The sequence below is a fragment of the Pseudophryne corroboree genome, chromosome 5, assembly GCF_028390025.1.
Source record: "Pseudophryne corroboree isolate aPseCor3 chromosome 5, aPseCor3.hap2, whole genome shotgun sequence".
Lineage (NCBI taxonomy): Eukaryota > Metazoa > Chordata > Amphibia > Anura > Myobatrachidae > Pseudophryne > Pseudophryne corroboree.
Window position 1 is genome coordinate 691,317,357 of NC_086448.1, and position 144,179 is coordinate 691,461,535.

At 46.7% G+C, this 144,179-nt stretch overlaps 1 protein-coding gene across 7 annotated transcripts; it reads left to right on the forward strand.

Annotated features, from left to right (window-relative positions):
* The first annotated feature begins 8,307 nt into the window (after positions 1–8,307).
* On the forward strand, positions 8,308–79,420 carry MTFR1 (mitochondrial fission regulator 1). 7 transcript variants are annotated; one of them, XM_063923806.1, is made up of 10 exons: positions 8,471–8,568; positions 8,864–8,921; positions 38,606–38,682; positions 39,359–39,504; positions 42,404–42,502; positions 55,428–55,540; positions 55,846–56,084; positions 57,100–57,364; positions 66,137–66,305; positions 73,257–79,420. In XM_063923806.1, exons 4-10 carry the CDS (start codon positions 39,439–39,441, stop codon positions 73,335–73,337), a joined length of 1,032 nt encoding a protein of 343 aa, XP_063779876.1. In that variant the 5' UTR covers positions 8,471–8,568; positions 8,864–8,921; positions 38,606–38,682; positions 39,359–39,438; the 3' UTR covers positions 73,338–79,420. The 7 variants fall into 7 exon arrangements, with proteins under 7 accessions (XP_063779878.1, XP_063779879.1, XP_063779873.1 ...); XM_063923808.1 differs by lacking the exons at positions 8,471–8,568; positions 8,864–8,921; positions 73,257–79,420 and adding exons at positions 8,308–8,464; positions 58,002–58,056 and having other exon boundaries at positions 66,137–66,243; XM_063923809.1 differs by lacking the exons at positions 8,471–8,568; positions 8,864–8,921; positions 73,257–79,420 and adding exons at positions 8,308–8,464; positions 58,005–58,056 and having other exon boundaries at positions 66,137–66,243.
* Positions 79,421–144,179: the final 64,759 nt, after the last annotated feature.

Below are 144,179 nucleotides of genomic sequence, written 5' to 3' on the forward strand. Positions count from 1 at the left end.
AGTACAAAAAACTTCTAAAACAACATAAAACTGCCAATGGACTCCAGATAGGAAAGGGGGGCATACACGGGTGGATAAAAGATGTTATCCATTAATCTTTCTTAAATTGTTCTTAATTTTACACAACAGTGATAGTATCCATCACTGTAATTATGGAACACTATACTCCTATACTACCTATATATGTATACAGTGTTTATGAATACATATCCCATAAGGGGATGTAATAATTAGCTGTTTCTGTCATTCACAATAGCCGGTTCTTAAAAGACACCTCACTATATGTACATTTCTAAACTATACAATAGACTATCTTAACATCTGATTAATCACTGTATCTGTTTTGCAAATTGTATGCGTTCCACATACACCAATGGGAACACTACCAAGTGCAGTTTTGTGCGTCCCTCTCCCTCCGTGGAACGCACACACCACTTCCCGCTACTTCCGGGATTACATGCGTTCCAACCTAAAACTTGGTACGCAAAAGCCGCTTTTCAGCCTCTGCACTCCATTTACCGGAAGTACATATCTCTCCTTTCGGGTGGAACGCATGGCCGTCACTTCCGGTACATGCGTTCCACGGCCCGAAATAACCTCGAACGCCCCGAGGACGCCAGGGGAGACTACCAGCGCCATATAAGCGCTTGAGCACTTGTCAACATTATAGTTCATCTCTTCTAGCACCGTTTAATAAAATAAATACAGTTTATTTTAGCCACACTATTACATTAGTTTTTCACACACGCCACTTCCGGAACCACATGCATTCCAAAAACCGGAAGTGACGTGTCGAGCTCCGTCAGTATATATCTGAAAACACTGTCTTAAGCTGTATAGAAAGCCATTTCTATCCATTTAAAATTTTAAACTATTTGTATTGCTCATTTTACTGTTTGTTATAGGCAAAATGTTGCCATTTTGTGTTTTATTATTATTACATCTTGTTCTGTATGTGGTAACCACACCCCCATCACATGACTTCCTGTCAGGGGGTATAAATAGTGGCAATAGTGCCCTCATTACACACCTTGAAAAAGACTTCTTCAGTCGAAACGCGTTGGTGTGAGGGCCAGGACTTCCAGGGACTGATAGGGACGGCATTTACTAAGGTGAGAACGATCCGGACATTAACATCTTTTATCCACCCGTGTATGCCCCCCTTTCCTATCTGGAGTCCATTGGCAGTTTTATGTTGTTTTAGAAGTTTTTTGTACTATTAAATCATTTTAAATGGGTTACCCCATGACACCCTGCTTCATTTTTCTTCATATTTATACGAGCGGAATGGATTCCGAAACTAAGAACTTCTAGAGCCAACAGGATCATTTTAAAGATACCTTTATATACAAGTCCCCGCATTGTACAGTGTGAGTTGGGTACGCCCACCATTTCTCTCATCTATTTTACCTGCATGAGTGTAACCGTGTATGACAATATATCGATTCGAGAAAAGATACCTTTATGTGTTTTGCACTTTCCTGTACGGATGTGAGTACGGTACGCACTCCCCTTTAAAAATGATAAGTTCAGAGGAGTGATTTGCTCTCTAGTAAATACTCACTTCACACAAAAAACCTATCACACTACCAACTGTTCTATCTCCTCTCTCCCTCCCGAGGATAAGAACTATATAGAATCCTGTCTGGAGGAAGAGGAGAACAACATAAGAACATTAAAGATACCTTTATGCAAGGGGTACATCACGTCTCTCACGTGAGTACGGTACGCAACCAACAGTCGCCACTTCTTTAAGATCTTCTCATAAGACACCCCTACTAGTCTATAACGTCATTCTTAATACGCTTACTACACTATCAGCGGCTATCTCTGCTTCTCTACCCCTAATTTCTGAGGTCAAGAAATATCTTGGTACCCCGGAGGGAAGCACAGGAGAAAATCCAGAGAACGAATACCGAATTCACCGGTACAAGAAGAATATACCACAGTCCAACAACACGAACCCACTCAAGATCCAACTTGGAGAAGTAGGAACTAAAACACATAAAGAAAGGCCCAAGTACGCATCAATAACTTTACGGGATATATTAAGTCAACGCACTTAATTCAAGAACAATCCTTTTATTAGAGACTTATGTACTATTAACCCCACCTCTCTTAGTGTATACTCCGAGACGAGCGCAGACGTGATTTCTCTTTTTGTTTTATGTATCTATGTTGTAGGAGGTTGAGTGACCACCTGTAGATATCACCACTGCTGCTCTCTGGGGCGCGGCAGTCCTTTGTAAACCCTTTTAGATTCAGTTAAGTTCACTCATTCAATAGGACCACTGCTGCCCCATAGTGTCATTATGTTTTCCCACAGAAATGTGAGGAAGGATAAATTCGACAACATATTCAATAGTAAAGAAGATTCTGTTGATTTAGCAGATGAAGATTTAGAAAATGTGATGTCTAAATTAGAAAGAGCGTTGATCAAAGAGGGAAAGATATGGTGGGAAGTAGTAGCATTAGAGAGATATCTAGCCGAAGAAATCATACCCAGAGGGCTTAGAATAGACAAATTACCCACTTTTACTAACAAATCACCAGCCTTTGAAGAAGAATGGATCCGCATCATCGATTCGTGCTCCATGTCACCCATGAGACTCATAGTCCGAGAGAGAAGTAAAGATCTTAAAGAGCTAGAAACTGAAATTGAGACACTTAGAGAAACTGTAGAGCCATTGGTAGATTTACCAGATTTCAAGGATATGGAACAGGACATCGTTGAGAAAATTGCCAAAAACGAAAAGGAGCTTATGGAAAAGAAGAAGAAGAAGTACAACAGAGATATGAATGACTTCAAAAATGGAGTCCAACACCAACAAACCAAGAAGGAGAAAAACTTCTTCAGAAACAAAGAGACCTACAACAAAGTAAGATTCGAAAGAAATAAAGATTGGAGAACCCCGGAATGGAGACAAAATTGGAGGCAGATTGAACATAGAATGAGTCCACGAAGGAACTCATATAGACCAACTTGGACATCCAGACAAAGAGCCCAGTCGTCCAATGAACGACGGACCTATCCTAGAAGAAGATACACAAGAGAAGAACTCCACCATCAGGACGAATATAACTCAAGACGCTCTCATAAACGGACCTCCGAGGATAGGAACCAACGAGAAGACAGAACTCTGGAATATATTAGAAGACCCACCACTTTCAGAAGATCTCCCAATAGATTCCACTCATACAGGAGAAACGAGGACAACAATGAGGTTTTTTTAGAACCAAGCAGGGGCCGTCAAAACAGAAGACGCTAACAAGAAGAGGGAGACGAGGAAAGACTTCATCCAAAAAACATCAATCATTATACCATAACAAAAAAAAGTTAAAAAATACCACCTCAACTAGGACCGACATTCCCATAGAAATGGACGAAACGGAGAATAATAATCAAGAGATTGCATTCACTAAGATCTATAATTTGAGTAACCATATCCTCACTAAAAACGAGGAAAATGTTCTCAAGAAGGGATTAAAGTACGCACCGTCCAGCAAATTGGACAAGTTCGAGGCTTATATTGACCTACAACGGTTCATAAGAAAATTGACCTTGAAAAAATTCTTTCACGATCAGGATACCTCCACCACCTCCAACGGCCAGGGAACGTCAACGTTCAAACCCAAGTCCACCTTTTTCCCCACCTTCAAGAAGGGGTGCTTTATTGAAAGCTTCGAACGAATCGTCAAAGACGAACTCGAAAACACCACATTTAAAAACACGACCAAATCAAATATGACAAAAGCAGAAAGAGAGGCATTAAAGAGTCTTCAAGATAATCACGCCATCGTTATCAAACCAGCGGACAAGGGGGGTGCAGTGGTTATCCAAAACGTTGAAGATTACAAAAAGGAAATCGAAAGACAACTTAACGACGGTAGAACCTATAAAAAACTCAGAGGAAACCCATCGGAAGGAATATCTAAAAAAATGATAGATCTCCTGACCAAACACGAACGCAAGAAAGTCATCACGGATAAAGAACGAGATTACATCATCATTCCACACCCTTCCCTACCAGTTATCTACACCCTTCCAAAAATACACAAAGATAACACACATCCACCAGGTCGACCAATAGTAGCTGGTACAGAATCCATTACTTCAAATTTATCTCAGTATATCGACCATATCCTACAGCCACTTGCACAAAATACTCGATCCTACCTTAAAGACTCCACAGCAGTCCTACAAGAACTGCAACTCATCAGCTGGTCACCAGAATTTATCCTCGTCACAGCTGACGTCACATCCCTCTACACGGCCATCAGCCATCAACACGGCTTGGAGGCCACCTCCCATTTTTTGGAAGCAGCATCCATGGATCATGATCGAAGAACCTTTGTTTTAGAGAGTATTGAATTCATCTTAACCAACAACTTTTTCTGGTTTGACAACTCATTCTACCTACAACTACACGGCACGGCCATGGGCACCAGGTTCGCCCCTAGTTATGCCAACCTTTTCATGGCCCATTGGGAAGAAAAAACAGTCTTTGGTGACCATGAATTTGGGGCGAACCTGGTGCTATGGAAACGTTACATAGATGATATCCTCTTCATTTGGAAGGGAGATTCAATCTCGTTGGATACTTTCTGCGATTTTCTGAATACTAATGACCGTAACATAAAGCTTACATACCAGAGAAGCACTGAAACCGTCAATTTTCTTGATTTATCCATATTTATAGAAGAAAACACGATACATACGAAGACATACACCAAGCCAACGGATTGTAATTCATTTATTCCTGTGAGTAGTAATCACCATCCCAACTGGTTATCATCAGTACCTAGTAGCCAGTTTCATAGGATAAGAAAAAATTGTTCAAAAATAAGGGACTACCATAATCAAGGCACATCAATGAAAGACCAATTCCAGAGAAAAGGATACGAAACTAAAGTATTAGACGCTCCATATGAAAAATACCAGCAAGCCGACAGGGACCAGATGATACAACCAACAACATCCGTGGAAAACCATAGACGGGGAGGCGAGGTCAATACAGTTACCTTCATCACTAAATACAACAGCCAATACAAGGGGCTGGAACATATTGTCAGAAAAAACTGGGGACTGCTGCTTCAGGATCCCACACTTAAACAATACATATCGGACAAACCAAGATTTATATACCGAAAGGCTGATAACCTACGTAAACATCTAGTAAAAAGTGCACTGGAGGTCCCGAAGAAAATCACCACCATCAAGAATAAGGGCTTCTACAGGTGCGGGCAATGCCAAATGTGCCGCAACTGTAAAAGCAGCTCATCTGTCATAACCAGCTACACATCCACTAGCAATCAGAAAACATACAACATTAAAGAATTCATCACGTGTGATAGCAAAAATGTGGTCTACTTGATACAATGCAAATGCGATAAACAATATATAGGAAGAACAACCAGAAAATTAAAAGAAAGAATGAGTGAGCACCTCAGAAACATAAAGAAAGGTCTCTCCACCCATGGAATCTCTGCACATTTTAAGGAGAAACATGAGTGCAAACCATCAGAGTTATCACTCTTCTGCGGAATTCAAGCTGTGGCAGGTAACTGGAGAAAGGGAAACATTGAAGAAAGATTGGCCCAAACTGAAATGCGAAGTATTTTCAATCTGGGGACCTTGAAACCTAAAGGCCTCAACCTGGAATTTGAAACTAAATGGTTTCTATAAGGGCCCAGGATCCTTTACCTGCTCCTAACCTCCCCACCCAGTAGTTAGCTCCACCCTCTTTTCTTTATGCCAGCCATAGGGTGAAAACTATTATTATGCAACATATCAATATGTCAGGTCTTAATTTAATTATATTATGTCACTATAATCTGTTATCCTTTACCCTGTGGCAATTATTATCCATTAATCTTTCTTAAATTGTTCTTAATTTTACACAACAGTGATAGTATCCATCACTGTAATTATGGAACACTATACTCCTATACTACCTATATATGTATACAGTGTTTATGAATACATATCCCATAAGGGGATGTAATAATTAGCTGTTTCTGTCATTCACAATAGCCGGTTCTTAAAAGACACCTCACTATATGTACATTTCTAAACTATACAATAGACTATCTTAACATCTGATTAATCACTGTATCTGTTTTGCAAATTGTATGCGTTCCACATACACCAATGGGAACACTACCAAGTGCAGTTTTGTGCGTCCCTCTCCCTCCGTGGAACGCACACACCACTTCCCGCTACTTCCGGGATTACATGCGTTCCAACCTAAAACTTGGTACGCAAAAGCCGCTTTTCAGCCTCTGCACTCCATTTACCGGAAGTACATATCTCTCCTTTCGGGTGGAACGCATGGCCGTCACTTCCGGTACATGCGTTCCACGGCCCGAAATAACCTCGAACGCCCCGAGGACGCCAGGGGAGACTACCAGCGCCATATAAGCGCTTGAGCACTTGTCAACATTATAGTTCATCTCTTCTAGCACCGTTTAATAAAATAAATACAGTTTATTTTAGCCACACTATTACATTAGTTTTTCACACACGCCACTTCCGGAACCACATGCATTCCAAAAACCGGAAGTGACGTGTCGAGCTCCGTCAGTATATATCTGAAAACACTGTCTTAAGCTGTATAGAAAGCCATTTCTATCCATTTAAAATTTTAAACTATTTGTATTGCTCATTTTACTGTTTGTTATAGGCAAAATGTTGCCATTTTGTGTTTTATTATTATTACATCTTGTTCTGTATGTGGTAACCACACCCCCATCACATGACTTCCTGTCAGGGGGTATAAATAGTGGCAATAGTGCCCTCATTACACACCTTGAAAAAGACTTCTTCAGTCGAAACGCGTTGGTGTGAGGGCCAGGACTTCCAGGGACTGATAGGGACGGCATTTACTAAGGTGAGAACGATCCGGACATTAACATCTTTTATCCACCCGTGTATGCCCCCCTTTCCTATCTGGAGTCCATTGGCAGTTTTATGTTGTTTTAGAAGTTTTTTGTACTATTAAATCATTTTAAATGGGTTACCCCATGACACCCTGCTTCATTTTTCTTCATATTTATACGAGCGGAATGGATTCCGAAACTAAGAACTTCTAGAGCCAACAGGATCATTTTAAAGATACCTTTATATACAAGTCCCCGCATTGTACAGTGTGAGTTGGGTACGCCCACCATTTCTCTCATCTATTTTACCTGCATGAGTGTAACCGTGTATGACAATATATCGATTCGAGAAAAGATACCTTTATGTGTTTTGCACTTTCCTGTACGGATGTGAGTACGGTACGCACTCCCCTTTAAAAATGATAAGTTCAGAGGAGTGATTTGCTCTCTAGTAAATACTCACTTCACACAAAAAACCTATCACACTACCAACTGTTCTATCTCCTCTCTCCCTCCCGAGGATAAGAACTATATAGAATCCTGTCTGGAGGAAGAGGAGAACAACATAAGAACATTAAAGATACCTTTATGCAAGGGGTACATCACGTCTCTCACGTGAGTACGGTACGCAACCAACAGTCGCCACTTCTTTAAGATCTTCTCATAAGACACCCCTACTAGTCTATAACGTCATTCTTAATACGCTTACTACACTATCAGCGGCTATCTCTGCTTCTCTACCCCTAATTTCTGAGGTCAAGAAATATCTTGGTACCCCGGAGGGAAGCACAGGAGAAAATCCAGAGAACGAATACCGAATTCACCGGTACAAGAAGAATATACCACAGTCCAACAACACGAACCCACTCAAGATCCAACTTGGAGAAGTAGGAACTAAAACACATAAAGAAAGGCCCAAGTACGCATCAATAACTTTACGGGATATATTAAGTCAACGCACTTAATTCAAGAACAATCCTTTTATTAGAGACTTATGTACTATTAACCCCACCTCTCTTAGTGTATACTCCGAGACGAGCGCAGACGTGATTTCTCTTTTTGTTTTATGTATCTATGTTGTAGGAGGTTGAGTGACCACCTGTAGATATCACCACTGCTGCTCTCTGGGGCGCGGCAGTCCTTTGTAAACCCTTTTACATTCTGACCTAGGATGATGACCACACAACGACAGCGGTTATTTTCCGTCCTAATAATTTGTGCATAATCCTGAACCTATCCATAGTAGGCTATGTAGTATTGTGATGTATTAACAGAGCAATCAGATGTGGAAATAATGTCACTGAAAAGGAGCCAGGTTGCAAAATCTGATAATCAATTCCACTTAAAAAGACCTCCTATCAGTACTATGGGAGTGCTGCCAGAATCCAAGATGGCGGGCACACACAGCGCGCATTCCCCATGTCCCGCCCACACAGTTTGCCGGGTGCATCGGTCGCACACACGTCTTGTGACGGAAGGAAAGTTGTTGCCGCTGCTGGTGCTGACGTTGGAAGCTGAGTCCCGTGTCAGCTGTCACCGGGAGAGGAGCCACGTGAGCGGACAGTAATATCAACGTCGTTACCCGGTAAGGGGTGAGCGGGTTACCCGCTTTATAGGGCCCTGCTGCTGGAGATGTGCAGCGTGAACCTGTCGCAGCTGCGTCTGGTCTGTGTGTGTACAGCGCTGAAGGTCAGCGAAGCTTAGTGCCTATTTACTAACCACAGACCCTCCAACATGACCCGCCCCACTAGGTACAAAATTCTCTGTTTCTGGACTTCCCTCTTAATTTATGATTTCCATCACCTGTGTTGAACTAGTTAAATGATAAGAAAGCTGTTTCTTCACAGGTGATGGCAATAATAAATTAAGAGGGAAGTCCAGAAACAGAGCATTTTGTACCTAGTGGGGCGGGTCATGTTGGAGGGTATGTAACCATAGCCGGGACGGGACCACTTACCTGTCCAGCTGTTGCTCATGTTTCCAGGGCGGAGATAGGTGACACGTGCTGTTCCGCAGCAGCAGCAGAGCAACAAGTGGCCCAGGTATGGTCTGTTGCAGGACTGGGGGGCGCACACCGTGATCACCCCGATTTATTTTTTTGTTTTCTTTAAATTAATTAATTTATTTTAGTGTTATCAATAGATAGAATTAGTTTTCTCTATCGTCCTAGTGGATGCTGGGGTTCCTGAAAGGACCATGGGGAATAGCGGCTCCGCAGGAGACAGGGCACAAAAAGTAAAGCTTTTCCGATCAGGTGGTGTGCACTGGCTCCTCCCCCTATGACCCTCCTCCAGACTCCAGTTAGATTTTTGTGCCCGGCCGAGAAGGGTGCAATCTAGGTGGCTCTCCTAAAGAGCTGCTTAGAGAAAGTTTAGCTAGGTTTTTTATGTTACAGTGATTCCTGCTGGCAACAGGATCACTGCAGCGAGGGACTGAGGGGAGAAGGAGTCAACTCACCTGCGTGCAGGATGGATTGGCTTCTTGGCTACTGGACATCAAGCTCCAGAGGGACGATCACAGGTACAGCCTGGATGGTCACCGGAGCCGCGCCGCCGGCCCCCTTGCAGATGCTGAAGACAGAAGAGGTCCAGAATCGGCGGCTGAAGACTCCTGCAGTCTTCTAAAGGTAGCGCACAGCACTGCAGCTGTGCGCCATTTTCCTCTCAGCACACTTCACACGGCAGTCACTGAGGGTGCAGGGCGCTGGGAGGGGGGCGCCCTGGGAGGCAAAATGAGTACCTATAAAGGCTAAAAATACCTCACATATAGCCCTAGAGGCTATATGGAGATATTTAACCCCTGCCTGATTTCTCAAAATAGCGGGAGACGAGCCCGCCGGAAAAGGGGCGGGGCCTATCTCCTCAGCACACGGCGCCATTTCCTCTCACAGCTCCGCTGGTCAGGACGGCTCCCAGGTCTCTCCCCTGCACTGCACTACAGAAACAGGGTAAAACAGAGAGGGGGGGCAAATTTATGGCGATATTTTTATATAACAAAGCAGCTATAGGGGAGCACTTATTATAAGGCTATCCCTGATATATATATAGCGCTTTTGGTGTGTGCTGGCAAACTCTCCCTCTGTCTCCCCAAAGGGCTAGTGGGTCCTGTCTTCATTAGGAGCATTCCCTGTGTGTCTGCTGTGTGTCGGTACGTGTGTGTCGACATGTATGAGGACGATATTGGTGTGGAGGCGGAGCAATTGCCAAATATGGGGATGTCACCTCCTAGGGGGTCGACACCAGAATGGATGCCTTTATTTATGGAACTACGGGATAGTGTCAACACGCTAAAGCAGTCGTTTGACGACATGAGACGGCCGGACAATCAATTAGTGCCTGTCCAGGCGACTCAAACACCGTCAGGGGCTGTGAAACGCCCTTTGCCTCAGTCGGTCGACACAGACCCAGACACAGGCGATGACTCCAGTGGTGACGGTGACGAATCAACCGTATTTTCCAGTAGGGCCACACGTTATATGATTTTGGCAATGAAGGAGGCGTTACATTTAGCTGATACTACAGGTACCACTAAACAGGGTATTATGTGGGGTATGAAAAAACTACCTATAGTTTTTCCTGAATCAGAAGAACTAAATGACGTGTGTAATGAAGCGTGGGTTGCCCCTGATAAAAAGCTGATAATTTCAAAGAAATTATTGGCATTATACCCTTTCCCGCCAGAGGTTAGGGAGCGCTGGGAAACACCTCCTAGGGTGGACAAGGCGCTAACACGTTTATCTAAACAAGTGGCGTTACCCTCTCCTGAGACGGCCGCACTTAAAGATCCATCAGATAGGAGGATGGAAAATATCCAAAAAAGTATATACACACATGCAGGTGTTATACTACGACCAGCTGTAGCAACTGCCTGGATGGGCAGTGCGGGGGTAGTTTGGTCAGAATCCCTGATTGAAAATATTGATACCCTGGACAGGGACAATATTTTACTGTCGTTAGAACAAATAAAGGATGCATTTCTTTATATGCGTGATGCACAGAGGGATATATGCACACTGGCATCACGGGTAAGTGCTATGTCCATTTCGGCCAGAAGAGCTTTATGGACGCGACAGTGGACAGGCGATGCGGATTCAAAACGGCATATGGAAGTTTTGCCGTATAAGGGGGAGGAGTTATTTGGAGTCGGTCTATCAGATTTGGTGGCCACGGCTACAGCCGGGAAATCCACCTTTCTACCTCAAGTCACTCCCCAACAGAAAAAGGCACCGACTTTTCAACCGCAGCCCTTTCGTTCCTTTAAAAATAAGAGAGCAAAGGGCTATTCATATTTGCCACGAGGCAAAGGTCGAGGGAAGAGACAGCAACACGCAGCTCCTTCCCAGGATCAGAAGCCCTCCCCGGCTTCTACAAAAGCCTCAGCATGACGCTGGGGCTTCTCAAGCGGACTCGGGGACGGTGGGCGGTCGTCTCAAAAATTACAGCGCGCAGTGGGCTCACTCGCAAGTAGATCCCTGGATCCTGCAGATAATATCTCAGGGATACAGGTTGGAATTAGAGACAGATCCACCTCGCCGTTTCCTGAGGTCTGCTTTACCAACGTCCCCCTCCGAAAGGGAGACGGTGTTGGAAGCCATTCACAAGCTGTACTCTCAGCAGGTGATAGTCAAGGTACCTCTTCTGCAACAAGGGAAGGGGTATTATTCCACTCTTTTTGTGGTACCGAAGCCGGATGGCTCGGTAAGGCCTATTCTAAATCTGAAGTCCTTGAACCTGTACATAAAGAAGTTCAAGTTCAAAATGGAGTCACTCAGAGCAGTGATAGCGAACCTGGAAGAGGGGGACTTTATGGTATCCTTGGACATCAAGGATGCGTATCTCCACGTTCCAATTTACCCCTCACACCAGGGGTACCTCAGGTTCGTTGTACAAAACTGTCACTATCAGTTTCAGACGCTGCCGTTCGGATTGTCCACGGCACCTCGGATCTTTACAAAGGTAATGGCCGAGATGATGATTCTTCTTCGAAGAAAAGGCGTATTAATTATCCCATACTTGGACGATCTCCTAATAAGGGCGAGGTCCAGAGAACAGCTAGAGATGGGATTAGCACTGTCTCAAGAAGTGCTAAAACAGCACGGGTGGATTCTGAATATTCCAAAATCCCAGTTAATGCCGACAACTCGTCTGCTGTTCCTAGGGATGATTCTGGACACGGTTCAGAAAAAGGTTTTTCTCCCGGAGGAAAAAGCCAAGGAGTTATCCGAGCTTGTCAGGAACCTCCTAAAACCAGGAAAGGTGTCTGTACATCAATGCACAAGAGTCCTGGGAAAAATGGTGGCTTCTTACGAAGCGATTCCATTCGGCAGATTCCACGCAAGAATTTTCCAAAGGGATCTGTTGGACAAATGGTCAGGGTCGCATCTTCAGATGCACCTACGGATAACCCTGTCTCCAAGGACAAGGGTGTCTCTTCTGTGGTGGTTGCAGAGTGCTCATCTATTGGAGGGCCGCAGATTCGGCATACAGGATTGGATCCTGGTGACCACGGACGCCAGCCTGAGAGGCTGGGGAGCAGTCACACAAGGAAGAAACTTCCAGGGAGTATGGACGAGCCTGGAAACGTCTCTTCACATAAACATTCTGGAACTAAGAGCAATATACAATGCTCTAAACCAGGCAGAACCTCTGCTTCAGGGAAAACCGGTATTGATCCAGTCGGACAACATCACGGCAGTCGCCCATGTGAACAGACAGGGCGGCACAAGAAGCAGGAGGGCAATGGCAGAAGCTGCAAGGATTCTTCGCTGGGCAGAGAATCATGTGATAGCACTGTCAGCAGTGTTCATCCCGGGAGTGGACAACTGGGAAGCAGACTTCCTCAGCAGACACGATCTTCACCCGGGAGAGTGGGGACTTCATCCAGAAGTCTTCCACATGCTGGTAACCCGTTGGGAAAGACCAATGGTGGACATGATGGCGTCTCGCCTCAACAAAAAACTGGACAGGTATTGCGCCAGGTCAAGAGATCCGCAGGCAATAGCTGTGGACGCGCTGGTAACGCCTTGGGTGTACCAGTCGGTGTATGTGTTTCCTCCTCTGCCTCTCATACCAAAAGTATTGAGAATTATACGGCAAAGAGGCGTAAGAACGATACTAGTGGTTCCGGATTGGCCAAGGAGGACTTGGTACCCGGAACTTCAAGAGATGATCACGGAAGATCCGTGGCCTCTACCTCTAAGGAGGGACTTGCTTCAGCAGGGTCCCTGTCTGTTTCAAGACTTACCGCGGCTGCGTTTGACGGCATGGCGGTTGAACGCCGGATCCTAAAGGAAAGAGGCATGCCGGAAGAAGTCATTCCTACTTTGATTAAAGCAAGGAAGGAAGTAACCGTGCAACATTATCACCGAATTTGGCGAAAATATGTTGCGTGGTGCGAAGATCGGAGTGCTCCGACGGAGGAATTTCAACTGGGTCGATTCCTACATTTCCTGCAATCAGGATTGTCAATGGGTCTCAAATTGGGATCTATTAAGGTTCAAATTTCGGCCCTGTCGATTTTCTTTCAAAAAGAATTGGCTTCAGTCCCTGAAGTCCAGACCTTTGTTAAGGGAGTGCTGCATATACAGCCTCCTGTGGTGCCTCCAGTGGCACCGTGGGATCTAAATGTGGTTTTGGACTTCCTAAAATCTCATTGGTTTGAACCACTAAAAAAGGTGGATTTGAAATATCTCACATGGAAAGTGACCATGCTTCTAGCCCTGGCTTCTGCCAGGAGAGTGTCAGAATTGGCAGCTTTATCTTACAAAAGCCCATATCTGATTTTCCATTCGGACAGGGCAGAACTGCGGACTCGTCCGCATTTTCTCCCTAAGGTGGTGTCAGCATTTCATCTGAACCAGCCTATTGTAGTGCCTGCGGCTACAAGTGACTTGGAGGACTCCAAGTTACTGGACGTTGTCAGAGCATTAAAAATATATATTGCAAGGACAGCTGGAGTCAGAAAATCTGACTCGTTGTTTATATTGTATGCACCCAACAAGATGGGTGCTCCTGCGTCTAAACAGACGATTGCTCGTTGGATCTGTAGCACAATCCAACTTGCACATTCTGTGGCAGGCTTGCCACAGCCTAAATCTGTAAAGGCCCACTCCACAAGGAAGGTGGGCTCATCTTGGGCGGCTGCCCGAGGGGTCTCGGCATTACAACTTTGCCGAGCAGCTACGTGGTCAGGGGAGAACACGTTTTGTAAAATTTTACAAATTTGATACTCTGGCTAAGGAGGACCTGGAGTTCTCTCATTCGGTGCTGCAGAGTCATCCGCACTCTCCCGCCCGTTTGGGAGCTTTGGTATAATCCCCATGGTCCTTTCAGGAACCCCAGCATCCACTAGGACGATAGAGAAAATAAGATTTTACTTACCGATAAATCTATTTCTCGGAGTCCGTAGTGGATGCTGGGCGCCCATCCCAAGTGCGGATTATCTGCATAAGTTGTACATAGTTATTGTTAACTAATTCGGGTTATTGTTGAAGGAAGCCATCTTTCAGAGGCTCCGCTGTTATCATACTGTTAACTGGGTTTAGATCACAAGTTGTACGGTGTGATTGGTGTGGCTGGTATGAGTCTTACCCGGGATTCAAAATCCTCCCTTATTGTGTACGCTCGTCCGGGCACAGTACCTAACTGGAGTCTGGAGGAGGGTCATAGGGGGAGGAGCCAGTGCACACCACCTGATCGGAAAAGCTTTACTTTTTGTGCCCTGTCTCCTGCGGAGCCGCTATTCCCCATGGTCCTTTCAGGAACCCCAGCATCCACTACGGACTCCGAGAAATAGATTTATCGGTAAGTAAAATCTTATTATTACCACTTCTCCAAGTAGTATTAAACGGCAGACCTGATTTCTCCATTGGCACCTTTGGCGTATGTCAATAATAAAATATGATGCCAAAGCGCGATGGGCACTTACTATGTGACAAAATACAGCGCTTACTATCCTATATATTGAGAAGCTGACTGTAAATGTTAATGTGTGATTTAACATAAGAATTTCAAAGCCACAACAAATTTGCAGATCGTACGTTGCAGGGTAGTCAGCCGCAGCTAGCAGACACTGGTTCCCATGCAGGCTGTGAGGATGCCGGAGACAGCATAAATAGAGAAACTGCAATAAAATAATCAGTTGTAACAACTTGTATCCCTCTTATTAAATATGAAGTGATTGCCCTCAAACAAGCCAGAAAAAAGGGCTTATTGCTGCTTCATCAGTAGACCTACAGTATATGTGTTCCCAATTACAAAGTATATGGATGAAATTAGTTGAAGTCCAAGGGAGGAACACGTTTAGTGTATATATTACCTGTACATTTAAAAAAACAAACAAAAATAAAAACACAGAACAAATAATTAGATGACTAAAAGCAATTGTTTCTTACAAATCGCTGCGCAATTAAGTTAGTTCGAAAAATAATCTGTAATATGGACAGAGCTCCTAAAACACCAGGGCATCCGTGTGACATGAAGTTTATACAAGCTGTAACATCTACGCCATGCTCCTTTCAAAAACCCAACGAAGGGGAAAGAGGAAAACATTTCAAATCACTTTAGTCTGAATTGTGAGAAAAAAAATGCAATGCCGACTTAAAATTAAAAGGGACTGTCCTAAAAAATAATGGCAAGTGAGATAATGAAACAAAAGGCAACCTGGGGTTTCTGGCTGCTATGAAACTCTTAGGGGGATATTCAATTGTTTGAAAAGTCATGTCTGTTTTTTTCCTATCTAATAGACAGGAAAAAACAGACAGCCAACTGACTTTTCAAACATTTGAATTCCCCCCTTAGTGTCAGAAAGCCCTGTCATGTCCTGATTTTTTTTTTTTCTTTGAAGCCAGAGATGTGTACTCCAACTCACCCAGTGCAGTGCAAAAACTGTGCTGGGTGCTTGTGCCTTTGGACCCTCACCAAAAGGTTAAAAAAAAAGGGGGGAATCTTCATGTCCTCCTTTTGCTGAAGCTAGGGAGACCTTTTGGTTCCCACTGGCCCCAATAGGAGGCAAAGGTCTTCAGGCTTCCCTCCACCACATGTCTCTGGGTTGCCCCTTTCTCCCCAAGGTTGGCGGTCTTGATGCCTCACCAAATTAACTAATGGATACAGGGGGAGATACATTATCCTGTCACTTATCTCTGCACAAACAGACATCCTACATCTCTGATGATATCCCAGGGATGCAGGATATTGTAGAGCTGAAATGCATTAAAAAGTCACCAGAGCGGTTACAGTAAGTTACCTCTCTGGCTGTATGTCCTGTCTGTGTAGCATGCACCTGTTGCTGATGTGATATGGAATGGTTCCTGGGAGGCTGCATTACAAATGTGCGTGTTTGCAACAAACTGCAAGATCTCGCTGTATGCGCGAGGACGTTCTGCAATAGGACTGGTGATTAAGCATAGCACCACTCTTAAGGCCCATACACACTTGACGATAAAATGAACAACGTCGTTCATTTCAGCCCTCATCAACGACGTCGCTCATTATATCGTCAAGTGTGTATGCATCCGACGACCACCGATGCGCGGCCCCGCGGGACGTTAACGACCCTCGCTTATCTGTGGAGCATGTATGCTCAATTTCCACTATGGTCGTTACCGACCAGAGACGTCGTTGAATGTGTATGGTGTGAAAGACCAACGACCAAGCCACTGTTCACCAGCCCTGTTCCCAGCTCATTATTTTAATAAACTGTTCAGCTTGGATGCTTCAACGATGAATGGTCTATGGTCTTTGGTCTTTCGTCTTTGGTCGTTGGTAGTGTGTATGCTCATGTCGTTTGCTCAGCTGTTCAAAGGAAGTTCAAGGGAAGTCGTTAACGATGTGTGCATCGTCAAGTGTGTATGGGCCTTTAGATAGTGAAATGTGTAACTAGACAAGTGACTATGGGGGCGATTGTTTTTCCTCATGGTTACTGCTGGGGGGTGCAAAACAGCAATTCTATTGCTCTGTTTACATGCCCGTTAGCCAAGGGGTGTGATTTCTCCTTGCTGCCTCCTGAGGCGGAGAGAAAAAAATGTGTGAAAAGTCTATGGTTTAGGCGCACTAACCAGGACTATAGACAGGATCAGCATATATTTTCAGCTAACGCCCATCTATTTGGGAATTTAAACAGTAGTGGGCGCCAGATTAGAGCAACAATTGAATTGCTCTGATGGGTGCTGAAAAGAAACATTTGAATTGCCCCCTCTGTGGGGGAATTCAATTGTTTCTTGTGCTCATAAGACCCGTCTAAAGTGACTAGGAGCTATGCAATTGATTGTGCGCCCAGCCCCTGTTGGTTGCTCGTGCTTCACTCTTGCACCCAAATGCGTTGGGCTTAGCCACATAAAGGGATACATTTACTAAGGTGGGAGTTTTTCTAGAACTGGTGATGTTGCTCATAGCAACCAACCAGATTCTACTTAACATTTATCTAACAGCTTCTAGAAGATAATAGAATCTGATTGGTTGCTATGGGCAACATCACCAGTTCTAAAAAAAACAACTCCTACCTTAGTAAATTTACCCCAAAGAGTCTTTTTCCCATGCAAACTACTGAGTGCGCTGCAATAGACGTTATTTGCAAGCAGAAATCCATCTAAAGTAGGTCTAGTGCTTTGCACAGGAAAAGGTGCTTTACAGGGCGGGTCCCGGGGCATTTGGGTGTGAGAATACAGCATGAGCAACCAATGTGGGCTGGGCGCCCTGACATATGAATAGCTCCTGGTCATGCCAAGTAATTGAATTTCCCCATGAGCGTACATGCCTCCAGATACAAAAGGTACATGTTAGATGTATAGTTTATCAATACATTGGTGTGCTGCAGGATAGTTATTTGCATAGTAGACACCCTGGGTCATCTTAGTACATTGGACTTGTAAGAAGTGTACTTGTCATTTATTATTCCAGTACAGTTGTGATGCAGAAAGTTGCAGTGCTATGAAATGCATGCTCCTAAATCCTGTAGAAAAGATGTTAGATATTGTAAAGGTGGCCATACATTTCAGAATGTTCGTCTACACCCCTGTGACTCATGCATATTAAGTTTCATTAGACGCCCTGCAATATTCATCCTTTCCATGGATAAAATGGATCTCTAACCTGGAAATTAAGAAATCGGTCTCGTGTTGGCGCTAATGAAATGTAGATGAGAATTATGTGTTCTGTAATGCTACAGGCAGCATTGGATATCTTTTTCTTTTACACTGATATTTGCTGTTGCTCTTATACCTGACAGACACAGGTGGCTGATCTCTGTGTGATGTCTACACACATGCTTGCTGGAGTCTATTACCTGCTGGCAAGATGACACTTTTAGGGCAGGAATTCCCACCTTTGGCTTACAGTAGTGTCATACTTGTTAGTCCAGGACTCTGATGTTTAATTCCATTTTCATATAGTCGTATGAACGTTTCAGTTTTCACATTACTGTACAACTCACATTCCTGATTTATGTGACCTTGACATTTCTTACATTTTTAGTGAATAGTTAACCTGAGTGAAACAGCAATCAGTATATAAAAGCTGTTGTGTTTCTGGGTTTGGATTGGTATGAAAGGAAACTTTGTTCTACCTGCTGTACAGGACATGACCATGTTTTCCATTGGAGTAATACTGCCATTTACCTCCTGAACATACAGGGTTTTCTGTCCGTGAACATTGCTTGCTGTGGTTGCTGCCCGTATGACAGCGCTTTGCATGACTAACAAACCAAACTTGCTTGTGTTGTAATCATGGCCCATAAACATATACATTCTGTCTACCATTTCAGTCATTTAAAAAAACTTTTATAGCTGCCTAACAACTCCGGTTTGTGACAGTGCAAATGTGGATAAACATCAGATATAATACTTAAACAGTTACGGAAGCCTTATCATAAATATAGCATTTTAGAATATATTTTTATTTCCTCCCGAGGATTTTACCAGACCATCTGTGTTAAAGGACTTTTCTCTTACGTCCTAGAGGATGCTGGGGACTCCAAACGGACCATGGGGTATAGACGGGATCCGCAGGAGCTTGGGCACACTTAAAAGACTTAATCTGGGTGTGAACTGGCTCCTCCCTCTATGCCCCTCCTCCAGACCCCAGTTAGACTTTGTGCCCAGGAGTGACTGGATGCACACTAGGGGAGCTTCTTGTTCCCGCAGCCGCGCCGTCACCCCCTCACAGAAGCCAGAAGAAAGAAGTCGGGTGAGTATGAGAAGATCAGAAGACTTCAGGACGGCAGAAGACTTCAGTAACGGAGGGTACAGCACAACGGTAACGCTGGGCAGCATGTTACTGGAGTTTTGGGGCTGGCAGAGAGCTTTTCGGTGCCTCGGCACCGTTTCCAGAAACCCCCGCCGGCATTTTTCATTTTTAAATTTGGCGGGCCGAAGCGTGCCGGGAAGGGGGCGGAGCTTTGTCCCGCGGCTCACAGGCGCCATCTTCTCCTTCAACACGCGGCTGAAGGGAGACGCTGCCGGGACCTCCACATTTCTCAGACAAGTAACGGGGAGATATTCAGAAGGGGGGGGGGGCAGGAATGTGGGGTGCTTATTATCATTACAAAGCAGCGCTGGGTACATATATCTTTTCTTAGGATATATGGGCGCTGGGGTGTGAGCTGGCATACTCCCTCTGGGCTTCATTGTGGACCTGTCACCTAGCTGGGACATTCTGTGTGTTGTTGTGTGTCGGTACTACGTGTCGGCATGTCTGATGCTGAATGTTATTCACCAGAGGAGGTTATTGGGGGAGTGGATGCGGGGCTAGATTTGGGACTGTCGACGCAGCCGACACCTGATTTACTTGCATTGCTCAGTACGATAAATTCGAATGTTGCTTCTTTATCAAAGAGGTTAGATAAGTCTGAGTCACAGACGCAGGTGTGGAAAAAGTCCATGGAAGAGGCTTTGTCTCAGGTTCAGACCCCATCCGGGTCGCAAAAGTGGCCATTTACTCAGGTGGTAGATACTGATACCGACACGGACTCTGATTCCGAGGTCGATTTCACTGAGGCAGTTTTACATCCACGGTTAGAGTATTCAGTACATGATTGTGGCTATAAAAGATGTTTTACACATTTCTGATGAACCTGAGGTACAGGAAACAAGGATTTGCTTGTTCAAGGGAAAAAAAACCTGAGGTGAAGTTTCCCCCCTCTCATGAAATGAATACTCTTTGTGAAAAGGCTTGGGAGTCGCCGGATAAGAGGTGGCAAATTCCCAAGAGAATTTACATGGCGTATCCTTTCCCCTCTGATGACAGGGAAAAATGGGAGTCATCTCCAAATGTTGACAAAGCTCTATCTCGTTTGTCTAAAAAAGTGGCACTTCCGTCCCCTGACACGGCAGCTCTCAAGGATCCGGCGGATCGTAAGCTGGAGACGTCTTTGAAGTCCATTTTCGCTAATTCGGGTGCATTGCTCAGACCTGCTGTGGCGTCGGTATGGGTGAGTAGTGCTATTGCTAAATGGGCTGAGAATTTAGCTAATGATATGGGATACCCTTGATAAAGATAATGTCCTTTTGACTCTCGGTTATATCAAGGACGCTGCAGATTACCTGAAGGATGCGGCGAGGGACGTCTGTCTCTTGGGTTCAAGAACCAATGCCATGTCGATATCAGCAAGGAGGGCGTTGTGGATCCATCAATGGAACGCTGATGCCGACTCCAAGAGGGCTATGGAAGCGTTACCCTTCAAAGGTACTGTCTTGTTTGGGGACGGCTTGGCTGACCTGGTCTCGACCGCGACTGCGGGTAAGTCCTCTTTTCTTCCTTATGTTCCCACACAACAGAAAAAGGCACCACATCAGCAAATGCAGTCCTTTCGTCACAATAAATACAGGCGTGGAAAAGGTTCGTCCTTCCTCGCTTCAAAAGGTAGAGGAAGGGGAAGGAAACCTCCTGCAAGCTCAGGCGCCCAGGACCAAAAGTCCTCCCCTGCTGCTACCAAGTCCACCACATGACGCTGGGGCTTCCCTGGGGGAGTCCGGACCTGTGGGGGGCCGTCTACGAATCTTCAGTCAGGTCTGGATTCAATCAGACCTGGATCCTTGGGTCCTAGAGATTGTGTCTCAGGGATACAAACTGGAGTGTCAGGAGATACCCCCTCACCGGTTCTTCATTTCGGCATTACCAGTAGCTCTTCCGGACAGGGAGGTGGTGCTGGCAGCGATTCAAAAATTGTGTCTACAGAGGGTCATTGTTCCCGTTCCCTCGTCCCAGCGGGGGGAGGGGTTCTACTCGAGCCTCTTCGGTCAGACCAATTCTAAATCTAAAATCCCTCAATCCATACTTGAAAGTTTTTAAGTTTAAGATGGAATCCCTTCGGGCGGTAATTGCCAGCCTGGAAGGGGGGGATTTTATGGCGTCAGTCGATATAAAGGATGCCTACTTACTTGTCCCGATATATCCTTCGCATCAGGCCTTCCTCAGGTTTGCGATACAGGATTCTCATTACCAATTTCAGACGTTGCCGTTTGGGCTCTCCACGGCTCCGAGGATTTTCAACAAATTCATGGCGGAAATGATGGTTCTCCTTCGCAAACAAGGGGTTACAATTATCCCGTACTTGGACGGTCTCCTGATAAAGGCGAGGTCCAAGGAACGGTTGCTGAGAAGTGTAGATTTGTCACTGTCTGTTCTGCGACAGCATGGTTGGGTACTCAATTTGCCAAAATCTCAGTTGATTCCGACCACTCGACTGCCTTTTCTGGGCATGATTCTGGATACGGATTTACAGAAAGTATTTCTTCCAGAAGAAAAGGCTCTGGAACTGCAGGCGATGGTCAGGGAACTTCTGAGGCCGACGAGTGTGTCAATCCATCACTGTACTTGGGTTCTGGGGAAGATGGTTGCGGCGTACGAAGCCATTCCATTTGGCAGGTTTCATGCCCGGGTGTTTCAGTGGGACTTGCTGAGCAAATGGTCCGGGTCTCACCTGCACATGCACAGGAAGATAAGTCTATCTCCCAGAGCCAGAATTTCTCTCCTGTGGTGGCTACAAGATCATCACCACCTAGGGGGATGCCGGTTCGGTATCCAGGATTGGGTGCTTCTAACAACAGATGCAAGTCTCCGGGGCTGGGGCGCAGTCACCCAAGGAAGAAACTTCCAGGGGAAATGGTCGCTCCAGGAAGCCTGTCTCCACATAAATGTTCTCGAGTTAAGAGCCATTTACAACGGCCTGCTGCAAGCAAGAAGCCTTCTTCAGGGTTGACCTGTTCTGGTACAGTCAGACAACATCACAGCGGTGGCGCATATAAACCGTCAAGGCGGAACAAGGAGCAGAGCGGCAATGGCGGAGGCCACAAGAATCCTTCGCTGGGCGGAACAACACGTGAGCGCCCTGTCAGTCTTCCTACCGGGAGTGGACAACTGGGAAGCAGATTTCCTCAGCAGACACGATCTCCATCCGGGAGAGTGGGCTCTTCACCAAGATATGCTCCTGAGGAAGCTGGCAGCAACTAAGACCACCGATACGCGTCGAGCTTTTACTCTATGACCACAGACATCCCTTCCATTTGCCACTTATCTGACAACAATTGGACTCACACACTCCCGCAGGATCCTCCTAAGTGCTACCATCTGGACACCCTGGACATACACCCCTGCTGCTATTGGATCTCGGTTTGCAATTGGAGAACCAAGGGGACTTTGTACTAAGAAACCGGGTAATATCCACAATTTAATTGCATTGAGGACTATTCGGAGGAATGAGCCCTAGTCGGAAATAAGTATTATTTGTTTAATGGGGATAGAAGTGGTACTACTTGCCTACTTGAGAGACTCTCCAATCTTTTCAAGTCCACTGTACTGAAGCTTTTTAACAGCCATTTATATGGTTAAACTTTTTTAGTATATATTGTAATAAATTTATGAATTTGTTTTTTTTTACAAATACGCTTATCCGTTCATTATTTGAATCTCAGCCGGCGCCAGTATATATTCTTACTCTTCACCAAGAGGTATTTGCAGAGGTGACAAAACGTTGGGGAATTCCGTTGATCGACATGATGGCGTCTCGTCTCAACAAGAAGCTCCCGAGGTATTGTTCCAGGTCAAGGGACCCCCAAGCCAGTACAGTGGACGCCCTGGTGTCTCCGTGGGTTTTCCAGTCGGTGTATGTGTTCCCTCCACTTCCTCTCATTCCAAAGGTACTGGGGATCATTCGACGAGCAAGGGTTCAGGCGATTCTCGTCGTTCCAGATTGGCCAAGAAGGGCCTGGTACCCAGATCTTCAGGAATTACTGGTGGAAGATCCTTGGCCGCTTCCTCTAAGAGAGGACCTGTTGTTGCAGGGTCCATGCGTGTTTCCAGACTTACCGCGGCTGCGTTTGACGGCATGGAGGTTGAGCGCCAGATCTTAGCTCGTAAGGGTATTCCCAGGGAGGTCATTCCAACTCTCATTAAGGCTAGGAAGGAGGTTACGGCGAAGCATTATCACCGTATTTGGAGAAAGTATGTTTCCTGGTGTGAGTCTAAAATGGCTCCTGCAGAAGATTTTCGCTTGGGTCGCTTTCTCCACTTTTTACAGGCGGGAGTAGATGCAGGCCTGAAATTGGGTTCCATCAAAGTGCAGATTTCGTATTTGTCTATTTTCTCTATCGTCCTAGTGGATGCTGGGGTTCCTGAAAGGACCATGGGGAATAGCGGCTCCGCAGGAGACAGGGCACAAAAGTAAAGCTTTCCGATCAGGTGGTGTGCACTGGCTCCTCCCCCTATGACCCTCCTCCAAGCCAGTTAGATTTTTGTGCCCGGCCGAGAAGGGTGCAATCTAGGTGGCTCTCCTAAAGAGCTGCTTAGAAAAGTTTAGCTTAGGTTTTTTATTTTACAGTGAGTCCTGCTGGCAACAGGATCACTGCAACGAGGGACTTAGGGGAGAAGAAGGGAACTCACCTGCGTGCAGGATGGATTGGCTTCTTGGCTACTGGACATCAGCTCCAGAGGGACGATCACAGGTACAGCCTGGATGGTCACCGGAGCCTTGCCGCCGGCCCCCTTGCAGATGCTGAAGTAAGAAGAGGTCCAGAATCGGCGGCAGAAGACTCCTCAGTCTTCTAAAGGTAGCGCACAGCACTGCAGCTGTGCGCCATTTTCCTCTCAGCACACTTCACACGGCAGTCACTGAGGGTGCAGGGCGCTGGGAGGGGGGCGCCCTGGGAGGCAAATGAATACCTATTTTGGCTAAAAATACCTCACATATAGCCTCCGGAGGCTATATGGAGATATTTAACCCCTGCCAGAATCCGTTAAGAGCGGGAGACGAGGCCGCCGAAAAAGGGGCGGGGCCTATCTCCTCAGCACACAGCGCCATTTTCCCTCACAGAAAGGCTGGAGGGAAGGCTCCCAGGCTCTCCCCTGCACTGCACTACAGAAACAGGGTTAAAACAGAGAGGGGGGGCACTAATTTGGCGTTAGAAATATATAAAAAAGATGCTATAAGGGAAAACACTTATATAAGGTTGTCCCTATATAATTATAGCGTTTTTGGTGTGTGCTGGCAAACTCTCCCTCTGTCTCTCCAAAGGGCTAGTGGGTCCTGTCCTCTATCAGAGCATTCCCTGTGTGTGTGCTGTGTGTCGGTACGTGTGTGTCGACATGTAGGAGGACGATGTTGGTGAGGAGGCGGAGCAATTGCCTGTAATGGTGATGTCACTCTCTAGGGAGTCGACACCGGAATGGATGGCTTATTTAGGGAATTACGTGATAATGTCAACACGCTGCAAGGTCGGTTGACGACATGAGACGGCCGACAAACAATTAGTACCGGTCCAGACGTCTCAAAAACACCGTCAGGGGTTTTAAAACGCCCGTTTACTTTAGTCGGTCGACACAGACACAGACAGGGACACTGAATCCAGTGTCGACGGTGAATAAACAAACGTATTCCTTATTAGGGCCACACGTTAAAGGCAATGAAGGAGGTGTTACATATTTCTGATACTACAAGTACCACAAAAGAGGGTATTATGTGGGATGTGAAAAAACTACCATAGTTTTTCCTGAATCAGATAAATTAAATAAAGTGTGTGATGATGCGTGGGTTCCCCCCGATAGAAAATTATGGGCGGTATACCCTTTCCCGCCAGAAGTTAGGGCGCGTTGGGAAACACCCCTTAGGGTGGATAAGGCGCTCACACGCTTATCAAAACAAGTGGCGGTACCGTCTATAGATAGGGCCGTCCTCAAGGACCAGCTGACAGGAGGCTGGAAAATATCATAAAAAGTATATACACACATACTGGTATTATACTGCGACCAGCGATCGCCTCAGCCTGGATGTGCAGAGCTGGGGTGGCTTGGTCGGATTCCCTGACTAAAAATATTGATACCCTTGACAGGGGCAGTATTTTATTGACTATAGAGCATTTAAAGGATGCATTTCTATATATGCGAGATGCACAGAGGGATATTTGCACTCTGGCATCAAGAGTAAATGCGATGTCCATAACTGCCAGAAGATGTTATGGACACGACAGTGGTCAGGTGATGCAGATTCCAAACGGCACAAAGGTGTATTGCCGTATAAAGGAAGAGGAGTTATTTGGGGTCGGTCCATCGGACCTGGTGGCCACGGCAACTGCTGGAAAATCCACCGTTTTTACCCTAAGTCACATCTCTGCAGAAAAAGACACCGTCTTTTCAGCCTCAGTCCTTTCGTCCCTATAAGATCATATCTGCCCAGGGATAGAGGAAAGGGAAGAAGACTGCAGCAGGCAGCCCATTCCCAGGAACAGAAGCGTTCCACCGCTTCTGACAAGTTCTCAGCATGGCGCTGAGACCGTACAGGACCCCTGGATCCTACAAGTAGTATCCCAGGGGTACAGATTGGAATGTCGAGAAGTTTCCCCTTCGCAGGCTCCTGAAGTCTGCTTTACCAAGGTCTCCCTCCGACAAGGAGGCAGTATGGGAAAAAATTCACAAGCTGTATTCCCAGCAGGTGATAATTAAATTACCCCTCCTACTACAAGAAAAGGGGTATTATTCCACACTATATTGTGGTACTGAAGCCAGAAGGCTAGGTGAGACTTATTCTAAAAAAAAAAAATAAAAAAAAATTTTTTTGAACACTTACAAAGGTTCAAATCAAGATGGAGTCACTCAGAGCAGTGATAACGAACCAGGAAGAAGGGGACTATATAGTGTCCCGGGACATCAGGGATGCTTACCTCTATGTCCCAAATTTGCCCTTCTCACTAAGGGTACCTCAGGTTCGTGGTGCAGAACTGTCACTATCAGTTTCAGACGCTGCCGTTTGGATTGTCCACGGCACCCCGGGTCTTTACCAAGGTAATGGCCGAAATGATGATTCTTCTTCGAAGAAAAGGCGTCTTAATTATCCCTTACTTGGACGATCTCCTGATAAGGGCATAGTCCAGGGAACAGTTGGAGGTAGGAGTAGCACTATCTCGGATACTGCTACAACAGCACGGGTGGATTCTAAATATTCCAAAATCGCAGCTGATCCCGACGACACGTCTGCTGTGCCTAGGGATGATTCTGGACACAGTCCAGAAAAAGGTGTTTCTCCCGAAAGAGAAAGCCAGGGAGTTATCCGAGCTAGTCAGGAACCTCCTAAAAACAGTGCATCATTGCACAAGGGTCCTGGTAGAAAATGGTGGCTTCCTACGAAGCAATTCCATTCGGCAGATTTCACGCAAGAACTTTTCAGTGGGATCTGCTGGACAAATGGTCCGGATCGCATCTTCAGATGCATCAGCGGATAACCCTATATCCAAGGACAAGGGTGTCTCTCCTGTGGTGGTTATAGAGTGCTCATCTTCTAGAGGGCCGCAGATTCGGCATTCAGGATTGGATGCTGGTGACCACGGAGCCCAGCCCGAGAGGCTGGGGAGCAGTCACACAAGGAAAAAATTTCCAGGGAGTGTGATCAAGTCTGGAGACTTTTCTCCACATAAATATACTGGAGCTAAGGGTAAATTTATAATGCTCTAAGCTTAGCAAGACCTCTGCTTCAAGGTCAGCCGGTATTGATCCAGTGGGAAAAACATCACGGCAGTCGCCCACGTAAACAGACAGGGCGACACAAGAAGCAGGAGGGCAATGGCAAAAACTGCAAGGACTTTTCGCTGGGCGGAAAATCATGTGATAGCACTGTCAGCAGTGTTTCATCCCGGGAATGGAAACTGGGAAGCAGACTTCCTCAGCAGGCACGACCTCCACCCGGGAGAGTGGAAACTTCATCGGGAAGTTTTTTCCACATGATTGTAAACCGTTGGGAAATACCAAAGGTGGACATGATGGCGTCCCGTCTGAACAAAAAACGGGACAGGTATTGCGCCAGGTCAAGAGACCCTCAGGCAATAGCTGTGGACGTTCTGGTAACACCGTGGGTGTACCAGTCGGTGTATGTGTTCCCTCCTCTGCTTCTCATACCTAAGGTGCTGAGAATTATAAGACGTAGAGGAGTAAGAACTATACTCATGGCTCCGGATTGGCCAAGAAGGACTTGGTACCCGGAACTTCAAGAGATGTTTACAGAGGTCTTATGGCCTCTGCCGCTAAGAAGGGACTTGCTTCAGCAAGTACCATGTCTGTTCCAAGACTTACCGCAGCTGCGTTTGTTGGCATGGCGGTGGAACGCCGGATCCTAAGGGAAAAAGGCATTCCGGAAGAGGTCATTCCTACCCTGGTCAAAGCCAGAAAGGAGGTGACCGCACAACATTATCACCACATGTGGCGAAAATATGTTGCGTGGTGTGAGGCCAGGAAGGCCCCACAAAGAAATTTCAACTCGGTCGATTCCTGCATTTCCTGCAAACAGGAGTGTCTATGGGCCTCAAATTGGGGTCCATTAAGGTTCAAATTTCGGCCCTGTCAATTTTCTTCCAGAAAGAATTGGCTTCAGTTCCTGAAGTCCAGAACTTTGTCAAGGGAGTATTGCATATACAACCCTCTTTTGTGCCTCCAGTGGCACTGTGGGATCTCAACGTAGTTCTGGGATTCTTCAAATCACATTGGTTTAAAACCAGTCAAATCTGTGGATTTGAAGCATCTCACATGAAAAGTGACCATGTTCTTGGCCCTGGCCTGGACCAGGCGAGTGTCAAATTGGTGGGTTTTTTTCTCAAAAAAAAGCCCATATTTGTTTGTCCATTCGGACAGGGCAGAGCTGCGGACTCGTCCCCAGTTCTCTCCCTAAGGTGGTGTCAGTGTTTCACCTGAACCAGCTTATTGTGGTGCCTTGCACCTACTAGGGACTTGGAGGACTCCAAGTTGCTAGATGTTGTCAGGGCCCTGAAAATATAGGTTCCAGGACGGCTGGAGTCAGGAAAACTGACTTGCTGTTATCCTGTATGCACCCAACAACCTGGGTGCTCTTGCTTTTAAGCAGACTATTGCTAGTTGGATGTGTAATACAATTCAGCTTGCACATTCTGTGGCAGGCCTGCCACAGCCAAAATATGTAAATGCCCATTCCACAAGGAAGGTGGGCTCATCTTGGGCGGCTGCCCGAGGGGTCTCGGCTTTACAACTTTGCCGAGCGGTTATTTAGTCAGGGGCAAACACGTTTGTAAAATCCTACAAATTTGATACCCTTGCTAAGGAGGACCTGGAGTTCTCTCATTCGGTGCTGCAGAGTCATCCGCACTCTCCCGCCCGTTTGGGAGCTTTGGTATAATCCCCATGGTCCTTTCAGGAACCCCAGCATCCACTAGGACGATAGAGAAAATAAGAATTTACTTACCGATAATTCTATTTCTCGGAGTCCGTAGTGGATGCTGGGCGCCCATCCCAAGTGCGGATTATCTGCAATACTTGTACATAGTTACAAAAATCGGGTTATTATTGTTGTGAGCCATCTTTTCAGAGGCTCCGCTGTTATCATACTGTTAACTGGGTTTAGATCACAAGTTGTACGGTGTGATTGGTGTGGCTGGTATGAGTCTTACCCGGGATTCAAAATTCCTCCCTTATTGTGTACGCTCGTCCGGGCACAGTACCTAACTGGCTTGGAGGAGGGTCATAGGGGGAGGAGCCAGTGCACACCACCTGATCGGAAAGCTTTACTTTTGTGCCCTGTCTCCTGCGGAGCCGCTATTCCCCATGGTCCTTTCAGGAACCCCAGCATCCACTACGGACTCCGAGAAATAGAATTATCGGTAAGTAAATTCTTATTTTCTTTCAAAAAGAGTTAGCTGTCCTCCCAGAGGTTCAGACTTTTGTGAAAGGAGTAATGCATATCCATCCTCCGTTTGTGCCTCCTGTAGCTCCATGGGACCTTGATGTAGTCTTATGGTTTCTCATGTCTTCCTGGTTTGAACCTTTGCATAAGGTTGAGTTGAAATTTCTCACTTGGAAGGTAGTTATGCTATTGGCACTGGCGTCTGCCAGGCGGGTGTCAGAGTTGGCGGCCTTATCTCATAAGAGCCGTACTTGATTTTTCATTCGGATAGGGCGGAATTGAGGACTCGTCAACAATTTCTGCCGAAGGTGGTTTCTTCATTTCACATTAACCAACCTATTGTGGTCTCGGTGGCTACGGAAGCTGTGGCGATTCCTAAGTCTCTGGATGTTGTAAGAGCGTTGAAGATCTACGTCACTAGGACAGCTGTTGCTAGGAAAACTGAGGCGCTGTTTGTCTTGTATGCTTCCAACAAAATTGGTCATCCTGCTTCAAAACAGACTATTGCACGCTGGATTTGTAGTACGATCCAGCAGGCTCATTCTTCGGCCGGACTACCGGTGCCGAAGTCAGTAAAAGCCCATTCTACCAGGAAAGTGGGCTCATCTTGGGCGGCTGCCCGAGGCGTCTCGGCGTTACAGCTTTGCTGAGCAGCTACTTGGTCGGGTTCAAACACTTTTGCTAAGTTCTGTAAGTTTGATACCCTGGCCGATGAGGACCTTGTGTTTGCTCAGTCGGTGCTGCAGAGTCGTCCACACTCTCCCGCCCGGTCTGGAGCTTTAGTATAATCCCCATGGTCCTTTTGGAGTCCCCAGCATCCTCTAGGACGTAAGAGAAAATAGGATTTTGGTACTTACCGGTAAATCCTTTTCTCCTAGTCCGTAGAGGATGCTGGGCGCCCGTCCCAGTGCGGACTATTACTTGTAGTGTTTTCTTGCTGGTTAAATTAGTTTATACACGGGTTGTGTATTTCTTGTTTCAGCTTCTTGCTGGTGTTAATTCATACTGTTATCTGGTTTAAAGTTACTCCGGTTGTACGGTATGTTTGTGGTGTGGGCTGGTATGTTTGTAGCCCTTAGTTTAAACAAAAATCTTTTCCTCGAAATGTCCGTCTCTCCTGGGCACAGTTCCTATACCTGGGGCCTGGAGGAGGGGCATAGAGGGAGGAGCCAGTTCACACCCAGATTAAGTCTTTTAAGTGTGCCCAAGCTCCTGCGGATCCTGTCTATACCCCATGGTTCTTTTGGAGTCCCCAGCATTCTCTACGGACTAGGAGAAAAGGATTTACCGGTAAGTACCAAAATCCTATTTTCTCTGACGTCCTAGTGGATGCTGGGTACTCCGTAAGGACCATGGGGAATAGACGGGCTCCGCAGGAGACTGGGCACTCCTAAAAGAAAGATTAGGTACTATATCTGGTGTGCACTGGCTCCTCCCTCTATGCCCCTCCTCCAGACCTCAGTTAGAATCTGTGCCCGGCCAGAGCTGGATGCACCTAGTGGGCTCTCCTGAGCTTACTAGAAAAGAAAGTATTTGTTAGGTTTTTTATTTTCAGTGAGATCTGCTGGCAACAGACTCACTGCTACGAGGGACTGAGGGGAGAGAAGCAAACCTACCTGCTTGCAGCTAGCTTGTGCTTCTAAGGCTACTGGACACCATTAGCTCCAGAGGGATCGAACACAGGGCCCGACCTCGATCGTCCGTTCCCGGAGCCGCGCCGCCGTCCCCCTTGCAGAGCCAGAAGACGGAAGAACCAGAAGAAAAACGGTGGCTGAAGACTCCGGTCTTCAATAAGGTAGCGCACAGCACTGCAGTTGTGCGCCATTGCTCCCACAGCACACCACACGCTCCGGTCACTGGTGGGTGCAGGGCGCTGGGGGGGGGGGGCGCCCTGGGCTGCAAGAAGTATACGTTTTGGCAAAATTGCACATAATACAGTTATAAACTGTATATGTGCCTAATCCCCCGCCATTAACATTATTAAAAAAGCGGGAGAAGCCTGCCGCGGAGGGGGCGGGGCTATTTCCCTCAGCACACCGGCGCCATTTTATCTTCACAGCTCCGCTGGAAGGACGCTCCCCAGGCTCTCCCCTGCAGTATACACTACAAGAAGGGTAAAAAAGAGAGGGGGGGCACATAAATTTAGGCACAAAAGGTGATATAAGCAGCTATTGGGGGAAAATTCACTTTGTGTTAGTGTAAATCCCTCTGTTATATAGCGCTGTGGTGTGTGCTGGCATACTCTCTCTCTGTCTCCCCAAAGGACTTTGTGGGGTCCTGTCCTCAGTCAGAGCATTCCCTGTGTGTGTGCGGTGTGTCAGTACGGCTGTGTCGACATGTTTGATGAGGAGGCTTACGTGGAGGCGGAGCAGGAGCCGTTAAGTGTGATGTCGCCCCCTGCGGGGCCGACACCAGAGTGGATGGATATGTGGAAGGTATTAACCGACAGTGTCAACTCCTTGCATAAAAGGTTCGATGACGTAACAGCTTTGGGACAGCCGGCATCTCAGCCCGCGCCTGCCCAGGCGTCTCAGAGGCCATCCGGGGCTCAAAAACGCCCGCTACCTCAGATGGCAGACACAGATGTCGACACGGAGTCTGACTCCAGTGTAGACGAGGATGAGACAAATGTACAGTCCACAAGGGCCATCCGATGCATGATTACGGCAATGAAAAATGTATTGCACATTTCTGACATTAACCCGGTTACCACTAAAAAGGGTATTATGTTTGGGGAGAAAAAGCAGCCATCTCCCATCTGATGAGTTAAATGAATTGTGTGAAGAAGCGTGGTGTTCCCCAGATAAGAAATTAGTGATTTCTAAGAGGTTACTAATGGCGTACCCTTTCCCGCCAACGGACAGGTTACGTTGGGAAACATCCCCTAGGGTGGACAAGGCGCTCACACGCTTATCAAAAAAGGTGGCACTGCCGTCTCAGGATACGGCCGCCTTAAAGGAGCCTGCAGATAGAAAGCAGGAGGCTATCCTGAAGTCTGTGTATACACACTTAGGTACTATACTGAGACCTGCAATTGCTTCAGCATGGATGTGTAGTGCTGCATCAGCTTGGTCTGATACCCTGTCAGATAACATTAATTCCCTCGACAGGGATACTATTTTGCTAACCATAGAGCATATTAAAGACGTCGTCTTATATATGAGGGATGCACAGAGGGACATTTGCCGGCTGGCATCTAGAATTAATGCAATGTCCATTTCTGCCAGGAGAGTATTATGGACTCGGCAGTGGACAGGTGATGCTGATTCTAAAAGGCACATGGAGGTTTTGCCTTATATTGGTGAGGAATTGTTTGGGGACGGTCTCTCAGACCTCGTATCCACAGCAACAGCTGGGAAGTCGACTTTTTTACCTCAGGTTCCCTCACAGCCTAAGAAAGCACCGTATTATCAAGTACAGTCCTTTCGGCCTCAGAAAGGCAAGCGGGTCAGAGGCGCGTCCTTTCTGCCCAGAGGCAGGGGTAGAGGAAAAAAGCTGCACCAGACAGCCAGTTCCCAGGAACAAAAATCCTCCCCTGCTTCCACTAAGTCCACCGCATGACGCTGGGGCTCCACAGGTGGAGCCAGGTGCGGTGGGGGCGCGTCTCCGGAACTTCAGCGACCAGTGGGTTCGCTCACAGGTGGATCTCTGGGTTCTACAAGTGGTATCTCAGGGATACAAGCTGGAGTTCGAGGCGACTCCCCCTCGCCGTTACCTCAAATCAGCCTTGCCAGCTGCTCCCAAGGAAAGGGAGGTAGTACTGGCGGCAATTCACAAGCTGTACCTTCAGCAGGTGATAATCAAAGTTCCCCTCCTTCAACAGGGAGGGGAATGTTTGTGGTACCGAAACCAGACGGTTCGGTGAGACCCATTCTAAATTTGAAATCCTTGAACACTTATATAAGGAAGTTCAAGTTCAAAATGGAATCGCTCAGGGCGGTTATTGCAAGCCTGGAAGAGGAGGATTTTATGGTGTCGCTGGACATCAAGGATGCTTACCTACATGTCCCCATTTACCCACCTCACCAGGAGTACCTCAGGTTTGTGGTACAGGACTGTCATTACCAATTCCAGACGTTGCCGTTTGGTCTGTCCACGGCACCGAGGGTATTTACCAAGGTAATGGCCGAAAGGATGATACTCCTTCGAAAGAAGGGAGTTATAATTATCCCGTACTTGGACGATCTCCTTATAAAGGCAAGGTCCAAGGAGCAGTTGTTAGTCAGAGTAGCACTATATCGGGAAGTGCTACAACAGCACTGCTGGATTCTGAATATCCCAAAGTCGCAGCTGATTCCTACGACGCGTCTGCTGTTCTTGGGCATGATTCTGGACACAGAACAGAAGAAGGTGTTTCTCCCGGAGGAGAAGGCCCAGGAATTGTCATCTCTGGTCAGGGACCTCCTGAAACCAAAACAGGTGTCGGTGCATCACTGCACGCGAGTCCTGGGAAAGATGGTAGCTTCTTACGAAGCAATTCCCTTCGGCAGGTTCCCTGCAAGGATCTTTCAGTGGGATCTGTTAGACAAGTGGTCCGGATCGCATCTTCAGATGCATCGGTGTCTCTGCTGTGGTGGCTGCAGAGTGCTCATCTTCTCAAGGGCCGCAGATTCGGCATTCAGGACTGGGTCCTGGTGACCACGGATGCAAGCCTCCGAGGTTGGGGGGCAGTCACTCAGGGAAGAAACTTCCAAGGACAGTGGTCGAGTCAGGAGACTTCCCTACACATAAATATTCTGGAACTAAGGGCTATTTACAATGCCCTGAGTCAAGCAGAACCCCTGCTTCAAAACCAACCGGTGCTGATTCAGTCAGACAACATCACGGCGGTCGCCCATGTAAACCGACAGGGCGGCACAAGAAGCAGGATGGCAATGGCAGAAGCCACCAGGATTCTTCGATGGGCGGAGAATCACGTCCTAGCACTGTCAGCAGTGTTCATTCCGGGAGTGGACAACTGGGAAGCAGACTTCCTCAGCAGGCACGACCTCCACCCGGGAGAGTGGGGACTTCATCCAGAAGTCTTCAAGCTGATTGTAAATCGTTGGGAAAGGCCACAGGTGGACATGATGGCGTCCCGCCTCAACAAAAAGCTAAAAAGATATTGCGCCAGGTCAAGGGACCCTCAGGCGATAGCTGTGGACGCTCTAGTGACACCGTGGGTGTACCAGTCGGTTTATGTGTTCCCTCCTCTTCCTCTCATACCAAAGGTACTGAGGATAATAAGAAAGAGAGGAGTAAGAACTATACTCATCGTTCCGGATTGGCCAAGAAGAACTTGGTACCCGGAACTACAAGAAATGATCTCAGAGGACCCTTGGCCTCTGCCGCTCCGACAGGACCTGCTACAGCAGGGGCCCTGTCTGTTCCAAGACTTACCGCTGCTGCGTTTGACGGCATGGCGGTTGAACGCCGGATCTAATGGAAAAGGGCATTCCAGATGAAGTAATTCCTACGCTGATAAAAGCTAGGAAGGATGTGACGGCAAAACATCACCGCATATGGCGAAAATATGTTGCTTGGTGTGAGGCCAGGAAGGCCCCAACAGAGGAATTTCAGCTGGGTCGATTTCTGCACTTCCTACAGTCATGAGTGACTATGGGCCTAAAATTGGGATCCATTAAAGTCCAGATTTCGGCCCTGTCTATTTTCTTTCAAAAAGAACTGGCTTCACTGCCTGAAGTTCAGACGTTTGTTAAGGGAGTGCTGCATATTCAGCCCCCTTTTGTGCCTCCAGTGGCACCTTGGGATCTCAACGTTGTGTTTGATTTCCTAAAATCACATTAGTTTGAGCCACTTCAGACCGTGGAGTTGAAGTATCTCACGTGGAAGGTAGTCATGCTGTTGGCCTTGGCCTCAGCTAGGCGTGTGTCAGAATTGGCGGCTTTGTCCTGTAAAAGCCCATATCTGATTTTCCACATGGACAGGGCAGAATTGAGGACTCGTCCCCAATTTCTCCCAAAGGTGGTATCAGCGTTCCATTTGAACCAACCTATTGTGGTGCCTGCAGCTACTCGGGACTTGGAGGATTCCAAGTTGCTGGACGTAGTCCGGGCCCTGAAAATCTATGTTTCCAGGACGGCTAGAGTCAGAAAAACTGACTCGCTGTTTATCCTGCATGCACCCAACAAGCTGGGTGCTCCTGCTTCAAAGCAGACTATTGCTCGCTGGATCTGTAGCACGATTCAACTTGCACATTCTGCGGCTGGACTGCCGCATCCTAAATCAGTAAAAGCCCATTCCACGAAGGAAGGTGGGCTCTTCTTGGGCGGCTGCCCGAGGGGTCTCGGCTTTACAACTTTGCGGAGCTGCAACTTGGTTGGGATCAAACACTTCTTAAAAAATTCTACAAGTTTGATACCCTGGCCGAGGAGGACCTTGAGTTTGCTCATTCGGTGCTGCAGAGTCATCCGCACTCTCCCGCCCGTTTGGGAGCTTTGGTACAATCCCCATGGTCCTTACGGAGTACCCAGCATCCACTAGGACGTCAGAGAAAAGAAGAATTTACTCACCGGTAATTCTATTTCTCGTAGTCCGTAGTGGATGCTGGGAGCCCGTCCCAAGTGCGGACTCTCTGCAATACATGTATATAGTTATTGCCTAACTAAAGGGTTATTGTTATGAGCCATCTGTTGGATGAGGCTCAATTTTTGGTTCATACTGTTAACTGGGTATAGTTATCACGAGTTGTACGGTGTGGCTGGTATGAGTCTTACCCTGGATTCCAAATCCTTTCCTAGTAATGTCAGGTCTTCCGGGCACAGTTTCCCTAACTGAGGTCTGGAGGAGGGGCGTAGAGGGAGGAGCCAGTGCACACCAGATAGTACCTAATCTTTCTTTTAAGAGTGCCCAGTCTCCTGCGGAGCCCGTCTATACCCCATGGTCCTTACGGAGTACCCAGCATCCACTACAGACTACGAGAAATAGAATTACTGGTGAGTAAATTCTTATTTTATCTGAGAACAAAAGGTTTGTGAGATGCGCCAGCCCAGAGTGCTTTGCATTATACACAGTGAGGGTAATTCAGAGTTGATCACGGAGCAAATTTGTTAGCAAATGGGCAAAACCATGTGCACTGCAGTGGGGGCAGATATAACCTGTGCAGAGAGAGAGAGATTTCGGTGGGGTGTGTTCAAACTGAAATCTAAATTGCAGTGTAAAAATAAAGCAGCCAGTATTTACTCTGCAGAGAAACAAAATAAACCACCCAAATTTAACTCTCTCTACAAACGTTATATCTGCCCCACCTGCAGTGCACATGGTTTTGCCCAACTGCTAACATATTTGCTGCTGCGATCAACTCAGAATTAGGCCCATGGTTTTGCCCAACTGCTAACAAATTTGCTGCTGCGATCAACACTGAATTACCCCCAGTGTCGGCAGGTGCTAGGCGCACACACTCTTGTGTAAATTAAAATCACCAAGTATATGCACATGTGTAGCCAGATTTATTATATTAGGTTACAAAAAACAGTATTAAAAGCCCGGTATCGTAGTATATATTTAACACACACCAGTCTATCATGTTTCTTCAGTGGCCGAATGACAGTTTTTCTCTTACGTCCTAGAGGATGCTGGGTTCCACATTAGTACCTTGGGGTATAGACGGGTCCACTAGGAGCCACTGGCACTTTAAGAGTTTGAGAGTGTGGATTGGCTCCTCCCTCTATGCTCCTCCTACCAGACTCAGTTTAGAAAATGTGCCCGGAGGAGGCGGTCACAGCTAGGGGAGCTCTTGCTGATATCTTACTATACAGGTTAAACTCAGATTAAAAAAATTCTATACATATACACCCTTGTTAGGTCGCCCTCACATCTTCAGCATCTCCATTGCAACAGCTGGGGTGGCACCTAAAACTGATCTACCGATCAATCTTCATAGAGCACAATGTAGAGGTACTCGCCAGACTTTGGTAAGGCCCCCATCCACTAGTTAGATTTGGGCCGTTTTCTTCAGATTTCAATGCATCTGACCGTCATATCTGAAGAAAAGTGTCACATTGGATGGCTCTTCAGATCCAATGCTCACTCCCGTGTCCGATATGTCTGAACTACAGATCTCTGAGGCTGCCCCAACTATTTATCTGAATCTGAAGAAAACAGGTGCACATCGGATTGTTTTTTTTACTTCAGATGTATCTGATCAGATTCATCTGAAGCGTCACTTGACTGGCATCTCCCTAGCCACTCCCACCCACCAAGAGGGGGAACAGCGGCAGCAGCAGCATCAGATCAATCACATGTAGCATGTGTGCATCAGATATATCTGATGCGATCTGGCACATGATATATTGCATCAGATATATCTGAAGTGAATGTAATGAAAATTAAAGCCAGGGTCTGATCCGATTCCCGGGACGCTCCCGGGAGAGTTCAAGAGAAATCTGATGCTATCTGCAGTTCAGACAAGTCTGAGTAGTGGATCGCCACCTTAGTTTCCAAGAAAAAAGTGTTTTATTTCTTACATATCCAGGGCATTAAAACTCCTCACGTCCTCAACGTTTCGGTCCTGGCACGGACCTTTGTCAAGAGGATACACCAAATCACCACAAGTGTACAGTTTCCATTACAGTGGAAACTACACTTGTGGTGATTTGGTGCTCTGGATATGTAAGAAATATTGTATATGTATGTGTGTGATCCTTTTGGGGGCAGGTTATAGTTCATGGATTATTGAAAAAGAGTTTCATTTGACAATTTAACTTTTCTGGACCTGTATTAATGACAACAAACACACACACCTACCTCAGATCCATCGTAAAGGTTGCGTTCTCTCTCTTAATAGTCTCTAATCTTAAGGGCCCCATACACTACAACGATAATGCCCGATTTCATCCGACTTCGACCTTTCGGCACGATAAATTGGATGAAAAGTAGCAAATCGGATGTCTTTTACATCCGATCCGATGCGCGGCCCCGTGAGCATCAGATCGGAGCCCCTAGGTCGTTAGTGCTGCACTCGTGATATGTCTGTTCCCGCAGGCATGGCTGGGATCGCATAAGATACATCGTATACAAAAGGACCGCTTACAGTGTATCGTATGCGATCCTGGCGCACGGGAGACTGCCTGGCCGTTCAAGGGACATCTTATGCGACATGAGGGCCCGACATGTCTCTGTAGTGTATGGGGCCCTTAGAACTGGGTACACACAATACAATATATCATGCAATATTGGTACCTTCGAGCAATCTGCACATACATAGTATAGTGGGTATGCCCAAGCCGCCATCCGTTGAATCGTCCCCTTAGATGTGTGCATGCCCAAGGGGATGATTCCACAGCCGATAGTGTACATGCAGCATGTAACCATACATTGCGCTGTTGTAAACTGATCATTCAGTGTTTATGGCGATGTAATGTATACCATCATCGCATCAGTGGTTCTCGGTGTCACTCAGGTGTGTACCCAGCTTTATAGCCCCTGGACCAGTTTTATATCGTCTCACCCCAGATTATCGCTCTGCAAATAATTTGTGCTTGATTAGGGAGATTCTGGATCCCGACCACCAGAGTTTATCATCCCTGTGCTGCTGTACTTAAATGTTTTACTTATATTATGTCTAGATATTCAGTCTATTATGGCATCTTTTTGTTTTACTTAGCTGCTAGGAATCGTGATACTACAGAGACAAAAATGCATTGCTAATTGTGTGGCCAGCGTATACAACTTCATATGATGGTAGGTGCAGATCATTTACAGTATACATTGTATTGTTCTTCTATTGAAGAATTTACTAGTTTTATATTTCTTTGTTTTCCATCACCAGAATGTCCCCAGCTACTTTCTAGAGCGTTCCTATCTTTTTCCTACTTCACTGAATATATTGCAAACTTACACATACCTAAGTATATGCAGCCCTCACTCCGTCCCTGCCCACCCCCTCAACGTTACTGCCTGTCAATCAAACGGCAGCATAGGTGAACTGCGAGCGACGTTGCAAGGCCCGTTCTACGCATGCAAAGTATGGACCTAATGCAACTGCAGATTCCCGATAATCTACGTGATGCCCCAGACTTGGCCAACCTCTAAATCAGGCCATGTGTGCGCACTGTACATTGCGCTCTTACATGAAGTGCTACATCTCATGGCTGTTGCGGATTCACCGCTATAGCTGATAATGGGCTCTCCTGATTGGTTGTGCCTATATAGTATTTTATTAGCAAGATTTCTTGTCTCTTTATACAAGGGATCCCAGATGTGTGTAAGGCACCTGTATGAACTGATCCTAAAAATACTCCTTGGTCTGTAAGACTTTTTTTTTTTTCCATTCGTGTACTTGGTGCTCTCCGCAGCATTGCTTGTCCCCTCTCCTTATAGGGCAGACAGTTCTAATTGTGTATATTTATCCTTACAGTGTGACTATGGAACAGCAGCCTCTCTGCAGAGCCAAACTGTTTCTACAGTGCCCTCTGTGGGGAGATTTTGTGGTATCCGATGCTGAGCTGGTTTTTACGTCTTATTAGGATGGTTCTGCAACAAATAACCTACAACATGGAATCGGTAAGTTTTGCTTTCATTGCTATGTTTTTCCATGATTAAGCCAAGGCTGCTGTGCTGTAAGAAGTCTTTTTCCAGTTACTCATTTTAGCAATTTGCAAAGTTATTGATAATGAGCCTTTGACTTTGCAGGCTGCGACGCAGGTATCCCGATAGCCTACAATGCCGACAGCCGGAATCCTGGCGCACAGGGGATATTCGTACTCGTGGGTGTCCACTACACCCATAGAGTGGGAATAGAACCTGTGGCGAGCGCAGTGAGCCCACAAGGGGGCTCTTTGCACTCACCCCGCTGCCGGCATTCTGGCAGGCCGGATGCCACTGTCGGGATACTGACAGGCGGCATCCCGTCCGCCGGGAATACGTATGTATTGCTTTGGTAATGACTCAGCAGACCTATGTGTTTGGGGATTCCCTCTATGGGGTCAATTCTATTCGGCAACTAAAGAATAGCGCCGGGAATTAGCTCCCGACGCTATTCAATTCTGCTACTAGTTGCCCGCAATTGTCGGGAATTCTTCTCTAATCCCCGGGGGATGAGAGAATAAACCCGACAAAAGTGCTGCCTCGCGGCCGGCGCGAGGCTGATTCTGTCGGGAATCAGCCTCGCGCCGGGTAGTTAAGTCGGAGAATGCCCGTTCTCCTGACAAAACTACCTGTTAAGTCGGCGAGAACGGGACATCGCCGACTTAACTTTAGCTGAATTGAATAGCGTCGGGAGCTAATTCCCGGCGCTATTCTTTAGTTGCCGAATAGAATTGACCCCTATGTGTTGAGCCAGCATAAAGGCTCTAGTTCAGGACTCTCCGTCTGCTGTAGATCTACACTTCCCATCGTGCCCCGCCACAGTTTTGCTGTTAGGGCATGGTACATTTTGGCAGGGCATGCTGGGATGTGTAGTTCCACAGTAGCTTGAATCTGCTCTATCTGTAGTAAAGGGAATTCCTTGGGGGGAAATCAGTTGTTATCGCTGCCCGATCTCCCATCTAAAGTGATGTGAGATCGTAGGGGCGATATTTAATTGATGCTGGTTATTGCGCTTACCGTGTAAAGCAGCTAAACCCCTAAATTAATGGGCGCAATCGTTTGGGAGCGTACAGGTAACTTTCCTCACATTTCAACTTATCACCCCCGTGTGAAGGGGGGGGGGGGCGCTGAAATGCGGCAGCTGGTTGCGTCCGTCAGGAGCAACAATTGAATAACTCTGTCGGGCACTCAGTAGGGTCAACTGCCTGGGCTAACAATGGAATTTCCCAACCCCCTTGGGTTAAGCAGGTTTAATCAGATTGACAGCAACAAAATATATGTATTTTTTTTGTATAGTAACAAAAAGTACTTTATTGACATTTAAGTATGCCATGGCTTTCTTTTATTCATTAATTTTGATTGTTCTCAGCTTGTGGTTTTTATAGTTCCATGGTATACTTAGTGTTTAAATGTAACTTAAACATGTCACTTTTTTATAAGTATATATAGTATATGTTTTAATATGTAACTTCTACAAAGCCAGTAATTTTTAAAACACATTTATGCATAAGGTGTGGCTTGGTATAAATGTGCAGCGATGATGAGGGGATTGGAATACATTTACACAGATTAGAGTGTATACATTTATGCTCACACTGGGGTACGTATTAACACAATAGAGAAACAAGCCTTTGGTGGTCATTCCGAGTTGTTCGCTAGCTGCATTCGTTCGCTGTGCAGCGATGAGGCAAAAAAAGGCACTTCTGCGCATGCGTATGCGGCACAATGCGCACGCGTGGTGTACTATTACAACGAACGATGTCGTTTTACACAGGGTCTAGCGATGCTTTTCAGTCGCACAGCCAGCCGCAGAATGATTGACAGGAAGAGGGCGTTTCTGGGTGTCAACTGACCGTTTTCAGGGAGTGTTTGTAAAAACGCAGGCGTGCCAGAAAAAATGCAGGCGTGGCTGGGCGAACGCAGGGCGTGTTTATGATGTCAAAACAGGAACTGAATGGTCCGAAGTGATCGCAAGCGCTGAGTAGGTTTGAAGCTACTCAGAAACTGCACAATCTTTTTTTGTAGCCACTCTGTGATCCCTTCGTTTGCACTTCTGCTAAGCTAAAATACACTCCCAGTGGGCGGCGGCATAGCGTTTCCACGGCTGCTAAAACTGCTAGCGAGTGATCAACTCAGAATGACCCCCTTTATTGGCACTGCAGAATTTCACATCCTCAAATATATTCATTTTCTATTTCAAGGTGTTTGCTTTTTACTGTTCAGGTATTTACAGAAAATGATAAAGGTGCAGATAATTACCCAACCCAAAATAATAGGGCGCCTCGGATATGTGGATTTTGGGTAAATGACCATAAATTGCAGTGACTGTGTTAAGCGTATAGAGAAAATTCCATTCATCCTTGGGTATGACACAGATGGTCAGGGCATCGTTCCGAAATAGTTTTAAGTTCATTCTACTAAATTAATATGGGCTATAGTTTTAGTTTTTGCTTTGTTACAAAACATTGTCATCTATCTTGATTTTAAAGTACAAATAAAAATTTCAGTAATTTAGTTATCCCGATATTATAATCGTTACAGTAGTAACTTCTCAAATCACAAATCTGTTTCTATGGTAACATTAACCCTTAGGAATGTTTAGTATGGTTATTCTATATGCTTTGAAGGTATTATCAATATTATCTGATTATGCGCTTGTTACACAATTCTGGAATTTTGCAAAACTCAAAGGTCCCCAACAGGTGATTATAAAGAATAATCCTATAATGCTGCAGGTCACCTGGAATGGTAATTGTCTGTTAGTGCACGTTGCTATAGATGGTTATAAATGAATGACACTGTTTCTGCAATCATCTGTACTGTTTGTAATCTAAAATACCTACAATGTGAAATATAACTTAGAATTTTTGTTTAGGTACTTTGGTCGGGAAAACCATATGGATCATCTCGCAGTATAGTCCGAAAAATAGGCTCGCATCTTCCCATTATCCAGTCCCCAAGAGTTCATGTTCAGGTATGATGTTTACCTTTCAGAGTAGGAAGGCTATGTGTGTTTTTAGAGGGGATTATATTGAACTACTGTACATCTGTGCACTGCAGGTCTGTGCGTAGCTTTATCAGTTAGTGGTTTATACCTGTGCGACTGGCAAACCTGAGAGTGGAAATCGCCAGTAATAGGTGTGTGGTGGCGGGGTTTCCATTCCATATGCTGTACATTAGATTAGATTAGGCTGCACAGCATTTTAAAGAAATTTAAATCTACTTTTAAATAGACTTTTTTATGTGTTGTGGTGTTTTTATTTTTGTTTTGTTTTTTAATCAAGAAGAGACATTTTTTGTGCCTGTATGAATATTTATGACAGTGCATAACATCTATTCAATAATACATTTTGTACAGTATTAACTATTCACATCACAAAGGCCACTATTCCTGCATGTACAATAGTAAATACAGTTTGAGTATCCCATATCCAAAATGCTTGGGACCAGAAGTATTTTGGATATCGGATTTTTCCGTATTTTGGAATAATTGCATACCATAATGAGAGATCGTGGCGGTGGGACCCAAGTCTAATTAGAGAATGCATTTATGTTTCATATACATCTTATACACACAGCCTGAAGGTCATTTTAGCTAATATTTTTAATAACTTTGTGCATTTGACAAAGCTTGTGTACGTACACACCATTTATGTTCCATGTACAGCTTATACACACAGCCTGAAGGTCATTTAATACAATATTTTTAATACTTTTGTGTATTAAACAAAGTTTGTGTACATTGAGTCATCAGAAAACAAAGGTTTCACTATCAGAACAGAAGTAAAGACTGATATCACAAATGCACTATCCAAACTATACAGTAGTAACTACTGACATCACAACGGCACTAGTTCTACCTTTACAGTAGTAACTACTGACATCACAAAGGCACTATTCCTCCATGTACAGTAGTAACTACTGACATCACAACGGCACTATTCCTGCCTCTACAGTAGTAAATATTAACATCACAAAGGCCACTATTCCTGCCGGTACAGAAGTAAAGACTGATATCACAAATGCACTATCCAAACTATACAGTAGTAACTACTGACATCACAAAGGCACTAGTCCTACCTTTACAGTAGTAACTACTGACATCACAAAGGCACTATTCCTCCATGTACAGTAGTATCTACTGACATCACAAAGGCTCTATTCCTGCCTCTACAGTAGTAAGTACTGACATCACAAAGGCACTATTCCTGCCTTTTACAGTAGTAAATACTGACCTAAAAATGCACTATACAGTAGTATGAACTGACATCATAAGTGCACTATTGCTTGACTATACAGTAGTAAATACTGACCTAAAAATGCACTATCCAGACTATACAGTAGTATGAACTGACATTATAAGTGCACTATTGCTTGACTATACAGTAGTAAATACTGACGTCAGAGGCATTATTGCAGCTTATACAGTAATAACTAGTGAGATCACAAGGGCACTATTGATTGACTATACAGTAGTAAATACTGACATCACAGAGGCATTACTGAAGCCTATACAATAGTAACTACTGACATCATAAAGTCTCTATAGCTTTTCTCTACGGTAGAATCTACTGACCTCACAAAGGTACTGTTTTCTGATTCTACAGTTACATAGAAATATAGAATTTGACGGCAGACAAGAACCAGTTGACCCAACTAGTCTGCCAATGTACTTACACACTAGGTAAATTTTTGTTGGGAGCCAGCTAACCTACCAGTATATTTTTTGGCTTGTGGGAGGAAACCACTCCTGACATAACCAAAGGCACTGTTGCTTTACTTAATTGTAGTAATTATGGACATCCCAGAGGTGCTATTGCAGTTTATACATCAGAAACTACTGACATCACAAAGGCACTATTGCAAAACTAAACAGCAGTAACTACTGACATCTTAAAGGAACTATTGCAGGCCTGGCCAACCTGTAGCTCTCCATCTGTTGTGAAACTACACAACCCAGTATGCTGTACCACAGTTTTAGTATTCCCTAATCGCAAAACTGTGCCAGAGCATGCTGGGACTTGTAGTTTCATAACAGATGGAGAGCCATAGGTTGGATAAGCCTGCACTATTGCTTCACTTCTCATAGTGTTCATTCTTGGACCCTGCACCTGTCACAACCCGTGCATTTCCTCTTTCCTGCCTGGGATGTCACACTCTGCTCTGGTGCTTTTAGCACACTCTAGTCTGTGTCTCAGCACTGAGAAAAACATTAAAGCAGAGAGCGACACCCCAGACAGGAAAGAGGAAATGCACGGGTTGTGACAGGTGCAGGGTGCTAGAATGAACACTTATGCAGAGGTAAATACTGGCATCACAAATGCATGTTTTCTATGTTTACCATAGTAATTACTAACGTCACAAATGCATTATTGCTTAAATGTACAGTAGTAACTACTTGCATAACAACAGCACTATTGTTTGACTATACAATAGTAAATACATACATTACAGAGGCGTTATTGCAGCCTATACAGTATTAAAGACTGACATCACAAAGGCACGATTTGCTTGTTTATATGTAGTATCTTCTGACATCACAAATTCAGTATTGCTTGACTATACAGTAGTATCTCCTAACATCACAAAGGGTCTGATTCAGAGGTAGACAGAAAACTTGATGAGACTGTGTCTCTGTAAGTAGCGGTGCTGCGAAAATATGCTAATGCTGCAGATGTTGGGATTGGTCCAGAGACGCCCACTGGAAGAATCTCTGATCCGCCTCCCCCCATTGCTTGACTATACAGTAGTAACTGCTAACCTCATAAAGGCACCATTGCAGCCTATATTGTAGTTCAAGTTATTCAGCATGCAGCCTTCCAGCTGCAGTGGACCTACACATCCCAGCAATGTCTGACTGTTTCACCATACCCTAATATCAAAACTGTGGCCTGGCATACTGGGATATGTAGTTTCATAGCAGCTAGAGGGTTGCATGTTGAAAACCTGTGTTGTAGTATTTACTAACATCACAAAGGCACTAAAATTGTTTGCTGTCAGTATTCATGACCGTATAATCTGAGGCATTAATGCTGTTTTTACCTTTAATAATTACAGACATCAGAAGGCACTATTGCAGTATATATAGTAATATGTACTGACATCACAAGGCAGTATTGCAGGAGCATAAAGTAGTAAATAAATCCAATAAATATACCTTTTGTCTATTATCCAGTCTTGTTTTGTTTCCAATTGTAAAGCGCAACAGAATGCGCTACAGTATATAAGTGTTCACAAAAACGCATCATTCCACGTATTTTACCCGATATTGAGGACCGGGGACTCGCCTTTTTCAGAGTTGGTGAGTCCCCGGGGATGCGCTCCACTGGGATTGTCTATTGGCTATGATTGATGTCTCCCTTGCCCGGCTGCAGAGATGACTATAGTGGAGAAGGAACCAGCCAGGCAAAGGAGATATCAATCATAGCCAATAGCCAATCCCAGTGGAGCGCTTGGAGTGGAGATTACACAGCTCCTCCCTCCCTCCAAACTGAGGAACAGCGCCGACATTCACATCACCCTCCGCCGGTTCTATTCCAGTACAGTAGACCGAGAACACAGAGCAGTTTGCAACACAGTAAGGTAATTCCAAGTCTCTGTCCGCCAGCGGCGTTAGAGGGGCCGCTGGCGGGCAGGAGTGGGGTTAGGGTGTGCTACGGTGTGTTTGCTCACACTGCTCAGTGCTGCTTGCCCACGCTGTGCGCAGTGTCCCGGGAACCCTGTTGCCTCTTGTTAATGTGTGCTTGCGGCAGCTGTCGGCTGCGATGGTAGTGGAGTGCCTGTTTATCATATCTCCGTGGGGGTTCCGTCTCCTGCGCCTGCTGGTGAGAGACAGGTGAGGGCAGGGTGATGATCGCATTGTAAGGGTAATGGGTGAGAGGCAGGACCTGGGCTGTGTGAGAGGTAGATGGAGGGAGGCAGTGGGGACTGTAGTGTCTGGCCCCTGGCCCTGTGCTGGTGTCATCCCCAGTGTTTCCATGTAGTCACCCTCTGTGTAATGAGTAATGTACCCTGAAAGCTGCATGTATCTGGCCTGTCTCCTGTGTATATTATATAGTGATGATGGTGCAGTCATTAGATCTTTATGCTCTACTTATGTACTGACACCCAAGTCTGATCCAGCTGTATGCGCCCTTATTCCTGTGAATGCATTCGGTATATGTGATTGGCGGCCGGGATCCCGGCGGTCAGCATACCGAAGCCACTAGAATGCCGGCAGGTGGGTGAGCACAACAAAGCCCCTTGCAGGCTCAGTGGCTCGCTGTACTCGCCACATGTTCTGTTCCCACTCTATGGGTGTCGTGGACACCCACGAGTGGGAATAGTCCTGTGCCAGCCGTCGGCGTTCTGGCAGCCGGGATCCTGGCGTCGGTATGCTGATCGCCGGGATGGTGACTACATCCCCTGGCAATTGTCCTTCGTTGTTTGCTGATTTATGTTGGAAAGTATTGGCTGTGTATACTACTGCAGGTATAAAACATCCAGTTTTATCTAATTTCTAGTATTAAATATATACACATTTGGGAAGAAGATTGCACTCATTGGATTGCAGGGAAGTTTGCACGTAAAGTCTAATCGACCTCCACAGTCTTACTACCATGCAAACCAATGTGCACAGATAATCAACTTGTTATGAGATCAAAGTGGAGTGCACTTATATAGGCCAGTGATATAAAGTTCAGTTATGTTCTAAACCTACTCAATCAGTACCGTATAGAATCATATACTTAAAATACCAGATTGGTGAAATGTGTATGACAAATAGTTTGTAACAATGAACTGTTCAGAGTTTTTATTAAAGGTTTTAATTCACAGATTTGTCTTCCTTGTATGAAAACAGACAACTTCTCTCTGGAATTCTCTACCTCTCCTTCTCAGACTCTCCACCTCTCTACAAAACTTCAAATGGCTTTCAAGACCCACCTCTTCACCAAACTGCCCTCCTAACCCTCCCGTCTACGCTCACTGTCAACCCCCTTCTGTGTCACCACACCTTTTAGATTGTAAGCTGGCAAGAGCAGGGCCTTTCCTTTTCTTACTTACACTATCTTATACTCCATACTCCCTGTGATGGCACCTGAGTCCTGGTTTTCTGTACCTGTCCTATATTATCTTGAACTGTAAGTGCTGTTTTGTTCATCTGTATATGTACTGTGTAATGGGCGCTATGGATCCCTTGTGCCATATAAATATAGGATAATAATATCTTTACTAATAGTCAGTCTGGCTTGGCTTCCTTCCAAATCTCCCCCTCCTCAGTGACAGTCAGCAGAAAGCATTAGGGGGCATTTATCATAGATTGCATACAAGCTCTACCCCAACTTTTCCTTGCCTCTACCTCCAGCTCTAACCAGCTTCCCCCTGCCTCTCTCCCCATAATATGTGATGGGACCCAGAAACAGTGGAGTAGGACCCCAATTTTTTATAGTAATGAGTCCCTGGGACCCACAATTTTTTTCGCTCACTGCAATCACTGTATAAATAACTGTTAATATTAATGACCAGTTATTTATATAGTGCAAACATATTCTGCAATGTTTTACAGAGAATATCCGCCCATTCACATCAGTCCCTGCCTCGGTGGAGCTCACAATCTATATTCACTACCACATGTACATGTGCACACTTACACACTAGGGTTAATATTTCAGGAGCCAGCCTAAAAAACCTGCTACTTCCTTTGTGTGCATGTGATGGGAAATCGCTGAATGAATTATAAGTTGGTAATGTGGAGTATTAATAAAGTAATTGCTTTATGGAAGTCCGATAGAGCTGGTGTGTGGGTGATGGAAGAATCTTAGGAACGGTGCTTTCTTACTTGGACTGTTCTAGAAACTGTAAATGGAGCGTGGGAGTAATGCAAATACTCTACTCGGGCAGTGGGTTCCCATCAATTAGGTCTTTGTTCTGTTTGTCTTTCATGCTGACCCTACCTTGTTTCCATATGTGCAGGTGTTACATGCGCTAATGTCCATTTTTTCATAAGCATTGGAAAATTCTATGTGAAAAAATATTGTATTATCAATTTTCCTAATGGTAAGGTGAAACGGGTTGGGTATGGGTGACCAGCGTCACCATACAGATGCCAGGATCCCGAGATTGATTGCCAGCGGGGTGGCGCTATGCTGACTGTGAATCTTCCAATTGGTCGGAATCCCAGTGTCAGTATAATGACCGCCTGTCTCCCAACTGCTGGTCACATAACTATCTTTATGCTGTGGGCAGTTAGTATCCATCAACTCTCAGTTTTGTTCGGGTAGAAAGGTGAATAGGACAAAGTGTCTGTTTTTGCGGTGGTGCTCAATAGTGTTTCTGGGTCTTAAAATAAATTCACAAAGATTTGTAAGAACTCTGTGGCATCATTCTGTTTTCATAACCGTGGTTAATTGATCCCCAGGGAGCAGTTCAATTATACCCCATAGCCAGCATTATCAGGGATTTTGTTTCACCTGCCCCGCAGGCGATACAAAATCTGCAATTAGAGCTGTTTTTCTCTAGCATCCATTAGGGATATTGGGGAATCTAGTACGATGGAGTATAGACGGGGTCCAAAGGAGCCAGTACACTTTAAATTTCTTCACTGGGTGTGCTGGCTCCTCCCCTCTATGCCCCCTCCCACAGACAGTTTTAGAAAAAAGTCACACCAGATTCTCTCCATTATCCAATGACTCTGTCTCCTGTGAGCAACGTAGTCAATCGTCCCAACTTAGTGAAGAGGTTGGAGGAGAGGGTACAGAGCCCCACTGGTTAGGGTCTCTTAAAACCATGATGTCTTATACGTCATCTCAAATGTGCAGAAAATTCAGCTACTGCAACAAGCTGTGGCAGATTTAGCTGCTAGGGCTGATGCACAGCCCCCCCTCTACCATGCAGGTCCCCAGAAGTGTGGTTTACCTGCACTGCTGTCTGATACAGATGATGATATACCGGATGATGGGGATGACCCGGATCCTGTTAGTGGGATCCTGATTCTGCCTATGGTATTGAACCCCTCATTTTGGCTATAAGGGAGGTGTTAAAGCTCCCCCTAGAGTACGCTGCATCACAGCAGTCGTTTTTCTTTGTGCAAAATAAGCCCAATGTCACTTTCCCTGATTCTCCAGAGTTAGATAACTTAATTCAAACAGGCCTGGAAAAATCCAGACAAAAAATTCCAAGTGTTCAAAAAGTTTTTGCGCACTTTCCCATTTCCTCCAGAAGGTAGAAAATTTTGTGAGGAACCCCCTGGGGTGGATGTCTCAGTCTCTCGCCTGTCTAAGAAGGCGGTGCTACCTACCCTGGGCTCCTTTTCCATGAAGGACCATGGGGATCGAAAGATAGAAACTACCCTAAAGTCTATATACACTGCGGCCGGCCTTTTACAAAGACCAGTTATTGCGGGTTGCTGGATTACCCATGCTATTCATTCTTGGGTCATTCAAATTCAGGGGGGTCTCTCTGGGGATATGTCCTTAGTTACTATGGTCGCCCTATTAATGCACATTCAGGACACTACGTGGGTCCTCTGTGATTCTCTAGAGGAGATTGGGAATATTAATACTAGGACGTCAGCCATGGTGGTGTCGGCATGCAGGTCCTTGTGCTTGTGTCAGTGGATTGCGGACGCAGAATCCAAACGTAGTGTAGAATCTCTCCCCTTTTCTGGGGAATGGCTTTTTGGGGTTGAGTTGGATACCTTGATTTCCAAGGCTACGGCTGGAAAATCCACGTTTCTCACCTCTGGGGTCCTGCTGGCAAGATGCTTTTATCCGGGGCCATCTGTCCAGTCCTTTCGTCGCACAGATTTCGCTTGAAGGCCAGAGGTGCCTCCAATGCGGTCAGCGGCACCAGAGGTAAGTCCAGAAAACCTGCAAGCACCAGTTCTCAGGAACAGTCCACTGGTTCTGCTTCCACTAAGGCCTCAGCATGACGATGCCCCCCCCCCCCCGAGGGTATCGAGGTGGGAGCTCGACTGCGTCACCTCAGCCGCGTCTGGGAGAATTCCTGCCAGGATGCCTGGGTCATAGAGCTCGTTTCTCAAGGCTACAAGCTGGAGTTCGACAGTACTTTCTCCCCCCTCCCCCAGCCCCCCACAAACGTTATTTCAAATCAAGCTTACCAACTTTGGAGGATATGCAAGTTACGTTGCAACTGGCTATCCGAAAGTTGGTCCAGTTCCATGTTATTGTTCCAGTACCACTGCCGCAACACGGCAAGGGGTTTTACTCAAACCTATTCGTGGTACAGAAACCGAACTGTTCGGTGTGGCCCATTTTGAATCTGAAGTCTTTGAATCCGTATATAAGGGGGTTCAAGTTCAAAATGTAATCCCTGCGAGCAGGAATTGCGGGCCTGGAAGACCGGGAATTTATGGTCTCCTTGGTATCAAGGACGCCTACCTCCATATTCCGATTTGGCTGCCCCATCAGGCGTACCTACGATTTGCCCTGCTGGACGATCAGTTCCAGGCCCTACCCTTCGGTCTGTCTACAGCCCCTAGGGTATTCACAAAGGTGGTGGCGGAGATGATGTTACAGCTAGGGGTCCAGGGGGTCAATGTGGTCCCTTACCTGGACGATCTTCTGATAAAGGCAAGATCCAGAGAACTTTTGTTGCTCCATATCGACCACACCATCCATCTTCTGTCGGACCACGACGGATGCGAGTCTGAGAGGATGGGTAGCTGTCACCAAAGGGACGCAGTTCCAGGGCAGGTGGTCAACCCACGAAAGCCTCCTTCCAATCAACATTCTGGAACTAAGGGCGATCTACAATGCTCTACTTTAAGCCTCTCCTCTGCTCAAGGATCTCGCAATCCAGATGAAGTCGGACAATGCCACGGCAGTGGCGTACATCAATCGACAAGGATGGACAAGAAGCAGAGCCTGCATGCTAGAGGTGTCAAAGATACTTCTCTGGGCGGAAAGAAATGCAGGAGCCATGTCCGCAATCTTCATTTCAGCGGTGGACAACTGGGAGGCGGACTTTCTGAGTCATCACGATCTCCACCTGGGGGAGTGAGGGCTCCAGCATCTGGTGTTCCAGCAGATCATCGACTGGTGGGGTTGCCCACAAATAGACATGATGGCTTCTCGTCTCAACAAGAAACTTCCCTGGTATTTCTCGCGGACCAGGGACCCTCAGGCGAGTGCAGTGTACGCGCTGTCGTCGCCTTGGCTGTACCAGCTGGTTTACCGGTTTCCTCCGATTCCATTGCTCCTTCAAGTGCTAAAGCGAATCAGGAATCAAGGTGTCCAGGCAATTCTACTTGCCCCGGATTGACCTCGGAGGACGTGGTACGCGGATCTTCTGGACATGTCCGTCCAAGACCCCTGGCCTCTACCACTAAGAAGAGATCTTCTTCAACAAGGACCGTTCGTCTACCCAGACTTACGGCGTCTTCGTTAGATGGCATGGAACATGAGAAGAACATCCTAGCTCTTAAAGGTCTTTCCAAGAAGGTTGTTGCAACCATGGTTCAGGCCAGGAAACACGTGACGTCAAAACATTATCATCACATCTGGAGGCGATATGTCTCTTGGTGCGAGGAACGCATGTATCCGCCTGCTGAATTTCTCTTGGGACGTTTCCTATGTTTCCTGCAGGCTGGTGTGGATAAGGCTTATGTCTGGATTCTATTAAGGCCCAGATTTCAGCCCTCTCCATTTTTTTCCAGAAGAAATTGTCAGCATTGCCAGAAGTTCAGACCTTCTTGCAAGGGGTACTCCACATACAACCACCTTTTGTGCTGCCTAAGGCACTCTGGGATTTGAATATGGTGTTGAACTTTCTATAGTCCTCCTGGTTTGAACCTCTGATGAAGGTAGAAGACAAGTACCTCACGTGGCAGACGGTGATGTTATTGGCCTTGGCTTCTGCTCGACGTGTCTCGGAATTGTGTAAAATTATTGTGTAAAAGTCCGTACTTGGTCTTTTATGAGGGCAGAGCGGAGCTCCGGACTAGACAGCAGTTCCTGCTGAAGATTGTCTCTGCGTTCCACCTGAATCAACCTATTGTGGTCCCGTCCTGTTCTGACGCTTCTGCTCCTCCGGAGACTTTGGATGTTGTGCGTGCTTTGAAGATCTGTGTCAGGCGCACAGCTCAGGTCAGAAAGACGGATTCTTTGTTCGTTCTCTATGATGCGCAGAAAAAGGGTTGTCCTGCTTCAAAGCAGTCTATTGCTCGTTGGATTAGGCTTACTATCCAACAGGCCTATGTGTCGGCAGCCTTACCTGTTCCTAAGTCTCTAAAGGCCCATTCTACAAGATCAGTGGGCTCTTCCTGGGCGGCTGCCCGTGGAGTCTCGACCCTGCAGCTATGCCGAGCTGCTCCCTGGTCGGGGAAGAACACTTTTGTGAAATTATACAAATTTGATACCCTGACCAAAGAGTTTGGGCAGGCGGTGCTGCAGCAGTCTCCGCACGTTCCCGTCCGTTTTGGATGCTTTGGGATGTACCCATCGTACCAGTTCTCACAAATATCCCTTATGGATGCTAGAGAAAATAGGATTTTAATACCTACCAGTAAATCCTTTTCTCGTAGTCCATAAGGGATATTGGGCGCCTGCCTCAGTGTGTTGACTTTTCTGCAGGTTCTTGTGTATTTACCTGTTCAGCTGTTATTGTTACCAGCCGTTGCTGGTTGTTGTATGGTTGTGGTGTGCGGGTGTGTAAATCTCACGACCTTTTGTTATCTTGTTCCTTCTCTCATACAGTATATGTCCTTTCTCCTTCGGGTACGTTCATATATGTCCTTGCTCCTTCGGGCACTGCCTGTGGGAGGGGGCATAGAAGGAAGGAGCCAGCACATCCAGTTGAAGAAATTTAAAGTGCACTGGCTCCTTTGGACCCCGTCTATACCCCCATCGTACTAGTTCTCCCCAATATCCCTTATGGACTACGAGAAAAATTTACCGGTAGGTATAAAAATCCTATTTTTACTGTTGTTGATGTGATGCTCACAATAAAATAACTTGTGTATGTAAAATATGTACATGCTTCTGTGTGACTGTCTGACAGTTGTCCTCTATAATCTCTCTTCAACTGCTACATGTTCCAGCTTCAGAACCGTCATAGGTCAGCGAACATTCTGGAGTTCTGCATGTTTGGAGTCTGTGTTTTCTTGCATGATTACTTTTTATGGCAAGGTTTCACTGACTGACTGACTATATTAATATGTTTAGTCTTTTAAATTATTTAAAACAAAAATAATTTTCTGAATAGACTGAATATACTGAATATTGAGGGGGTCAGAGCTATCTCTCTGGTTACACCAGGAGAAACCAGTGTTTCCAGTGCGATAGAGACCAAGCTTCAGGAAGCAGCATAACAGAACAGTATACAGGTTGAGTCTTCCAGATCTGAAATGCTTGGGACTGGAAGTATTTCAGATTTTTCCATATTTGCACACCGTAATGAAATCTCTTAGGGATGGGACCCAAGTCTAAACACTAATTAAGGGGCATATTCAATTTACCAGGTGCGAGGTTTTGTAGTATTCATTTGGGTGAGATATTTATTTTTATTTTTTGGGTGGGTACTTGTTTGGTTTTTTATTTTTTTTTATTTGAGCACCTACAAGACAGGTCCAATTTTTCCTAAATTTTATGTTTTTAGGAAAAATTGTACGACTTGATTCTGATCCCCTAACACAACATCTCCCCCAATGCCTAATTAATTGAACATTTCCAATTATCTTAATTAGTCCTGAATTGCTCACCTTCTGCAGTGCTGTCCTGCTTTTCTTCTGCTACGACATGCTGAAGTCTTCCTCTGTCTTTTCTAGGACTCTGGTAAAGCTAGGCATACACTATACAATTATCTGGCAGCCCAGCTGTCCAATCTTGCGTGGTTGGAATGAAAATCTGGTAATGTATTGAAACAAATGACAATCGACCATTTGCTCCCATACACTGGTCAGTTATCATTTGCTCACACATTACCGGATTTTCATTCCAACCAGCCAGGTTAGGCAGATGGTCTGCCAGATAATTGTATAGTGTATGCCCTGCTAAGTGTCCCACTTGTGCCTGTGGGTTGAGTAACGCTGGTGACTGGGTGCATGTCAGGGGTGCAATCCCATGCCTTGGCTTTTGGAATATTTAGGATATTGGATTTTTGGATATGGGAGACTCGACCTGTATAACTGTTTCTGCACATATTCTTTGCTGGTGTGCTCTGTTTTACATCCCTGCCTACCTTTAGCTACAGTAGCAGTAGTGTAGCTATAAGACGGCCCCAAAAGCACTGGTTCCCAAACTCTATGCTGAAGCATACTTGCCTACCTGACCCTCTCCATGAGGGAGAAAATGCTCTGTTCCTGGACTTTCCTGGTAATGTATGATTGCCATCACTTGTGGTGAGCTAGGTAATTGATAAGAAAGGTGTTTCACCACAGGTGATGGCAATCATACATTACCAGGAAAGTCCAGGAACAGAGCATTTTCTCCCTCATGGAGAGGGTCAGGTAGGCAAGTTTGTGCTGAAGGCACCCTAACAGTCCAGGTTTTACAGATATCCTGCTCAGCATAGATGGTTTAATCAATGAGGTACTACCTGTGGCCAGTCATGTATATACTTAAAACCTGGACGGTTGAGGTGCCTCGAGGATCGAGTTTGGGAACCTCTGCCCTAATGTCATATCTCTGAAGATTGATGTATTTGTTTCTATTTACTTTTTTTATTTCTGTGCTAGAATTATTACCAGAAATTAATCCTACATCTAATGTACACGTTGTGTGGTGCAAATGACCTTTTAATCCTTTACCTGCATGTTAATGTGAGCCTTGTGATTGTTTCATAAGACACGCTGTACATGCTGCACATACATGGCAGTGCTGTACGCATTGCACAGGAGTACTTTGTGATCTCTTTAGTTCATAAACACTAATAATGAAAATTTCATTCTGAATTTCTTTTAGTTTATCCCATATCCCGTCGCACTGAATGCTAACAATCCAAATGGAGCCGTAGCTTCTTTTGCCGATATTGGCTGGGTTGCTGATGAAGAAGGAGACGTATTTGCAAGACTCCGGTAAGTGTTGGATTAAATAAAATAAAAAAATTAAACATTACAATATTGGGATCTTATTAATTATGTTGGTGCTTTAAATAAATTTCTCCTCTTGTTAACATGGATTTATTTTTCTTTTTACATAAGAGTTGAAGGATAGCCTCAGGTGTTCAATAAAGGGTGGTTATTCGTCCACCCCCTCTGTCTGTCCACTTCAATCTCAGAAGCCCGTCACTTTTGCCTCTGTACCTGCCTTTGTGTGTAGTTGAATTAATTGTCATATGCTCATCACATCAATCTTCACTAACACTGGAACTAACTTGCAGGACACAGCATCCTTTACAGCACAACCTATCAGTAGATGATGTGACACATTTTGACGGTTCCTTAAGGAGACAGGTATCATTGCCGGTCCTGCTGAAGGAGCAGCCAGAGGCCAAACCCCAACCTGCAGCCAATGAAGAAGCTCTGCAAAAGATTAATGCATTGGAAAATGAACTTGCCAGCTTGAGAGCCCAGATAGCCAAAATTGTTATTCTCCAGGAGCAGCAAACTGTAACTGCAGGTATTTCAAAATAAGTTTAGATGCCAAGCATGCTTCTGGATCAGTGAATGCAGATTTCTTAAGGCTAGTGCAGGTACTTGGAGTGCATGGTTATATCTGCCCACGGGAACTTGGTGCTACAGCACCTACAACAGTGTATAAGGGCAATGTTCCTGGCACATTAATGTTTGTTCTGTTCAAAAGTATTCTGGTTCCATGTGTCACCCACTTTAGAGCATCTTTGTATTTGTCTTGGTCTTAGACCATCTTCTGTTTTCTGTAACTTTAGTCAAATATTTTTTCTGTCCAAACTGAATTTATTTTCTCTTTTGTTTCACCAAACTTGTAGGCCTTATTCAATACCATTGTAAGTTCTTGTTTACCCTAGCAGTTTAGGTTGCTTAAAGAAATAGGATCAGCACAGACTGACACCAAGAATAGGATTTGCACTATTTGTATCCCCTCATACAAAGCATAATCCCCGATAAGTGCCAGCATCGTGGGGGAGGAGCGTGCCGCATCGGGGCTAATTGGATACCCCCGATAACTCAGCTGTTTGATGGTTTATTTCTCCTTCGTCCACTGGGGGACATTGGAGATACTGCAGTTAAATTAGTGGAGTGAGGATCCCTAACAATTTCAATATTCAATTTTAACATACTTTTTAATTAATGAAAGTATGTTCAAATTAAAGAAAATATCCATCAGTACGATAAATGTTTTCAAGTGTGCCTGTGCTTTTGTCTTAACATTTGTGACAAAGTTACAGTTGTTGAGTTTAACCTGGTATCTGAAAGTTGTCTCACCTAACCCTAGGTTCAAAATGGGAGGTTATTCTGGATGCCACTCCTATTTCTCCATATTTGGATGACTGAATAGTGCATGATTAGCTTATATAGTGTCTACTTATAGTGGAGAAATCACTGTATGCATTGTCAGTGGAGCGATACCCACTTCACATGCTGGTCTTCTATGGTATTATCATTCTCCTGTTATTCCACAGTTATTTTAATTTTTTGTTTTGTTTATCACATAGGTTCAAGTCCATCATCTTCTCTTGTGCTTGATAGTTCTCCACTTCCTCATGCTGCTGTGCCGCCGCCTCCACCACCTCCACCACTGCCTCCTCCACCTGCTCTTCAGCGAAGCTTCTCCGCAATTGACCTTATTAAAGAGAGGAGAGGAAAGAAAAGCAGCTCAGACATAACTACCATAGATAGTGCACCAAAGAAGACTGAAATGCCAAACATGTTGGATGTCCTCAAAGACATGAACAGAGTAAAGTTACGCTCTGTGAAAAGGTAATTATTGTGTAGTGTATGTGATAGACACAAGAAGGCCACCACCTCCCCCTCCTAATTTCTCCCTCATGATTCAGTTGTCAAATCCGCTAATATTTCAGCATTTGGTATATACTTTGATACACACGTAATACGGCGTATGGTACGTGTGGAATGTGATAAGTATACTGCATGTGCAGACACATTGATCTTACAGGAAAAGGGTGAGAGAAAGAGGACATCATTATGTTAGATGGTGGAAATAATGTGTCAGGAGTGATTACTGTGTCAAACTACAGTAAAACATTCTGGTGCCACATTGCTCAGAAAGCGATCCATTGCGGTTTGTGCAAACTATGGTGCTGTATGACCTAGAATGAGTTTTTGCCTAAGTTTATACTTTCTGTGCCTTGATCATATATTTTAGACTCACGGCATTGCATCCTCTGCAGCAATAAATGCATCATACTGGGGGGACTTGCTACTTTGTAGGTACAGATAGGGATATTGGAGAACAGAGCTTACTCACTCTGTGTCCTTCATTTATAGTCCAAGCAAGCACTCCTAGACCATCCATAACTCTCATGTAGGATCTGGCTCATGTGTAACTTTGGAATCATCCAAACAAATAGTGTTCATTAACTGTTTCCTTCCCAAGCAGTTCAGGCTTCTTATCTCACCGTTGCATCAGTGGCACAGTTCTGGATTCCCAGGTACCGTGTGCTGTGATTTCTGTGGCATCCACATTGTGGTGAACTAGGGCTTGGAATTATGTCTTCTCACAAAGCTTATGAATGTGTCATTGTTGGGATATGGGTTTTGTGTAATTAAATTGTTCAGGGCTGTCCATTCTACTGAATTTAAAATGATAGTATTTGCAGTAAAGGGAAGATTATGGTTATAATGAATTTCCCTAGTTGTCAATAAAGGGAGCTGCCCCTTGTTCTCACGATCCATTAATTTATGTTTTTGATTCATCTTCTCCCCTTTACACCAATGTTGTTACAGTCATTATAGGATTAGGTGTGTTCCTATCCTTTCCTCTCTTCCCTATTCTTGCTGCAGTATATAATAGGATGGAAATTGGGGGACTTCATAAGTGCTCTCTTCTGCCTACCAATAATATGACAAAATTGGACACTTTGCTGTGTTATCTGCAGTATCTGTTTGCTATATGTGTTGGTACATTATAGTACAGCAATCTAGTGTACCGTCTGATACAGCTGCACATTAGTGCTGGCTCTTGGTATTGTCAGGCAGAGGAGAGCTGAAAGTCCTGCACACTCCTGCTATTTCACATCCCAGCCAGCTGAATAATGGGGAGAGGGATGAATGGGGCACAGTCACAGATGTAGCCAAGCTTATCCAGCCTGCGACGCGGCTGCACAGACGCACTTTCCGTAAGTGCGATTTAGTATGCTGAGCCGCGACTAGTCGCACCCACGATTGGCTCCATTAAAGTCTATGGATCAGGGGTGCGAATAAGACGTGCGCATCAGGACAAATGAGTCACAGCCACGGCAAGTCGCAGGCTGGATGAGCGTGTCTACATCTGTATTTCTCTTACGTCCTAGAGGATGCTGGGGACTCCAAAAGGACCATGGGGTATAGACGGGATCCGCAGGAGCTTGGGCACACTGAAAAGACTTAAACTGGATGTGAACTGGCTCCTCCCTCTATGCCCCTCCTCCAGACCCCAGTTAGACTTTGTGCCCAGGACTGACAGGACACTCACTAGGGGAGCTCTCCTGAGTTTCTCTTGAAAAGACTTTTGTTAGGTTTTTTATTTTCAGGGAGACCTGCTGGCTACAGGCTCCCTGCAGCGTGGGAGTGAGGGGAGAGAAGCAGGACCTACTTCTTAGTTTAAAGGCTCTGCTTCTCGGCTACTGGACACCATTAGCTCCAGAGGGTTCCCGGAGCCACGCCGTCACCCCACTCACTGAAGCCAGAAGAAAGAAATCGAGTGAGTATGAGAAGAACAGAAGACTTCAGGACGGCAGAAGACTTCAGTGACCAGGTACAGCGCAGCGGTAACGCTGCACTCCGTGCTCCCACACATTATCAGGAAAGGCACTCACAGGGTGCAGGGCGCTGGGGGGGCGCGCCCTGGGCAGCATGTTACTGAAGTCCGGGGCCGGCAGAAGCCTTTTCGGCACCGTTTCTCAGACCCCCGCCGGCATTTTTACATTTTCAAACTTGGCGGGCTGAAGCGCGCCGGGAAGGGGCGGAGCTTCGTCGCGCGGCTCACAGCGCCATCTTCTCCTCCAACACGCGGCTGAAGGAGACGCTGCCCGGGACCTCCGCAACTCCTCTCACAGTAACGGGGAGCTAATCGGGAGGGGGGGGGGGGGCGCAGTTGTGGTGCATTTTATTGTGGTTAAGCAGCGCTGGTCACATATATCCCTTGAGGGGATATATGGGCGCTGGGGTGTGAGCTGGCATACTCCCTCTGTGTCCTCTGTCTGGGCTTCATTGTGGCCCTGTCCCCTAGCTGAGACATTCTGTGTGTGTCGTTACTACGTGTCGGCATGTCTGAGGCTGAATGTTATTCACCGGAGAAGGTTATTGGGGGAGCGGATGCGGGTCTAGATTTGGGCCTGTCGGCGCAGCCAACACCTGATTTACTCGCATTGCTCAGTACAATTAATACGAATGTGGCTTCTTTATCTAAGAGGTTGGATAAGTCGGAGTCACAGACACAGGTGTGGAAAAAGTCCATGGAGGAGGCTTTGTCTCTGGTGCAGACCCCATCGGGGTCGCAAAAGCGGCCGTTTAATCAAGTGGTAGATACTGATACCGACACGGACTCTGATTCCGACGTCGATTTCACTGAGGCTGCGTTACATCCACGATTAGTTAAGAGTATTCAATACATGATTGTGGCTATAAAAGAGGTTTTACACATTTCTGATGAACCTGCGGTACAGGAAACAAGGATTTGCTTGTTCAAGGGAAAAAAACCTGAGGTGAAGTTTCCCCCCCTCTCATGAAATGAATACTCTTTGTGAGAAAGCTTGGGAGTCGCCGGACAAGAGGTGGCAGATTTCCAAGAGGATTTACATGGCGTATCCTTTCCCCTCTGATGACAGGGAAAAATGGGAGTCGTCTCCAAATGTTGACAAAGCTCTATCTCGTTTGTCTAAGAAAGTGGCGCTTCCGTCTCCTGACGCGGCAGCTCTCAAGGATCCGGCGGATCGCAAGCTGGAGACGTCTCTGAAGTCCATTTTCGCTAATACGGGTGCATTGCTCAGACCTGCTGTGGCGTCGGTATGGGTGAGTAGTGCTATTGCTAAATGGGCTGAGAATTTAGCTAATGATATGGATACACTTGATAAAGATAATGTTCTTTTGACTCTTGGTTATATCAAGGACGCTGCAGATTACCTGAAGGATGCGGCGAGGGATGTTTGTCTCTTGGGATCAAGAGTCAATGCCATGTCAATATCTGCCAGGAGGGCGTTGTGGATACATCAATGGAATGCTGATGCCGACTCCAAGAGGGCTATGGAAGCTTTACCCGTCAAAGGCACTGTCTTGTTTGGGGACGGCTTGGCTGACCTGGTCTCTACCGCTACTGCGGGTAAGTCCTCTTTTCTTCCCTATGTTCCCACACAACAGAAAAAGCCACCACATCAGCAGATGCAGTCCTTTCGTCCCCATAAATACAGGCGAGGAAAAGGTTCGTCCTTCCTCGCTTCAAAGGGTAGAGGAAGGGGAAGGAAGTCTCCTGCCGTGTCAGGCGCCCAGGACCAAAAGTCCTCCCCTGCCTCTACCAAGTCCACCGCATGACGCTGGGGCTTCCCTGGGGGAGTCCGGACCGGTGGGGGGGCCATCTGCGAATCTTCAGTCAGGTCTGGATTCAATCAGACCTGGATCCTTGGGTCCTAGAGATTGTGTCTCAGGGATACAAGCTGGAGTTTCGGGAGGTGCCCCCTCACCGGTTTTTCATTTCGGCCTTACCAGTGTCTCTTCCGGAAAGGGAGGTGGAGCTGGCAGCGATACAAAAATTGTGTCAACAGAGGGTCATTGTTCCCGTTCCCCCGTCCCAACGGGGGGAGGGGTTCTACTCGAGCCTCTTAGTTGTGCCGAAACCGGACGTTTCGGTCAGACCGATTCTGAATCTAAAATCCCTCAATCCATACTTGAAAGTTTTCAAGTTCAAGATGGAATCTCTTCGAGCGGTGATTGCCAGCCTGGAAGGGGGGGGGATTTTATGGCGTCAGTCAACATAAAGGATGCCTACTTACACGTCCCGATATATCCTTCGCATCAGGCCTTCCTCAGGTTTGCGATACAGGATTCTCATTACCAATTTCAGACGTTGCCGTTTGAGCTTTCCACGGCCCCGAGGATTTTCACCAAGGTCATGGCAGAAATGATGGTTCTCCTTCGCAAGCAAGGGGTTACAATTATCCTGTACTTGGACGATCTCCTGATAAAGGCGAGGTCCAGGGAACGGTTACTGAGAAGTGTAAATTTGTCGCTGTCTGTTCTGCGACGGCACGGTTGGGTGCTCAATTTGCCAAAATCTCAGTTGATTCCGACCACTCGGCTGCCTTTTCTGGGCATGATTCTGGACACGGAATTACGGAGAGTATTTCTTCCAGAAGAATAAGCCCTGGAACTGCAGACGATGGTCAGGGAACTTCTGAGGCCAACGAGTGTGTCAATCCATCACTGTACTCTGGTTCTGGGGAAGATGGTTGCGGCGTACAAAGCAATTCCGTTCGGCATGTTTCATGCCCGGGTGTTTCAGTGGGACTTGCTGAGCAAATGGTCCGGGTCTCACCTGCACATGCACAGGAAGATAAGTCTATCTCCCAGAGCCAGAATTTCTCTCCTGTGGTGGCTACAAAGTTCTCACCTCCTAGGGGGACGCCGGTTCGTTATCCAGGATTGGGTACTTCTGACAACAGAAGGCTGGGGCGCAGTCACCCAATGAAGAAACTTCCTGGGGAAATGCTCTCTCCAGGAAGCTTGTCTCCACATAAATGTTCTCGAGTTAAGAGCCATTTACAACGGCCTGCAACAAGCAAGAAGCCGCCTTCAGGGTCGACCTGTCCTGGTACAGTCAGACAACATCACAGCGGTGGCACATATAAACCGTCAAGGCGGAACAAGGAGCAGAGCGGCAATGGCGGAGGCCACAAGAATCCTTCGCTGGGCGGAACAACACGTAAGCGCCCTGCTAGCGGTCTTCCTACCGGGAGTGGACAACTGGGAAGCAGATTTCCTCAGCAGACATGATCTCCATCTGGGAGAGTGGGCTCTTCACCAAGAGGTATTTGCAGAGGTGACAAAGCGTTGGGGAATTCCGTTGATCGACATGATGGCGTCTCGTCTCAACAAAAATCTCCCGAGGTATTGTTCCAGGTCAAGGGACCCCCAAGCCAGTGCAGTGGACGCTCTGGTGTCTCCGTGGGTGTTCCAGTCGGTGTATGTGTTCCCTCCACTTCCTCTCATTCCAAAGGTACTGGGGATCATTCGACGAGCACGGGTTCAGGCGATTCTTGTCGTTCCAGATTGGCCAATAAGGGCCTGGTACCCGGATCTTCAGGAATTACTGGTGGAAGATCCTTGGCTGCTGTTGTTGCAGGGTCCATGCGTGTTTCCAGACTTACCGCGGCTGCGTTTGACGGCATGGAAGTTGAGCGCCAGATCTTAGCTCGTAAAGGTATTCCCGGGGAGGTCATTCCCACTCTCCTTAAGGATAGGAAGGAGGTTACGGCGAAACTTTATCACCGTATTTGGAAAAAGTATGCTTCCTGGTGTGAGTCTAAAATGGCTCCTGCGGAAGATTTTCACTTGGGTCGCTTTCTCCACTTTTTGCAGGCAGGTGTAGATGCAGGCCTGAAATTAGGCTCCATCAGAGTACAGATTTTGGCTTTGTCTATTTTCTTTCCAAAAGAATTAGCTGTCCTCCCAGAGGTGCAGACTTTTGTGAAGGGAGTAATGCATATCAATCCTCCGTTCGTGCCTCCGGTAGCTCCATGGGATCTTGATGTGGTCTTACAGTTTCTTATGTCTTCCTGGTTTGAACCATTGCGTAAGGTTGAGTTTAAATTTCTCACTTGGAAGGTAGTCATGCTGTTGGCGCTGGCGAGTGTCAGAGTTGGCGGCCTTATCTCATAAGAGCCCGTACTTGATTTTTCATTCGGATAGGGCGGAATTGAGGACTCGTCAACAATTTCTGCCGAAGGTGGTTTCTTCATTTCATATTAACCAGCCTATTGTGGTGCCGGTGGCTACGGATGCTGTGGCGGTTCCAAAGTCTCGGGATGTTGTGAGAGCTTTGAAGATCTACGTCGCAAGAACGGCTGTTGCCAGGAACACTGTATGCTGTGTGCTTCCACTGTATGCTGTAACACTGTCCTGTATGCTTCCAACAAGATTGGTCATCCTGCTTCAAAACAGACTATTGCACGCTGGATTTGTAGTACGATTCAGCAGGCTCATTCTTCGGCCGGGCTACCAGTGCCGAAGTCAGTAAAAGCCCATTCTACCAGGAAAGTGGGCTCATCTTGGGCGGCTGCCCGAGGCGTCTCGGCTTTACAGCTTTGCTGAGCAGCTACTTGGTCGGGTTCAACACATTTGCTAAGTTCTATAAGTTTGATACTCTGGCTGATGAGGACCTTGTGTTTGCTCAGTCGGTGCTGCAGAGTCGTCCGCACTCTCCCGCCCGGTCTGGAGCTTTGGTATAAACCCCATGGTCCTTTTGGAGTCCCCAGCATCCTCTAGGACGTAAGAGAAAATAGGATTTTGGTACCTACCGGTAAATCCTTTTCTCCTAGTCCGTAGAGGATGCTGGGCGCCCATCCCAGTGCGGACTGTTACTTGCAGTGTTTTCTTGCTGGTTAACTTAGTTGATACACGGTGGTGTATTTCTCGTTTTCAGCTTATTGCTGTTGTTAATTCATACTTTTAGCTGGTTTACTGTTACTCCGGTTGTACGGTATGTTTGTGGTGTGGTCTGGTATGTTTGTAGCCCTTAGTTTAAACAAAAATCCTTTCCTCGAAATGTCCGTCTCTCCTGGGCACAGTTCCTATAACTGAGGTCTGGAGGAGGGGCATAGAGGGAGGAGCCAGTTCACACCCAGTTTAAGTCTTTTCAGTGTGCCCAAGCTCCTGCGGATCCCATCTATACCCCATGGTCCTTTTGGAGTCCCCAGCATCCTCTACGGACTAGGAGAAAAGTATTTACCGGTAGGTACCAAAATCCTATTATACACCAGTAATTTACTGTATGGTATATATTGTGCTATACACCATAAACCAAGCAATGTGAATGCTGTCATTTTATCAGGCAGAAAGAGCCCATTCTACAATGAAATGATCACTAAACCTAAAATACAAGTTGCTCTGTATACGGGTTCCTAATAACATTAACAAATATATGTAATTGTCTTGGGTGCCTATCAGATTTGTTATTAGGTCGATGATATGTGTAACTCTGATAATAAAGAGCAATAGCTTGCACTAATCTACACAGCAATGTTATGTAAAATGTCTAATATGTTACTTTCAGTCATGGTATGGAGACACCTGTTTGTTACTATTAGTAGCTCTGGTATATAAAGCAACTTGAATTAAATTGAACTTATTTCCTCTGAGCACTTCAGTCTATGCTGAGCCTTGTTGTGTGCTTGCTGCCGCTTTATTCCTGCAGGAATTTCCTCCACCGTATTCTAATAGGATGTGAATCTCTTAAAGGTATCCTCCCCTCCTTCATGATTTTCAGAGGAATGGGAAAAATAACTAGTTGTGAATAGACTGAAGCTATACGTTGCAGAACAGGGTATATGCGTAATGAAACATATTGAAGGTTTCACCGAAGAGCGATAGATACTTATTGGAGGTCAGACGTTGCACTTGTCGGTTGACAGGATGTTTTTTTGTTTGGTATGGTTGTTTTTTTTCTAATACATTAATTGTGGGGAATTACGTAGAGATTTATTGTGAGATGAAGTACAAAAAATAGTGGAGAGACCTAATTGGGGTGACAGACTGTACAAGAGTAACTGCGGTCCTGCAGACAAGCCCTGGAAATTCAGTATGATTGGGAACTGTCATGGTGCAGTTCAAGGTCCTCCAGTAGAATATTCCTTCCTCCGCAGAACATCGGGATGCACCAGCAGCATTGTCTTAGATGGCGTTATCCCATCACAGGCCAGTTGTTAGTTGGGGTCTTTAGTCGTCTGCAAATAAGTATTTTAAGAAACAGGTTTCCTCTTGTGATAATTTTCTGAACAAAGCATTTCATGATTACTAGCACTTTCTCTGCAGTCCAGAAACACAACGCAGGAAAAATACAATCCTTTACTACATAGTTTTAACATGGAAAATTTATATTTTTGTTTTGCATAGTTAATATGGTAAGTTTAATAGATACACATGCTGCATTCAAAGTGGTTTATCCTCCTAAACAGTTCATCAAGCTGCAGTAAGAGAAGTGAGTGCTTGTACTAGTACATGATAAAAGAAGCTATTGTGTCAGGATGTGCACATGTAGCAGTTACATACATCTCTGTACATTCCTGGTAGAGATGTGCGGGTTCGGATTTACTCTGTTCTCATCGATAGAATTAACGCAAGTTTGGATTTATCTGGATTTTTCTTATTGGCTAACTAAAACAGGTGACATCCGAGAGCCAATAAGATGACGTTTTGAGATCTGGGTAAATCCGAACCCGCACAGCTCTAATTCCTGGTGGTGGTTGACACCATTTCTTCACTACTGAATGCATGAGAAGAGTTCTGTGATAAACAATGTTGCATCTGTTTCTCTGTGTACAGGACACCAGACGAGCCAAAATATAAGCCAAGCGACCCGTCAGACCCAGCAGCGCTCATTGCAGAAGCTCTAAGGAAGAAATTTGCTTACAGATTTCGTAGCGACAGCCATGGGGAGTCCGAAAAAAGCCTTCCTAAAGTAGAGCACAAGAAAGTCGCAGAAACCCCATTGGTATGTGTAGGGCCTCTGAAATCACATGAAATTACATACAATTAGAATGAAGCTGTTTCTGTGAAATTAATCTCTGAAATATAAGTTTGAAATGAGATCTATGTGGAATTGATGTTCTAGATCAGCGGTTGGTAACATTTTTATGTTTGGGTGCCATACATTCATTATTACAAGCCAATGGAGTACCACCACCGTCACAACATATAGCTGGGTACTTAGTTTGATAATGCTTCAGAGCTTTGTTCTGTTAGTTGACTGTAAGTGGTACGAACTATGGCAAGTTTCATTGACCAGAGGACCAGACTTCAGTAGGTATGCAGGCCGTGCTTCAGCTCTCTAATGTGGAGAGGTTCTATTTTGCTAAAAAGATCTCCCTGAGGGAAGAAGGTGGAGCTTTAGGTGGGGGCAGGAGAGGAGACTATCCCTGTGGTTGCCACACAAAATATTCTCCAGTGGCACTAGTGCCAAGAGTTGCCTACATCTGTTTCGGATATACTATACAGTATTGTGTCAGTATGCAGACAGGGAAAAGCGTTTGCTTTGTCACAGGCATATTGGTGTCTTTATCTGCCACAGAGAGAGCTGAGATTCTGATGATAAAATACTGAGCAGTCAGTGTTCCAGTTACTTTCTGTGTATTATATGAAAAATATGTTCCCAATAGTGAAATATCAGGATTTTGGTACTTACCGATAAATCCCTTTCTCCGATTCCACAGGGGCCACTGGAGCGTAGTTACAATGGGGAAATAGTAGGCAGTAATTGGGAGCTGGCACTTTAAAAATTCTCACACTGTGGCTAGCTCCTCCCCTACTATCTCCCCTCCAAGCCAGTCTACGTAAAACTGTGCCCGAGGAGAGCTGGAATAAACAAACCGTAAGGTAGAGGAGGTTAATGACGCCCTGTAAACCAGGATAACCTAAACCAAACCTGGAACCGAACCTGACAAAAAAACCAGGCTAGCCTGAACTCAACAAGCAGTCATATGGTGATCTGCAAACAGTTAAGCAAAAAACAAGGAGGAACAGCGCTGGGTGGGCGTCCAGTGGCCCCTGTGGAATCGGAGAAAGGGATTTATCGGTAAGTACCAAAATCCTGATTTCTCCTTCATCCACTAGGGGCCACTGGAGCGTAGTTACAATGGGGACGTCCCAGAGCTCCCAAAACGGGTGGGAGAGCGCTGAGAGTCCTGTAAAACCACTCGGCCAAACTGTGATGCAGAGGCTGCGAAAGTGTCAAACTTGTAGAATTTGACAAAACGAATGTCAGTCCGACCAAGTAGTCACCCGACAAAGTATTCATGGAGACCCCACGGGCAGCTGCCCACGAAGGTCCCACAACGCGCGTAAAGTGCGCTGAAAAGGAAAACGGAGGCTCCCGAGCAACCGCCAAGAAGACTGTCTGATTGTCAGATGTATCCAACAGCCCAGCATATGCTGGGACCCCGGCTATTTAGTACGGGAGCATCGTACAGAACAAAGAGGAAAAACACTTTGTTGAATAGCCTAAGACCTCTGTAGAGAGAGTCGGCGAGCCCTGACAACATTCAAAGAGGACTGAAATACACTAGTGTCAGATTTATATGAAAAACGTACATCCCCTCTGGAAGGAACGACCGCTGAGGCCGAAGCTCAGCCGGGGGAGTTGTCAATAGAGTACTCTCTGAAAGAGAGGCCGAACTTACGGCCGCCAGGCAAATCTCTTTTGGAAGAAAACCGAAAAAGGAAGAGACCCAAAATTCAGGTCAATGTGTTTTGAAGCGCAGCCGAGCAAAACCTCCCAGACAAACCCAAGATGACGGCTGAATGGTAACTGAAAGAAGGGGAAAACCCCTTTTTATCCTTATTAAGTTCCTTAAAGTTTTTGCAAAAGTGGCAAAAGCGAGAAGAGGTAACAGACTTCTGAAATTGGGGCCCAGTAGGCCTAACCGAACTAGGGAACTCCTCCCTTCTGAGGTCTCGTGAACAGTCACACGGTTAAACGAAACCAGTGTAAGATGAACAAAGAAAAGGACCCTGTTGAAGTAGACAGTCCAGTCGAGGTACTGACAACAGGTGTAGCTGTATCTTCAAGTCATGCGAGGCCCAACCAGAGCCACGGAGAGGACTAGCACGCATATTCCCTTCCTGTGTTATCGACCGTGAGGTAGAAATAGAAAAGGAGGCAGGATAGAATAACCCGAAACTCCCAGGAACCCTGAGGTCATCCTCGGCTATTGCCGCCAGAGCTCACGTCCGAGAGTAGGAAAGGGTTAAAGAGTCAGTCAGAACGCCCTGAGGTCGATCCGAAATCTCCGCCCATAGCGGACCAGCTGACCAAACTCCGGGGAATGTTCCCTCACTCGGGAGTCTGACCTGGTGGCTTGACCTGGAAAGAAGATTGTTGTCCCCCGCTCAGAGGGGAATGTAGGCGACCACTCATTGCGTCGCAGCTTGACTGAAGAAATAGAGTACCTGGTACCGAGGAAGGAAAAATCCCCCGACGGACCCTGTTGAGAAAACGTTTATGAGGAGCATAAATTGGATCTGTGTCGAACCAGAAGCTAATGGATCCTCCGGATCTTCAGAAGCCCCTAATGTACAGAGTGGGATAGTAGCAGTAGATTGTCCCATTAGGGAACCAACGTCACCTCCTGCCCTTGAAAAAGAGTTATTCTGTGATCTTCCTGAACCCTGTGGGAGCGGAAGAGAGACCGAAAGGAAAGGACTGACAGTGAAAATAAGAATCCTATAATGCGAATCTGAGAAAAGCCCGATAAGGAAACCAGCGGAAATCAGTAAACAGGCATCTCTGAAGACAAGGGACACGTAAAACTCCCTTTTTTGTTCAAACTAGCAATCACAGACTGAAAGGATTCTAAGGCCAGAATAGGCCTGGCCGAGCCAACTGGCTTCGGAACGTGAAAAGAAAACCAAGGCCTGAGAACTGTCCCGATTCAAATGATATGTGAAAAACAGGGAACACCCTCCTTTGCGATTAGAAGCATATAGAGCGCCGCCTGCATTATGACTCGTCATTGTAAAGCGGCCGATCCATGCCGAGGGACTCCTGAGACGGTTGTACCCCAAAATCTAGTCTGTAACCGCCCAAGCCTTGTCCCACCGACCAGCGCCTACCCTGGGACCCTCCAGGTGGTAGGAAAGTCTGACCTGTAGAGGGTGTATAGGATGACCGAAAATCAGACTGGACCGAGGATGTTGAACCTCTGCTTCAGCCTTTTTACCCTAAGACCCCCTGGGTACGGAGATATCGCCCGTGTGGAGTCGAAAGCTTGAAAGGGGTACGGAAAAATCTGAAGGAAAGACCGATAAAGGTCTGTCTTGGAGCTGGGGCAGTAGTAGGAGAAATCAAAGTGGACTTACCTCCAATGGTTCAAGAAATCCTGCAGAAAGTTCCTTCCCCTGAACCATCTGCCCCGTAGGATTTCATGTTCACCTGTCACTGTCGCAGCCCCAGAGGTCGTCGGGTTAAGACAGTCCAAGCGAAAATGCAGGTTCCGAGTCTACAGACGTTGAGACCTCCAAAGAACATAAAGCAGAATCGTGATTCTGACCTGTACCAAAGTGTCAATTGATCCTGATGTAAAACATCCTGTAACCTAGAGGACAATTGTTCCACAACCTACCTGCTCCGGACAAGGTAGAACCCCGCTGCCGTATATGTGCTTTCGATGGATCCCTGAGCCAGGTTGCCTCAGGAAAACGGCAGCTTGTTGGGCCGGCGATACATTAAGGGGTATACCCTAGAGAGGTTCTGATACCCTTTTGTGCCGTCTGCGGGGAAAGGATAGGAAAACAAACATTGTTTGATACCTGAAATTGTGTATTCGGGTGTCTGCCGGCCGCCTACCGGAGCATGTCCAGCTACTCCGAAACTGGACCAGTCGCTCGAACTCTGATGGACTTGACGTGTCCGTCTCCTTTACCTGCAGTATCAGCCGAACTGCTGTACAATTCACCTGGATATTCTGAGACACTGGTTCAGACTCCCCAGAAAACAGACATCATTAGTATTGTAACATGGAAGGTTAACAAGGTTCCTTTAGAAACCTGGAGAGGTGAAATGACGTACAAGGTCTCTGGTTAAAAGCGACATTACCTGCATAATCTGAGCTGTTCAAACAGGAGTGTCATGCAGGTGCGTGGAGGGCTAAGCAGCTTGCTCCACCGCATACTTCACACCTAAGAGGGAATTCTTTGACTATCCCAGGTGATACAAACTAAAGGAGAAAAGGTGGTTAAATAAACACAGCCCTATGTAAGGTCTGCACTATAATGTGTGACCGACACGATTCAAATAAACTTTCTGGAGCAGCGGAGACCTGAACCAGTAGCGCTGCGCTGTGGGACAGGAGTCTTAGCCACTAGGCTATAGGAGCTCCCCTTAAAGTTTTTTTTTTGGATGTTCAGATACCCGCTACTAGCGTACTGAGCCACAGCGCTATTTGTCTGATGCCTTAAATACATTCCCCAAATTACTAATAGCATTAGTAACTAGTGACACCAAGGAATAATAAAGGGAAGGCAACACCCCACCCTGTATGTAGTGTACCGCTAATTTAGGTGCACCTGAAGTTTCTCGGAGGTTGCGCTGGCTTTCCAAAATGGTGACCAGCCTGCGAGAAAAGATGGGGGAAAATGTTATGTGGCAAGGTGGGGTATTTTGTTATTAGAAAACATTGCGGAAGTGTTTGTTTTATCCCCTATAAATGGTATTGTATGTACATATCTATATACATACCCACACACACTTAAATATATATATATATATATATATATATATATAAACACATCTATATATCTATCTATCTATATACATATATATATATATACACACACACACACACACACACACACACACACACACACACACACACACACCACAGTGAACCCAACCGGGTAGAGAAATACTGTGTATGTGAACCTAATAGGGTAGATAAATACTGTCTATGTGTAATAGAGCAGGTTCCCTGATCTACAAATATAAAATGCAGGGCAGAGGACTCCCCTGCAGGGAGGAATGTAGCTATATTTCAGCAGCAACAATGCCTAGAAAAACTAAAACCCCCAGAGACAGGTGTGTTGTCTAGAGACAGTAACCGAGCTGGGAGCCGCCGCCGGGGAGCCCGCTGTTATAAGCCATCACCCCCCCTCATACCTTGTACTATGCACAGAATGAATCCTCCCTGCACAGCCAGGAGAGGAAATGAGCTTTGAGCGGCCCGGGGAGCGGGGGACTGTGGAGCGGCGATGTCATGCTGCAGCGGCCAGGGAGCGGAGAGAGCCCGCCGTACAGAGCGGGAGTTAGCTCCGCCCCCTTGCTTCGGCGCCAAATTTGAATCCGCTGCATAGTCAGCGGAAAGCGTCCTTGTATTCCCCGGCCGCCTCACTTAGTAAATGCATCTCCCCGGCCGCCTGTATGCTGCGGCCGGGGAACGGAGTGTGTAAATGTATCTCCCCAGCCGCCTGTATGCTGCGGCCGGGGAACGGTCTTAAGTGGAGAGATGTATCTCCTGCTGCGGTCGGGGAGAGGAGAGCCTGTGCATTACCCGCAGGGAGAATGTATTATATATCACCCGGCTGCCTATGCTGCAGCCGTGTAGTGAAGAGCGCTGAGCCCGCTTACAGAGCGGGCTGAAGCTCCGCCCCCCACATAATGGCGCCAAGTGCAAATCAGTAAGTGCGCCTACACATTAAATCAAGTAAAAACATACATCAGTCTGGAGGGGGGGAGATTGTACTCACCGCTGTCCTGATGTAGTGTAGTCAGGAGCCGCACTCAGCGGTGTCTTGCTCGACCGATCGGCCCCGACACGCGCCGCAAGCAGCGGTGTCCGGCCACGTATATTGTGCTGTCGGAATCTTCTGCCGACGGAGTGACCCTGACACGCGCCGCACGCAGCGGTGTCCGGCCACTGATACTCACCGCTGCCGTGCTGCCGGAATCTTCTGCTGGATGGAGTGGTCCCGACACGCGCCGCACGCAGCGGTGTCCGCCAACTCAGGAGAGCTCAGTGTCTCCCTCAGCCGGGGCCCATCCCGAGCCGCACGCAGCTGCGATGGGACCCCGCCGGCAGCTCCCGCGGTGCAGACTGGCAGTGGCAGAGCTGCCAGTCTGTGCATGTGTGAAGAAAAATAAAATAATAAAGAAAAAAGTAAAAAATTCTTCAGCTAAACCCAAGTGAACCAGCTCACCTCGGGCACTAAACTAAGACTGGCTTGGAGGGGAGATAGTAGGGGAGGAGCTAGCCACAGTGTGAGAATTTTTAAAGTGCCAGCTCCCAATTACTGCCTACTATTTCCCCATTGTAACTACGCTCCAGTGGCCCCTAGTGGATGAAGGAGAAATCTATTTAACTGTTTGTGCTTAGTGCAATATAAGTCATACAGTGCAGTAGCACCAAGCCTCAGCAAAATTAAAACTATTGAATTCCACTTTAGGATATTCCCAGTCTCTGCTGCAGTTAGATTCAGCAATTGCTTCCTCATAGCCCAGGAATGGTTTTCGTCCATAGATACCTCCAAATAAAATATGCATCATAGCATGATACTGTTTTACAATGACTATTAAAATCTAAAAAGCTAGTAAATACACAAAAAATAAAGTTTAAAATCACTTATCTGAAATACACTAGATGATGGTAAAATATGGTATTCCATTGGATCTTTCTGCCACCAGAGAGAAAGATGGTTGTGGCAGGTCAGAAGTCCAAGTTCCAAGAGGCCCCTTGACGCGTTTTATCCAAGGGTGCAATGTTTTTATTTCCTCTTATTGGGTCTGTCACAACTATCTTTCTACTTTGTGGCATAAGGTGAAAGTGTCACTTGTCCCCTCTTACATAATTGTTTTTAGGGAAGGTTCTTTTGTTTACAGTTGTGTTACAGAACATGTTGAATTCTATACAGAATATAATATTTATAATTATTAAGACGCATGGGTTTTCTGTTACAGTTTGGACCCCACATGCTGAAATCAACAGGGAAAATGAAGAACCTTATTGAATCCTCCGATTCATGCACAGAACTGTTATAGGAGAATTGCTCGCCTTTAATAGGAATGCTGGTATTTACAGTAATGTCAGATATTGTGCTCCTAAGGGAACTTGTGAACAGTTCACAATCAACTTAACACTAATTCTTGCTATAAAGAATTGTTTAGTGTTTAATAATTAAGGGCTAGTTTTACTAGTGATATATTTACAAATGTCGGTTTTTTAGGTACTTTGTTAGTGATGAAACATACTGTTGTTGCTATTGGTGCATTAGGAGGGGTATGGGCTGTGTGTAGATAATTTGTTTGGACAGAGCTCTTCCCCTATAAAATAAGACACTTTGTTATGTAAAGCTTTAAGAACTGTATTGAAAACACTTTAATAATGTAACTGTGGCAAGGTACAGGCAATATTAAGCTCTGCAGAAGTTGCTTAGTCTGTCTCTCAGAGGATGGTGAAGAAATACAAGTCAACTGAGGGAATTCAATTTTCAGTGATTCTCAATGGCAAGCTGGGTATCGGATGTGCGTGTCCCCTAGACTTACAGTAACCCAACCTCATTTTCCTATACGTCTTAATGGGGAGCAAGGGACATTTGTATTTGTGGTCATAAGTATTTTGACCATTCCAACGGCACTGTGCGGTCATGTCCTGGAACTGAACTCCTTGGAGTGGCATATTATTTTTTTCCCCATGTTAGGCAGCTTTTCTTGACACATATTTAATACGCATTTTGAAAACTCAGGAAGAATTATCCAAGCAGTCATGACACCTGAACACATGTTTAGGAGTTTGGTTTATTTAAACACCTAAAATAGCCATATTAATAGTAGCAGTAAATTAATTACATGAAATAAAGCTGTAGAGCTCCGTAGTTCGAGCACTGAAGAACTGACTCTGTAACCGTCTTGTTCACAGTCAGCACTGTACATGAAGTGGTGCTTTACTGCCAGTCCTGTTACACAGATCATATGTATTAGCTTACATAGCTACATGAATGAGAAAACACAGTGTTTCTTCTGAATAATAGTGCATGAATCCTAAAATGTTGTTGTGTTTACTTTGTTTTTTCTTTAGTAATTTAACACGTTACCTGCCACGGTTATTTATAGTCTTGTTTTAGTATTAAGGTCTAATCTAGATGTGACAGTAATTGGCATTAGGAAGACATTTGTCATTTTCATTGTGTCTGTATTTCCTACTGCTATATGCCATCATTGCCCCCATGTATCTTATCTAATGCTATATGCCGTCATTGCCCCCATGTGTCTTTCCTAATGCTATATGCCGTCATTGCGTCCCTATGTCTTTCCTGATGCTATATGCCGTCATTGTATCCTTATGTCTTTCCTAATGCTATATGCCGTCATTGCATCCTTATGTCTTTCCTAATGCTATATGCCGTCATTGTATCCTTATGTCTTTCCTAATGCTATATGCCGTCATTGCATCCTTATGTCTTTCCTAATGCTATATGCCGTCATTGCATCCTTATGTCTTTCCTAATGCTATATGCCGTCATTGCATCCTTATGTCTTTCCTAATGCTATATGCCGTCATTGCGTCCTTATGTCTTTCCTAATGCTATATGTCGTCATTGCGTCCCTATGTCTTTCCTAATGCTATATGTCGTCATTGCGTCCTTATGTCTTTCCTAATGCTATATGCCGTCATTGCGTCCCTATGTCTTTCCTAATGCTATATTTCGTCATTGTGTCCCTATGTCTTTCCTAATGCTATATGTCGTCATTGTGTCCCTATGTCTTTCCTAATGCTATATGTCGTCATTGCATCCTTATGTCTTTCCTAATGCTATATGCCGTCATTGCATCCTTATGTCTTTCCTAATGCTATATGCCGTCATTGCATCCTTATGTCTTTCCTAATGCTATATGCCGTCATTGCATCCTTATGTCTTTCCTAATGCTATATGCCGTCATTGCATCCTTATGTCTTTCCTAATGCTATATGCCGTCACTGCCTCAATTTGTCTACCCTAATGCCATATGCCTTAATTGCATCCCTATGTCTACCCTAATGCCATAATTGCGTCAATATGTCTTTCCTAATGCCACGTGCCGTTATTGCCTCATGTAAAAGTCACAATATTTTAGTTCAGTTGTTACAGGTACAACACAGACTATGTGGGACCGGATGGTCCGGCATCTTTTTTAATCTGGACGCGTCAAGATTGAATTAGGCTGCGGCGAGGGGAGTCAGGATGCTGCTGATACCACCGATAATTCAGCACAGTGCCAGATTATCTGTGTTGTACCTGTATTAGCTGTGAAATATAAAAGAACAAACAGAATAATGGAAAACCGGTCTGAACAAAACACTTGATTGCAAGGAGGTCATATGAGAGCATGGGGATAAGGGGCATGGTGGGAATCTCTATTGTAGCAACTGGTGCCAAATGGTAAGTGGTGCTTACAATGGGTGTCATGTAGATGTTGAACATGGGGTGCTGGCCCGGAACCCCACAAACTAATTGGCCTATTAGCAAGCTCCATAACGGGCACAGAAAACTGCTGAGGAGTCCTTAGAGCCTTAACAACTAGGTTCCATGTGATCGCATCCTCAAAGGACTCGCGCATTGTAGCCGGGGCCTGGCCTATCAATTATTTGCCCAAAATAGGTACAGTATGTCTCCACAGTGGTAAGCGAACAGTACAGGAAAGCGTGCCAGAGCTGTAGCAGAGCATTCTGGGGGATGGATTTAGGAGTAGGTCAACACTATTAGAGGTGGGAAATCGCTTATATAAGAAATGAAATAAACAGACGTATATAGTTTTTCTTCAATTTAGATTTTGTCTACTGTTATTTGCTGATTTTCAATTAGAAATATTAATACCAATTGGAAGCCTGCTAAAAAAGGGCTTAATAAAACATTTCATATACTAAACACAAACCTCCGATCTGCCTACTGTATTTTACAGTTTCGGAGTTGGCTAAGTTGCTGGGGGATGTGTACAGGATGCACCTAATTGGATGTTATCACTCTCAGAACTCTTACATGTGAGATGAGTTACTTCGTATGCATCGATTTATTACACGAATTCATAGACATGTCTTCTGTTATGACTTGCAGTAAGCATACTTTGCTTCTTTCCGGAAAGTGATGGAACGTTTGTGATTCTGAGATGGGAATCCCTGAATCACGTGACTCATCCCTGCAGAATGAATTAATTTGTTTTATTCTTAGCTGCTTAGAAACCTATTTTCAAATGCAATACAGAGCGTTACTGACACTGGATATATTTTTTTCTTTAATGTCAACACAAATTTTATTTTCATTGGCTGTGTTACCCCCAAAAGCTGTTACGCCATGTGGCAAGGTTCATGGATAGTACAGCACTTACAGTGACAATTGCTGGGTGTATTGTTGGCGCACAGAGCCACCGTAACAAAGTACTGACATTACACATTGGAAACTGTCACAGCAAAGTGTAATGGGAGATAAGGAAAGCACGAGTAGGATGTTAGGCGGAGAAATAGTAACCAAAACACGTTTACTGCAGAGAAATGTGCCATTAAAAATGTGCAGTGTTTCCAAAGAGAATGGGTCGCTTATGGTAATCCCCAATTTATACTATAAACAGAGTGACACCAATCATTCTATACGCAGGTTACATTAGGAAGGCCATGTCTGCAGCGGTATGTACTGCCACACTGAAGTAATTCAAAGATTCTGAATTTATTTCTCTATCATTATTTGGTAAATAAAATGGGAAATTGCTAAACATTTATAGGTTAATTAAATAAACTGTTACAGACTTGTTGAAGGAAAGCATTGAGAACCCCTAATGTGATGAAGGCAGTGTTTTAGCATTTTGTAGATGTATAATAGAAAGTGTTTGTATGTTACCAGAAGGATTGATGTATGTTTAGCAGATGGTGGTGAATTGGATTACAGATGCAGCAATACCATGGAGTATATTCAATTGATGTCTGATCCTTTCGGATCCGAAAGGATCCGACATCTGAGTATTCAGTGAATGGCCAAATCCAACAGGTTTTGGCCGCTCACGAAAATGCTGACCGACTTTTATTAAAGTCTTATTGACATTGTCTGAAACTGTGCCAAAACCTGTCAGATTTGGCGCTTCGCTTCCGACAAAACACGTGGATCCGCGGCTATTCCGCCGATCCATGTGTTTTCCAACAAGTCGGAAAATCTGAGGGGGCATTGAATAGGTCGGGACCCCTTCCGACCTAAAAAAGTCGGACACTGCCGTCTTTCCGACAAGACGGAATTTTTCGACAAGAATTGAATACACCCCCATGACTCTGTTCAATATAAAGTATTGAACTCCTTGCGGGCATATTAAAATAAACTCTAGTAATTTAATATTTCCGAGACCATATAGTCTTATCTTGCCCCTGCTTGATTATGTTAGAAAGGTACTTTTATTTATTTTTTTGCATTGCTGGCATTGTAAAGAGAAACATTGTATGTAACATTTGGCTTCTTTATAGACTAATATCATGTATACCAGTGTTTCTTTTTAGCGAGTGGAAGGAGGAGACGTAAGGGTCACCCTAACATGCCCTGGTCGCATGCAACTTCTTCTGGTAGGCCGTGCTGCTCGGCCAACTGGTTGATGCAGCATGCTGCGCCATGCATATTAGTGTACTGGCACTCTGGCATGGTCTTTCTGATGTGTAGCCGGCATAACCCTAAAATGGTCTATCGACATTCTCAACGTCCACATCTATCCATGCTGTATTCTGAATGTCTAAATTATGACTGCATACCCCCATGTTGGCCTGTTCTTATTCCAGACCAGGTGACCTAGGTAGAAGTAATTCTGATCATCTTGTGGTAAAATATCGTATACAGTGAGTGGTTAACGGAATTAGATGGTATTAACACATTCTAGATAAAATGCGAAGACTTGAAAACTTCCATGAACCATAAAACCACACCATAAAAAATACTTGCGCACTGTTTAGTACTATATCTACTTCCATGTTAAAATATTGCAAAAAAAAAAATCTGGGTGATATGACTCAAATGAAAACACTTCTCCATACCAGCACATTAAACCCCAAACATAAAACGTTAAGTATCTTATGTTCTGTTCCAGATATCCACTTTATCTAGCTATTATTGTTTTTGTCTTTTAATTATATAGAGCCCACGCAGACTTTGGTTATAATAGCTTTAATATTTGAAAGACTGAAGTACGAATCCTAGAAGTAGGACAGAGATCCCTTTCATATCTAACTCCGAAAATACCTTTTGGGTTTGGTTTTTCTAAAAAAAAAAAAATGTTTCAGTATCTTGAAGTTTGTTAAATCTTGGAAGTGAAAATATATACTGTGTGTAACTCTGGCCCAGATTTTTCAAGCCTTGGAGAGTAATTAAATGCAGGGTGATAAAGTATCAGCCAGTCAGCTCCTAGCTGTCATGTGACAGGAGCCTGATTGGTTGGTACTTTAACACACTGCAATTTGTCACTGTCCAAGGCTTGATAAAGCTGTTCCTCATATACAAATGATTGCAAGTTGTATGTTCCCAAACATCTTTAATTTGTATGGTTGCTCCTCTCAAAATAAAGTGCATTTCTTGTGACCAGCATTAGGAGTGTCCCCACTCACTTAACAGACTGATTTAATAACCCTTTATGGTTTTGACAGCTGCAGGTATTTGAATTTGTGATACTACTATATTATCTGGTTCAGAGCATGTGGTTAAATGCATATGATGTTTTGTTTATTGTTGGTACTTTACACAGCACTACAGTTTGTGAATTTTCCTTTGCAAGAAAAGAAACTGGAATATTGCTTTACATTTTAATATTTTTTTCTGCACATTTAGTATTATAATGTATATTGAGTTTTGTATTGATTGTATAATTTGAAAGCTGTGTTCATGTATGTATTAGACACTCATTGAATTTTAAAACAATTTAAAAAAACATGCATCTGCGGACTTCATATAGTATTGTGTATGGTGTTATGATTTTGTACAACTTGTGTATGTGTTACAGCTCCGAGTAACACTGTATATTCAAATACCAACTCGCATAATTTCTACAAATGGAGCTAAATGTGCCAAAACTAAAATACCATTGTTGTGGTGAGGAGTTTCTTTAAACATAAAAAACTGGTGTACGTCCGTGTCTGATTTTCTTAGTGACTACCTACCTTATTTTAAGGAGAAGATCATGCAGTTCATATTCTTGTGTAAATGTAATTTAAGTCTTCCTTGTTTTAAGTTAGGTACACACCTATACAATCACACTTTCAATGTGATGGTGCTATTGACCATTCTCCCGTTTAGAAGCCCTGATCACAGTGCCGATATGTGCATGCACACATCTACAATTATACGTGTGATATTCGATCCTGCACTTCAGAGATATCACAAGACAACGATCGTACCAGTGTGCACACTAGCCTGATCTCTGGGTGTAGTAAGGTATGCCGGTGGCCGGGCTCCTGGCGACCAGCATACCGGCGCCGGGAGCCCGACCGCCGGCATATCGACAGCGTGGTGAGCGCAAATGAGCCCCTTGCGGGCTCGCCACGCTGCGGGCATGCGTGCCACGCTATTTATTCTCCCTCCACGAGGGAGAAAATCTGTCGGTATGCCGGCTGTCGGGATCCCGGCGCCGGTATACTGTGCGCCAGGATCCCGACAGTCGGCAACCTGAAGACCTCCCCTGATCTCTGGCTGCCCTCACAGCGGTTGTACCTATATTTGCATAATGGGCGGGGAGTAGGCGTGATTACGAGACTAAAACAAGCCTACCAGAATGACATCCTCATTTGTTTCTTTCTGAGCTAGCTAGCTAGGTTTAAACAGAACGTTCATTTCTCTTATGTCCTAGTGGAAACTGGGGTCTTGTACTTTAGTACCATGGGGGATATAGATCGGGTCCACTAGAGCCTGGCACTTTAAAACATTTAGTGTGTGTATGTGTGTGCTGGCTCCTCCCCTCTATGCCCCTCCTACCAGACTCTGTTTAGAAAAATGTGCCCAAGGTTCCGGGTGCACTTCTCTGGAGCTCCAGAGATTTTTCTTTTTAAATTTAATTTAGTTTATTATTTTCAGGTAGCTCTGCTTGGCAAACAGACCACCTGCTTCGTGGGACTTAGAGGGGGGACCGAACCAACCTCCTGAGGGTTAATGATTCGTAATCCCAGCTGACAGGACACAGCTCCTGAGGTGCTGCTCACTCATGGTCAGTATGTGTGCCCACACCAGCAGCTAGTCGCCACCCTCTAACAGATGCCAAAGACCCAGGTGCAGTGAGTGTTACACCAGGGTTAGCGGGACCCTGGTGCAGTTTGGCGGCATTTAACGCGGAGGTCATGGGCCCAGAGCTGCAGTGCCCACTGCGGACAAAATGTCTCAGGGCTGTTGCCCCGCAGTGCTCACTGTCTTTAAGGCTTTGTGAGGACTGTTTAATGCATTTCTCATGTTTCTCTTACGTCCTAGAGGATGCTGGGGTCCACATTAGTACCATGGGGTATAGACTGGTCCCTTGGGTGCCATGGGCACTTTAAGAGTTTAATAGTGTGGGCTGGCTCCTCCCTCTATGCCCCTCCTACCAGACTCAGTTTAGAAACTGTGCCCAAGGAGACGGACATACTTCGAGAGAAGGAAATACACAGATAGTGAAAAAAAGTGGGATAAACCCCCCCCCCCCCCCATAGTAGACGCTTCTTTATCTAGACTGTCTTTAAAAAGGTGGTTTTACCTGTCCCTGAGTCTACTGCTTTGAAAGAACCAGCAGACCGCAAGATTGAGACTGCGCTCAAATCCATATACACTGCTTCAGGCGTGGCGTTAAGGCCCACTATTGCCTGTGCATGGATTTCTAAAGCCATAGTAAAGTGGTCAGGCACATTACTTGAGGAATTAGATTCTCCGGATAGAAGTGACATTGAAATGTTTTTACGTCACATACAGGATTCTGCGGGTTTCAGGTCTTCCATGGCTGTCTCGGCACGCAGGGGACTCTGGCTGCGCCAATGGTCTGCAGACGCGAATCCAAGAGAAGTGTGGAGAACCTACCCTTCACAGGTCAGGCTCTATTTGGGGAAGCATTGGATGCGCGGATCTCCACGGCAACCGCGGGTAAGTCAACCTTTCTTCCCTCAGCCACTCAGACATCGCAAGAAAATTTTTTCTACATCTACAATGCGTACCGCAAAGGTTAAGAAGTCCAAGCCCCCTTCCGCTTTCTTCAGAGGTGGTCGGTGAAAATCCATAAAACCTGCACCTGCAGGTTCCCAGGAACAGAAGCCTGACTCTGTTTCCTCAAAATCCTCAGCATGACGGTGGACCTCCCAGCCTGGAGAGCGGGCAGGTGGGTGTGAGACTCAGACTTTTCAGTCACGTCTGGATATCATCCGGCCTGGATCCCTGGGTATAGGATATTGTGTTCCAGGGCTACAGACTGGAGTTTCAAGAGCTCCCACCTCAAAGATTCTTCAAATCAGGCTTACCAGCTTTGCTGACAGAAAGGGCTATCCTACAGGAAACCATTCAAAAATTAGAAAAGGCAAATGTCATTGTTCCAGTTCCACCTCATCTGGAAAGCAGGGGTTACTATTCAAACCTATTTGTGGTACCGAAACCGGATGGTTCGGTCAGACCAATTTTGAACCTGAAGTCGTTGAATTCCCTCAAATAAGGGTTTAAGTTCAAAATGGAGTCTCTGAGAGCGGTGATCTCAGGTCTGGAGGAGGGGTAATTTCTGTATATCAAGGATGCGTACCTCCACATTCCGATTTGGCCGCCACACCAGGCTTATCTCAGATTTGGACTGTCACTATCAGTTCCAGGAGCTGCCATTCGGCCTCTCCACGGCACCGAGGGTGTTCACCAAGGTGATGGAGGAGATGATGGTAGTCCTCCGCAGACGGGGAGTGAACATAATTTCATATCTGGACGATCTTCTGATAAAGGCATCGTCCAGGGAGAGGTTGTTTCAGTCCATTGCTCTCACGACTCGACTGCTCAGGGTTCATGGATGGATCCTGAATCTTCCAAAGTCACATTTGGAGCCGACAAGGAGATTGTCTTTCCTGGGGATGGTCCTCGACATGGCAGTGCAGGGGGTGTTTCTACCGGTGGAGAAGGCGTTGGTGATACAAACAATTGTCCGGGATGTCTTGAAGCCTGCCCGGGTATCAGTTCATCAGTGCATTCGCCTTCTGGGGATCTCACCTGCACATGCACCAAAGAATTTGTCTGTCACTGAAAGCCAGGATTTCACTCCTATGGTGGCTACAAATGCTTCAACTTCTCGAGGGCCGCAGGTTCGGGATTCAGAACTGGATCCTTCTAACCACGGATGCAAGTCTCAGAGGTTGGGGCGCTGTCGCCTATGGGTAAACCTTCCAAGGAAGGTGGTCAAGTCTGGAATCCATTCTTCCGATTAAACATTCTGGAACTAAGCCGTGTACAACGGTCTTCTACAAACAGCACATCTTCTGCAAGATCAGGCCATTCAGGTGCAGTCGGACAGAGTAACGACGGTGGCCTACATAAACCGACAGGGCGGAACGAAGAGCAGGACTGCAATGTCGGAGGTAACAAGAATCCTCTTTTGGGCAGCGAGCCACGCAGTGACGCTGTCCGCAATCTTCATTCCGGGAGTGGACAACTGTGAAGCGGACTTTCTCAGCAGACACGTTCTCCATCCGGGAGAGTGGGGCCTCCATCCGGAGGTGTTCAGAGGTGACAAATCTTTGGGGTGTACCTCAAATAGACATGATGGCCTCCCTCCTTAACAAGAACCTTCGGGAGTACTGTTCCAGGTCGTGAGACCCACAGGCAGTGACGTTGGACACCCAGGTAACTCCGTGGGTGTTCAAGTCAGTGTACGAGTTCCCTCCACTTCCACTCATCCCAAGAATTCTAAAACTCGTAAAGAAAACAAGAGTTCAGGCGATTCTCATTGCTCCGGACTGGCCAAGAAGAGCTTGGTACGCAGATCTTCTGGAGTTACTGCTGGAAGATCCGAGTCCTCTTCCTCTTCTAGAGGACCTTCTGCAACAAGGGCCGTTCGCTTATCAAGACTTACCACAGCTACGTTTGACGGCATGGAGGTTGAACGCCAGATCTTAGCTTGGAAAGGTATTCCGGTCCAGGTTATTCTTACCCTGATACAGGCTAGGAAAGGAGTAATGTCAGCACATTACCATCGCATTTGGAAAAAGTATCTGTCTTGGTGTGAATCCAAGAACTTTCCTGCAGCGGAGTTTCAACTTAAACGGTTTCTACTCTTCCTGCAAGCAGGTGTGAATGTGGGCCTGCGTTTGGGATCCATAAAGGTCCAAATTTTGGCTTTATCCATTTTTTTCCAGAAACAATTGGCTGCCCTCCCTGAGGTTCAGACTTTCTTGAAAGGGGTTCTGCACATCCAACCACCCTTTGTGCCTCCTACGGCGCCCTGGGATCTTAACGTGGTGTTGCAGTTCCGGCAATCGTATTGGTTCGAGCCTTTACAGGAGGTTGAGGTTAAGTTTATCACTTGGAAGGTTGTCACACTGTTTGCATTAGCATCTGCTAGACGTGTGTCGGAATTAGGGGCTTTGTCCTGTAAAAGCCCCTACTTAATTTTCCATGAGGATAGAGCTGAGCTCAGGACACGTCAGCAGTTTCTTCCAAAGGTTGTGTTGGCTTTTCATATCAACCAACCTATTGTGGTGCCAATGGCTACTGACTCCTCATTTCCCTCTAAGCCTTTGGATGTTGTGAGAGCTTTGAAGATCTATGTGAAGAGGACTGCTCATCACAGAAAGTCGGACGCTCTGTTTGTCCTTTTATGATCCCAACAAGGTTGGGTGACCTGCTTCTAAGCAGACGATTTCTCGCTGGATCAGGTTCACTATCCAGCATGCGTATTCTACGGCAGGATTGCAGTGTCCAAAATCTGTTAAGGCCCACTCTACTCGTAAGGTGGGTTCTTCTTGGGCGGCTTCCCGGGGTGTCTCGGCTTTACAACTTTGCCGAGCTTCTACTTGGTCAGGGTCGAACACATTTGCTAAGTTTTACAAGTTCGATACTTTGGCCTCTGAGGACCTAAAGTTTGGTCAATCAGTTTTGCAGGAGACTCCGCTCTCACCCTCCTGTACTGGGAGCTTTGGTACATCCCCATGGTACTAATGTGGACCCCAGCATCCTCTAGGACGTAAGAGAAAATAGGATTTAAATTACCTACCGGTAAATCCTTTTCTCATAGTCAGAAGAGAATGCTGGGCGCCCGCCCAGCGCTTCTTTTTCCTGCAGTAGTTCCTTGGTTCAGTACTGCCTTGTTACTTGGTTAAGTACTGCATTATTTCTTGGTTAAGTACTGTTGTTCAGCTGTTGCTGACTTGTTCAGGCTGGTTAGCTTGGTTTGCCTTGTTGCGTGTGAGCTGATCTGAATCTCTCCACTATCTGTGTATTTCCTTCTCTTGAAGTATGTCAATCTCCTCGGGCACAGTTTCTAAACAGAGTCTGGTACGAGGGGCATAGAGGGAGGAGGCAGCCCACACTATTAAACTCTTAAAGTGCCCATGGCTCCTAAGGGACCCATCTATACCCCATGGTAATAATGTGGACCCCAGCATCCTCTACGGTCTACAAGAAAAGGATTTACGGGTAGGTCATTAAAATCCTATTTTTTGTTACTAGTGTGGCCAGTGTAATCTTTGTGAGGGGCCGTGCGCCATGGCAAGGGGCGGGGCTTCTTGGCGCGGGACCAGTGGCGGGAAGGTGCCATTTCCTGCTGCTACAGATCATCAAGGACGCATGCACGCTGCTCCTCCAGGACCCACCCTGTTACAGACTGTTAAAACTAGTACCAAGGGGGGAAAATGCCAGCGGTAGCGCCGCTGCACTTATATCACCTACACTTATTTCAACATATTGTGCTGCTGGGTGCGCTCCTCCGTGTCACTCCAGGGGCTCTCTAGGGTCTCTGTGGGGTGTTGGTCAAGGGGCTTCGCTGTAGTTTTTCTGTATTAATGTCTGTGGACATGATTATGTGTGCTGCTTGTAATTCTACCCCATCTTCAGCAGGGTCATTCACGTGTGAGCAATGTTCCTTATCTTCTCAGGGGCCCAGCTCACAGGCACCTGACTGGTTAGATAGCTTTAAGAGCATGATTGAAAATGTAAATTCTGGATTAGCTGCAGCTAAAAGAGAGAGACAGGTGTTAAAACATTCCATTGATTGTGTGGCTAATGCAGTAATTTCCAAGAAGGCTTCGCAGACCCTTCTAGTGGCTTCACATGAACGCTCACTGCCACAGGTTTTCCAGTCTGATTCTGATTAGCCAGATGTGGATAATGATGATATGGATGAGGACAGCTCTCTGTCCCCTGGGGTGGAAGCTCTCATTTTTGCTGTAAGAGAGGTCCCCCACATAGCGGATCAGGAGGCGTAACCAGATGAGGAGTTATACTTTAATGTTAGACCCAAGAGTTCAGCAACTATTCCAGTGTCTAAAGAGTACAACTCCCTGGCCAGGGAGGCTTGATTAAATTCTGAATTTTTTTTTAAATTTCCTCAGAGGTTTTTATCTACCTTTCCCCTTCCAGCTGAGGATAGGAAGGTCTGGGAAACCCCCCCCCCCCCTGTCAGCTGATACATCTGTATCCAGACCGTCTAAGAAATTGGTACTGCCTGTTCCTGGGGCTATATCCCTGAAGGAGCCAGCGCACCGTAAAATTGAGACAACGCTCAAGGCAATTTATACGACAGCAGGCGCAATAGTTTGCGGGTGGATATCCAGGGCTGTGGTAAAGTGGTCTGATGATCTTATTGATGGTTTAGACTCTCTACCACGGGATGAGGTCATTATTCTGCTGCAACATATACAGGATGCTGCAACTTTTATGAGCGAGGCTATTAAAGAGTTGTGTAAGAGAAATGGTCGCACTACTGCTATGTCTGTCTCAGCACGCAGAGCTCTGTGGTTACTTCAATGGGCGGTGGATGCAGATTCCAAAAAGGGTGTAGAAAATCTTCCCTTTACAGGTGATGCCTTGTTTGGAGATGAATTAAATAAGTGGATCTCCCAAGCAATGGCGGGTAAGTCTACCTATCTGCCGTCGGTTGCGCCACCTGCTAGACGTTCTTACTCCAGACCCTCCTTGCAATCCTTTCGTGTGGCAAGGTTTAGAGTCAGGGGCTGACCACTTCCAGAGGATCTCGTGGTAAGTACCGTAAACCTGCACCTGCTGTCTCCCTGGACCAGACCACCGGATCCGCTGACGTTATGCCTTCCGTGTGATGGTTGGCCCCAGCGACAAGGCGTCTTTCAGGTAGGTGTTTTCAACACTTCACCCACATGTGGGCTGAGTCCTGCCGGGATCCTTGGTTGAGGGACCTCTCTTCCCACGGATACCGGTTGGAATTTCAAGCACTCCCTCCTCACAGGTTTTTCAAGTCAGGCTTACCAGCTTTACCCGCAGCAAACGTTACCTTGCAATAAGCTATTCAAAAACTTTTGCAGACAGGGGTGGTAGTTGCAGTCCCTCCTCCATTACGCAACAGGGTTTTTAACCAGTCTTTGTCGTTCCCAAACCATACTGTTCAGTGCACCCCATCTTGAACCTGAAGTCTCTAAATCCGTATTTGCGGGTGTTCAAATTCAAGATGGAGTCCCTGCGGACGGTGGTGTCCACTCTGGAGAAGAGGGAGTTCCTGGTGTCTCTGGATGTCACGATGCTTACCTACACATTCCCATGTGGCCCCCTAATCAGGCTTACCTCAGGTTCACCATCTTGGATGACCATTTCCAGTTTCATTCTTTGGCCTGTCCACAGCTCTGAGGGTCTTCACCAAGGTCATGACAAAGATGATGCTGCAACTGCGCATGATGGGAGTCAACATAATCTCCTACTTGTATGATCTCCTGATAAAGGCTGTGTCCAGGGAGCGTCTACTGCACAGCATCGATCTGACAACTCGCCTACTCACAGATCATGGGTGGATCCTAACTTTTCAGAAATTTCACCTGGAACCGACCCAGCGTCTTCAGTTCCTGGGAATGATACTGGATACGGTATCTCAAAAGGTGTTTCTCCCGATGGACAGGGCCTTGACTATCCAGGCTATGGTCCGCTCGGTGCTCAGTCCTCGCAGGGTCTCCATACATCTTTGCATCCAATTACTGGGCAAGATGGTGGCTGCTTATGAGGCAATCCAATACGGCAGGTTTCATGCCCAGCCATTTCAACTGGCTCTACTAGACAAATGGTTGTGTTCTCACCTTCATATGGATCAGGAAGTGACCCAGTCTCTGAAAGGCTGGATTTTTCTATTATGGTGGCTTCAAATTCCTCACCTGGTAGAGGGCAGAAGTTTCAATATCCACTCGTGGATTCTACGGACAACGGATGCCAGCCTCCGGTTGGGGAGCGGTGACCCAAGGGGTCCAGTTCCAAGGGTTATGGTCAGTTCAGGAATCGGCTTTACCGATAAACATCCTGGAACTCAGGGCAATTTACAATGGTCTTCTACAAGCCTCTTATCTCCTGAAGGATCAGGCGATCCAGGTTCAATCGGACAACGCCACAGCGGTGGCGTACGTAAACCGACAAGGTGGAACAAGAAGCAGAGCGGCGATGCGAGAGGTGTCAAAAATCCTCCTCTAGGCGTAGGCCAACACAAGGGCCATCTCAGCCATATTCATTCCAGGAGTGGACAACTGGGAAGCAGACTTCCTCAGCAGGCATGACCTCCATCCAGGGTAATGGGGCCTACATCCCCAGGTGTTTCAACAGTTAATTTGCCGGTGGGGCTGTCCGCAGATAGATCTGATGGCTTCTCGTCTCAACAAGAAGCTATGCCGTTACTGTTCCAGAACGAGGGATCCACAGGCTGTAGCAGTGGACGCGCTGAAGACACTGTGGACGTACCAGTTTGTGTACCTGTTCCCTCCTCTACCGCAGATCCCAAGGGTGCTAAAAAGGGTAATGAGGAAAAGCGCTCAGGCAATTCTAATTGCCCCGAATTGACCTTGACGGGCGTGCTACTTGGACCTCCTGGCCATGTCTCTGGAGGATCCCTGGCCTCTGCCACTCCAAGACAATCTTTTTCAGCAAGGTCAGTTTGTCTATCCAGACTTACAGCGGCTATGTTTGACGGCTTTCAAGTTGAGAGGGAGATTCTAGCGAGAAGGGGTCTTCGCGCCCGGGTAATTTCCACCATGGTCCAGGCCAGGAAGGTGGTTACGTCAAAACATTATCATCGTATCTGGAAAATGGATGTTTCCCGGTGTGAAAGTAGAAAGGTTTCTCCCGTGGAATTTAGAATTGGTGGTTGGTTCTACTTTTCCTGCAAGCGAGAGTGGATATGGGCCTCTGTTTAGGCTCCATCAAAGTCCAGATTTCGGCGCTGTCTATTTTCTTCCAGAAACAACTTGCCATGTTACCAGAAGTAGACTTTCTTGAAGGGTGTTCTTCATATGCAAACGCCCTTTGTAAGTCCCACGGCTCCGTGGGACCTACAATGTGGTTCTGTTCTTTCTCCAATCGGATTGGTTTGAACCCTTACATTGGGTGGAGTTGAAATTTTTCACCTGGGAGACGGTAATGTTATTGGCGTCTGCCAGGCGTAATCTGAATTAGGGGCCTTATCCTGTAAGAGCCCTTGTTTGATTTTTCATGAAGACAGGGTGAAACTTAGGACTAGTTTTTGCTTAAGGTTGTGTCAGCTTTTCATGTGAATCAGCCTATTGTGGTTCTGGTGTTATCTGATGTTTCAGTTGGTCCTGAGTCCTTGGATGTGGTCAGAGCTCTGAAGATTTATGTCAAAAGGACGGCCCGTCATTGGAAATCTGACTCTGTTTGTCCTTTATGATGCCTCCAAGATTGGTCGGCCAGCTTCCAAGCAATTTATTGCTCGTTGGCTCAGGTTGACCATTCAACAGGCCTATACTTCGGCAGCACTGCCCTTACCGAAGTCTGTTCAGGCCCACTCGACAAGGTCGGTTGGGTCTTCCTGGGCGGCTGCCCGGGGTGTATCGGCCCTACAGTTGTTGAGCTGCAACTTGGTCTGGTTCAAACATGTTTTTTAAATTCTGTCGGTTCGATACCTTGGCCAAGGATGACCTTCAGTTTGGTCAGGCGGGTTTACAGGGGTCTAAGCACTCTCCCACCCGTTACAAGACCCCAGTATCCACTAGGACATAAGAGAAAATAGGAATTTAATACCTACTGGTAATTTCTTTTCTCCTAGTCCGTAGTGGATGCTGGGCGCCCGCCTCAGTGCTTCGTTCCTGCTTACCTGTGTAAGTATTTGGTTGGACCGATGTTGCGGTCCCATTATGTTTTTGGGATAGCCGTGCTATCTGGGTTAGGTTGGTGTTGCTATGCTCTGTTCTGGTTTGCGCCTTCCTTTCGTTCATGGTTGTGTGTTGGCTTGTTGCCTCACCGCTGTTATATTGTTCTTCTCTCATATTATGTCCATCTCCTCGGGCACAGTTTTCCTAGTCTGAGTCTGGTAGGAGGGGGGCATAGAGGGGAGGAGCCAGCACACACATACACACACTAAAGGTTTTAAAGTGCCAGGCTCCAGTGGACCCGATCTATACCCCCCATGGTACTAAAGTACAAGACCCCAGTATCCACTACGGACTAGGAGAAAATGAATTGCTGGTAGGTATTAAATTCATATTTTTTGTCCTTCACCAGCATGAGTGTGATTTTGAGAAAACGGAAGGCTCGAGCTTGTATTTTTGCTGCTATGGCAGTAACAATTCAAGCTATCAGGCGCAGAAAGAGAAGCTGTAATCGGAGTTGTTAGACCAAAGATTGGCTGCAGAGGCGAGACACCGCCCACATGGCTCTGATTCAAGAAATACACGTGAACAACCCTGCTAACTTCTGGAATTCCTTACGTATGGATGACTCATCATTCCAGGAGCTCCTCCTGCTGGTAACCCCGCCACCTCTATGAAGATGCCCATTTCACCCGAGCAGAGACTGGTGGTTACACTACAGGGGAGGGGGTCACAGGTACAATTCTTTTTATGCACCTGTTTCTTCAAAGTGCAAATCTCTTGGCCTACAGCCATGTACTGTTTGCTGTCGGGCATGTGGGACCGTGAAAACGTGATACTCTGAGTACTGTGTTTGCAACTTTGTAAACAACAAAAAATTGTGTATTCGTTAATACAAATAAAAACATTATTTGGACAAAATTGTTTTTTATACAGATAAATAGACTGCAAATTATATCAAGGTGATGTTGGGCTGCAACATGCCATAAAGCCATGATGTATATGGAGCATACAGTACATGGTGGTGAATGTGCATTATACATCCCAGCTAATTGTGGAACTACATACACCAGCAAGCTCTTCCTTGCAGTAAAGGTGGTGGGTAAAGTTTCTTAAGGTAAAGGATGTATGCTTGTGTACAAAATCAATTGTTACTACACATCCCAGCTACTTGTGGAACTACACACACCAGCAAGCCCAGCTTTGCTGTATAGGTGTGGAGGTAAAGATAAAAAGATGTATGCAGCATATGCAGGCCAAATGAAAAAGGCGAATGTTTACCTGAACTGCACAGAAGATGTATTCCTCAGATTCGAACGGTTTTCTTATAACAAAACAGGACTGAACGTGTGTACACAACCTTCGGGTATCGGAAGAAGTGCTCAATGGAAAGACCAGTCCGACGATTGCATAGGTGTGTACACAGCTTTCCACTATTCACATTAAATGGTTTGTTCAGTTTTGGACAACTACTGCTATTTATCTGCCCCCTCCCCCTGTATTCCTCCAGTGGGGCGCATATTGTAAAATTGGTAATGGCTTATGTCTAACGGACTACAGTGCATGTCTACAGTGCTTGGAATGTGAGTTTCTCACCAAGGTGAATGTATGGCTCTCTTGTTATCCGTGAACACAGTTGTACCATTTGGTTGAAAGAGTACATTGGGGATTAAAGGGGACATTTACTAAGCAGTGTTAAGAGCAGAGAAGTGAGCCAGTGGAGAAGTTGCACCATGGCAACCAATCAACACTGAAGTAACATATAATTTGTATACTATAAAATGATACAGAGCTGCTGATTGGTTGATGGGGCAATTTCTCCACTGGCTCACTTCTCCACTCTTATCACTGCTTAGTAAATGTCCCCCTAAATATCAGTTGTATATATACTAGCTGTTCTACCCATTCTTCGCACGGGAGTTTCTGATTTTCACAGTTGTAAATATAAATGAATGTTAAAAATATGGTAAGTATATAGTGATGTAAGTTTGAGATGTCTTCATGTAAGTAAATATTAATCCATGGTTCTTGGCGTTACCCAAGGAGCGCCCATAGCAGATACGGTAAAAAGTTACATTTTTGTAGTTTATTAAATTTCTCTGACGTCCTAAGTGGATGCTGGGGACTCCGTCAGGACCATGGGGATTAGCGGCTCCGCAGGAGACAGGGCACAAAACTAAAGCTTTAGGATCAGGTGGTGTGTACTGGCTCCTCCCCCTATGACCCTCCTCCAAGCCTCAGTTAGGTTTTTGTGCCCGTCCGAGCAGGGTGCAATCTAGGTGGCTCTCTTAAGGAGCTGCTTAGAAAAAGTTTTTAGGTTTCTTATTTTCAGTGAGTCCTGCTGGCAACAGGCTCACTGCATCGAGGGACTTAGGGGAGAGAATTTCAACTCACCTGCGTGCAGGATGGATTGGCTTCTTAGGCTACTGGACACCATTAGCTCCAGAGGGAGTCGGAACACAGGTCTCACCCTGGGGTTCGTCCCGGAGCCGCGCCGCCGACCCCCCTTGCAGATGCTGAAGATTGAAGGTCCAGAAACCGGCGGCAGAAGGCTTTTCAGTCTTCATGAAGGTAGCGCACAGCACTGCAGCTGTGCGCCATTGTTGTCACACACTTCACACCAACGGTCACGGAGGGTGCAGGGCGTTGCTGGGGGCGCCCTGGGCAGCAATGTATAATACCTTATTCTGGCTAAAAATACATCACATATAGCCCCTGGAGGCTATATGGATGTATTTAACCCCTGCCAGGTCTCAGAAAAACGGGAGAAGAAGCCCGCCGAAAAGGGGGCGGGGCCTATTCTCCTCAGCACACAGCGCCATTTTCCCTCACAGAAATGCTGGTGGGAAGGCTCCCAGGCTCTCCCCTGCACTGCACTACAGAAACAGGGTTAAAACAGAGAGGGGGGGCACTTATTTGGCGATATGTATATATATATTAAAATGCTATAAGGGAAAAACACTTATATAAAGGTTGTCCCTGTATAATATAGCGTTTTTGGTGTGTGCTGGCAAACTCTCCCTCTGTCTCCCCAAAGGGCTAGTGGGGTCCTGTCCTCTATCAGAGCATTCCCTGTGTGTGTGCTGTGTGTCGGTACTTGTGTGTCGACATGTATGAGGACGATGTTGGTGAGGAGGCGGAGCAATTGCCGGTAATGGTGATGTCACTCTCTAGGGAGTCGACACCGGAATGGATAGCTTATTTAAGGAATTACGTGATAATGTCAACACGCTGCAAGGTCGGTTGACGACATGAGACGGCCGGCAAACCAATTAGTACCTGTCCAGGCGTCTAAAACACCGTCAGGGGCGTTAAAACGTCCTTTTTACCTCAGTCGGTCGACACAGACACGGACACTGACTCCAGTGTCGACGGTGAAGAAACAAACGTATTTTCCTTTAGGGCCACACGTTACTTGTTAAGGGCAATGAAGGAGATGTTACATATTTCTGATACTACAAGTACCACAAAAAAGGGTATTATGTGGAGTGTGAAAAAACTACATGTGGTTTTTCCTGAATCAGATAAATTAAATGAAGTGTGTGATGATGCGTGGGTTTCCCCCGATAGAAAATTATTGGCGGTATACCCTTTCCCGCCAGAAGTTATGGCGCGTTGGGAAACACACCTTAGGGTGGATAAGGCGCTCACACGCTTATAAAAACAAGTGGCGTTACCGTCTCCAGATACGGACGCCCTCAAGGAGCCAACTGATAGGAGGTTGGAAAATATCCTAAAAAGTATATACACACATACTGGTGTTATACTGCGACCAGCGATCGCCTCAGCCTGGATGGGCAGCGCTGGGGTGGCTTGGTCGGATTCCCTGACTGGAAATATTGATACCCTTGACAGGGACAGTATTTTATTGACTATAGAGCATTTAAAAGATGCATTTCTATATATGCGAAACTCTGGCATCAAGAGTAAGTGCGATGTCCATATCTGCCAGACGATGTTTATGGACACGACAGTGGTCAGGTGATGCAGATTCCAAACGGCACATGGAAGTATTGCCGTATAAAGGGGAGGAGTTATTTGGGGTCGGTCCATCGGACCTGGTGGCCACGGCAACAGCTAGAAAATCCACCTTTTTTACCCCAAGTCACATCTCAGCAGAAAAAGACATAGTCTTTTCAGCCTCAGTCCTTTCGTCCCCATAATATCTGCCCAGGGATAGAGGTAAGGGAAGAAGACTGCAGCAGGCAGCCCATTCCCAGGAACAGAAGCCTTCCACCGCTTCTGCCAAGTCCTCAGCATGACGCTGGGGCCGTAAAAACAGGTGCGGTGGGGGGTCGTCTCAAGAGTTTCAGCACGCAGTGGGCTCACTCGCAAGTGGACCCCTGGATCCTACAAGTAGTATCCCAGGGGTACAGATTGGAAATTCGAGACGTCTCCCCCTCGCAGGTTCCTGAAGTTTGCTTTACCAACGTCTACCTCCGACAGGGAGGCAGTATTGGAAACAATTCACAAGCTGTATTCCCAGCAGGTGATAATCAAAGTACCCCTCCTACAACAAGTAAAGGGGTATTATTCCACACTATATTGTGGTACTGAAGCCAGACGGCTCGGTGAGACCTATTCTAAATGGAGTCACTCAGAGCAGTGATAACGAACCAGGAAGAAGGGGACTATATGGTGTCCCTGGACATCAAGGATGCTTACCTCCATGTCCAAATTTGCCCTTTTCACAAAGGGTACCTCAGGTTCGTGGTACAAAACTGTCACTATCAGTTTCAGACGCTGCCGTTTGGATTGTCCACGGCACCCCGGGTCTTTACCAAGGTAATGGCCGAAATGATGATTCTTCTTCAAAGAAAAGGCGTCTTAATTATCCCTTACTTGGACGATCTCCTGATAAGGGCAAGGTCCAGAGAACAGTTGGAGGTCTGAGTAGCACTATCTCAAGTAGTTCTACGACAGCACGGGTGGATTCTAAATATTCCAAAATCGCAGCCGTCTCCGACGACACGTCTGCTGTCCCTAGGGATGATTCTGGACACAGTCCAGAAAAAGGTGTTTCTCCCGGAGGAGAAAGCCAGGGAGTTATCCGAGCTAGTCAGGAACCTCCAAAAACCAGGAAAAGTGTCAGTGCATCATTGCACAAGGGTCCTGGGAAAAATGGTGGCTTCTTACGAAGCGATTCCATTCGGCAGATTTCACGCAAGAACTTTTCAGTGGAATCTGCTGGACAAATGGTCCGGATCGCATCTTCAGATGCATCAGCGGATAACCCTGTCTCCAAGGACAAGGGTGTCTCTTCTGTGGTGGCTGCAGAGTGCTCATCTACTAAAGGGCCACAGTTATGCATTCAGGACTGGGTCCTGGTGACCACGGATTCCAGTTTGAAAGGCTGGGGAGCAGTCACACAGGGAAAAAATTTCCAGGGAGTGTGATCAAGTCTGGGGACTTCTCTCCGCATAAATATACTGGAGCTAAGAGCAATTTACAATACTATAAGCTTAGCAAGACCTCTGCTTCAAGGTCAGCCGGTATTGATCCAGTGGGACAACATCACGGCAGTCGCCCACGTAAACAGACAGGGCGGCACAAGAAGCAGGAGGACAATGGCAGAAACTGCAAGGATTCTTCGCTGGGCGGAAAATCATGTGATAGCACTGTCAGCAGTTTTCATTCCGGGAGTGGACAACTGGGAAGCAGACTTCCTCAGCACGACCTCCACCCGGGAGAGTGGGGACTTCATCGAGAAGTTTTTTCCACATGATTGTGCACCGTTGGGAAAGACCAAAGGTGGACATGATGGCGTCCCGCCTGAACAAAAAACTGGACAGGTATTGCGCCAGGTCAAGACCCTCAGGCAATAGCTGTGGACGTTCTGGTAACACCAGGGGTGTACCAGTCGGTGTATGTGTTCCCTCCTCTGCTTCTCATACCAAAGGTACTGAAAATTATAAGACGTAGAGGAGTAAGAACTATACTCGTGGCTCCGGATGGGCCAAGAAGGACTTGGTACCCGGAACTTCAAGAGATGCTCACAGAGGACTCAGGGCCTCTGCCGATAAGAAGGGACTTGTTTCAGCAAGTACCATGTCTGTTCCAAGACTTACCGCGGCTGCGTTTGACGGCATGGCGGTTGAACGCCGGATCCTAAGGGAAAAAGGCATTCCGGAAGAGGTCATTCCTACCCTGGTCAAAGCCAGGAAGGAGGTGACCGCACAACATTATCACCACATGTGGCGAAAATATGTTGCGTGGTGTGAGGCCAGGAAGGCCCCACGAAGAAATTTCAACTCGGTCGATTCCTGCATTTCCTGCAAACAGGAGTGTCTATGGGCCTCAAATTGGGGTCCATTAAGGTTCAAATTTCAGCCCTGTCGATTTTCTTCCAGAAAGAATTGGCTTCAGTTCCTGAAGTCCAGAAATTTGACAAGGGAGTACTGCATATACAACCCCCTTTTGTGCCTCCAGTGGCACTGTGGGATCTCAACGTAGTCCTGGGATTCCTCAAATCACGTTGGTTTAAACCGCTCAAATCTGTGGATTTGAAATATCTCACATGGAAAGTGACCATGATGTTGGCCCTGGCCTCGGCCAGGCGAGTGTCAGAATTGGCGGCTTTGTCTCACAAAAGCCCATATCTGATTGTCCATTCGGACAGGGCAGAGCTGCGGACTCGTCCCCAGTTTCTCCCTAAGTTGGTGTCAGCGTTTCATCTGAACCAGCTTATTGTGGTACCTGCGGCTACTAGAGACTTGGAGGACTCCAAGTTGCTAGATGTTGTCAGGGCCCTGAAAATATAGATTTCCAGGACGGCTGGAGTCAGGAAAACTGACTTGCTGTTATCCTGTATGCACCCAAAAAACTGGGTGCTCTTGCTTCTAAGCAGACGATTGCTAGTTGAATGTGTAGTACAATTCAGCTTGCACATTCTGTGGCAGGACTGCCACAGCCAAAATATATAAATGCCCATTCCACAAGGAAGGTGGGCTCATCTTGGGCGACTGCCCGAGGGGTCTCGGCTTTACAACTTTGCCGAGCTGCTACTTGGTCAGGGGCACACCCTGGCTGAGGAGGACCTGGAGTTCTCTCACTCGGTGCTGCAGAGTCATCCGCACTCTCCTGCCCGTTTGGGAGCTTTGGTATAATCCCCATGGTCCTGACGGAGTCCCCAGCATCCACTTAGGACGTCAGAGAAAATAAGATTTTACTTACCGATAAATCTATTTCTCGTAGTCCGTAGTGGATGCTGGGCGCCCATCCCAAGTGCGGATTGTCTGCAATACTTGTACATAGTTGTTGTTACAAAAAAATCGGGTTGTTATTGTTGTGAGCCGTCTGTTCAGAGGCTCCTACGTTTGTCATACTGTTAACTGGGTTCAGATCACAAGTTATACGGTGTGATTGGTGTGGCTGGTATGAGTCTTACCCGGGATTCAATATCCTTCCTTATTGTGTACGCTCGTCCGGGCACAGTATCCTAACTGAGGCTTGGAGGAGGGTCATAGGGGGAGGAGCCAGTACACACCACCTGATCCTAAAGCTTTAGTTTTGTGCCCTGTCTCCTGCGGAGCCGCTAATCCCCATGGTCCTGACGGAGTCCCCAGCATCCACTACGGACTACGAGAAATAGATTTATCGGTAAGTAAAATCTTATTTGTACACACTGGAGGTGCAATCCAAAATTGATCAGATTGTCCGTTTGGTAATGACGTCATTATGTCAACACTCTTTTCATCCCCTTAGGGGATTTTATTTTATTTTTTATTCTAATTATGTAGTTTTCCTATTTGGCATCCATAAGGGATACTGGGGTGAACTTAGTACAATGGGGTCCAAATGAGCCGGTGCACTTTAAATTTCTTCCATTAGGTGTGCTGGCTTCTCCCCTCTATGCCCCCTGCCACAGGCAGTTTAGAAAAAAGTGCCCTCAGGAGAGGATGCACATCTCTGTTAGCTCCAGAGACATTTTCATCAGTTTTGTTATAAACATTATTTTGGGTCTACTGTCTGGGCAATAGTATACCCGCCCCGTGGGAGTGACGGGACGGTTACCGGCCTCTGTAAGGTGTCGGAGCCGCTTCCCCACTGCAGGACCACCGTCACAACCGCAGTACGCCACACACCCCTAACGCTGCCTGAAGGTGAGAAGAGTGGGGACCCGCTTCCGCCCCCTGCGCAGAACTGGCAGCGTTTTTGCAAAACTAACTAGTATGTGTGTTTTGTGCACTGTGGGAGACTTGGCCAGTATAAACATCAGCGGCTCCGACGCCATTATAGGGGGTGGATATTGTTCAGAGCGGGACCAGCTGCATTTTGGTGCCTTCCTCTGCATAAGCAGCAGCAGCTAGGACACGCATCTACTCCAGAGATCCGGGAGTCACTGGAAACTGGTACAGGGTTGTAATAGCAGGGGGAGAGCCGCTCTTGCACACAATATAGTGTTTTTGAGAGACACAAACCGGGTTACTGATATATAGATTTATTTCAGATTGCAGTTGTTACTACAAGCTGGGGGGTGCTGTCCTCTCACTCTGAGTCCCCATCGCACACGCTGTGTGGCAGGCTTGTTATACTTGTCTGTGAGTTTTGTATGTGTGAATGTTCACTGTCATGCTGTATGCAAAGTTTGTCATATCAGATTCTCCCCTTCTACCACTGGGTCCCTATCATGTGACCATTGCAGTCAGTCTTCTCAGGTCAGTGTGGAGACTGGGGGGAGGGTCAGGAGCCTTCTTCGCTTGGTGACATTAAGACTATGATGGCTGACATGTCATCCCACCTTAATGCAAATAAGCAAACAACAGTACAACTGCAACATGCAGTTGCAGACCTTGCAGCAACGGCTGATGACAAACATCCTTTCCACCATAGTTCAGGGCCACTCAAGCGCGGGCTGCCTGCGCTTCTAGTAGATGAGGAGGATATTCTGGAAGAGGGGGAGGAATTAGAACCTGATATAGAAGATTCCACTCCTGCACCCCGGGACCTGAATGTGATGTTAGAATTTCTACAGTCCTCCCGGTTTGAACCTTTGTCGTCGGTGGAAGATAAGTACCTCACGTGGAAGACGGTGATGTGGCTGGCCCTGGCTTCTGCTAGGTGTGTATCCGAATTGGGGGCTTTATCGTGTAGAAGTCCTTACCTGCTCTGTTGCGAGGACAGAGTGAACCTCAGGACCAGACAGCAGTTCCTGCCGAAGGTTGTCTGCGTTCCACCTGAATCAACCAATCGTTGTCCCGTCTAGTGCTGGCACTTCTGCTCCTCCGGAGGCATTGGATGCTGTGCGAGCCTTGAGGATTTATGTCAAAAGAACGGCTCGGATCAGAATGACTGATTCCTTATTTGTGCTCTATGATGCACAGAAAAAAGGTTGTCCTTCTAAGCAGTCCATTGCTCGTTGGATTAGGCTGACTATCCACAGGCCTGTGTGTTGGCAGCCTTACATGTTCCACAGTCTCTGAAGGCCCACTCTACAAGATCAGTGGTGTCTTCCTGGGCAGCTGCCTGTGGAATCTCGGCCTTACAACTATGCCGAGCTGCTACCTGGTTGGGGAAGAACACCTTTGTGAAGTTCTACACGTTTGATACCCTGGCCAAAGAGGATACCCGGTTTGGGCAGACGGTGCTACAGTCGTCTCTGCACGTTCCCACCCATTCTGGATGCTTTGGGACGTCCCCATCGTACTAAGTTCACCCCAGTAGCTCTTATGGATGCCAGAGAAAATGGGATTTTAATAACTACCGGTAAATCCCTTTCTTGTAGTCCGTAAGGGATACTGGGTGCCCGCTTCAGTGCGTTTACTTGTCTGCAGGTTTTTTCTTTTACATAAGCTACCTGTTCAGCTGTTGCTATTTGTACCAACCATTTGCTGGTTGTTTTATGTCATGGTGTGCTGGTGTGTGAATCTCACCACTCGTTGTTCTGTTCTCTCTCAAGTATGTTCTTTTCTCCTTCGGGCACTATTTTTCTTAACTGCCTGCTGGAGGGGGCATAGAGGGGAGGAGCCAGCACACCCAGTGGAAGAAATTTAAAGTGCACCGGCTCCTTTGGACCCCTTCTATACCCCATCGTACTAAGTTCACCCCAGTATCCCTTATGGACTACAAGAAAGGGATTTACCAGTAGGTATTAAAATCCCGTTTTCTCACCTGAAGAATACCTATTTTAAATTTCAGCTTCCTAACATATCAGTTGATTGACAGATCTGTCAGTGAGTGACGGCTTTCGCATTTATTTATATAGAGATCAAGATATATATAAATTTTTGTAGTGGAAAAACTTTTTAAAGTTAAAATATTAACAAGTGTCAGCTGTTGCCTCTTTTATTGTGAGTGTTCTATTGTAAATACGCTAATCACTTAGCTGCAGCCATTGCATTGGGTCTGTCAGTATTCATTTCACTTTTCTTAACCCTTAAACAAAGCTGAACCTGCCTTGTCGCCTCTTCTTGCGTCAGTGCATATCTCCCATCTGGCAGTGACTTAACGCCTTTTCATCATCCCTTAACCACAAGCCACTGCTGCCTACAAGGCTCCCATGTAAATCTTAGGGTTTTTAGCTTCCTTGATGAGGTTTCTATTCTATCCGCATTGCTTTGTTCTTAAATATAATTAGGTATGTCATATTTTGCCTAAATGTTCCTCCTTGTTTCAGAGTACTATGGATTCTCTAGTAAAACCAAAATCTAAGAATGGTAGTAATTGCCACCTGTCAAATTTTGGTATTTATTCTGTGGTTTAGTGAACTATTTTGTAGGCTTGTTCAAACTAATGGCTGTTCACAATATAGGTACAGGCTGAGTATCCCTTATCCAAAATGCTTGGGACCAGAGGTATTTTGGATATGGGATTTTTCCGTATTTTGGAATAATTGCATACCATAATGAGATATCATGGTGATGGGACCGAAGTCTAAACACAGAATGCATTTATGTTACATATACGAAAAAAGAGAAAAAGCTATGCGCTCAGGTGAGTAGCACTGCACTATGATTGTCAGCAGCCTCTTGAAGAAGGGAATTGCCAGTCCCTTAAAACAAAACTATATAAACAGAATAATTATTTATCAGTTTCTTATATCTTTGTGCACATATTGAACTTAGTACGCTTAATGACCTTCCAGGTGTTAATAATAATTAATCGTATGCAAATAAGAATATTCACTACTTATGTTTTTATTACAATTTGAATACGGAGCTACAATACAGTGCATATTTATATTATTGTGATATTTTAATATTGTTTCTTACCCCCGGGAGGTTGTTGTAACTTTTTTTTATATATATTTTACACAAATAAATGTTTTCAACTTTCAGATCGTCAAGCGCCACTTGTTATTTGTTTATATGTTACATATACACCTTATACACACAGCCTGAAGGTCATTTTAGCCAATATTTTTTATAACTTTGTGCATTAAACAAAGTGTGCCTACATTCACACAATTCATTTATGTTTCATATACACCTTATACACACAGCCTGAAGGTCATTTAATACAATATTTTTAATAACTGTGTGTATTAAACAAAGTTTGTGTACATTGAGCCATCAAAAGACAAAGGTTTTACTATCTCACTCTCACTCAAAAAAGTCTGTATTTCGGAATATTCCGTATTTCGGAATATTTGGAGATGGGATACTAAACCTGTATATGCGTAATGCTTTACCTTAAGCTGTGTTATGCTTAATAATATGCATGTGTGGTATTTCCACATAAACTACTAGCTGCTTGTAAATAAATGATCATTATAAAAAAAAAAAAATACAAAGTAACATTTTACAGGTAGAAGACACTAGTTAATATTGCCAATAAAATGAACGACGTTGCTCATTTTCACCCTTCCTGAGTGACAACGTTCACTTTCTTAGCAAGTGTGTATGCCACGTTGACAGCCAATACGCGGTTCGTTAATGACCCTCGCTATCGGCCGTGCATGTATTCTCAATCTGGACTGTCGTCCAAGAGCTGCCTACGTGGAATGATGTCACAGAGCGATATGGTCGTCATATCGCCACGTGCCATTAAAGGGGCGGGGCCTTCACTATGATCCAGCAGCTCACCAGCGCCATTTTCCCTCTGCAGTGGACACAGACGCTGAATGACAGGGACGCGCAGCTCCTCCGGCGAGACTCCAGATTACCTCAGCGGTACCAGGGGCTCATAGTGGGGGGGAGAGATTATTAGTCTACAAAGTCCCCTATCAGGGTACTTAGTCTGTGACCCGGCTAAGCTTGGCATTAGCGATAAGGTCGCGGTGGGGGCTGGCTCCAAATAACTGTCTCCCTAAAGGGCTTTGGGGGTTAATTGTGATTAACCTTTTCCTGTGTGTGTGTGCTGTCACATTTACATTATGTCAGGCAAAGAGTGTGTTTATTGTACAGTGGAGTGTTCCTCTTCAGCAGGGGACTCACTACTGGGTACTCAGGGCAGTGCACCTTCCCAGAATAGCGGGGCTGAACCAGAGTGGGTTAATTCCATTAAGGGAATGCTCTCAAATATTTATACAAAGCTATCCCGCAATGAGAAAGAGACGCACTACTTAAGACAGACCGTGGATGAGTTTATGAATAGAGACTCAGTCCCCAAACCAGTGTCTCAATCCCCTCCCATTTGTCCACAAAAACGATATCTGGCCCATATCCTGCAGTCTGACGCTGACGGGTCAGACATGGAGGAGGGTGAGGTGGATTTGGAGGGGGGGGGGATGCTACTCTCTCGGGGAATTGAGGCTATCAGAGAGGTTCTGCAAATTCCTGATAAGGTGTCAGAGGAGTGTGCGGAATCTTATTTTAATGTAAAAAAGATGTCCTCAGTCACTTTTCCTGCATCAAAGGAATTGAATACCCTCGTTTGAAGAACCGTGGGTTAATCCTGATAAAAAATTTCAAATCCCTAAAAGGTTGCTCTCATCCTTAACTTTTCCTCTGGAGGATAGGAAAAAATGGGAAAATCCACCGATAGTGGACGCATCAGTCTCTAGGCTGTAACGAAAAATTGTATTGCCTGTCCCTGGTGCAGCCTCCCTAAAAGATACGGCCGATCGTAAAATTGAGACTACACGCAGGTCATTGTACACAACTGCTGGGGTGGACCAGAGACCCACTATTGCATGTGCGTGGATCACAAAAGCCATTGCTAAATGGTCAGGTAACCTAATTGAGGGGTTAGATTCCAGGGGATCCGTCTGTCGCCAAAAGCCAGGATCTCCCTTCTGTGGTGGCTACAGATTTCTCACCTCGTCAAGGGTCGGAGGTTCGCAATTCAGGACTGGATCCTGTTAACCGCGGACGCAGGCCTCAGAGGTTGGGGAGCAGTCTCCCAGGGGGGTGCAGTTTCAAGAAGATGGTCAAGTCATGAAGTCATCCTTCCAAGTAACATTCTGGAACTCAGGGCAACGTCCTTCTGCAGGCCTCTTATCTTCTTCAGGATCGGGCCATTCAGGTCCAGTCGGACAATGTGAAGGCAGTGAGGTACATAAACCGACAGGGCGGAACAAAAAGCAGAGCAGCAATGTCAGAGGTGTCAAGAATTCTCCTCTGGGCAGAAAAAAAACCGCTGTGGCGTTGTCAGCGGTCTTCATTCCGGGAGTAGACAACTGGGAAGCAGACTTCTTCAGCAGACATGACCTGCACTCGGGGGAGTGGGGCCTTCACCCGGAAGTATTCAGGTGCTTGACATGTCGGTGGGAATATCCACAAATCGATATGATGGCCTCTCGTCTTAACAAGAAGCTCAAACAGTATTGTTCCAGGTCGAGAGACCCACAGGCAGTGGCGGTAGACGCTCTGACGACTCCATGGGTCTATCAGATGGTGTACGTGTTTCCTCCACTTCCTCTGATCCCAAGAATTCTCAAAAGAATAAAAAGGGAAAAAGTTCAAGCAATAATCATATCTTCGGACTGGCCAAGAAGGGCCTGGTACCTTCTGGAGATGCTCCTCGAAGATCCGCGGCCTCTACCTCTTCGAGAAGATCTTCTGCAACAGGGCCTGTTCATCTGTCAGGACTTACCACAGCTACGTTTGACAGCATAAAAGTTGAATGGATGATTCTAGCCAGGAGAGGGATCCCTAACAAAGTTATTCCGACTATGATCCAAGCCAGGAAGGGGGAACGTTTAACATTAACACAGTATTTGGAAGAAATACGTCTCATGGTGCGAGAGCAAACTTATTCTGCGGTGGAATTTCACCTGGGACATTTCCTGCTTTTTCTGCAGGCAGGTGTGGATGTGGGCCTACGTCTGGGCTCCAAAAAAAGTCCAGATCCTTTCCTTGTCCATTTTCTTTTAAAAACAACTGACTTCTCTCCCTGAGGTCCAGACGTTTTTGAAAGGTGTTCTGCGCATCCAACCTCCCTTTGTGCCTCCCACGGCACCTTGGGATCTCAATTTGGTGCTGCAGTTACTCCAATCGGACTGGTTTGAACCATTACAGGAGGTGCACGTAAAATATCTTACGTGGAAGACCGTCACACTGTTGACCTTGGCTTCAGCAAAACGTGTGTCAGAGCTGGGGTCTTTGTCTCACAAGTGCCCCTATTTCTCTGACGTCCTAGTGGATGCTGGGAACTCCGTAAGGACCATGGGGAATAGCGGCTCCGCAGGAGACTGGGCACAACTAAAAGAAAGCTTTAAGACTACCTGGTGTGCACTGGCTCCTTCCACTATGACCCTCCTCCAAGCCTCAGTTAGATTTCTGTGCCCGGCCGAGCTGGATGCACACTAGGGGCTCTCCTGAGCTCCTAGAAAGAAAGTTTATTTTAGGTTTTTTATTTTACAGTGAGACCTGCTGGCAACAGGCTCACTGCATCGAGGGACTAAGGGGAGAAGAAGCGAACCTACCTGCTTGCAGCTAGCTTGGGCTTCTTAGGCTACTGGACACCATTAGCTCCAGAGGGATCGACCGCATGGAACTGGCTTTGGTGTTCGTTCCCGGAGCCGCGCCGCCGTCCCCCTTACAGAGCCAGAAGCAAGAAGAGGTCCGGAAAATCGGCGGCAGAAGACATCAGTCTTCACCAAGGTAGCGCACAGCACTGCAGCTGTGCGCCATTGCTCCTCATACACACTTCACACTCCGGTCACTGAGGGTGCAGGGCGCTGGGGGGGGGGGGGGGGGGGGGGTGATAAATACCCCTGCCAGAATCCATAAAAAAGCGGGAGAAAAGTCAGCGAAAAAGGGGCGGAGCTATCTCCCTCAGCACACTGGCGCCATTTTCTCTTCACAGTGCAGCTGGAAGACAGCTCCCCAGGCTCTCCCCTGTAGTTTGCAGGCTCAAAGGGTTAAAAAGAGAGGGGGGGCACTAAATTTAGGCGCAATATTGTATATACAAGTAGCTATTGGGAAAAATTCACTCAATATAGTGTTACTCCCTATATTATATAGCGCTCTGGTGTGTGCTGGCATACTCTCTCTCTGGCTCCCCAAAGGGCTGTGTGGGGTCCTGTCCTCAGTCAGAGCATTCCCTGTGTGTGTGCGGTGTGTCAGTACGGCTGTGTCGACACGTTTGATGAGGAGGCTTATGTGGTGGCAGAGCAGATGCCGATAAATGTGATGTCGCCCCCTGTAGGGCCGACACCAGAGTGGATGGATAGGTGGAAGGTATAAACCGACAGTGTCAACTCCTTACATAAAAGGCTGTATGACGTAACAGCTGTGGGACAGCCAGCTTCTCAGCCGCGACTGCCCAGGCGTCTCAAAGGCCCTCAGGGGCTCAAAAACGCCCGCTCCCTCAGATGGCAGACACATATCGACACGGAGTCTGACTCCAGTGTCGACGAGGTTGAGACATATACACAATCCACTAGGAACATCCGTTACATGATCCCGGCAATAAAAAATGTGTTACACATTTCTGACATTAACCCAAGTACCACTAAAAAAGGGTTTTATGTGTGGGGAGAAAAAGCAGGCAGTGTTTTGTTCCCCCATCAAATGAGTGAATGAAGTGTGAAAAAGCGTGGGTTCCCCCGATAAGAAACTGGTAATTTCTAAAAAGTTACTGATGGCGTACCCTTTCCCGCCAGAGGATAAGTTCCACTGGGAGATATCCCCTAGGGTGGATAAGGCGCTCACACGTTTGTCAAAAAAGGTGGCACTGCCGTCTTAGGATACGGCCACTTTGAAGGTACCTGCTGATAAAAAGCAGGAGGCTATCCTGAAGTGTGTATTTACACACTCAGGTACTAGACTGAGACCTGCAGATAGTGCTGCTGCAGCGTGGTCTGTGACCCTGTCAAACAGGGATACTATTTTGCGAACATAAGAGCATATTAAAGACGTCGTCTTATATATGAGGGATGCACAGAGGGATATTTTGCCGGCTGGCATCCAGAATTAATGCAATGTCCATTCTGTCAGGAGGGTATTAGAGACCCGACACTGGACAGGTGATACTGACTTTAAAAGGCACATAGAGCCTTATAAGGGTGAGGAATTGTTTGGGGATGGTCTCTGGGACCTCGTATCCACAGCAACAGCTGGGAAGAAAAATTTTACCTCAGGTTTCCTCACAGCCTAAGAAAGCACTGTATTATCAGGTACGGTCCTTTCGGCTTCAGAAAAGCAAGCGGGTCAAAGGCGCTTCTTTTCTGCACAGAGACGAGGGAAGAGGGAAAAAGCTGCACCAGTCAGCCAGTTCCCAGAATCAAAATTCTTCCCCCGCTTCCTCTGAGTCCACCGCATGACGCGGGGGCTCCACAGGCGTAGCCAGTTACGGTGGGGGGCCGCCTCAAAAATTTCAGCGATCAGTGGGCTCGCTCACAGGTGGATCCCTGGATCCTTCAAGTAGTATCTCAGGGGTACAAGCTGGAATTTGAGGCGTCTCCCCCCCCCCGCCGTTTCCTCAAATCTGCCTTGCCGACAACTCCCTCAGGCAGGGAGGCTGTGCTAGAGGCAATTCACAAGCTGTATTCCCAGCAGGTGATAGTCAAGGTGCCCCTACTTCAACAAGGACGGGGTTACTATTCCACACTGTTTATGGTACCAAAACCGGACGGTTCGGTGAGACCCATGTTAAATTTGAAATCCTTGAACACATACATAAAAAAATTCAAGTTCAAGATGGAATCGCTCAGGGCGGTTATTGCAAGCCTGGAGGAGGGGGATTACATGGTATCCCTGGACATCAAGGATGCTTACCTACATGTCCCCATTTACCATCCTCACCAGGAGTACCTCAGATTTGTGGTACAGGATTGCCATTACCAATTCCAAACACTGCCGTTTGGACTGTCCACGGCACCGAGGGTCTTTACCAAGGTAATGTCAGAAATGATGATACTCCTTCGAAAAAAGGGAGTTTTAATTATCCCGTACTTGGACGATCTCCTTATAAAGGCGAGGTCCAAGGAGCAGTTGTTGGTCGGAGTAGCACTATCTCGGGAAGTGCTACAACAGCACGGATGGATTCTATACATTCCAAAGTCACAGCTGGTTCCTACCACACGCCTACTGTTCCTGGGGATGGTTCTGGACACAGAACAGAAAAAAGTATTTCTCCCGCAGGAGAAAGCCAAGGAGCTGTCATCTCTAGTAAGAGACCTCCTGAAACCAAAACAGGTATCGGTGCATCACTGCACACGAGTCCTGGGAAAAATGATAGCTTCTTACGAAGCAGAATTCCATTCGGCAGGTTCCATGCAAGAACCTTTCAGTGGGACCTCTTGGACAAGTGGTCGGGATCGCATCTTCAGATGCATCGGCTGATAACCCTGTCTCCAAGGACCGGGGTATCTCTACTGTGGTGGCTGCAGAGTGCTCATCTTCAAGAGGGCCGCAGATTCGGCATACAGGACTGGGTCCTGGTAACCACGGATGCCAGCCTTCGAGGCTGGGGGGCAGTCACACAGGGAAGAAATTTCCAAGGACTTTGGTCAAGTCAGGAGTCGTCCCTACACATAAATATTCTGGAACTGAGGGCCATTTACAATGCCCTAAGTCTGGCAAGGCCTCTGCTTCAAAACCAGCCGGTACTGATCCAATCAGACAACATCACGGCAGTCGCCCATGTAAACCGACAGGGCGGCACAAGAAGCAGGATGGCGATGGCAGAAGCCACAAGGATTCTCCGATGGGCGGAAAATCACGTCTTAGCACTGTCAGCAGTGTTCATTCCGGGAGTGGTCAACTGGGAAGCAGACTTCCTCAGCAGACACGACCTACACCCGGGAGAGTGGGGACTTCATCCAGAAGTCTTCCAACTGTTGGTAAACGGTTGGGAAAGACCACAGGTGGACATGATGGCGTCCCGCCTAAACAAAAAACTAGATATTGCGCCAGGTCAAGGGACCCTCAGGCGATAGCTGTGGACGCTCTAGTGACACCGTGGGTGTACCAGTCGGTGTATGTATTCCCTCCTCTGCCTCTCATACCAAAGGTACTGAGAATAATAAGAAGACGAGGAGTAAGAACGATACTCGTGGTTCCGGGTGGGCCAAGAAGAGCTTGGTACCCAGAACTTCAAGAAATGATATCAGAGGACCCATGGCCTCTACCGCTCAGACAGGATCTGCTACAGCAGGGGCCCTGTCTGTTCCAAGACTTACCGCGGCTGCGTTTGACGGCATGGCGGTTGAATTCCGGATCCTAAAGGAAAAGGGCATTCCGGAGGAAGTCATTCCTACGCTGATAAAAGCCAGGAAAGAAGTAACCGCAAACCATTATCACCGTATTTGGCGAAAATATGTTGCGTGGTGTGAGGCCAGGAAGGCCCCAACAGAGGAATTTCAGCTGCGTCGTTTTCTGCACTTCCTACAGTCAGGAGTGACTATGGGCCTAAACTTGGGTTCCATTAAGGTCCAGATTTCGGCTCTGTCGATTTTCTTCCAGAAAGAACTGGCTTCACTGCCTGGAGTTCAGACATTTGTAAAGGGAGTGCTACATATTCAGCCCCCTTTTGTGCCTCCTGTGGCACCTTGGGATCTCAACGTGGTGTTGAGTTTTCTAAAATCACATTGGTTTGAGCCACTTAAAACTGTGGATTTGAAATATCTCACGTGGAAAGTGGTCATGTTATTGGCCTTGGTTTCGGCCAGGCGTGTGTCAGAATTGGCGGCTTTGTCATGTAAAAGCCCTTATCTGATTTTCCATATGGATAGGGCAGAATTGAGGACTCGTCCCCAGTTTCTCCCTAAGGTGGTATCAGCTTTTCACTTGAACCAACCTATTGTAGTGCCTGCGGCTACTAGGGACTTGGAAGATTCCAAGTTACTGGACGTAGTCAGGGCCTTAAAAATTTATATTTCCAGGACGGCTGGAGTCAGGAAAATTGACTCGCTTTTTATCCTGTAGGCACCCAACAAAATAGGTGCTCCTGCTTCTAAGCAGACTATTGCTCGCTGAATTTGTAGTACAATTCAGCTGGAGCCTTCTGCGGCTGGATTGCCGCATCCTAAATCCGTAAAAGCCCATTCCACAAGGAAAGTGGGCTCATCTTGGGCGGCTGCCCGAGGGGTCTCGGCTTTACAACTTTGCCGAGCTGCAACTTGGTCAGGGGCAAACACGTTTGCAAAATTCTACAAATTTGATACCCTGGCTGAGGAGGACCTTGAGTTCTCTCATTCGGTGCTGCAGAGTCATCCGCACTCTCCCGCCCATTTGGGAGCTTTGGTATAATCCCCATGGTCCTTACGGAGTTCCCAGCATCCACTAGGACGTCAGAGAAAATAAGATTTTACTCACCGGTAAATCTATTTCTCGTAGTCCGTAGTGGATGCTGGGCGCCCATCCCAAGTGCGGATTGTCTGCAATACTTGTATGTAGTTATTGCCTAACTAAGGGTTATTGTTGAGCCATCTGTTGAGAGGCTCAGTTATATTTCATACTGTTAACTGGGTATAGTATCACAAGTTATACGGTGTGATTGGTGTGGCTGGTATGAGTCTTACCTGGGATTCAAAATCCTTCCTTATTGTGTCAGCTCTTCCGGGCACAGTATCCTAACTGAGGCTTGGAGGAGGGTCATAGTGGGAGGAGCCAGTGCACACCAGGTAGTCTTAAAGCTTTCTTTTAGTTGTGCCCAGTCTCCTGCGGAGCCGCTATTCCCCATGGTCCTTACGGAGTTCCCAGCATCCACTACGGACTACGAGAAATAGATTTACCGGTGAGTAAAATCTTATTTTAATTTTCCATGAGGACAGCGCTGAACTCAGAACCTGTCAGAAATTTCTTCTGAAAGTGGTGTCTGCGTTTCACATCAACCAACCTATTGTGGTTCCAGTTATCACCGACACTTCCGCTACTTCAAAGTCTTTGGATGTTGTGAGGGCTTTGAAGGTATACGTAAAGAGGTCAGCTCATCACAGGAAATCCTACTCGCTGTTCATTCTATATGATCCCAATAAAATTGCGTGTCCTGCTTCAAAGCAGACAATTGCACGCTGGATCAGGCTCACTATCCAGCATGCTTATTCCACGGCAGGTTTGCCGGTTCCAAAATCTGTACAGCCCCACTCTATTACGTCGGTGGGTTCATCCTGGGCGGCTGCCCGGGTGTCTCTGCTTTACAGCTCTGCCAAGCGGTTACTTGGTTTGGTTCGAACAGGTTTGCTAAGTTCGACAAGTACGATACTTTGGCCTCTGAGGACCTTCAGTTTGGTCAATCAGTTCTGCAGGACCCTCAGCACTCTCCCACCTGGATTTGGAGCTCTGGTACATCCCCATGGTACTAAATGGAACCCCAGTATCCGCTAGGACAGGCCTGGCCAACCTGTGGCTCTCCAGATGTTGTGAAACTACACATCCCAGCATGCCCTGCCACAGTTTTAGCATTCCTTAATAGCAAAACTGTGGCAAAGCATGATTGGACTTGTAGTTTTACAACAGCTGGAGAGCCACAGGTTGGCCAGGCCTGCGCTAGGATGCAAGAGAAAATAGGATTTTAATTACCTCCAGGTAAATCCTTTTCTCTTAGTTCGTAGAGGATACTGGGCGCCCCCGCCCGGTGCTACGTTCTTCCTGCACTGTTACTTGGTTAAGTGTTGTTGGTTCAGCTGTTGCTGTTCCTGTTTAAAGTTGGGTTAGCATAGCTTTCCTCTGTTTGTGTGTGCTGGTTCGGAATCTCACCACTATCTTTATCTTTCCTTCTCTCAAAGTATGTCCGTCTCCTCGGGCACAGTTTCCTAGACTGAGTCTGGTAGGAGGGGCATAGAGGGAGGAGCCAGCCCATACTATCAAATTCTTAAAGTGCCCATGGCTCCTAGTGGACCCGTCTATATCTCATGGTACTAAATGGAACCCCAGTATCCTCTACGGACTGTGAGACGAGGATTTACCGGTAGGTAATTAAAATCCTATTTTTTCTTGTTCCAGTTGTGTGCTGACACTTTGTGTGAATCTGTGGCAGTGGCTCTTTTCTGCAGCGGATTTGGCAAAACCAGTTCATGGCTGAGCTTATCAAGCTTGCCACTCTTCCCTGTTGGAATCTGGACTGCTGTGAAGGGATCCTTGGCGAACAATCTTTCTCTACTTGGGGCACTCAGCCAGGGATCTACAGGCACTGTAGCTACTTCACCTGAGAAACTCCCTTCAGCATTATGCCTAAAGTCTGTGTAGTGTCTGATCTAGGTTTCATCATATTCCTTGGAAAGGGTGATGAAATCTGTCAATGCATCCAAACCACAGAAATGTTACACTCCTGTGATGCTTCAGTTCTAGGTGGATTTGAATAGTCTTCCCAGGAAGAAGTTAAAGTGGTTGCAGAGTGATCTTGAAGGTTCCAATAGAAGAGCATAAAAGGAATTGTCTAGCAAATACCAGTAGTTTTGGACAGTGAGGATTTGGAATTGTCCAACAGTTTGCTTCTCTTAAACATGTTTGTTTATATTGCAGGGACCTCCAACAGACTCGCCTTAAATTCGGGTCAATAAGGCATAAATATCTGGCCAGATAGGCTCAGATTTGCAAATCTCAATTGTCCAAATATCTGGGGGATACTTGTTGATATAGATATCATTGGCAATAGGATTACAACCGTTGCAGTCTCATTCCGCTTTGGTTTATGGCTTGGGAGGTGGACATAGGGGTCTATTGGATCTGACTGTGCAGTATTCAATTTCCAGGCATTTCCGACAGGTTTTGCCCATTTTCGACAATGCTGATCTGACTTTTTTTGAAGTCGGATCATTATTGTCGAAAACGGGCTAAAAATCTGTTGAAAATGCCTGCAAATCTGTCAAAATACGGAAATCCGCAGCCAATCTGCTGATCCATGTGTTTTCCGACAAGTTGAAAAAACGGCAACGCCATTGAATAAGTCGAATCCTGATTCGACCAAAGAAAGTCTGAAACTGTCATCTTATGGACTTCATGGCAATTCCGACAGGCACTAAATAGACCCCGTAGGGCAGGCCTGGCCAACCTGTGGCTCTCCAGATGTTGTGAAACTACATATCCCAGCATGCCTTGCCACAGTTTTAGCATTCCCTAATAGCAAAACTGTAACAATGCATGATGGGACTTGTAGTTTCACAACCGCTGGAGAGCCACAGGTTGGCCAGGCCTGCCGTAGGGTATAAAATTACTGGAGTAAAAACCCTTCTCTAGGAATCTCCTTATCGGATTTAGAACTAGATACAAATATTTATAAGGCTCCAGGGATCATTGCTTCTACCCATCAATACCTGTTAGCCCTAAGGGCACTAGGTTTCACACGTTATAATCATCATGGAAAGCTAGGAATCATTCTAGATTAGAGGTTCTCAAACTCGGTCCTCGGGGGCCCACACAGTGCATGTTTTGCAGGTCTCCTCACAGAATCGCAAGTGAAATAATTAGCTCCACCTGTGGACCTTTTAAAATGTGTCAGTGAGTAATTAATACACCTGTGCACCTGCTGGGTTACCTGTAAAACATGCACTGTGTGGGCTCCCGAGGACCGAGTTTGAGAACCTCTGTTCTAGATAAATCTGCTTGTAGAGATCAGCAAAGAGGGCTTGGGCAACTCTGCATGCAATTCCCAAGCCTTCAAACAGTCAGCATACCATGGTAAGAGCATGTCTGCATCTCTTCTGGTACTGGTAGTTCGAATCCATATCATTCTCCAGGATGTAAGTCAAGGATAAAGCATAAATCTCATGATGACCCTACCCAGATTGTATTATATTCAGGAAGAGCTGTGGTGAAAAAAAGCATTTTACTTACAGGGAAGCCATTTAATCCGTTATAGCCATAAGGTTAGTCAATCAAGTTTCAAAGGGCATAAGGCGTTGGGTTTCTACTCAAATCTTTTTTTGGTCCAAAAACCAGATGGATAATTTTGGCCCATTTGAAGTCCATAAACAATAATTTTTTGGGTGGACAGGTTCCTGACGGAACAGAACAAGGGTTTGTACTTTCATATTCCAATCTGAGAAGAACATCAATGCCTTCTCAGATTTGCCACTTAATATTTAATTATGGGCTCTGTTAGTCAAACTTACACAGTACTGAGAGTCTTAACAAAGACCATGGCAGTGATGGCTGCTCTTCGAAGGGAACATCATTCCATTCATAAATGATCTGCTGATCAATGCAGGTCTGTCCAAGGAACAAGTCCAATACTTCAAGAAATCCTTCTCACCTTCACAGCTGAAGGAGTTCTTGCCAAGATCCATCTGTTTATTGTTGCTTGAAACGTTTCAAGACATTGCAACTTGATGTTTCACTATAGGGAGTTACAGATGAAAAAAGTCACACCACAAGCTGTTCATCTCTTTTTCCAAAGATGCACTAGTTACTCCTCTGGTGTGATAGAGAAAAAGCTCAACAGGGTCACCGATTTATCTTTTGGAACTGAAAATTATGACAAAGGACACCATTCAACAGATAAATGTGCAGGAACTCAGAGTGGAGATAAGTCATCTACGAGATGTGTGCAATAAGTTTCCAAATGTGCAGAGGGGTGAGTTGGAAAAAAAAAAAAGTTTCTGCATCAATTTCAGGGGTTGAAACAAATAAGATTTTACTCACCGGTAAATCTATTTCTCGTAGTCCGTAGTGGATGCTGGGAACTCCGTAAGGACCATGGGGAATAGCGGCTCCGCAGGAGACTGGGCACAACTAAAGAAAGCTTTAGGACTACCTGGTGTGCACTGACTCCTCCCTCTATGACCCTCCTCCAGACCTCAGTTAGGATACTGTGCCCGGAAGAGCTGACACAATAAGGAAAGGATTTGGAATCCTGGGTAAGACTCATACCAGCCACACCAATCACACCGTATAACTCGTGATACTATACCCAGTTAACAGTATGAAATATATCTGAGCCTCACTAACAGATGGCTCATAATAACCCTTTAGTTAGGCAATAACGATATACAAGTATTGCAGACAATCCGCACTTGGGACGGGCGCCCAGCATCCACTACGGACTACGAGAAATAGATTTACCGGTGAGTAAAATCTTATTTTCTCTGACGTCCTAGTGGATGCTGGGAACTCCGTAAGGACCATGGGGATTATACCAAAGCTCCCAAACGGGCGGGAGAGTGTGGATGACTCTGCAGCACCGAATGAGCAAACTCAAGGTCCTCCTCAGCCAGGGTATCAAACTTGTAGACTTTTGCAAAAATGTTTGAACCCAACCAAGTAACAGCTCGGCAAAGTTGTAAAGCCGAGACCCCTCGAGCAGCCGCCCAAGAAGAGCCCACTTTCCTCGTGGAATGGGCTTTTACAGATTTAGGGTGCGGCAGTCCAGCCGCAGAATGTGCAAGTTGAATCGTGCTACAGATCCAGCGAGCAATAGTCTGCTTAGAAGCAGGAGCACCCAGCTTGTTGGGTGCATACAGGATAAATAGCGAGTCAGTTTTCCTGACTCCAGCCGTCCTGGAAACATATATTTTCAGGGCCCTGACTACGTCCAGTAACTTGGAGTCCTCCAAGTCCCACGTAGCCGCAGGCACCACAATAGGTTGGTTCACATGAAAAGCTGATACCACCTTAGGAAGGAATTGGGAACGAATCCTCAATTCCGCCCTATCCATATGAAAATCAGATAAGGGCTTTTGCATGACAAAACCGCCAATTCTGATACACGCCTGGCCGACGCCAAGGCCAACAGCATGACCACTTTACACGTGAGGTATTTTAGCTCTACGGATTTAAGTGGCTCAACCCAATGCGACTTCAGGAAATCCAACACCACGTTGAGATCCCACGGTGCCACTAGAGGCACAAACGGGGGCTGAATATGCAGCACTCCCTTAACAAAAGTCTGAACTTCAGGCAGTGAAGCCAGTTCTTTTTTGGAAGAAAATGTACAGAGCCGAAATTTGGACCTTAACGTAACCCAATTTTAGGCCCGTAGTCACTCCTGACTGTAGGAAGTGCAGAAATCGACCCAGTTGAAATTCCTCTGTTGGGGCCTTCCTGGCCTCACACCAAGCAACATGTTTTTGCCACATGCGGTGATAATATTTTGCGATCACATCTTTCCTAGCCTTAATCAGCGTAGGAATGACTTCCTCCGGAATGCCTTTTTCCTTTAGGATCCGATGTTCAACCGCCATGCCGTCAACACAGCCGTGGTAAGTCTTGGAACAGGCAGGGCCCCTGCTGCAGCAGGTCCTGTCTGAGCGGCAGAGGCCATGGGTCCTCTGTGATCATTTCTTGAAATTCTGGGTACCAAGCTCTTCTTGGCCAATCCCGGAACCACGAGTATAGTTCTTACTCCTCTCCTTCTTAGTATTCTCAATACCTTGGGTATGAGAGGCAAAGGAAGGAACACATACACCGACTGGTACACCCACGGTGTTACCAGAGCGTCCAAAGCTATCGCCTGAGGGTCCCTCGACCTGGCGCAATATCTTTTTAGCTTTTTGTTGAGGCGGGACGCCATCATGTCCACCTGTGGCCTTTCCCAATGGTGTACAATCATTTTGAAGACTTCTGGATGAAGTCCCCGCTCTCCCGGGTGGAGGTCGTGCCTGCTGAGAAAGTCTGCTTCCCAGTTGTCCACTCCGGGAATGAACACTGCTGACAGTGCTAACACATGATTTTCCGCACATCGGAAAATCCTTGTGGCTTCTGCCATCACCATCCTGCTTCTTGTGCCGCCCTGCTGGTTTACATGGGCGACCGCCGTGATGTAGTCTGATTGGATCAGCACCGGCTGGTGTTGAAGCAGGGGTCTAGCCTGACTTAGGGCATTGTGAATTGTCCTTAGTCCCAGAATATTTATGTGTAGGGAAGTCTCCTGACTTGACCATAATCCTTGGAAGTTTCTTCCCTGTGTGACTGCCCCCCAGCCTCGAAGGCTGGCATCTGTGGTCACCAGGACCCAGTCCTGTATGCCGAATCTGCGGCCCTCTAGAAGATGAGCACTCTGCAGCCACCACAACAGCGACACCCTGGCCCTTGGAGACAGGGTTATCAGCCGATGCATCTGAAGATGCGACCTGGACCACTTGTCCACAGATCCCACTAGAAGATCCTTGCATGGAACCTACAGAATGGAATTTCTTTGTAAGAAGCTACCATCTTTCCCAGGACTCGCGTGCATTGATGCACCGACACCTGTATTTGTATTAGGAGGTCTCTGACTAGAGATGACAACTCCTTGGCCTTCTCCTCCGGGAGAAACCCTTTTTCCTGTTCTGTGTCCAGAACCATACCCAGGAACAGTAAACGCGTCGTAGGAACCAGCTGCGACTTTGGACTATTCAGAATCCAGCCGTGCTGTTGTAGCACTTCCCGAGATAGTGCTACTCCGACGAACAACTGCTCCCTGGACCTCGCCTTTATAAGGAGATCGTCCAAGTACGGGATAATTATAACTCCCTTTTTTCGAAGGAGTATCATCATTTCGGCCATTACCTTGGTAAATACCCTCGGTGTCGGGGACAGACCAACGGCAACGTCTGGAATTGGTAATGACAGTCCTGTACCACAATTTTGAGGTACTCCTGGTGATGAGGGTAAATGGGGACATGCAGGTAAGCATCCTTGATGTCCAGTGATACCATGTAATCCCCTTCGTCCAGGCTTGCAATAACCGCCCTGAGCGTTTACATTTTGAACTTGAACCTTCGTATATAAGTGTTCAAGGATTTCAATTTTAGAATGGGTCTCACCGAACCGTCTGGTTTCGGTACCACAAACATTGTGGAACAGTAACCCCGGCCTTGTTGAAGGAGGGGTACCGTGATTATCACCTGCTGGAAGTACAGCTTGTGAATTGCCGCCAGTACTACCTCTCCTCGAGGGCAGCAGGCAAGGCTGATTTGAGGTAACGGCGAGGGGGGGTCGCTCCGAAACTCCAGCTTGTATCCCTGTGATACTACTTGCAGAACCCAGGGATCCACCTGTGAGCGAGCCCACTGGTGCTGAAGTTCCCGAGATGCGCCCCCACCGCACCCGGCTCCACCTGTGGAGCCCCAGCGTCATGCGGTGGACTCAGAGGAAGCGGGGGAAGATTTTTGATCCTGGGAACTGGCTGTCTGGTGCAGCTTTTTCCCTCTTCCGTTGTCTCTGTACAGAAAGGAAGCGCCTTTAACCCGCTTGCTTTTCTGAAGCCGAAAGGACTGTACCTTTATAATACGGTGCTTTCTTAGGCTGTGAGGAAACTTGAGGTAAATTTTTTTCTTCCCAGCTGTTGCTGTGGATACGAGGTCCCAGAGACCATCCCCAAACAATTCCTCACCCTTATAAGGCAGAATCTTCATGTGCCTTCTAAAGTCAGCATCGCCTGTCCACGGCCGGGTCCCTAATACCCTTCTGGCAGAATGGACATTGCATTAATTCTGGATGCCAGCCGGCAAATATCCCTCTGTGCATCCCTCATATATAAGACGACATCTCTAATATGCTCTATGGTTAGCAAATAGTATCCCTGTCCTGACAGGGTAATAGACCACGCTGCAGCAGCACTATCCATGCTGAGGCAATTGCAGGTCTCAGTCTAGTACCTGAGTGTGTATATACAGACTTCAGGATAGCCTCCTGCTTTTTATCAGCAGGCTCCTTCAAAGTGGCCGTATCCTAAGACGGCAGTGCCACCTTTTTTGACAAACGTGTGAGCGCCTTATCCACCCTAGGGGCTATCTCCCAACGTGACCTATCCTCTGGCGGGAAAGGGTACGCCATCAGTAACTTTTTAGAAATGACCAGTTTCTTATCGGGGGAACCCATGCTTCTTCACACACTTCATTCACTCATCTGATGGGGGAACAAAACACTGGCTACTTTTTCTCCCCAAACATAAAACCCCTTTTTTGTGGTACCTGGGTTAATGTCAGAAATGTGGAACACATTTTTCATTGCCGAGATCATGCAACGGATGTTCCTAGTGGATTGTGTATATGTCTCAACCTCGTCGACACTGGAGTCAGACTCCGTGTCGACATCTGTGTCTGCCATCTGAGGTAGCGGGCGTTTTTGAGCCCCTGATGGCCTTTGAGACGCCTGGGCAGGCGCGGGCTGAGAAACCGGCTGTCCCACAGCTGTTACGTCATCCAGCCTTTTATGTAAGGAGTTAACACTGTCGGTTAATACCTTCCACCTATCCATCCACTCTGGTGTCGGCCCCACAGGGGGCGACATCACCTTTATCGGCATCTGCTCCGCCTCCACATAAGCCTCCTCATCAACCATGTCGACACAGCCATACCGACACACTGCACACACACAGGGAATGCTCTGACTGAGGGCAGGACCCCACAAAGTCCTTTGGGGAGACAGAGAGAGAGTATGCCAGCACACACCAGAGCGCTATATAATGCAGGGATTCACACTACCCACAGTGATTTTTCCCTTATAGCTGCTATAATACACAGATTTGCGCCCAAATTTAGTGCCCCCCCTCTCTTTTTAACCCTTTGAGCTTGAAAACTACAGGGGAGAGCCTGGGGAGCTGTCTTCCAGCTGCACTGTGAAGAGAAAATGGCGCCAGTGTGCTGAGGGAGATAGCCCCGCCCCTTTTTTGGCGGACTTTCTCACGCTTTTTTATGGATCCTGGCAGGGGTATTTTTCACATATATAGCCTCTGGGACTATATATTGTGATTATTTTGCCAGCCAAGTTAATATTGCTGCTCAGGGCCCGCCCCCCCCCCCCAGAGCCCTGCACCCATCAGTGACCGGAGTGTGAGGTGTGCATGAGGAGTAATGGCGCACAGCTGCAGTGCTGTGCGCTACCTTGTTGAAGACCGAAGTCTTCTGCCGCCGATTTTCAGGACCATCTTCATGCTTCTGGCTCTGTAAGTGGGACGGCGGCGCAGCTCCGGGACCGGACGATCGAGGTCGGGCCCTGTGTTCGATCCCTCTGGAGCTAATGGTGTCCAGTAGCCTAAGAAGCCCAAGCTAGCTGCAAGCAGGTAGGTTCGCTTCTTCTCCCCTTAGTCCCTCGTAGCAGTGAGTCTGTTGCCAGCCGATCTCACTGAAAATAAAAAACCTAAAATATACTTTCTTTTCTAGGAGCTCAGGAGAGCCCCTAGTGTGGATCCAGCTCAGCCGGGCACAAGATTCTAACTGAGGTCTGGAGGAGGGTCATAGAGGGAGGAGCCAGTGCACACCAGGTAGTCCTAAAGCTTTCTTTAGTTGTGCCCAGTCTCCTGCGGAGCCGCTATTCCCCATGGTCCTTACGGAGTTCCCAGCATCCACTAGGACGTCAGAGAAAAATTGTGGTACCACTCAAGAAGATGATTGCGATTTCGTTTTTCAAAATTGGATAATATCTTAGCCAACCAGCGCCTAAATATTTTGTATTTATGCCCTACAGGCATACCCAAGAAAAAAAGATGCTTCCAGCATTTCTTCTAGTATGTATATTAGAGTACCTGGACCAGAAAAAAATAAAGTTTAGTTAATCTTCAAGTTATAGGCACAGACAGGGAGGTTACTAATACTGGTCATGTTGGAGGAGTAATTATACTGATTGCGAAACCTGTTAGAAATTCATTCAATGGCTCATGTGTTTAAGCGCCCTACACACTGGGCAATGGTGACGGGCAGGGCTGGATTGGCCATAGAAGCAACAGGGAGTTTCCCCGGTAGGCCAACCAGTGTGTGGGGCCGCCTGACCTATGCGGCCCGTCCCCATTCTACGGCACCAGGCTGTGGGCCGTTTACTGAAACAACTGCAGGCAGCGGTCGCTATTGGGAGAGCTGGCCCTCCCCCCTCACAATACTTGCTGCTTAATGTCTTGCTGCGGCCGCTATCAGAAGAGCTGGCCTGGCCGCCCCCCCCTGCACGTCACCAGTTTATGCTGCGCCCCCTCCTCCCTCCCTCGAAAGCCTATACCTTTCTGAGGCCATGGGCCGCAATCAGGAGGGCTGGCCCAACCCCCTCCACGGCACCAGATTATGCTTATGCTGCCTCCCCTGCACGTCTTCAGTTTATGCTGCCCCCGCATGTCACCAGTCTATGCTGTACCCCCCCCCCCCCCCCCCTCAATCAGGAGAGCTGGCACGGCCCCCCCATCCCATGGATGTGTGCATACATATATGGGCTTGTGTGGAGGGTGGTGACTCCAGGGAACAGGGGGTGGGTGGGTGTGTGTGGTGACTGGGATGTATTAGGTTGTGTGCGCGTGGTGACGGGGGTAAAAGGGGGCGTGGGGGGGTGTGTGTGAAGTTTTTCACCCCCCACCCCGTGTTCTGTCAAGTGTGTCACCCCCCCCCCCCCCCAAACTGTTCTGTCACTGTGCCACCCCCCCCAGTGTTATGTTAGTGTCACCCCCCCTCTGTGTATTCTGTCTCAGTCACTGTGTCACACCCCCCCCCCCCATCTGTGTTTTGTGTCTGTACAGGGTGAGGCTCCACGCCACGTGGGTCAACCTGCCTCACAGGCACCATGCAGAAGCCCTGCCACTATAAGTAAAGTCTAGATCCGCCACTGGTATAAGTCTATTCTGACCTCTGCCTGCACTGCGCTCCCGGCCACCACCAGACTGTAATGCCAGCCTGTCTGCAGGGAGGGGGGAAGAAGCTGGAAGAAATGGTGACATGGAGCTTTGCCTGATTGCAGCAGTCAGACAGATCTCCATGTACTACTATCAGGTACTGCAGTTTGCAGGACATTTTTTTGTTAAAGATTGAGAGCTGTAGTGCCAGTGTAACATGGAGATCTGGATTGGGGGGGGGGTGTAATAGTATGCAGAAGAGGAATACTCTTAGTTCAATTTCCTCCAGACCACTTTGCCCGGCCATGAGAATTCTTTAGTGCAGCGCTGTAGTGTAGCCGCAGCTCCCACACAAATAGAAGGGACGGTGGGCAGGCGGCGCTAGACTGATACCCTTAGCCCACCTCCCCCAGTCCCCTTCCAATGGTGCTGCACTGCGGAGGGAATAAGGAGCTGGTGGCGCACTGAGAGCAGACACCACTGAGAGATGAGGCAAGTGGGGTGGGGGTGACATTTATTATGTGTAAAAGGGGCACTGCTACCGTGCCAATTAGTGTATGTGTATAAGCACCACTGATACTGTACCCATTGTGTATAAGCGGCACTGTTACTGTGGCCATTATTATGTATATAAGTGGCACGGATACTGTGCCCATTATGTGTATAAGTGGCACTGATACCATGGCCATTATGTGTATAAGCAGCACTGCTACCGTTGGCATTATTATGTGTACAAACGGCACTGATACCGTGGGTATTATGTATGTAAGCAGCACTGATACCGTGCCCATTATTATGTGTATAAGCGGCACTGTTACCTTGGGTATTATGTACATAAGCGCCACTGATACTGTGGACGTGTATAAGGGGCGCTACTGTGTAGCATAGCGTGAATATGGGGCAATACTCTGTGGTGTAATATGAAATAGAGGCACTACGTACAGTGTAATGACAATAAGGGGGAAATTCAAATGTTTGAAAAGTCAGTTGGGTGTCTGTTTTTTCCTGTCTATTAGATAGGAAAAAAACAGACACCCAACCGCCTTTTCAAACAATTTAATATCCCCCTAAGAGTGTGCTACTGTGTTGCATACCATGTATTGGGGGTACTATTGTGTGGCCACACCCTTTCCATGTGATGCCGCACACCTTTTTTGTGACACGCGCCTTCAACGTGCACTGTTCTTTTAGACACTATGGGGGTTAGGGCGCAAATTTGTAGTTTACGGGGGGGGGGGGGGGGGGAGGGGGGTGCCTAACACCCTATCATCGCCCCTGCCTCTGCATAATGGGTGGGGCGTCGGTGGCGGGGGAAATGAGTTCCACCACCTCTCCAGAACCACTTTAAACCCTGGTAGGGACAGACAACACACAATGAGAAGGGGAATGGGGAAAAAACTGCACATACAAAACTGGAGACAAGAAGGCTAACAGAAGGTGAAAGACAGGCAGGTGATTGATAGATGGAGGCATACACACAGATAGGGAACAGACAGCAGAAAGTGGAACAATTGTCAATGAATGGGAAAGTGAATTGCTCAGAATTGTTCACCCAGTGGAGATGCAGTAAAGGTAGGGTCAGGTGGTACAGCAGTAAGCTGTACCCCCTATTTAAACAGGGTGGCTGCATGCTTCCAATTGTGGCTGTCCCATTGGCGCAGAAGCCCTGCATCAAGTGACTGGCCGAAGCTTGGCAGATAAAAGGGGAGAGAGGCAGAAACTGTGCAGAAGGAGAAAGGCAGAAGGTGGTCAGTGAATAGACAGAAGGAAACATGCATTAGGGAGAATGATATAGGTGTGAAAATGAGAAAAGAGAGGCTGGGAGAAACATGCAGGAGATGGACTGAGAGGGAGGAGGAGACGCACGCAAAAGATGGACTAAGAGAGCAAACATATGAAGAAGATAGGCTATCTTCCCCACTAAGTCCAAGGGGTTAATTTATTTCAACCGTATTCTCGGACTAAATAAGGTGCTTAGTCATGAGAACGGGCATTCTCTGACTAAAATGACTCGCCGTGGTGCTGTTTGCACAGCGTTAGGACACAAAGCAGCATTGCGGACCTAGTTTTGTTGAATTTCGGCTCGCACCCTTGGAAGAATGCAAGAAGAAATCCTCTAGTCAGGGACAGCATCGCTCTGAATTGAATAGCACCAGGAGCTCCCTCCCAGCGCTACTCAATCCGTGTTGAACTGAATTGACCCCTTAGAAGCAGAGACAAATGAAGAAGATGGACTGAGATGTGAGTGTGCAGAGGATTAAATGTCACGCCAGTTTTAATTTCTTAACTACTCCTGCTACAACACAATACTTTCTAAACTTTTAGTGTGTTGGGTCCAGCTAATTTGACATGCTCTGCCTTTTGTTGGTGTAACTCCACCTACATTACATTTTGAAGTAATCCCACCTACTTTGGTATTGGCTCCGCCTACAGTTGGTTTGGTGCCGCCCACATGAGGCCACTTCTACAAACTTTTCCAGGGCCACTTTTGTTTCCCAATCCGTCCCTGGTGACGGGAGATATGAATGATATATTGTATAGTGTGTAGGCACCAACAATGAATGATGTGCAACCCCGCGGTCGTTCATTGTTGGTTTCCCGTCTTTTTTAAAAGCAAAACAATTTGGACGATAACGATCATCAGTCAGATCGTTCATTGTCCAAATTGCTGCCGTTGCCCAGTGTGTAGGGCGCTTTACACACAAATAAGCTGCCATTTGTCACATTGATGAAGGAACGAGATGTGCAGATCCAGGGCCGGTTCAAGGGCGCTCTGCGCCCCGGGCAGGAAATGGGGCGTGGCCTAATACAGGGGGCGTGGTCAATTACGCCCCCTGTACATTAAAAACGCCGCTTGAATGCTGAGCGGTGCGCGATGACGTCATCGCGCACCGCACAGCAAAAGGTCCTCTCCACGAAGGGAAACTAGACGCTATGAGTCTAGTTCCCTTCGTAGAGAGGACCTTTGCTATGCGGTGCGCGATGACGTCATCGCGCACCGCTCAGCAAAGTTACTCTCCAGGAAGGGAAACTAGACGCATAGCGTCTAGTTCCCTTCAGGAGGCGGACGGGGACGGGGACGGCAGCGGAGGCGGACAGGGACACAACGGGCAACAGTGGCGGATCTTGCCACGGTGCGGCGCCCTCCGGATGGCGCCAGCTCCCTCCGGAAGGCGGCGCCCCGGGCAAAAGTCCTGCTTGCCCGTGGCAAGATCCGCCACTGTGCAGATCAGTACTCTGGTCCCATTGGGAAAAGCCTCTTGTATTGCAACAAGTTTCCTGTAGGTAAATTTAAGAAGGTAAATACTACCCTCCCGATTACATCTGAGTTGAGTACTGACCAAAAAATAAGAATTTACTCACCGGTAATTCTATTTCTCGTAGTCCGTAGTGGATGCTGGGAACTCCGTAAGGACCGTGGGGAATAGCGGCTCCGCAGGAGACTGGGCACAACTAAAGAAAGCTTTAGGTCACCTGGTGTGCACTGGCTCCTCCCACTATGACCCTCCTCCAAGCCTCAGTTAGGACACTGTGCCCGGACGAGCTGACATAATAAGGAAGGATTTTGAATCCCGGGTAAGACTCATACCAGCCACACCAATCACACCGTACAACTCGTGATACTATATCCAGTTTGACAGTATGAAAACAACTGAGCCTCTCAACAGATGGCTCAACAATAACCCTTTAGTTAGCAATAACTATTTACAAGTATTGCAGACAATCCGCACTTGGGATGGACACCCAGCATCCACTACGGACTACGAGAAATAGAATTACCGGTGAGTAAATTCTTATTTTCTCTGACGTCCTAGTGGATGCTGGGAACTCCGTAAGGACCATGGGGATTATACCAAAGCTCCCAAACGGGCGGGAGAGTGCGGATGACTCTGCAGCACCGAATGAGAGAACTCCAGGTCCTCCTCAGCCAGGGTATCAATTTTGTAGAATTTTGCAAACGTGTTTGCCCCTGACCAAGTTGCAGCTCGGCAAAGTTGGAAAGCCGAGACCCCTCGGGCAGCTGCCCAAGATGAGCCCACCTTCCTTGTGGAATGGGCTTTTACAGATTTTGGCTGCGGTAGTCCAGCCGCAGAATGCGCCAGCTGAATTGTGCTACAAATCCAGCGAGCAATAGTCTGCTTAGAAGCAGGAGCACCCAGTTTGTTGGGTGCATACAGGATAAACAGCGAGTCAGTTCTCCTGACTCTAGCCGTCCTGGAAACATAATTTTTCAAGGCCCTGACTACGTCCAGTAACTTGGAATCCTCCAAGTCCCTAGTAGGCGCAGGCACTACAATAGGTTGGTTCAAGTGAAAAGCTGATACCACCTTAGGGAGAAACTGGGGACGAGTCCTCAATTCTGCCCTATCCATATGGAAAATCAGATAAGGACTTTTATATGACAAAGCCGCCAATTCTGATACACGCCTGGCCGAAGCCAAGGCCAATAACATGACCACTTTCCGCGTGAGATATTTTAGATCCACGGTTTTTAGTGGCTCACACCAATGTGATTTTAAGAAACTCAACACCACGTTGAGAACCCAAGGTGCCACTGGAGGCACAACCGGGGGCTGAATATGCAGCACTCCTTTTACAATGTCTGAACTTCAGGTACTGAAGCTAGTTCTTTCTGGAAGAAAATCGACAGAGCCGAGATCTGTATCTTAATGGAGCCTAATTTTAGGCCCATAGACACTCCTGCTTGTAGGAAATGCAGAAATCGACCTAGTTGAAATTCCTCTGTTGGGGCCTTTTTTGGCCTCACACCAAGCAACATATTTCCGCCATATGCGGTGATAATGTTTTGCAGTTACATCTTTCCTGGCTTGAATCAGCGTAGGAATGACTTCCTCCGGAATGCCCTTTTCCTTTAGGATCCGGCGTTCAACCGGCATGCCGTCAAAACTTAGCCGCGGTAAGTCTTGGAACAGACAGGGCCCCTGCTGCCGCAGGTCCTGTCTGAGCGGCAGAGGCCATGGGTCCTCTGATATAATTTCTTGAAGTTCTGGGTACCAAGCTCTTCTTGGCCAATCCGGAACCACGAGTATCGTTCTTACTCCTCGCCTTCCTATTATTCTCAGTACCTTTTGTATGAGAGGCAGAGGGGGGAACACATAAACCGACTGGTACACCCACGGTGTTACCAGAGCGTCCACAGCTATCGCCTGAGGGTCCCTTGACCTGGCACAATATCTTTTATAGCTTTTTGTTGAGGCGGGACGCCATCATGTCCACCTGTGGCCTTTCCCAATGGTGTACAATCCTTTGGAAGACTTCTGGATGAAATCCCCACTCTCCCGGGTGGAGGTCGTGTCTGCTGAGAAGATCTGCTTCCCAGTCGTCCACTCCGGGAATGAACACTGCTGACAGTGCTAACACATGATTTTCCGCCCATCGGAGAATCCTTGTGGCTTCTGCCATCGCCATCCTGCTTCTTGTGCCGCCCCGTTGGTTTACATGGGCGACTGCCGTGATGTTGTCTGATTGGATCAGTACCGGCTGGTTTTGAAGCAGAGGCCTTGCCTGACTCAGGGCATTGTAAATGGCCCTCAGTTCCAGAATATTTATGTGTAGGGAAGTCACCTGACTTGACCAAAGTCCCTGGAAGTTTCTTCCCTGTGTGACTGCCCCCCAGCCTCAAAGGCTGGCATCCATGGTCACTAGGACCTAGTCCTGTATGCCGAACCTGCGGTCCTCTTGAAGATGGGCACTCTGCAGCCACCACAGTAGAGATACCCTGGTCCTTGAAGACAGGGTTATCAGCCGATGCATCTGAAGATGTGATCCGGACCACTTGTCCAACAGGTCCCACTGAAAAGTTCTTGCATGGAACCTGCCGAATGGGACTCGCGTGCAATGATGCACCGATACCTGTTTTGGCTTCAGGAGGTCTCTGACTAGAGATGACAGCTCCTTGGCTTTCTCCTCCAGGAGAAACACTTATTTCTGTTCTGTGTCCAGAACCATCCCCAGGAACAGTAGACGTGTCGTAGGAACCAGCTGTGACTTTGGACTGTTTAGAATCCAACCGTGCTGTTGTAGCATTTTCCAAAATAGTGCTACCCCGACTAGCAACTGCTCCTTGGACCTTGCCCTTATAAGGAGATTGTCCAAGTACGGGATAATTAAAACTCCCTTTTTTCGAAGGAGTATCATCATTTCGGCTATTACCTTGGTAAACACCCTCGGTGCCATGTACAGTCCAAACGGCAGTGTCTGGACTTGGTAATGGTAATCCTGTACCACAAATCTGAGGTACTCCTGGCGAGGATGGTAAATGGGGACATGCAGGTAAGCATCCTTGATGTCCCGGGATCCCATGTAATCCCCCTCGTCCAGGCTTGCAATAACCGCCCTGAGCGATTCCATCTTGAACTTGAATTTTTTTTATGTATGTGTTCAAGGATTTTAAATATAAAATGGGTCACACCGAACCATGCGGTTTCGGTATCCCAAACCGTGTGGAATAGTAACCCCGTCCTTGTTGAAGTAGGGGCACCTTGAGTATTACCTGCTGGGAATACAGCTTATTAATTGCCTCTAGCGCAGCCTCCCTGCCTGAGGGAGTTGTCGGCAAGGCATATTTGAGGAAACGGCGGGGGGGAGACATCTCGAATTCCAGCTTGTACCCCTGAAATACTACTTGAATGAAACAGGGATCCACCTGTGAGCGAGCCCACTGATCGCTGAAATTTTTGAGACTGCCCCCCCACCGTACCTGGCTACACCTGTGGAGCCCCCGCGTCATGCTGTGGACTCAGAGGAAGCGAGAGAAGAATTTTGATTCTGGGAACAGGCTGACTGGTGCAGCTTTTTCCCTCTTCCCATGTCTCTGTACAGAAAGGAAGCGCCTTTGACCCGCTTGCTTTTCTGAAACCGAAAGGACTGTACCTGATAATACAGTGCTTTCTTAGTCTGTGAGGAAACCTGAGGTAAAAATATTTCTTCCCAGCTGTTGCTGTGGATACGAGGTCCCAGAGACCATCCCCAAATAATTCCTCACCCTTATAAGGCAGAATCTCTATGCGCCTTTTAAAGTCAGCATCACCTGTCCAGTGACAGGTCTCTAATACCCTCCTGACAGAATGGACATTACATTCATTTTGGATGCCAGCCGGCAAAATATCCCTCTCTGCATCCCTCATATATAAGACGACGTCTTTAATATGTTCTCTTGTTTGACAGGGTCATCGACCACGCTGCAGCAGCACGATCTGCAGGTCTCAGTCTAGTACCTGAGTGTGTAAATACAGACTTCAGGATAGCCTCCTGCTTTTTATCAACAGGTACCTTCAAAGTGGCCGTTCCTAAAACGGCAGTGCCACCTTTTTTGACAACCGTGTGAGCGCCTTATCCACCCTAGGGGATATCTCCCAGCGTAACTTATCCTCTGGCGGGAAAGGGTACGCCATCAGTAACTTTTTAGAAATTACCAGTTTCTTATCGGGGGGAACCCACGCTTTTCACACACTTCATTCATTCATCTGATGGGGGAACAAAACACTGCCTGCTTTTTCTCCCCAACATAAAAACCCATTTTTATAGGGTTAATGTCAGAAATGTGTAACACATTTTTTTTATTGCCGGGATCAAGTCACGGATGTTCCTAGTGGATTGTGTATATGTCTCAACCTTGTCGACACTGGAGTCAGACTCCGTGTCGACATCTGTGTCTGCCATCTGAGTGAGCGGGCGTTTTTGAGCCCCTGATGGCCTTTGAGATGCCTGGGCAGGCGCGGACTGAGAAGCCGGCTGTCCCACAGCTGTTACGTCATCCACCCTTTTATGTAAGGAGTTGACACTGTCGGTTAATACCTTTCACCTAACCATCCACTCTGGTGTCGGCCCCACAGGGGGCGACATCACATTTATCGGCATCTGCTCCGTCACCATATAAGCCTCCTCATTAAACATGTCGACACAGCCGTACCGACACCCCGCACACACACAGGGAATGCTCTGACTGAGGACAGGACCCCACAAAGCCCTTTGGGGAGACAGAGAGAGTATGCCAGCACACACCAGAGCGCTATATAATGTGGGGATTAACACTATAACTGAGTGAAATTTCCCCAATAGCTGCTTGTATATATAATATTGCGCCTAAATTTAGTGCCCCCCCCCTCTCTTTTTAACCCTTTGAGCCTGAAAACTACAGGGGAGAGCCTGGGGAGCTTTCTTCCAGCTGCACTGTGAAGAGAAAATGGCGCCAGTGTGTCTGCGGGAGATAGCTCCGCCCCTTTTTCGCAGACTTTTCTCCCGTTTTTTTCTGGATTCTGGCAGGGGTATTTACCACATATATAGCCTCTGGGGCTATATATTGTGGTATTTTTGCCAGCCAAGGTGTTTTTATTGCTGCTCAGGGCGCCCCCCCCAAGCGCCCTGCACCCTCAGTGACCGGAGTGTGAAGTGTGTATGAGTAGCAATGGCGCACAGCTGCAGTGCTGTGCGCTACCTTGGTGAAGACTGATGTCTTCTGCCGCCGATTTTCCGGACCTCTTCTTGCTTCTGGCTCTGTAAGGGGGACGGCGGCGCGGCTCCGGGACCGAACACCAAGGCTGGGCCTGCGGTCGATCCCTCTGGAGCTAATGGTGTCCAGTAGCCTAAGAAGCCCAAGCTGGCTGCAAGCAGGCAGGTTCGCTTCTTCTCCCCTTAGTCCCTCGCTGCAGTGAGCCTGTTGCCAGCAGGTCTCACTGAAAATAAAAAACCTAATTCTATACTTTCTTTCTAGAAGCTCAGGAGAGCCCCTAGTGTGCATCCAACCTCGGCCGGGCACAAAATCTAACTGAGGCTTGGAGGAGGGTCATAGTGGGAGGAGCCAGTGCACACCAGGTGACCTAAAGCTTTCTTTAGTTGTGCCCAGTCTCCTGCGGAGCCGCTATTCCCCATGGTCCTTACGGAGTTCCCAGCATCCACTAGGACGTCAGAGAAATATCTTTATGACGTGTAATGCAGTAAAGAGTAGTGCCTGCTCTGAAGACCTAGCCAACATGTTCCCAGGTAATCAATCACATGCACAATTTCTGACCAAAGCCAGTAGAATTCTGCGTACTTATGTTGGAACCCCAAATCAATTTGCAAACCTTGTCACCCTTGTAATGTACATCCAAAAGGTGTATGCTGTTTGGTTTTCTGTCAAAACTAAACCAAATTGTAAGGATGGTTCAAGACACTTCTGGCAGTAAGTGAAACTCTCTAAATACCTCCCTGTCTCACTAAGAAATGTTATTGATCCAGTACGTAGAAATGCTTTCTGGGCTTGCTCAGAAAATATCCTCTTGTCGATAATCACAGATGAGAGGCAAGATATTCGTTGCTTGGTTTGAGTCGCATCTTGGAGGCTAGGGCAAATGCAACTCCATTTGAAAATGTGCGGGTATTTTAAGTACCTGAAATTAATTTAACTTTCAGTCAGGCGCAATGTTCGAAGTCCCATAAATGGGTGCAATAAGCCCAATAGGCACAGCCTAAAAATAATGCGTTTGTAACATTAAAATGTCTTCATTTTCACTAGATCATCCAGAAACAACATTTCTAAGGGGTTTTAAACAAATTAAATGAATAGTTTATGGAAAACAGTGGCATTTTATTAAAAAAAAGTTATTCTGACAGTTATGAAACTCTTCTACATTTTTCATCAACACCAAGTGATGATAGAAAAAACAATGTGCCTGGTAGATCACTTTGTTCACTGTGGAAGGTTAAGACAAAACTGACCTATATGCTATCAAACATCATTAGGTATGTGACAGCTACACAGTGGCACATGCAGGGGGGTTTCCGAGCACCCAGAAACCCCCCCCCTGATGGACCAAGTTTTATTTTTGAGACGGATACAGCTCTGTCTCCGTCTCTACAGTGACTGCTGCATCTCTGATCAGGCCAATTCTCTGTGCTTTGCAATGCACAGGAAATGGCCGGGGAGAGCCGCAGGCAGAGACAGGAGCGGGTAGCGGCATTCAGCGTGACGGCCGAAGCTACAAGTAGAATGCTGGAACTCACCAGCGCGGCAAGCGGCTGGCCGACGAGAGGTGCACACAGGCTTGCAGGGGCTGAGGCACTCTGTAGCCAAAAGCATTTGGCTGCACTACAGAGGAGAAGGAGCATGTATAGTACAGTAGTTATTTATTATTTGTGTGTATGTGTAGCTATATATGTGTATCTGATATATACACACATATATACATACAAACATACACACACATGAATATTTACATTTTATTTGCAGGGGGCTTCCAGATATGAGACTGTAGTAACTTGAAACTTTCAATATTTCGGGATTCTACCCATCGCCATCTCCTGACGACGGGTACAGTCATAAAACGTTGATAGAATAAAGCACTTTCTCAAGTTACTACAGTCTTGGAGTCTCACCATCACTATATATTTCATATCTGGAAAAAAAACCTTGCAAATCCTGCGTTTGCCCCTGGCTACACAACACCACGAGGCTGTCGACTAGGAAGAGAAGGGGTGGGAAAATTGTAAGAACTGTCTAGTAGAGTAGTTGCGTCTGACCAAAGGCTAAAGGCATTAAATACTACCAGCTCATAAACTGTGAAATAGTAAACATCACAGAGCCTTCAGCTTTCAGTAATGTACCCTCATATGTACTCACCCAAATGTGCACAGATGGAGTAAACCCTCTTTGTGTTCCCTTCACACACCCAAAGTATGGAAATAAATGTCAAATTAGTGACCGAGGCTTCTGAAATATGCTGTGATGAGGAGGGCCGGGATGGTTTCATTAGGTCTGATCTTCAGTCACGTGCAGTAATGCCAAAGTTTGATTTTAAAAAGATTACAAGCTTCTAGAACAGTGAGCAATGATCAGCTGAGCACGTTATAATTTGACAGGGAGGGCTGAGGGTGGAACTCAAGCTGCAGCCACCTCCACGTGATGAGTCCTCGGTTGTTGCATGTGTATGTTCGCAATAAGCTGAGAGCTGCATGTAGAGTGAAACAAATACCCTACTACTGCATTTTAGATGACCCTCACAATCGATGCGTAAAATTTTTCCTTTTTGAACCTCTTTTCAACCCACCCTAATATGCAGTGCATAGGTAGACACAGTCTGACTGATTGTGAACTATCATTTCTGACTAAATTTCTTGTGAAATGACAAGGCACAGAACTGCAGCATTATTGCACAAAGAAATAAGCATGTTCACTTCCTTCACAAACTCGTTATGGCAGTCCACAGAGGCCACTGGAGGGCTATGATCATCTACAACTACAAGAGTGGTCTGCAACAGCAGGACAGTTTTGACTGACTGCAAGCTGCTTTTGGGGGAGAAAACACCTTCCTGAGCCATTGTGGTTAAGTATTTTTTAGAAGTCCGGCATGGGATAGTGTTCCTGGAAGACAAGCACTGTGGCTGATGTGTACCTGCTATCATCGAGGCCAACATTGCTTCCGTGCATGCCATAGTTGGGGTGGACACCAGCGTGACCATGCCCAGTTAGAGGAGATAGTCATCTCATTGGGATACATCCGTTTGATACTCCACGAAAAGCTTGGCCTGAGCAAGGCTACTGCATGCTAGTTGCTCCAGTGGGATGTAGTCACCACGCCGGTGTTCACGATCCCAGTGCTGGCACCGGAATCCAAACACCTGTCAGAATGCTGGCGCCGAAATCCTGACCATCGGGATCCCGAATGTAAGTATACGGGTGAGGGTTAGGATTAGGGTTCCTTTAGTACAGAGCCCCTATCGGGATTTACAACAATCGGGATACCGAGGTCGGGAATCAACTGGTCTCCCAAATCCAACCTGCCCCAGCTACTGACTCAATAGCAGGAGGAGGCCCGTGTGACTTGGTGCTGCAACATATTGACCAGGTTTGATGGCGGCCGCTCAAATTCTGTAAGATCATCATTGGCAATAAATCTCGAATCTACTGTTTTGACCCAGAGAATAAACAGTTGGCCCAGTGGATCCCAATTGGAGGTGCGCCACCCCATAAGTTCTGACATGAGTACTGCGTGACCAAGTAGATGTTGGCTGTTTCTGTAGCCAAGACTGATCATGGAGCTACCGTTCAACTCAAACAGCAGGGCACTATCACTAGGGACTGGTACACCAAGCAATGCCTGTCCCAATTACTGGAATCCATTTCCAAGCACCATCTAATAACTCTTGCTCGTGGTGCCATTCTCAATCATGACAATGCACCTGCCCACAAATCCAGCAAAGCCGTGAATTTTCTGGTCTATGAACGCATCCAGGAGCTTGGTTACCCGCTGTACATTCCAGACCAGGCCTGCTGCAACTTTTTCATGTTCCCACAAATCAAGCACAAGATGCGTGGGATTCATTTCGAGTTACTGGAAGCAGCAGTGGAGACCTTTATTCAGCATCTAGAAGACCTACCTGCTTCAGAATGGTCCAGTTGCTTCACCAAGTGGTTTGAGCACATGAAACTTTGCATAGACTCCTCCAGCAATTTTTTTTGTTTGTTTGTAATCATAATACTTTTTGTGCATCTGGAAACTTATTGCATACCCCTCATAATTATTGAACTCCCTTGTGAGGAAAGGCTAATCAGACGATGCCATGGCTTACCGCAATTATCAGTGGGGTACTCTTGCCCTGAGAGAAATTAGTATTATGTACCTGATATTAAATTTCATTGACCCCTCCATGATCATGGGATAATCCCCTCCTCTTCCATTTCAGAACTAGTAAAAGAAAAAACAAGTAAAAAGACATCCATTTAGACATGTAAGGTCACTCCTTGCTTTGTGCTCTTTGTGCTTTCCCCAAGCTAAAAACACAGCAAAAATAGCTCAGAGATAAGCAATCAGTAATCTTACAGTAAGTATCAGGTACATGATACTAAGTTCCTTCTTTATCCTTTCTGGCAACATATATGAATGGGTGATACCAAAGCAGTTACTTCACTTAGGATGGATTACTAGGTAACTGAATATTTTTCAATTCTAAACCAATGAGAACAGTGAGCATTGTTTTTACTCTGACCCTACTGTAACTAGAGAAATTAGAAGCTGAGCTCACTTTTCTCTTTAGATACCTATATCTCTATTTACACAACAGCACTAAAGACTCCCAAACTTCACATTTGCAAAGCTTGTAGATTAATCCTTTGCAAAACTATGGACAGATGACCATTCTTTTCAGAGCTCCTCTATGAATGCAGGTTCCTTCTCTGCCCAAGATGTCACTACAGCTGTAATACCAACATTGCACTCTCAACAATTATTCATACACAGAAGGAAATAGAAAAGTGCAGGTGGCCACAAAGTATCAGTTGCAAGTTAGATAAAACAAAAACAAAGAAAACTTTAGACTTTCTCCAGTCTTTAATCAGACCTATTAAAATATATTTGTACAGAACCATGTCTAAATAAGGAGCTTTATGGTAGACTTACCATTGACAAATCTCTTTCTGCGAAGTACACTGGATTCCACAGGGAATAACATCGGGTGTACAGTTGGATCTTAATCCGAGGCACCAACAGGTTAAAGCTTTGACTGTTCCCAGGATGCACTGCACCACCTCCTCTATAGCCCTGCCTCCAGGCACTGGAGGTCAGTTTTGTTAACTAGTCCAACGCAGTAGCAGGTTAGAGAGGCGGCAGATGTTAGTCACATAGAACCACATTCTCACGACAGGAGAAGGGACTAGCAGCTAATGCAATACAAACCCAAAAAAGCTAAGTACGTCAGGGTGGGCGCCCTGTGGAATCCAGTGTACCTCGCAGAAAAAGATTTAACAATGGTAAGTCTACCATTAATCTCCTTTTCTGCAGCAGGGTACACTGGTATTCCACAGGGAATAACATCGGGGATGTCCTAAAGCAGTTTTTCATGGGAGGGGATGCACTGTAGCGGGCACAAGAACCCGGCATCCAAGGGAAGCATCCTGGGAGGTGGAAGTATCAAAGGCATAGAACCTGACGAACGTGTTCACTGAGGACCACGTAGCCGCCTTGCACAATTATTCTGCGGACGCGCCCAAGAAGGTCCAACCGAGTAGAATGGGCCTTGATAGCAGCAGGAGCCGGGAGCTCAGCCTGTGCATAAGCTTGTGCAATCACCATTCTAATCCATCTGGCCAAGGTTTGCTTATTCGCAGGCCAGCCACGTTTGTGAAAACTAAAAAGTACAAAATGGGAATCTGACCTCCTGATAGAGGCAGTCCTTTTCCACATAAATACGGAGAGCCCATACCACGTCCAAAGATCTTTCTTTGGAGGACAAACCAGAAGAGATGAAGACTGGAACCACAATCTCCTGGTTAAGGTGAAAAGATACCACCTTAGGTAAATAACCAGGGCGAGTTCGAAGAACTGCCCAGTCACGGTGAAAATTCAGAAAGGGTGGACGACAGGACAGAGTACCTAAGTCCGACACCCTTCTAGCAGAGGCAATAGCCAACAGAAACACTACCTTAAGCTTAAGGCATTTAAGGTCCACAGACTCCTCCTGAGTCTGTGGACCTTAAATGCCTTAAGCTTAAGGTAGTTCAAATGGAGACTCTTGCAGGGCATTTAAGATGACAGACAGATCCCATGGAGCCACAGGAGGGACACAGGGAGGCTGAATCCTTAGAACACCCTGAGTGAAAGTGTGAACGCCAGGAAGAGATGCAATATTTCTCTGAAACCACAACGACAAGGCAGATATATGAACCTTGAAGGAAGCCAGACGAAGGCACAAGTCTAAGACTCATTGTAGAAAAGCCAAAAGTCTGGAAGTTTTGAAAGTATATGCATCATAATTCTTAGCAGCACACCATGTGAAGTAAGAATTCCAGACCCTGTAATAAATCTGAGCTGAAGCTGGTTTACGGGCTTTCAACATAGTTTGAATGAAAGCCTCAGAGAATCCTTTTGCTCTCAGGAGTGATGCTTCAAGAACCACGCCATCAAAGCCAGTCTGGCCAGGTTCGGGTAGACACAAGGAAGTAGAAGAGGATGCTCTATCGAAAGACCCTGCAGGTCTGAGAACCAATGCCATCTGGGCCACGCTGGAGCGATTAGTAGTAGTATTCCTCCTTCTTGCTTGAACTTCCGTATTACCCTGGGCAGGAGTGACACTGGAGGGAACACGTATGGCAGCCGAAAGTTCCATGGAATTGCTAGTGCGTCCACGAACACTGCTTGAGGATCCCTTGTCCTTGCTCCGAAGACCGGAACCTTGTGATTGTGTTGAGATGCCATCAGGTCTACCTCTGGTAGGCCCCACTTGTCCACTAGGAGCTGAAAGGCTCCACTCTCCGGCGTGCACGTCCTGACGACTGAAGAAGTCCGCTTCCCAATTGAGGACTCCCGGAATGAACACTGCCGATATAGCTGGCAGATGGCGTTCCACCCACTGGAGAATTTTTGACACTTCCAACATTGCCATGCGGCTCTGAGTGCCGCCTTGATGATTTATGTACACCACTGTGGTGGCGTTATCTGATTGTACTTGAACAGGCCTGTTGTCAACGCATTGAACACTGCCCGCAATTTTAGAATGTTTATCGGGACAAGAGATTCCTCCCTGGTCCACCGACCCTGAAGAGAGTGTTGCTCCAACACTGCGCCCCAACCTTGCAGACTCACGTCCGTTGTCAGGAGGACCCAGTTGGAGATCCAGAAGGGACGGCCCCTGCTCAACTGTTTGTCCTGTAGCCACCAGCTCAGTGACAGATGAACCTCCGGAGTCCAGGAGATCATTTGAGACCTGATCCGGTGAGGAAGGCCATCCCACTTGGAAAGGATTAACCTCTGCAGAGGGCGGGAATGAAATTGAGCGTACTCTACCATGTCGAATGCTGACACCATGAGGCCTAGTACTTGCATCACAGAGTGTACTGACTCTCTGGTGAGAAAGGAAGTATCTGATCCTGTCCTGAAGTTTCAGGACTTTCTCTGGAGACCAGAACAATCATTGATTGTGTGTGTCCAACAATGCCCCCAGGTGCACCATGCTCTGAGCAGGGACCAGCGAGGACTTCTTCCAGTTGATAAGCCACCCGTGGGCTTGTAGGAATTGGACCGTCAGTTTCAGATATCTGAGGAGAACCTCTGGGGAGTCCGCCAGGATCAGCAAGTCATCCAGATACGGCATGATCCTGACATCCTAACGGCGGAGAAGAGACGTCATGACTGCTATGACCTTGGTGAAGATCTGAGGAGCCGTGGTCAGTCCGAAAGGCAAGGCCTGGAATTGATAATGTAGTTTGCCAATAGCAAACCGCAGATATTGTTAATGTGACATGGCAATAGGAATGTGCAGGTACGCATCCAGTATGCCCAGGGATACCATATAGTCCTTGGGTTCCATGGCCAGTACAATAGAACGCAGAGTTTCCATACGGAATTTGGATACCCTCACAAATTTGTTCAAAGATTTGAGGTTGAGTATAGGCCGGGAGGACCCATTTGGTTTCGGGACTAGAAACAGGGTCGAATAGTAGCCCCTGCCTCTTTGAGACAGAGGTATCGGCACAATCACTCCAGTATCTAGGAGAGATTGTACAACCAAGTGTAAAGTCTGTGCTTTCAGCGGATCCGAAGGGATAACAGTCGGGCAGAACTGGTGAGGGGGACGTCTCCCATGAGAGACAATTTCCCACACCCAGGCATCTGAAGTGGTTTTTAACCAGGCCTGGGCGAACTGCAGAAGTTGGCCTCCCGCCCTGGGGTCCCCAAGGGGGAGGCCCGCCCCGTCATGCCGCAGGCTTATCCTGTTTGGAAGCAGGCTGACGGGTGGCCCAAGATTGCTTAGACTTGGCATGACCCTTTGCTTTACCTGGGGGTCAAAAGGAACGAAAAGTGGTACTCTTAGCCTTCGGAGCAGAAGGATTAGTACTTGGGAGAAACACAGTCTTAGCTGTTGCCAAGTCAGTCACGATCTTGTTCAGATCCTCTCCAAATAGAATGCGGTAAAACTACTTTAGCAACCTTCTGACGTTTAAACTTATCAGGTTTCTTAGACAAAGCGGGAGGCTCAATATCATCATCAACCTGGAGAATCAGCTTGATAGCCTCCACTAGGTCAGGATCAACAACTTGAGTTGTAGATTCCTCATTAGAAGCAACTGTATCAGTGTCTGACGGATCAGTATAATCCCCATCCTCATCGGAAGAATCATCTGAAATATTAGTGGATTGTGTGGAAGAAATGGCCCATTTAGATGACCCCTTGGCCCCAGCAGGGCGAGGGGTAGGTTTTTGTCTAATCAAAGACTGATTTAATTGTTGTAACTGGGTAGACAGAGCATCCGCCCAAGCAGAGGCAGAACTCTGGGAGGCAACGGAGTCATCTGCCGCCGGGCTCCTGCTCTGAAGGGGGGCACCTCTCCTCGCATTCTGTGACACCATTGAATTAAGGTAATTGATAGCTGCCGCTGTCTTTTCAGTGGCTGACTTCCTCACTGGTCCCTGCACCCTACACGACACAGTCTTTTTATTATACTGTAGATATACATTTTACAAGTGTCACACCCAGGATTAGAAACCACAACCTATTGCCCTGGAAGCACTGTTTGCTCCTGCATAGGAAATATGAGAATTCTAACTATATGAAGATACTTCTCTGACAATTACACGCAACTTCATATAGTTAGAATTCTCTTGCTTACTGTACAGGAGCAAATAACTCCATCAGTAAAGTGTCTACCATCAGTGTAACAGGTCATGGGTTCTAATCCTGGGTATGACTGCTAAGAAATGTGTGATTTCAAATAAAAGACAATTAAATGTATAAATACAGTATATAAATTTTTTTCAGAACACTCCATACACACACACACATATATATATATATATATATATATATATATATATATATATATACACACGCACACATACATATATTTATCTTAATATAGGTAATAGAGGTGTACCTCTCCTTCCATTCTGTGACACCATTGAATTAAGTTAATTGATAGCTGCCGCTGTCTTTTCAGTGGCCGACTTACTCACTGGTCCATGCACCTTACAAATCACACCCTCTTTATTATACTGAATATACACATTTTACAAGTATCACACCCAGGATTAGAACCCACGACCTATTACACTGGAAGCAGACACCTTACTGATGAAGCTGTTTGACCTGTATAGGAAATATGATAATTTTAACTATATGAAGATACTTCTCTGACAATTAACTTCATATAGTTAAAATGCTCATGCTTCCTCTACAGGAGCAAATAACTCCATCAGTAAAGTGTCTGCTGTCAGTGTAACATGTCATGGGTTCTAATCCTGGGTATGACTGCTAAGAAATGTGTGATTTCAAATAAAAGACAATTAAATGTATAAATACAGTATATACATTTTTTTCAGAACACTCCACACACACACACACACACACACACACACACACACACACACACACACACACACACATACATATATTTATCTTAATATAGGTAATAGGGGGGCACCAATATTTATCTTGCCTCCGGGCAACTGGGATGAACTTACGCCACTGCGCCCAAGGCGGGTTAACTACAGGGACAATATGTGGCTTGTGGCTGCAATGGCACAGGAGGTCCCACAGGGGCTGTAAGCTGCGTTACAAGCGTTGTCAGCATATTTGAAAAAGCAGCCCAAGGTGGGTCTTGATTTGCCACAGGTGCTGCAGACTGACTGGAAGGTGCAGGGCACGCTGTACCTGTACCCTCAGCTGAAACCTTTTCCTCAGTTAAATCCGTGGCGCCAGCACTGCATGATGCAGAAGCGTCTGCGGATTTCCCGCCCTGTGTAGCAGACATTATTGGGAATGTAACCTTAGGGCGCAACAGTACAATATAGCCAGACAAACACAGTACCTGCAAACCCCCCCCCGTGTTATGTGATAGCAAATGCAAATCACAAAACAGAGGATTTAGGCGGTGTAAGGTGATTGAAACACACAGTGAAAAATACAAAACAGTATATCCCGTGGGCTCATCAGCCAGGGTATCAAACTTGTAGAATTTTGCAAAAGTGTTTGAACCCGACCAAGTAGCAGCTCGGCAAAGCTGTAATGCCGAGACGCCTCGGGCAGCCGCCCAAGATGAGCCCACCTTCCTAGTGGAATGGGCTTTCACCGATTTCGGTACCGGCAATCCAGCCATAGAATGAGCCTGCTGAATCGTATTACAGATCCAGCGTGCAATCGTCTGCTTAGAAGCAGGAGCGCCAACTTTGTTGGCTGCATACAGGACAAACAGCGCCTCTGTTTTCCTAACACGAGCCGTTCTGGCTACATAAATTTTCAAAGCTCTGACCACGTCGAGAGACTTAGAATCAGCCAAGGCTTCAGTAGCCACAGGTACCACAATAGGTTGGTTCATGTGAAACGAAGAAACCACCTTTGGCAAAAATTGTTGATGAGTTCTCAAATCCGCTCTATCCTCGTGGAAAATCAAATAGGGGTTTTTGTGAGACAAAGCCGCCAATTCGGACACCCGCCTTGCGGACGCCAAGGCCAATAGCATGACTACTTTCCAAGTGAGAAATTTCAACTCAACCTTTTGTAAAGGTTCAAACCAATGTGACGTAAGGAACTGTAACACCACGTTAAGGTCCCATGGTGCCACTGGGGGCACAAAGGGAGGTTGGATGTGAGCACACCCTTCACAAAAGTCTGAACTTCTGGAAGCGAGGCCAAATCCTTTTGAAAGAAAATTGACAAGGCTGAAACCTGCACTTTAATGGAGCCTAACTTCAGGCCCGCATCCACACCTGCTTGCAAAAAGTGGAGAAAACGACCCAGCTGAAATTCTTCCGTAGGAGCCTTCCTGGATTCACACCAAGACACATATTTCCTCCAAATACGGTGATAATGATTCGCCGTTACCTCCTTTCTAGCTTTCAGTAGAGTGGGGATGACTTCCCCGGGAATACCATTTCTGCGGTGGGTTTGGCAGAAGCCGGGGAGGACTTCTGCTCCTGGGAGCTTGCCACAGCCGGCGAACTTTTTCCTCTTCCCTTACCGCTGGCCGCAAGGAAGGAAGATCCACGTCCTTTCCTGAATTTATGAGACCGAAAGGACTGCATCTGGTATTGAGGCGTTTTCTTTTGCTGCGGAGGGACAAAAGGCAAAAAGGAAGACTTACCCACGGTAGCCGTAGAAACCAGGTCCGCGAGGCCTTCACCAAACAACACTTCACCTTTGAAGGGCAGGGCCTCCATAGCCTTTTTAGAGTCAGCATCACCATTCCACTGATGAGTTCACAACGCCCTCCTAGCCGAGACTGCCATGGCATTGGCCCTTGATCCCAAGAGGCCAATATCTCTCGCCGCTTCCCTTAGATATATTGCTGCGTCCCTGATATGACCCAGCGTCAAAAACACGTTATCCCTATCCAGGGTGTCTATGTCAGATGACAAGTTATCTGCCCACCTTTCAATAGCGCTACTCACCATGCCAACGCCACGGCCGGCCTGAGCAGCGTACCCGTAGTAACATAAATAGATTTTAAGGTAGTTTCCTTACGATCCGCAGGATCCTTTAGGGCCGCCGTGTCAGGGGACGGTAGCGCCACCTTCTTGGACAAACGCGCCAGAGCTTTGTCCACCGTGGGTGAGGATTCCCAACGTAACCTATCCTGCGAGGGAAAAGGATACGCCATAGCAATCCTCCTGGGAATCTGCAGTCTTTTATCAGGGGATTCCCAAGCTTTTTCAAAAAGAGCGTTCAGTTCATGAGAGGGAGGAAACATTACCTAGGTTTCTTTCCCTTAAACATACAGACCCTTGTGTCAGGGACAGTGGGGTCTTCTGTGATATGTAACACCTCTTTCTGCTGCAGGGTACACTGGGCTCCACAAGGAATGGACAATGGGGTGTAGAGTAGGATCTTGATCCGAGGCACCAACAGGCTCAAAGCTTTGGCTGTTCCCAGAATGCATAGCGCCGCCTTCTATATCACCCCGCCTCCCTGCACAGGATCTCAGTTTTGTAGTTGGTGCTGCAGTAGCAGGCACTTAACAGAGGGGCTGCTCCAGCCAGCCCTAAGAAGAGCTTTTTTTCTGAGGAAAAAAGTGAAGACTTCAATGTCAGTGGACATTCACGGCTGCAGCTCCGGCTCTCCCCAGCGGCGCTGTACACTCCCGAGCCCTGGTTGCCAGGTAACTACAGCTGGAGGCTCCGGTTTTCTTCTTGTCAGGCACACACGACGGGGGCTCTCCGGGATCGCGTGGCCGCGCTTCGGGAGGTGGTAAGTGGGTCCCGCTTGCGGGACCCGGTCTTTATCGCGATCTGCCGCGGTCAGTGGGAGGCGGGCCGCGCGCGCTGGTGGTGGACACTGTGGCAGTACAGGCGATCCCACTAGATCACTAGGGCATGGGACAGGTCAGGTTTTCTCTATAAAACGTTATATTAGAGCCCGCAGTACCCGGTGGTTTTGCAAGCAGGGGGATAGAGCTTGGACCTTAAGCCCCTCCCCCAGGGCACCTTTTTCTGCAAATGTTACTGCCCTGGAGCTGCATATCTGTCTCTCCCTCACTCCCTGGCAGTGTCTGCGGCGACATTATCCCTCAGCTCACTGTTCCTGGGAATGCTTGGTCGAATCCTCCTATGTAAAGCCGCCTGGTTGTCAGTGCTGTGACTTTACAAGACACTTAAGTACTCTACCTGCCTTTTTTAGTCAGTGTTAGTTAAGAAAGAGTGCATTTAGTCAGGGCTTCCTAGTACAATTACCCTGTGATATACATCCAGTTCTTACTGTGTACTGTTATATCTATTGTTATATAGCTGTGTAAGCTAGTCCAGTGCAGTATTATTGTTAGTAATAACCTCTGCATTGTACAAACTGTGACTATTTGTGTGTGCATTTGATAGCTGAGTGGTGTCCATTTCGTCTCTTCCACTCAACCTGCTATCCCTATATTCTATAACCTGAGGGGGCTTGGTGCGTCAGGTTTTATCTAATATAGGATTTTCACAAAGATATACTGTATTACATATTTTTCTCTGTGATTTAGTCACCATATCTCTCCTTTATCTCTGCTGGTGCTGACTACACTGCGCAGGGGTTTGGGCTAGAGGTATCGTGCTGCTGACAAATTGTACTGTGTTACCTGATACTGCAAGTTATATCATGTCTGCTTCTGAGGGTAACGGTTCAGGGGCTGAACACACTGCCGGTGTTGCTGAAGCCGCAGATACCTATGAGGAGAATATAGCAGCTTTGGGCTCTGGTTCTGGGGGCTCCTTGCCCCCCAGTGGGACGGTGGCAACGGGGGCAAATAATGACCCGCCGTGGGCCGCTTTTTCCACGCTTCTACATACACTAGTTCATAAACTAACACCCCCTATGGGACCCCCAATGCCGGTACAATCGTTTGTGGTCCCTGCAGCTAACCCACCGTGGGCAGACGATTTATCTGCTCAAATAAAGAAGCTGAACCAGTCCCTGACTACTAAAAAGTCTGACCGTCGCTCGCCTACGTCCAAGGGGTCCCCTAAGCGAGCGCTTGTCTCCTCACAATCCACTGCGGTCACTGACACCTCGTCGGATGAAGACGGCACTTACACTGACCCCACATGTTTTGACTCAGATACGGCTGATGGGGAGGGTGGTTCACATGTGGATGTTCCTGATCTCTTGGAGGCTATTAAGTTAATTTTACAAATTACAGATGAACCCAAACCATCCGTTCCTCCTAAGAAACCAGATAGGTTCAAGCATCAGAAGGTGATTAAACAAGTTTTACCTCACTCTGACCACCTAATTGATATACGTCAGGAACCCTGGGAAAACCCGGGTACGAAGTTTGTGCCTCAAAAGAAGATGCTGGCTTGCTATCCCCTCGCGCCGGAGCTGTCTAAGAATTGGGAAATGCCTCCTCCAGTGGACTCACATGTGGCTAGGATGGTGGTTTCCTCAGCTCTACCGGTCACGTCTCCAAAAGAGCCTACGGATAAACGTGTGGAGGGTTGTCTGAAAGCGATTTACACCCTCACGGGTGCTGCACAAAGGCACACTATTGTAGCTACTTGGGCTGCAGAGGCCATTGAAGCATGGGCCTTGGAGTTAGATGCTGAAATCTCCTCTGACCATGCTAGAAAATGTTTGTCTTATATTGTCACAGCTTCTCGTTATATTAAAGAGGCGGCTTCTGATGCCGGTATCCTGGCAGCCAAGGCCTCTACTACATCAGTCCGGGCTCACCGGATATTGTGGCTGAGATCCTGGTCTGTGGATCTGGACTCTAGAAAAATCCTGGAGGTACTTCCTTTTAAGGGAGATATTCTGTTTGGGGAGGATTTAAATAAGATTGTGGCTGACTTGGCTACTGCCAAAACTGCCTGTCTGCCAAGTACTGCTCCTTCTGTGTCGAAGACTAAAGGTACTTCCTTTCGCCCTTCAGGTAAAGCAAAAGGTCAGGCGTACAACAAGCAGGTCCGCACTTCCAAACCTGGTAAGCCTAAGCCCAAAAGAGCCTGGGCAGCCCGTCAGCCAGCTTCCAAGACAGATAAGCCTGCCGCATGACGGGGCGGGCCTCCCTCTGGGGGATCCCAGGGTGGGGGGCCGGTTTCTAGGGTATACCCAGGAATGGTTGAAGACCACTTCAGATGCCTGGGTACGGGAAGTCGTCACACGAGGTTATGCCATAGCCTTCAAAAACCGACCCCCTCATCGATTTTGCCAGACAGATGTCCCGTTGGACAAGACCAAGGCAAACACTCTACATTTGGTGGTACAGACCCTCCTGGATACAGGAGTACGGGTGCCTCTTGAGCAGAGAGGCTGGGGCTACTATTCTCCGCTGTTTCTAGTCCCGAAACCGAATGGGTCCTCCCGGCCCATTCTCAACCTCAAGGCATTGAACAGGTTTGTGAAGGTTTCCAAGTTCCGGATGAAAACCCTTTGCTCTATAGTTCTGGCCTTGGAACCTGGGGACTTCA

Bases quoted from the DNA above. Each gene is read 5' to 3' on its own strand.
- MTFR1 (XM_063923803.1), top strand. From the start codon at position 39,439: ATGCTGAGCTGGTTTTTACGTCTTATTAGGATGGTTCTGCAACAAATA. The intron at 56,085-57,099 runs GTATTTCAAAAT...TTTATCACATAG, and splicing joins GCAGCAAACTGTAACTGCAG to GTTCAAGTCCATCATCTTCT. The intron at 66,306-73,256 runs GTATGTGTAGGG...TTTCTGTTACAG, and splicing joins AAGTCGCAGAAACCCCATTG to TTTGGACCCCACATGCTGAA.